The 103,074-nt window shown below is 51.7% G+C and overlaps 6 protein-coding genes and 1 long non-coding RNA gene across 12 annotated transcripts; 3 read left to right on the top strand and 4 right to left on the bottom strand.

Annotated features, from left to right (window-relative positions):
* Positions 1-29,444: 29,444 nt before the first annotated feature.
* On the bottom strand, positions 29,445-34,837 carry Tincr (TINCR ubiquitin domain containing). The gene is made up of 2 exons (XM_052193670.1): positions 31,386-34,837; positions 29,445-31,152 (listed from the first exon to the last, which is right to left on the bottom strand). Exon 1 carries the CDS (start codon positions 32,260-32,262, stop codon positions 31,993-31,995), a length of 270 nt encoding a protein of 89 aa, XP_052049630.1. The 5' UTR covers positions 32,263-34,837; the 3' UTR covers positions 29,445-31,152; positions 31,386-31,992.
* Positions 34,838-40,109: 5,272 nt separating this feature from the next.
* On the bottom strand, positions 40,110-62,431 carry Safb2 (scaffold attachment factor B2). 4 transcript variants are annotated; one of them, XM_052193657.1, is made up of 21 exons: positions 61,870-62,426; positions 60,607-60,694; positions 56,730-56,794; positions 56,450-56,653; positions 55,490-55,552; positions 54,486-54,513; positions 52,968-53,628; positions 52,533-52,582; positions 51,834-51,934; positions 49,149-49,298; positions 48,952-49,061; positions 46,703-46,830; positions 45,666-45,757; positions 44,173-44,309; positions 43,620-43,910; positions 43,099-43,236; positions 42,385-42,427; positions 41,685-41,815; positions 40,719-40,831; positions 40,578-40,638; positions 40,110-40,420 (listed from the first exon to the last, which is right to left on the bottom strand). In XM_052193657.1, exons 1-21 carry the CDS (start codon positions 62,038-62,040, stop codon positions 40,276-40,278), a joined length of 2,970 nt encoding a protein of 989 aa, XP_052049617.1. In that variant the 5' UTR covers positions 62,041-62,426; the 3' UTR covers positions 40,110-40,275. The 4 variants fall into 4 exon arrangements, with proteins under 4 accessions (XP_052049617.1, XP_052049616.1, XP_052049619.1 ...); XM_052193656.1 differs by having other exon boundaries at positions 44,173-44,312; positions 61,870-62,107; XM_052193659.1 differs by lacking the exons at positions 56,730-56,794; positions 60,607-60,694; positions 61,870-62,426 and having other exon boundaries at positions 44,173-44,312; positions 56,446-56,541.
* Positions 62,432-62,623: 192 nt separating this feature from the next.
* On the top strand, positions 62,624-81,056 carry LOC127693002 (scaffold attachment factor B1). Of its 3 annotated transcripts, none has more exons than XM_052193662.1 (21): positions 62,624-62,966; positions 66,226-66,310; positions 68,986-69,050; positions 69,131-69,343; positions 70,947-71,009; positions 73,103-73,130; positions 74,000-74,582; positions 74,994-75,043; positions 75,722-75,816; positions 76,203-76,352; positions 76,429-76,514; positions 76,618-76,757; positions 76,833-76,921; positions 78,063-78,169; positions 78,907-79,197; positions 79,396-79,533; positions 79,621-79,663; positions 80,089-80,204; positions 80,340-80,446; positions 80,559-80,625; positions 80,738-81,056. In XM_052193662.1, exons 1-21 carry the CDS (start codon positions 62,778-62,780, stop codon positions 80,865-80,867), a joined length of 2,835 nt encoding a protein of 944 aa, XP_052049622.1. In that variant the 5' UTR covers positions 62,624-62,777; the 3' UTR covers positions 80,868-81,056. The 3 variants fall into 3 exon arrangements, with proteins under 3 accessions (XP_052049622.1, XP_052049623.1, XP_052049624.1); XM_052193663.1 differs by having other exon boundaries at positions 62,625-62,966; positions 80,346-80,446; XM_052193664.1 differs by lacking the exons at positions 62,624-62,966; positions 68,986-69,050; positions 69,131-69,343 and having other exon boundaries at positions 66,236-66,310.
* On the bottom strand, positions 80,985-84,763 carry Micos13 (mitochondrial contact site and cristae organizing system subunit 13). Its single transcript, XM_052193668.1, has 4 exons — positions 84,612-84,763; positions 83,993-84,170; positions 83,784-83,838; positions 80,985-82,609 (listed from the first exon to the last, which is right to left on the bottom strand). Exons 1-4 carry the CDS (start codon positions 84,638-84,640, stop codon positions 82,512-82,514), a joined length of 360 nt encoding a protein of 119 aa, XP_052049628.1. The 5' UTR covers positions 84,641-84,763; the 3' UTR covers positions 80,985-82,511.
* Positions 84,764-84,812: 49 nt separating this feature from the next.
* LOC127693009 (uncharacterized) lies at positions 84,813-86,661 on the top strand. Its single transcript, XR_007979568.1, has 2 exons — positions 84,813-85,292; positions 85,403-86,661. It is a non-coding gene; the product is annotated as an uncharacterized LOC127693009 (long non-coding RNA).
* Positions 86,662-88,409: 1,748 nt separating this feature from the next.
* Positions 88,410-89,283, top strand: Rpl36 (ribosomal protein L36). Its single transcript, XM_052193669.1, has 4 exons — positions 88,410-88,508; positions 88,642-88,736; positions 88,948-89,082; positions 89,161-89,283. The coding sequence occupies exons 2-4, from the start codon at positions 88,644-88,646 to the stop codon at positions 89,248-89,250; spliced, it is 318 nt and encodes a 105-aa protein (XP_052049629.1). The 5' UTR covers positions 88,410-88,508; positions 88,642-88,643; the 3' UTR covers positions 89,251-89,283.
* A 49-nt stretch (positions 89,284-89,332) lies between these two features.
* Lonp1 (lon peptidase 1, mitochondrial) lies at positions 89,333-102,048 on the bottom strand. Its single transcript, XM_052193660.1, has 18 exons — positions 101,628-102,048; positions 97,974-98,062; positions 97,302-97,421; positions 96,796-97,033; positions 95,298-95,359; positions 95,006-95,135; positions 94,768-94,851; positions 93,999-94,219; positions 93,114-93,252; positions 92,582-92,760; positions 91,337-91,424; positions 91,112-91,234; positions 90,925-91,041; positions 90,529-90,669; positions 90,274-90,439; positions 89,912-90,129; positions 89,677-89,841; positions 89,333-89,603 (listed from the first exon to the last, which is right to left on the bottom strand). The coding sequence occupies exons 1-18, from the start codon at positions 102,018-102,020 to the stop codon at positions 89,424-89,426; spliced, it is 2,853 nt and encodes a 950-aa protein (XP_052049620.1). The 5' UTR covers positions 102,021-102,048; the 3' UTR covers positions 89,333-89,423.
* Between the last annotated feature and the right edge of the window lie 1,026 nt (positions 102,049-103,074).

Here is a 103,074-nt window from a genome sequence, read left to right on the forward strand (position 1 = left end):
AATACATGTGTGTCTTTAGCAAAGAATAGTGAGGCAGAGCAAACCAAACCAATGCTCAGTGCTCATTTCCCACTGTCTGCGGGGTCACATTTATAGTGTCCTTTCACATGTTTGCTATATCAAAACATCTTTCACCTGTGTCTGCTTTAGGAAAACAGCCTTTCACGTGTTTGCTTTAACAAGACATCCTTTCACCTGTGTGCCCCAGCAGACCAATGGTTGGCACAAATAACTTTCCAAAGAACTAGAAGTTTCCAATTCAATAGATGGATAGATAGATGGGTGAGTGGATGGAAAGGTATATGGGTTGGTTGATGGGGGGGGGATAGGTGGGCGGGTGGATGTGTAGATAAATGAGAAGATAAGTGGTTGGATAAGTGCATGGTTGAGTGTATGACTGGATGGGTTGATGGATGGGTGGATAGATGGATAGATAAATACATGGGCGGGTCAATGAAAAATGGGTGAGTGGTTTGGTTGGATGAATGGATGGCCAAATGTATGAAGTACATATGTATGTTTAGATGGATGGATGGATGGATGGATGGATGGACAGTTGGATGGCTGGGTGGGTGGATGATGGTTGAGTGGGTGGGTTAATTGTGTTGGTGGATGAAGAGATAGTTCAATGAGTGTGTCGGTGGATGGATGGATGGATGTGGATTAGTGGGTGGGTGAATGGCTAAATAGAGGAATATAAATGGGTTGGTGCACAGGTGGATGGATGATTCATGATGGGTGTCTGAAAGGGTAGATGGAAGGGTACATGAAGAAAGAAAGGATGGATGAGTGGCTGGGTGGTTGGAAGGGTGGATGAGTTAATTTAATTTATGGGTGCACTGATGGATGGGTAGTTGGATGTGTGAATAGGTGGGTGGATGGATTGGTGGATGATTGGCTGGATGGGTGGGTGGCTGGATGGATTGGAAGAGTGGATGGGTAAATTGATGGATGTATGCCAGGGCCATCCCAGTGATGGTCAGGTCTCTCAGAGGAGAAAAGGAGTTGGTGAAGGAGGAATGAGTCATGTGCAGTGGTTGGGAGAATCTTGCATCCTGTCAGAGCGCTTCTTTGTTTATTCAGAAGTCAGTAGTTAGGGATATTACTCATGGTCACAAATTTAGTCACCATTGATAAACTGTGACAGAACAGAATTATCTTTTACTTGTTTTTCCCCATCAACCAACTCTTAAGAATCTTGTGGTTTCAAGGGTATCAGACAGAATGGAAATTTCCAAGTCCAGCCTGGGCGGATTATCATGTCCCAGGCAGTGCATTATCAACTCTTAATGGATGGATGGGTGAATGTGTGTGTGTGTATAGATGGAGTGTTAACTGTCCCTAGGCCGGAGCTGCTGCAGTTATTTCCCAATTTCTACAGCAATACAATGTTTACATCTTTGTAGAATTTATTTATATGTCTAATGTTGGTATACTTTTGTTCCTTAGTCATATAATACCACCGTGGCCCTGTATGAGCTAAGAAAGGGAGGTCTTAATACTTCATTCTTTTACCATTTTTCCTGACCATTCTTTGTCCATCAGTATAAGTCTCTGTGTAGGGCAGAGATAACATCAGCCAATCTAAGTTTGTTGCTGTGTCTTTTTTCGGGGGGGGGGGGGACACAACACATGCAGCCCACATTCTTATATGCCACACAATCATCTGAGCATATAGTAAGAAAAGGCTTTTAACCTGATCTTCTGCCATCTTCCCTAGCCTACCTAATGTTTACCTTGTAATGTTTTCTTTGTCCTGATTATCTTATTCCTGAGTAAGTATAGGGGCAGATGGTCCAAGAGTGTCACGTTTGGCTCAGCTCTGTTGGGTCTTTATCAGGCAGCTGTGCTGGCGGTATGACTTTTGCTGTCCCCATTAGATATGTCTGTGCCCCGTGTGTTGATGGATGGGAGAATGGATGGATGGAAGTGTCACAAACCAGCTCTGACACCAAAGGGTAGACTGAGGCAGGCAGCAAAGTGTGGTGGTGACAATCAGGATCAGTGCTGATGGTAGCTGATGGGTGTCAGTGCTGATAGTGCTGACAAGGGCTGCTGCTAATGGCAGCCAGTGATTAGAGAGAAGAAAAAGGATGAACTACAATCAGACAGAGAGAGAAAGAGAGTGAGAGAGAGAGAGACAGAGACAGAGAGACAGAGAGACAAAGAGAATAGTTGAAGCAAAGATAACCTCCAACAACATCACACATACAAATACATAGATACAGATAGACAGACAAACAGACATATACAATTCACAATAGAATGGATGGAGCAAAACTCCAGTAAACAGGCTCCAAGCATTTCACACGTATACATACATATTTACATACAATCAGTGGATGAAGCAAGCATCAACACACATCCAGACAAGTTTTACATATATACCTACATACAGATTTGATGAATGGAACTAAGTTCCAACAAATATATATATACCTCTTGTCAACTTGACACATAAACATATCACTAATAAGCCTCAACCCTTACTTTCTTATTCATCCGCAAGATCTAAAAACTTTGAATCCCACAGTCTTTTCATATTAAAACTTCTATCCCTATAAACTATCCAATATCTTTTAAAATTCAAAGTATTTTTAAAATTCAAAGTCTTAACTAGTGGGATCCACTAAAATACTTTCTTACTTCAAGAGGGAAAAATATCAGGGCACAGTCACAATCAAAAGCAAAACTGAACTCTAACCATCCAATGTCTGGGGTCCATTCACAATCTTCTGGCCTCCTCCAAGGGCTTGGGGTCACTCCTCCAGCCCTGCCCTAGAACAGCTTGTCTTCTAGGCTCCAGCTGCCTGTACTCCACTGCTGCTGCTGTTCTTGGTGGTCATTGCATGGCACTGGAATCTCCAAAACACTGTAACCAGACTTCACCAATAGCCTGTCATAGGCTCTCTTCACGGTGACAAGCCTCTGCTCCTATGCATGACCCCTTCAGTCCTGGGCCATCAATTGCAACTGAGGTTGCACCTTCACCAATGGCCTTCTGTGGCCTCTCACAGTGCCAAGAGCCTCAGCTGCTCTTCATGACCCCTTCACGCCTCCAAAACCAGTACCACCTGGGTGACTCTTACACAGTACCAAGTCCAGCTGTAGCACAAGGTACAACCTTGGCTATCTCTGGAACACAGCCTCTGTTCTCTCAGAAAACACTTCCCAGAAGATTTTACCTCAGTAATGCTAGTATCTTCTTAATCACCGCTAATTTCTTAGCTCCAGCTAACCAGCATCAATAGTCCCAGTATCACAAAGGTTTGATTTAGTGGTTCTGGTATTTTTTTAATCACATCTGATTCTTAATTCCCAGCTTACCAAAACCACAGAATGTTTGCAATCAAAACAACATGGCCCTGATAAGAGTCTTTAATCTTCCCTCTGAAATTTCACAAGCCAGGCCTCCATCTTCTACACTGTTTTCAACATTATCATCCAAGCTCCTACTGAACATTCCACAGAGCTCTTAACATCCCAATGGCTCTTCTAGCTCAAAGTTTCAAAGTCCTTCCACAGTCCTTCCCAAAACATGGTGAGGTTATCCCAGGAATATCCCACAATGCTGGTACCAATTTGTCTTAGTCGGTGTTTCTATTTCTGCACAAACATCATGACCAAGAAGCAAGTAGGGAAGGAAAGGGTTTATTGAGCTTACACTTCCACATTGCTGTTCATCACCAAAGGAAGTCAGGACTGGAAGTCAGGACTGGAACTCAAGCAGGTCAGGAAGCAGGAGCTGATGCAGAGGCCATGGATGGATGTTACTTACTGGCTTGCTCCCCCTGGCTTGCTCAGCTTGCTTTCTTATAAAACCCAAGACCACCATCCCAGGGATGGCACCACCTACAAGGGGATCGCCTTCCCCCCACCCCGATCATTAATTGAGAAAATGCCTTACAGCTGGATCTCATGGAGGCGTTTTCTCAACTGAAGCTCCTTTCTCTGTGGTAACTCCAGCTTATTTCAAGTTGACACACAAAACCAGTCAGTACAGTTTTTTTTTTTTAATGTAAATATCAGTCTATCTACTTTAAATCCTCATATAACTTACCTTAAATGCACATCTACTCATCTGCAACTCTTATTAAATCATATCAGGAAGCTGAGGGTGGAAATGGGTATAAGAAATCAGTCATCACCAGTCCAGCCTCAGTGAGAGTCACGTCAGCCTGTGCTGCCCTGTTGTTCCCTGACTATAAATGGTTCCTCAACAAATAAGAGCGCGCCTTTCTGAACTTCAAATTGTTCCCTAAGATTTTATATATCAAAGCCATTAGCAAAACCAAAACACCTTAACCTAGCTTTATTAACAATTTTATTAGCCGGGAGGTGGTGGTGCACGCCTGTAATCCCAGCACTCTTGGGAGGCAGAGGCAGGCGGATTTCTGAGTTCAAGGCCAGCCTGGTCTACAGAGTGAGCTCCAGGACAGCCAGGGCTACACAGAGACACCCTGTCTCGGAAAACAAAACAAAAAAAAACAAAAAACAAAAAACAAAAAGAGGGAAGTGAGAGCAGAATGCAAAGCAGAAACCATAATAGCATGAAGTCCTCAGGACACTCAGTCCTCAGGGTCATGCCTCAACCCAGGGGCACCCATGGATCTGTGCTGACTCGTGGGCTGCATTCCATCAGTCCTAAGGCCATTTGTCCCTCCTCCTACATGGCCCTCAGCATGGAAGAATGGGAAAATGGGTGGATGGGTGGGTGGATGAGTGGCTCAATGGGCATCTGGAAGGGTGGAGGAGGCAAGAGTGGATGGGTGAACGTATGTATGTATGAATAGATAGGAGGGTGATGGATGAGTGGATGGTTGAATGGAAGGGCAGATGAGTAGACAATGGTTGCATGAATGGATGGATGAGTGACTGGGTGGATAGTAGGATGGATGGATGGATGGATGGATAGTAGGATGGATGGACGGATAGTAGGATGGATGGATGGATGGATAGTAGGATGGATGGATGGATGGATAGTAGGATGGATGGATGGATGGATAGTAGGATGGATGGACGGATAGTAGGATGGATGGATGGATGGATAGTAGGATGGATGGATGGATGGATAGTAGGATGGATGGATGGATAGTAGGATGGATGGATGGATAGTAGGATGGATGGATGGATAGTAGGATGGATGGATGGATGGATAGTAGGATGGATGGACGGATAGTAGGATGGATGGATGGATGGATAGTAGGATGGATGGATGGATGGATAGTAGGATGGATGGATGGATAGTAGGATGGATGGATGGATAGTAGGATGGATGGGTGGATGGATGGATAGTAGGATGGATGGTTAGTAGGATGGATGGATAGTAGGATGGATGGATGGATAGTAAGATGGATGGATGGATGGATGGATGGATAGTAGGATGGATGGGTGGATGGATGGATAGTAGGATGGATGGGTGGATGGATGGATAGTAGGATGGATGGATGGATGAATAGTAAGATGGATGGATGGATAGTAGGATGGATGGATGGATGGATAGTAGGATGGATGGATGGATGAATAGTAAGATGGATGGATGGATAGTAGGATGGATGGATGGATGGATAGTAGGATGGATGGGTGGATGGATGGATAGTAGGATGGATGGGTGGATGGATGGATAGTAGGATGGATGGATGGATGGATAGTAAGATGGATGGATGGATAGTAGGATGGATGGATAGTAGGATGGATGGATAGTAGGATGGATGGATGGATAGTAAGATGGATGGATGGATGGATGGATGGATAGTAGGATGGATGGATGGATGAATAGTAAGATGGATGGATGGATAGTAGGATGGATGGATGGATGAATAGTAAGATGGATGGATGGATAGTAGGATGGATGGATGGATGGATAGTAGGATGGATGGATGGATGAATAGTAAGATGGATGGATGGATAGTAGGATGGATGGATGGATAGTAAGATGGATGGATGGATGAATAGTAAGATGGATGGATGGATGAATAGTAAGATGGATGGATGGATAGTAGGATGGATGGATGGATGGATAGTAGGATGGATGGATGGATGAATAGTAAGATGGATGGATGGATAGTAGGATGGATGGATGGATGGATAGTAAGATGGATGGATGGATGAATAGTAAGATGGATGGATGGATAGTAGGATGGATGGATGGATGGATAGTAGGATGGGTGGATGGATGGATGGATGGATAGTAGGATGGATGGATGGATGGATAGTAAGATGGATGGATGGATAGTAGGATGGATGGATGGATAGTAGGATGGATGGATGGATAGTAGGATGGATGGATGGATGGCTAGACTGTAGGATAGATGGGTGGGTTGATGGGTGGATGGAAGAATGAATTTACAAATGTGTGATGGGTGGCTGGATAAAAGTGTAGATGGTTGTATAAATGGGTATAAGGATAGAAAGATGGATAGGAAGTTGGATGGGTGGAAGTATCATTTGATGGAAAAATAAGTGGGAGAATGGGTGGATGGGTGATTGGGTGAAAGAGTGTATGTGTGGATAGATGTGTATATGTGTGGATGGGTGGGTAGATGAATGCATGGATAGTGGCTGGATGGGTGTGTGGATATATAGAAGTGTGGATGGGTGTGTGGATGGATATATTGATGGGTATATGGGTATATCGTTGGATGCATGGATGGATGAATGATTGTGTGGGAGGTTAGATAAGTGGGTGGTTAGATGGATGAGTGGATAGATAGGCGGATAAATGGATAGCTCTATGGCTAGCTGGTTGGGAAGGTTAGTGGTTAGCTGGTTGGATTGAAGGTTGGATAGGTGGATGGATGAATGGAAGATGCTGGGATGAGCAGATGAGGGGTTGAATGAATGGGCAGTTGAGTGATTATATAAAGGAATGGGTGACTTAATGGGATGTTCAGTGGTTTGTTGGTTTGATGAATGGATGGATGGGTAGTTGGATGTGTGGGTAGATGGATGGATGGAAGGAATGGTGGATGGATGAATGGACAAATGGATTTGTAGGCTACTATTTTCTAAAAACCCACTTTTAAATGCTTTAACCTCCCTTTCAGTCCACAGCTCACCAGAGGTAGTGGAAAGGAAAGGTTAATAGGGAAAAGGAGGAGGTGAGCCTGTTTAGAAAGAAATCTTTGGAGCAAGTACAATCTGTGTTGTTTGGATATCAGCAGTTCAGTTCACACGAATCGGCAGCAACAACTTGATCCACTTGCAAACACCATTCATGAATCAGCAACAGCAGTTCATTCCAGAAAAAAGGTCCAAGGCTGTGCCAATCAACCCAAGTCCTTGGAAGTGGCGAGGAGCCACAAGAACACCACCAAAAGTTCTTTGGTGATGTTTCTCTCTATGAAGTCACAACAATGACAAACAAACAACAAACAATGATGAGTGGCAAGGAGAGCCAACACCATACAGAGTTGTCCACTGTCTATTGGTTATATTTATATCCTTTCCAACATCATGTGTTCTCTCAAGTGTCCACTCTAGCAAAACATCACATACTATTTTTCCAGGCTGCTTCCAGAAAAGCACTTCCTGTCTGATCTCAGCAAAGCATCCTCCCACATATCTCCTTCAGCAAAAACATCCTCTTATAAGATGGTTTCCAGAAAATATCACATGACACAACTGAGTCTCCAAAGAAACCAAAAAATTACACTTCATAGATTGATGGATGGATGAGTGGGTTGATGCAAGAGTGGATGAATGGAGAGATGGATGGGTGAATGGGAGAATGAGAGAATGGGTAGATGAGTGGTTAAATGACTAGGTGGGTGATAGGTGGATAAACAAAAAAGTGGTTGAATGGGTGAGTGGTTGTATAAATGGATGTCTAGATGGGTGGGTGAGTAGATGTATGGAGAAATGGGTACCTTGATGTGATGCTCAGTGTGTAGTTTGTTTGATGAATAGATGCTGAATAAGTGTGTGGATGGGTGGACAGAAGGGTGTGCGGGTACATGAATGGATGGGTGGGTGGGTAGGTGGACGAGTGGTTGGATGGATGAAGGGTAGATGTGTAGATGAATGTATATATAGTGTATGGATGTATGGATGTGTATATATGGATGGGTGGAAGGATAGGTGGATAGGTGGTTTAATAGATTAGTAGATTGTTGGCTAAGTAGGTGGTTGTTGAATGGTTGCATGGATGGCGGGTGAATGCATGAGTGGATTGTTGTGTAGTTTGATGGATGGAAACACATGTAGGTGGGCTGGTGGATAGGTGGCTCACTGTGCTGCTGGATGGGTGGGTTGAAGGATAGTGGGTAGATGTAAGTATTTATAATGGATAGAAACATGGGTGGATGGGTAGATGGATAGTTGCATGGTTGGATGGATGGAAGGGTGGCTGGTTGGATAAATATGTGGGTGGATAGTTGCATGGATGGATTGATGGATGAGTCAATAGAAAAATGAATGATGGAATGATGGAAAGATGGATGGGTAGATGGTCACATGGATGGATTGATGGATGAATGAGTCAATGGAAGAATAAATGGGGAAATGGGTGGATGGATGAAAAGATACATAGGTACACAAATGGATAGGCATAGATGTGAGTAAATGGGTGGATGGATGCATGGGTGGATGGATGGGCAAGTGAATGGATGAAAGGTGGGTGGGTGGATGGAGTGTGGATGGATAGATGAGTACGTGGTTGGATGTGTGAATAGATGATGAACATATAAGTTGTTAGGTGGATGGATGGGTGGATGAGTTGATAGATAGGTGGATAGATGACTGGCTAGCTAGCTGGCTGCCTGGGTGGGTGAGTGATGGATGGGTGATCTCAGGGAAGATTGAATGTGTGTGTGTGTGTGTGTGTGTGTGTGTAAGTGGTTTGATGAGTAAGTGGTTGGATGCTGGGTAACTGGATGTATGGAGGAATGGGTGGCTTAATGAGAGGTTTAGTGAATGGTTGGTTTGATGAACAAGAGGATAGAAGACTGAATGGCTGCATGGATATGTGGGTGGGTAGATGCAAGGGCAAATGGTTGGATAAATGGATGGGTAGGTAGATGAGTGGTTGGATAAGTAAGTGGGTGTCTTGCTGGGTGGAGAGAGGGGTTGATGCATGAATGGGTGGGTGAATAAATGGACTGGTGGGTGGTTAACTGGATGAGTGGATGGATGAGTCAATAGAAGAATGAATGGGAAAATGGATGAATGGGTATATGTGTGTTAATAAGTGGATGGATAAACAAATGTGGATGGGTGTATGGATAGATAAATGGGTTGGTGGATGGGTGAGTACTTGGGTGCATGGATGAATAATGGCATATGTGGGTGGTTAGATAAGTGTGTGGGTGAATGGATGAGTGGATAGATGAGTGAATAAATGGGTGGATAAGAGAGTGAATGGAGTCGGGCGTGGTGGCGCATGCCTGTAATCCCAGCACTCCGGGAGACAGAGGCAGGTAGATTTCTGAGTTTGAGGCCAGCCTGGTCTACAGAGTGAGTTCCAGGACAGCCAGGACTACACAGAGAAACCCTGACTCGAAAGACCAAAAACAAAAACAAAAACAAAAACAAAAAAACAAAAGAAAACAGCAAAAAAAGAGAGAGTGAATGGAAGGTTGGATAGATGGATGGATGGATAAATTGATGGGTGGACGGGTGCATAGATAAATGAATGAAAATATGAGTGGGCTGATGAAAGGGTGGATGGATGGATAAATGGATGGTAGATGGTGAATAAACGAATGGTAGATGTATGGTTAGATTAGTGGGTGGGTGAGATGGATGGGTGGATGGACAGATGGGTGGATGGGTGGGTGAATATTTGAATAAATGGATGTTTACATGGGTGGGTGAGTGAATGTATAGAAGTATAGGAGGTTCAGTAGGTGGTTTGTTTGATGAGTGGGTGGATGGATACTGGAATGGGTAGTTGGATGAGTGTGTATGAGTGGAGGGAAGGGTATATTGGTATGTGTGTGTATGAATGAATTAATGAATAAGTTCATGGGTGAATTAAAGAGTAGATGGATGAGTGCATGGATAGATGGGTGAGTGTTTCAGTAGCTGGATGAATGGTTGTCTGGATGGATGGATGGATGGATGGATGGGTAAGTGGATGTAAGGAGGAATGAGTGACCTGATTGGAGGTTCAGTGGGTGGCTGGTTTAATGACTGGGTGGATGGATAGAAGAATGATGGCTGATAATATGAGTAGATGGAAGGGTGGCTCTGTGTACATATGTACACATGTATGTACATACATATGTATGTGTGAGTGGTTGGTTGAGTGGATGGATAGATGGTTTGGTAGGTTCATGCAAAAGTGGATGAATCGGTGGGTAGACAGATGGGTGGATGGGTAAATGAATGGGTAGGTAAATGGGTGGTTGAATAGATGGGAGAGATGCTGGGTGGTTGGGTGGATAGATGGGTAAATGGATGGATAGAAAGATGGGTAGGTACATGAGTGGGGGGTAGATGAATGGGTATGTGGTAAATGAATGAATAAATAGGTTGATGGAAGAATGGGTGGATGGGTTGGTGGATGAATTGGTGGATGGATGGCTCACTGGGAGGCTAGATGGGTGGATAGAAAGTAGATGAGTGAGTGGATGGAAAGATGAATGGATGGATGGACAGATGCATGAATAGATGAGTAAATGACTATGTGTGAGTGGATGGTTGGATAGGTGTGTGGATGAATTGATGAATGGATGGGTAAGCAAATGGGTATATGGATAGATAAATGGGTGGGTGGTAGAATCAATGAATGTGTGCATGGATAGATGAATGACTGTGTGGGTGGTTAGATGAATGAGTGGATAGATGGGGAATGACTAGGTGGATGGATGGTGGGTTGATGCAAGGGTGGATGGGTGATAAGGATGAATGGGAGTTGGATAATGGTTGGATGACAGATGGGTGGAATGAATGAGTAAATAGATGAATAGATGGATGGAAGTAGGATGGATGGATTGGTGGATTGGTGGGTGGATGGAAGGGTGAATGGGCAGATGGATGGGCGCATGGATGGATAGGTAGATGAATGTGTACATGGATAGAAGGAAAAAAGGCATATGGGAGGTTGGATGGGTGGATGTATGGAATGATAGGGTAGATAGATGGATGGGTGGGTTGAAGGGTGGTGCAGAGATGGATGGGTCCATGGATAAATATATGTATGTATGTATGTTTGTTTGTATGCATGCATACATGTATAGAAGTATGGGTGGCTGGACAGCTGGATGGATGGATAGATGAAAGGCCAGAAGGGTGGATTGGTAGCTGGATAGAAGTATAAGGATGAATGGATACTTAGGCAGGTGGGCAGGTGGAGGAGTGTAGAGATGAATGGGTGGGTGGGTCAATGGATGACTTTATCACGGATAAATGAGTGCCCAGATGGATTGATGGATTGACGAGTGTGTGAGTGTTTGGATAAATGGGTGGGTGGATGAATAGTAGACTGGCTGGATGGGTAGGTGGATGAGTGGTTAGGTGGCTGAACTGGTCAGTAGGTGGATGGGTAGGTATCAAATTTATGAAAGGAGCCAGGCAGTGGTGGCACACACCTTTAATCCCAGCACTTAGGAGGCAGAGGCAGGTGGATTTCCGAGTTCGAGGCCAGCCTGGTCTACAGAGTGAGTTCGAGGACAGCCAGGGCTATACAGAGAAACTCTATCTTGAAAAAAACAAAACAAAAATAAAAAAACAAGAAACAAAAACAAGCAAAAAAATTTATGAAAGGAGTTTGGTATCTCTTGGTTGACATTCTGTCTTCAGAGTAAATTCAGTGCAATTCTAAGAAACTCTCCTTGTTCCTTCTGCATGTTGTCGTGAGCACCTCCATAGTTTAAAATGTTTAGATTGTCTCCAAGGGAGGAAAGTGAATGGGAATGGTTGACAGTATTGATTCAGATTTTAAAAACATTGTCGGGGCTGGAGAGACGGCTTAGCGGTTAAGAGTACTAACTGCTCTTCCAAAGGTCCTGAGTTCAAATCCCAGCAACCACATGGTGGCTCACAAACATCTGCGATGAGATCTGACGCCCTCTTCTGGGGTGTCTGAAGACAGCTACAGTGTACTTACATATAATAAATAAATAAATAAACATTTTAAAAAACATTGACAAGCTTTCATTAAAGAAAACTATATCGAAGAACTACAGTATCCTGCCCCCTGAGGTGAAATGGCCCTTCCTGTTGGCAGATGTTGGCAGAGTCCCAGCATGGAGATGACCAATTTAGGGCCACCTCCCAGGACAGCCTAAAGCCCAGGACACTTCACAGAGAACCCATGAGGACTGATTTCACCTACACTCAGTGAAAGTCCTGTACGCAGCCATTTCTGAAATACTTTAGTAACTCTTGGCAACTGAAGTCTATTTCTCTCATCTTTCAGCTACGGAAAACCTAGGCCCAAAGACACCTCAGCATAACCTCGTGATCACAAAGTACAGTCCTCCTCCTGGACCCTCCATATGCACAGATGAGATGGAGTTCCTGGGGTCCCCATAATCCCCAGGTCACTGAGCCCCAGAGCCCAGGAGGTTCTGCAGTCTGGGAAGCCTTGCTTGGGTGGAGCGGCTGGGGGTGGCAGGGCACCCCCAGCCCCTCAGTGACCTGAGCCATTGGACGGAGCTATTCAAACCTCAATTCCACCTTCCACAGTCCGCATTCTTTAAGGGAAAAAAAAATCCCTTTCTGCCCAAAAGGGTTGTCGTCTTTTCTTGTTCTATTGAGCCTTCATCTAATCGCTTCCTCCTCTAGCTGCTGGGAAGAGCGAGCTGGAGAATAAATAAATACAGCGGGGAAGAAAGGCCGCTGAAGGCTGCCGGGCGGGCGGGCGAGGGATTTCGCCTGCCAAGTTGAGATATGGACAAAGGAACAGGAGGCTGCACTGGGCCAGGCACGCAGGCCGATGGCCGCATTGAGATATCCAGAAAAACAAATTTATTGGGCTTTTGCGCATCTCCCACTGGCAGATGCTCGTTAACCCGAGCCAAAGAGATTCGCCTGGCCCTGTGGTGCCTGGAGCGTGGGAAGGAAAGCCCGGTGGGGCTCTGTGTGACCTTCAGAAGTTGCCTGTGGTCTCTGTGCCTTGTTGCTTAGTAGACAAAGGTTTTCTGTAGGATTCTGGGGTGGGCGTGGATAGCATGTGGGAGATGAGCCCCTTGTCCTGTCACAGGGCTGGGGGAAGGGACAGGGCACACACAGACGACCAAAGTCATTAAATCCCAGTGGAGGAGGATCCCCAGGGCATGGCACACGCGGAAAGGAAAGCATCTTCAGTTGCTGACTGGCCTGAGAATATTTAAACTGTAGAAGTCTGTAGTCCTCAATACCCACAAATGCAGGCGGGTTTTATTTTGAAATATTAATTCAAAGTGCTCCAGAGGTGAGACCCAACCAGGCGTAGGCATACATGAGGCACCTACTGTGTGCTAAGCACTAGTTTAGACCCTGTGCTCAACACACACTCGCAAAACTAAACAAGGGAATTTCAGCCAGCAAGCGATTGGAACCAAATAACAAGACAGTCTCCTCAGTGCTTCAACGTGCCAGGAAGGTGTCAGAAGGCAGTGGGAGGATTGTGATGCTGGGGGAGGGAGAGGAGAGGGGGTAGGTGGGCAGATGGTGGCTGAAGAGAGAGTTCAAAGCTGGGATTGGTCAGTCCGAGAGAAGCAGGAAGAGTCACAGCCAAACGAAGATTCTGGGGCCCCATGGAGCATAGAGGAGACCCCCGTGGCAGAAGTAGAGGGAGGGTGAGAGAGAGAGGCTAAAGGCGGGGTGGGTATGGCTGGGAGGCCTGAGTCCTGTGAGCTGCGGGGAGGCCTTGGGCTTTCTCCTGGAGGATCATCTGTGTACCCTTAACAGCCAGTCCCCTTCCACCTGCGTGAACTGGGACCTGGGATCGGAGAGGAAACATGCACCCCTCCCCCCATTTACAACACAGACATCTTTTTTGTTTTGGTTTCTTTTGGGAATTTTTTTGGTTTTTTTGAGACAGGGTCTCACTATATAACCTAGGCTGTCCTGGAACTCACTCTGTAGACCAGACTGGCCTCAAACTCACAGAGATCCACCTTTCTCTGCCTCCCGAATGCTGAGATTAAAGGTGTGCACCACCAAAGCCAGGCAACCTTTGAATCATTGAGAATATCTACTATTCACTCAAAAAACACCACCCTGATGCCATTTTGAAATAATTCTAAAAAGAAAGAAAGAAAGAAAAGAAAGAAAAAGAAAGTAAAAGAAAGAAAGAAAGAAAGAAGGAAGGAAGGAAGGAAGGAAGGAAGGAAGGAAGGAAATTATTCTAAATTAAACTCCGTTCTAGACTGAGCCACAGCCTTAGCTTGGAACTTGACCTGAACCTCAAACCCCATAGCAACTCTGACTCCCAGCCTGAACCCCAAAGTTTGACTGTGCCGCTGAGTCCAGACTGAGTCTTTAGTACCAGTGGGGCCGTGCCTGGGGACTGAGCACTGACCTTGGGTGTGACCCCTGACCTGTCTAAGCCACCTGCTAACTTTGAGGTATCCTGAATGTCACCGAGGGACCCGAGGACAATGTTTCCCCTCACCTCCCCCCCAGGACCAGAGCTGTTGTGGGGGCTCTGGCATTTCTGGTGCCTTGAATGTTGTAGTCTGAGGCCCTGCCAGGCTCAGCCTCTAGTGCCCAGCAGGGGCCGCATTAACCGCTCAAAACCCATTCTGGGAAATTAGACCGGAGGCCTCTTGCACAATCATGGGTCATTCTTGTCTGTGCCTCCCAAGCATTCCTGCTGAGATGACAGCCCAGCAGCGGGTCTGGGGGTGGCGACTGGGGGATTCCAGCTGGACGGCACAGGACAAAGGCTGCCTTTGAGTAACTGCCGATTTCAAGAGTTTCTGGACCCTGGCAGGCTATGTCTCTCTCAACGAGTGCAACCTCCACAGATGGGGACACCAAGAGGGGAGTGGCCCTGCGCGTAGTGGCCCCTCAGGTGTGTGTCCCTCAGGTGTGTGGGCTTTTTCGCGTTTACATAGATTTTAGAACTGGAGCAGACCACAGGTCCATGATGAACCAGCACGGTCAACCCACCACAGAAAAATCAAGATTCTCATTTGTTTTTGAGAACCCAGGCCCTGTCTCCTACCTCAAGCTCTGCATGTTGCCAGGGAAACAAGGGACTGAAACTTGGTGGGTAGAACTGGAATTCAAGACCGTTCCTGGCTATACAGTGAGTTTGAGGCCAGCCTAGGCTACAAGGGACCCTATCTCCTAACTACGAATAAATCACATCCTCTCCCAGGTCCTTCCACATTCCTGACAAGTTTGTCCCCTTCCTTGACAGTGGTGGGAATAGGGTCAGAGAGGGAGAACTTCCCGAGTCACCACAGGTGGGTGGTGAAGCTGCAGAAACAACCCTCCCACGTGACCTGGGAGGCTCCCTGGCGGCAGAGAGAATGCTGAGGAGTCAACCCTCCCAGCATTGAATTGGGGATCACGGATAACGTCACAATACAGGGTTCTCCCACATCCTCTCCAGTCTGCCTCAGATCCACACTCCCCGTCAGTGGAAGCCACGCTGGAAGATCATTCAAGCCATATCAGGACGGGAGAGCTGCCAAAGGCCTCAACATTCAAATACCTCACAGACTGAGGGGCAATGCCTTCTCTTACCACTAGAGATGCCCAGTTGCCCCACAGACTGAGGTTTCAGTACCACTGTTCACCCCTAGGAGGTGTCTATGTCTGTACTTCATAAACCCACGTCCAATTCCTATGGTTCCACGGATGAGTGGGAGTTTGGCTCCTCTAGCCCCAAACCAATCTCCAGGTCACGGGCCCCAGGCTCACACCTTGACACGGGACAACTTTGTGGAAGGATCCCAGCAAGACTCACCCAGCTAATCCAGTACTATGCTTTTGACCTACACACACACACACACACACACACACGCGCGCGCACGCGCGCGCGCGTGTGTGTGTGTGTGTGTGTGTGTGTGTGTATGAATGAGAGGATAATTCACATAACCATAGTAACTGGGAGGAACCTTGGGTGTCAAAGGATCAGGAATCGAAGGTTTTGCCCTCTATAGGAAGAATCTGTCTTCAGCCAGGAGTTTACAGAGTTCTGGGAGTTCGGGTCCCAGCACCCACAGACAGCCCACCACTCTCTGCAGTCAAGGGCATCCAATGCCATCATCTGGCTTCCCTAGAGACTGCAGTCCAGTGCAAACACATACCAACACAGAACCTAAAATAAAAAAAATAAAGTTTTAAAGATTTTAAAACTAGTCAGAAAAAAAATCAGGTGTACATCTTGCCACATGTACAGAGGGTCTCCATCAGACTGGTCTCTGTGGGGAGTCCCAGCCCCTGTGGGGTGCTGTGTGGTGCTCTGCCACAGTTTCTACCCACAGTCATAAGAGCCTCCCAGCAGATGTTTGCAGACTCAGTTTCCCTGCCTTCATTAGCCCTTCCCCACACAGTGCAGACCCGGGTGGGGACACCCAGACGGAGCCCCTGACTAGAAGCCCTCGTTGAGCGCCCACACCCATTGGACCTAGACAGACCAGGGAAATGAGATTAACTGAGGGTCTCGGCCGCCTGAAGGACGGCATATTGATCTCCATGGTTCAAAAAAATTAAATGATACTGCGTTTTGTTATTTAAAATGCTGCCCAAGCAATTCCATAATGGAAAGAGTCGGCCCAGGGCCAGGAAGTGCCCGGATGGACGATCACGGATGGGCCCTGTCGACGGCTCAGACATTCTGGGGTGCTCTGTGGAAACCACGGCTGTACCAGAAAAGGCCCCCAAAGCCCAGGCATGTGTATGAAAATCATGTTCTGAAACTTCACCCCTCTGGAGCATTAAAGAGGGGCTGGGCGAGATCAGAGGTGGAGCCCCGCCTAGAATCCCCAGTGAGGGAGGGGCTGGAGTGGAATCAGGAGTGGAGATCAGAGTAGAAAGCCCCAGTGAGGGGGTTGTGGGCGTGGTCATGGGTGGAGCCCAGTCTAGAACCCCCAGTGTGGTGCTGGGAGCGTGGCTCTGGGGTGGAGTCCCACCTAGACTCTTCCTGTGAGGGGGCTGGGGGCGTGGTCTTGGCAGCATTGAGAGGGCCCTGGGTCCCATGCCCTGAAATTCACTCACATAAAGGTTTAAACCAGAACAAAGCAGGAGGTTGGCACCTTCCACAGCCGTGAAGGTCGCTCTTTGCTTTTAGAGATCAACAGTACAATTTCTTTTTCTCAGTGATGATAAGCAGACATAGGTCCGAAAGCCCCTATGAATGTCACTATCCCCAGTTCTCTCTTCATTGCTATGTTGCTGTGTGACTATAGAAAAAGACCTTTACCCCTCTGGGCCTCATCTCCTGCACAGAAAAAAAAAGGTACAATTGCAGGGAATGTATACAAGGCGCCCAGGAACGGGAGGTGAGTTGTGGGCACCCAAAGCGGGCCCACAGTAGGTAGTTGGGAGGGCTACTTACAGCTCCCCAAAAGCAAGAAAGGGAGAGATGAAAAATCAGGGACTGAGAGTGAAAGCGGGGCCTGGGTCCCCAACTGTAAGACTCCGTGGAGCTGGGGTGGCTCTGGAAGTCGGGCGCGACATTTGCACAGTGCACAACCCCAGCCACTGGCTGTGTGGGCATGTGGCAGCCCCGCTTCGCCACCTTAGGTATGGCTAAAGCCAAAATCATTTTCCTGCTCTCAGTCAAGGTCAGAGACGGTGGCGTGGAGGGAAAAATGTGCCCAGCGTTTTCCTGAAATATGCATACTGTACTGGCTGGTTTTGTGTGTCAACTTGACACAGGCTGGAGTTATCACAGAGAAAGGAGCTTCAGTTGGGGAAGTGACTCCATGAGATCCAGCTGTGGGGCATTTTCTCAATTAGTGATCAAGTGGTGAGGGCCCCTTGTGGGTGGTTCCACCTTTGGGCTGGTGCCCTTGGGTTCTATAAGAGAGCAGGCTGAGCAAGCCAGGGGAAGCAAGCCAGTAAGAAACATCCCTCCATGGCCTCTGCATCAGCTCCTGCTTCCTGACCTGCTTGAGTTCCAGTCCTGACTTCCTTTAGTGATGAACTGCAACATGGAAGTGTAAGCTGAATAAACCCTTTCCTCCCCAACTTGCTTCTTGGTCATGAAGTTTGTGCAGGAATAGAAACCCTGACTAAGACACATACTAAGAAGACACTGCGTGTGATGGGGCGCAGGGGGCACACCCCAGTGTCCTTGACGTCTCTGAGCCTGGCCAGAGTGCAAGGGCTTCCTGGAGGAGGTGTGGTGGTCGCTGGAGTTGGGACCAGGCCTGGTCTTCAGAGTTGCCTGTGAGTCCTGTCCCAACCTACCTTAGGACACTAGGTCATTCCTGGTAGGACCAACATGACCCTCCAACCTGAAAATTTGTGTGGGTTCTGGGGTCCCAGCTCTGGGATTGCCCAGAGCTTTTTATATGGGCTCTGGGGATTTGAACTCAAGTTTTCATGCTTGCTTGCAACGTGTTCTCCGCAACAAACTCTCCCTCACCCCAGTGGTCACCGTCTTAGTTTTCACTGGAGGGGCCACAGAGAAGGACCTTTCCTCCTGGGATGACTTGGTTCTGTGACCTGCAGCTTCCCCTAGAAGCCATGGAAGAAATGCCAGGAACAGACAGGGTGGACAGTGGCCCATGAACTGGTCCATGTCGCTGCCGCCGCCGCCGGGCTCCCTGGGACGCAGCCTTTGTGAGCTCTGCAGGGGCTGAGACAGGGAGGCCAGGGATCCTGGACACCCGTCCTGAGGAGCGACGGCTTGAGGATGAGAGGCCAACACTCTGAACTAGGCCTCAAGATGGGAATGGTTTGGACTGCTGTGGACACAGGTGAGGCCCCACTGTGTGCCCCACCCTCAGCCCCACCTGCCTCCAGGGAGAGCCCGCCAGGCTCTACTGCTCCAGAATAAACAGTGAGTGACCTTGAATGTATATCTGAGACCTCAAAGGGACATTCCAGCATGGGATGAGGCTTGGCTGCCTCCCTCACTGGAGTGCTCACTAACTCTCCTCACTCCAACTGTAACTATTCCTGACCTCTTCCTTACAGGAACTGGGGCTGTGATGTTCCTCCCACAGAGCCTGTGCGCATGTCCGTCTGTCTGTCTGTCTGCCTGCCTGTCTCTGGAGGCTTGCCTACGTACTTGGACTCCCGGAACTGGGTTCCTTTGGAATGGGGGCGTCTCTGGGGCTGGATCTCTGTCTCTCTGTCTCTCACTTGTCTCTGTCTTTTTTCTCTGCGTCCGTCTCTTGCTGTACTCTCTTCTGTCCCCCGTCTCAGAGCTGTTAAAAGTCACAAAGACGCAGGAGCAGCTTCTCAGCCCAGAAAGCAAATTGCCCACACCCCGCAGTCTAGTAATTGAATCTGCAGGCGGCCAGGATGGAATCAAGGGCCTGGAAGGCGGGGACAGAGAAGTTGAGAGGGGCCGTTGCCAGGGGGTGCGCTGGCTTCTGTGCGGTACAAAGAAAGTGTGGGGTTCCTCCAGTGCAGCTGAAACCTAAAGGCAGAGTGAAGAGTATGTGTGGCATTTGGCTCCCAAACGCTGGGACCCTCACTGTCCCCAAACCTCAGCTGGTCACAGAATGGTTCCAGTGCCCAGTATTTATCACCCATTCCACCTGCCAGCCCACGGTGGCACCAAATCCACATGTTAATGAGGACAGCAGGCTTCCCCACCTAGCTCCAGACACACACCATAACTTCCTTACCCATCCCTGGCTGGTATCTAAGCAGGCATCACGCAGCATCAGCAACACTGAAGAATGCGTTCAACATGTCCAAAATTTGCCTACACACTGTTCATCCCAACTCACAGACCCCAGAGCTGGAAAAAAGACACCAACCATCTCTCCAGCCAGGCACCAACACACCCATCCGTCCTGACCACATTTATGCTTCCTTCCATCCATCTTTCCATCCCCAACTCACCAAACCACTCACCCACTGGTCCACCCACCCACCCATCCATCCCTTCATCCATCACCCACCCACCCACCCATCCATGCACCTACCCACCCATCCATCCACCCACCCACCCATCCACCCACCCATCCACCCACCCATCCACCCATCCATCCACCCATCCACCCATCCATCCACCCATCCATCCACCCATCCACCCACCCACCCATCCACCCACCCACCCATTCATCCACCCACCCATCCATCCCTTCATCCATCACCCACCCACCCATCCATCCATGCACCTACCCACCCATCCATCCACCCACCCACCCACACACACACCCATCCACCCACCCATCCACCCACCCACCCATCCACCCACCCACCCATCCACCCACCCATCCACCCACCCACCCACCCACCCATCCACCCACCCACCCACCCATCCACCCACCCATCTACCCACCCACCCACACCCATCCACCCACCCACCCACCCATCCACCCACCCACCCACACCCATCCACCCATCCACCCACCCATCCACCCACCCACCCATCCATCCACCCATCCACCCACCCATCCACTCACGCATCCCTTCACCCATCACCCACTCATGCATTCCGTTCAGGCAGTGTCTTCTACAGACCTTGTTCATCACCCGCTGAGCCCCTCTGTTCTTAGACAAACAGGCCAAGGGGGTGGGTAATGAGCCCCATGCGGGCTACGAACACGCATGCTAAGCCTGTCAGGACTCATCCCAACATCACAAAGATCAGCCTTCCTCTCTAAGACTAGTTCTTGGGGGGCAGTTCTTGCAGGAGTGTCACGGTATCACAGGCCAATGGGACGGCAAGCTAAGGGAAGATGTCTGTTAAACTCTGGAATAGAGTAGCTCCCCACTGTGGTGGGACCTGGGATGGGGAGCAGGCTGGGTGCAGTTGTCACCCTCAGTGTACCGTGGGAGAGTAAGAGAGGGAGGTGGGGACCAGACACAGTGCATGACAGGGAGACTAGGGCTGAATCATGGCCACCTGAAGTAGAATGGAGCCCAACGAGAGAGAGTCCCCAGTGCCAGGGTAGAGACATGGGAAGCGAGGCCACAGCTTTCTTTTGCTCGGTGGAGAAGTTATGGCTGGTCTAGGGAGAGGGAGGTCTTCACTTCCAGCCCAGGATCCAGGTGTGACCTCCTCACCTCAGAGCCCCTGTGAATCCCTGAAGCAGTGGCCTGCAGCAGCTGGCTTCAGACCCCAGCCTTCCCAGCTACCCAGGGCTCCCTGGCCAGGGTACAGGGCCTGGCAGCAGTCTGGATGCTCTCAATTTAGAAATGGGGACATTTGGCCTACATGACTAAGTCAAGATCTCAGCAAGTTCCAGCCTCCTGCAGACAGACTTATCAACGGTGGCAGCAAAAGTTGATGAGCCACCTCGGTAGGAAGACACAGCCTGGCCCAGATCTCTGGGAAGAATATTCCAGGCAAAGGACATATCCAGTGCAAAGGCCCTGAGGAAGGGTCTCGTTCCTGCTGGGCCAAAGGTCACCACGGAGGCAGGTCCCCAGCCTGTCACTGGGGGATTTGAGGTAGGGCTCTACCCCTGTGCCCCTGCTTCAACCTCTTCCGCTTCAGAACTCCTGGCTCTCCATCTTGTGTTTACCACTCCAAAGGGAGCTTTCTCCCTTCCAACCTACTCGTCCCACCCGTGCTACCAGAGTGGACAGCAGCGCATTGGCACACAGACTCTGGAATGGTGAATGAATGAACAAATGGATGCGTGCATCGCTGAGACAGGGAACAGCTCTGCTGCCCATTACTTGAGAAGGCCTGTTAGGGAGAAGGCTGCCCTGGGTCCTCGCTCACACCTCGGATTCTCATTAACTCCAGGAGCCCCAGGTCAGAGCTGCAGGAATTGTGAGGCAGAGCCACACTCCCCTCCCACCACCGCCCCCACCAGCTGGCCCAGGGACCTGGATGGCAAAAGGCTCATTTGCATATGCAGGTAATTGGTTTTGCAAATAGATCTGGTTCTTGAAGTTTGTAGATTAGCCATAAATACATCTCCAGATGAGAGAGAAAGGTCACGGATGAATAAAAGAACAATTAAACTTTCAGAAGATTATTAAACTAAACAGAATCCTGGCACAGGGAGGCCCAGTGGCGGGGGGGGGGGGGGGGGGGGGGGCGTGGGAGGGGGAGGTGTGGAGTGTGGACTCTGCAGGGCCTGGGTGGAGGGGGACATCAGGGTGACCTTCAGGAAAGCAAGGAACTCCTTTTCTCAGGAGAATCTTGATGTCCAAAGAAGAAAAGAACTGACCCTGGGGAGTTGGGGACATGCCTATCATCACCATCAGGGAGGCTGAGGCAGGAGGATGTGGATTTGAAGCCAGCCTGGGCTACATGGCAAGACCTTGTCTCACCAAAAAAACAAAACCAAACAAGTGGGGACACAGTTCTGTGGGTAAAGTCCTCAGCCCACAGGAGCCGCACAGAGCCCTGAGTTCCATCCCGCATACCAGGAGCTGGCACCCAGGAAGCATCATCAGGAGGCCATCCTCAGCCACACAAGGGCTTCCAGGGCAGCCTGGGCTACATGGAGTCCTGCTTCACAGTGACTTTCCCAGGCTGAGGCCCTGTATTGAAGTGGGCATTTCATCTTACTGGGTGGTGATTCAATGTGGCAGCTGCCAAGGGGGTGGGGTGGTGGGTGGGTGGAGGACACCTTAGTTTGGAGTGCTTCCTGGGCCTCCAGCTCTTTGCTTCCAAGAGGGATAAGACAGGGATAAACAGGGATAAGACGTTGCCAGTCCTCAGAGTAGAAGGGAACAGAAGGGAGAAGATGGTTGGGCAGGAGGAGAAACAGCAGGGATTCAACAGGAAATGAACAGCCCCACCCCACTCCATTTTCCACTCACTAGTAGCAGGAAGTGACGGGAGAGGGGGGAGGGAGCTGAGACTTTAAACAGTGAGCTCGGGAGACTGTGGGGAGGGGCTGTGGAAGAAAAGACCTAAAGAATGAAGAAAGTGGGGTGGGGCAGTGGGGGGCACACAGCCGCGCCAAGGCCCCAGGCAGGATGGTGCACCTCACTCCCAGAAGACACCGGTAAGTGTGATGCTCTGGGCTCCAGTAGCCACTCCCTGCTTTCTCAGTTGAGATTAGGGAAAACTCCATTTCCCAGCTTCCCCTGCAGGGAGAGATCATTTGACTGCGAACAATAAAACCAGTGAAGAAACCTTGTGTTTAGCTGCAGGCTTTAACCTCCAGTTATGCTGATGGCAACCTTTGCTTCTGCTCACCACCGCCATCACCACCGCCATCACCACCGCCATCACCACCGCCATCACCACCGCCATCACCACCGCCATCACCACCTCCATCACCACCGCCATCACCACCGCCATCACCACCGCCATCACCACTGCCATCACCACCGCCATCACCACCACCACCATCAGCCGGGCGGGCGGTGGTGGCGCACACCTTTAATCCCAGCACTTGGGAGGCAGAGGCAGGTGGATTTCTGAGTTGGAGGTCTGGTCTACAGAGTGAGTTCCAGGACAGCCAGGGCTACACAGAAAAACCCTGCCTCAAAAAACAAAAACAACAAGCAAAAAAAAACCCACCACCATCACCACCACCATCACCACCACCACTGCCATCAACACCACTACCATCACCATCATCACCACCACCACCATCACCACCATCACCACCACTACTGCCATCACTACCACTACCATCACCATCATCATCACCACCACCACCATTACCACCATCACCACCATCACCACCACACTACCAGCAACAACCTAGATGGTGGCCACCACGGCAGTACTAGGTAGCCATTATGTGCCCTAACATGCAAGTTGGGAGTTAAGAACCAGAGCCTGGGTCCTGGCTGGTTTTGGAATCTGCTGCTAGCTTGAGCTGATGCCTAGGACATACAACAGGGGAGCTGGAACTTGTCTCTAGCCTAAACTATGGCATTATGGGAACCTGGCATCATAAGTTGCAAATGATGTAGGACTCTGAGCCCTTCTGGTGCTCATATTTTGGATTCTAGAATTTCCTCTTTCTCGCTGTTGAGATTCTCTGGTGGAAAGGGACCAGAGACATGAGCCAACTGCCTAAGATCACGCAGCCAGGACACCAGCTGCAAACTGGGCCAGTCGTTGGCTGGATCTGGGGGTGCTGTTGCTCTGGTGGGGTGGTGCTCAGAGCTGAGCGTGCTCATGTGATGAGCACGGCCCTGTTCCATCCCCAGTACTGAATAAGCAGAGCAATGGCGGCGCGCACCTGGCCACAGCACTTATGAGGCGGCACCCGACGGTCAGGAGTTCAGGGTCATCCTCAGCTATACAGTGCGTTTGAGGCCCGCCTGCGCTGCGTGAGACTCTGTCTGAAAATAAAAAAGGAACATAGCCCATTGTAATTTCCTCCAGTGGCTGCATTTTCAGGTGTAGAGTGTTGGTTCCACATCTATTGTGCCAAGTCCTACTCAGAGGAGCCAGGCCCAGGACACATTCTCCTGCCTCAGAGACTCATAAACTCAGTAGAGACCTGCCGTCAGCCTGTGGTGAGAAACAAACAGGACCGCGGAGCTGGTTCACCGATGGGCACGGCAGCATGGGAAGGAGAGGGAGCCGGGGAGCACTGTGTGCGTGCGCGGGGATGGGGTCTCGGGCAGCCATCATGACGTCCTGTCCCCAAGAGCAGGGAGGGCAGACAGGACAGACAGGCTGCCAAAAGCCCAGCACTAAGGAGCCCTGTGGGGCCTGTGCTATTTTTAGCTATTGCTCCTCAGGATACCTAATCGCTTTGGCCTAGCCCCTGCCAGGTTACCATGGAAACACTGGGTACCACCGGCTGCTAGGTGCATCCTCATTCCAGTCTGCTGCTGCCACCTCCGATCGAGGCCTCTGGATGATGCCAACGGGCCAGGCTCCTCTTTGCCCGCTGTGCTGTGCAGCCCAGGGATTGCTCTACCCCTCTCTGAGCCGCAGAGATTGAGTTTTCCCACATGCCCCGAAGTCATTGCCCCACTTCCTGACTGTCCTGGTGCAGCCCCAGGCCAGGCTCTCGGAATCTGGCCCGCGAGAGATTTTACTTCACATGCGTGGGGCAGCTCTCTGTCCCTAGAGGCAGGGTGGATTCTAGACAAGTATGGGACACTCAGTGCTCAGTGTGCTTTTGCAATATATTTATTTATAATTATTCATTTTGAGAAAGGGTCTCTCTACATATCCTTGGCTGGCCCGGAACTTTCTATGTATTTAGGCATCCAGGCTGACCCTGAACGCGTTGATATCCTCTTGGCTCTGCCTCCAGCGTGCTGGGATGAAAGGCATAGTCCACTATCATGCCTGGCAGTGTTTTTTTTTTTTTTTCTTTTATGGAGCCGCTCAATATTTAGGAAGACTGTTGCTCCTGCCGAGGACCTGAGTGTGGGTCCACGCGTCCCATGACTCCAGGTTCAGGTAACTGATGCCCTCTTCTGGCCACCACAGGTAACTACACTCATGCAAGCATCGTCTAACACACAGACACGTGTAATGTACACAAGTAGATTTTCTACATACACCACCATGATTCAGTGTGTGCATGTGTGTGATTACACACATCTGTCCTGTCCCTTCCCACTTCTGTCCCTGGCTCCTCACAACCCCTGTCAGTTGTCATGGAGGGTCGGCTGACATAGTGACAGCAACCACAGGGTCTCATGTGTTCAGTGTGGCCCACTCCCTGTCACCCTAACGTCCCCTGGCTTCATCGCCAGCTGTTCCAATCTTCTAACCCACTTGCACGTGCCACACACTGGTCACATGACCCATGCCAGGGTGCAGATGGGAGGGGCCTGTCAATGAACATCTATCTTCCTTTACAAGCCCCCATGATGCCCTGCATCCGGGCACCCTGGGTCAAGTGCAGGACACAAGCCCCCAGCTGGCACCCACCCCCAAGCACTGCTGACCAGGAGTGGAGGCTCAGGTCGCTGCCTTCCACCTCAGGTTGTCATTATTTCAGGATGAATTAAACATGAGACCTGTCTGTGCGGTGTCTGGGACACTGTAATTGTCCCCAGACTGCCAGTCGAGGACAGGCTGTGCAGGAGCTTCGGGAGGGGACATGGTGGGGAAGGGTTCCTGCTGGTGCAAGCATCTTTGTTTCTCATTTATTTAATTATCATGTGTATGGAGGTCAGATGACTATAGAAGGTGCGTCTCCTCCCATGATCCTGGTCTAGGGATTGAATTCAGGTTATCAGGCTTGGTGGCAAGCTACCACAGAACCATCTCATCGGCCCCTTTGTATGCCTCAGGCAGTTGGCCGTGTGTGTGTGTGTGTGTGTGTGTGTGTGTGTGTGTGTGTTCAGGGTGGCCTGTGGCCTGTGGAAGACTGAGAACTCTGTGGCATTGATGACTGTGAGAATCTGCAGCTTCCATCTCAAATGGCCTGTCAAGGGCACCCTACACGTACAGAACCTGGGGCTCAACGTGCTGGCTACTGGCCCACTTGCTGCCTTTGTGAGGTAAATAAGACTGAGCATATAGATGTCTAAGTAAATATGTCACTGCTAAGAAACCATCTACATAGGTTTGTGGCCATGGCAACAGCACCGAGCTCTTAATTTTCCTATTATGTAAATGTATTCATGTGTCTGTGTCTTTGTGTGTATGTCATCAGTTACCATGGTCATGGTGCCTCAGTTTCCCCATGCTATTTACTTGGCTTGGCCTCTGCCTCAGTATGCTCCCCTGTAAAGATGGAGTCTGGGAGGAAAGCCGTCCTGCTCGAGTTCTCCCAGCCAATGGTGGGTGCTTGATATCTCAGCTCTTCCCAACCCTGACACCACACAGACACAGAATTTGCTTTTCCATCTCTTAGGATTCTGGCCTCAGAGAGGTGGCTGTGACTCCAGCACACAGAACACAGAGATGCATCCTGGGCTGAACTGGAACCTGAGACCATCTGTGATGCCACACTGGCCCTGTCTCAAATTCAAACCCTCTCTGTTCATAAAGTTAAACTTAGGAGTTAGGCAAGTCCTTGAAAAATGGGGTGATCACAGCCCTGGCTACTGTCAGGTACAAACTCAGCTCTAAGAGATGGTTCAGCAGGGCTTGGTGCCAAGCCTGTCAGCCTGAGTTCAAGCCCCAGCTCCAGTCCCGCAGGCCAACCTCTGACTCTGCCTTCACACCAACAGTTGATAAATACCCTCTGTTCCTTCACTCCATTCCAGGCTTTGGGGTCTTCTCTGCCAAGGTGCAAGTCTTAGAATGTGAACTTGATTTTCTGGAAAGTGTTGAAGAGTTAAAGGGAAGAGATGGGGTGCTCAGTGATGAACACTGCTGGCTTCCATAGCCATTCCCCAGCCTCAGTGTCTTATGGAAAGGGACCCTTCAATGTGCCAGACCACCCTGCCCCAGGACCTTGGCATATGCTGAGCCTGTTGCTTTGCTCTTCTAGATATTTCCTCTAGAGCCCTCTCAACTGCTGCTCACTACCTTGCACATATAACTAGATACATGGGACAGGACACTAAATAACCCTGCCTGCATCTTTCTCCCCCCCCTCTCTCCTCTGTGAGACTTAGTCTTACTATGTAGCCTTGGCTATCCTGGAACTCCCTCTGTAGACTAGGCTTGCCTCAATCTTAGGAAGTTCCTCCTGGTTCTGCCTCCCAAGTGTTGAGATTAAAAGAGTGCACCATTATGTCACTGCCTTGAAATTCTTGTAACTCAAACTGACATTTGACCAGTGTCTCCCAACACTCAACAGCTCCCCCGAGCCCCGCCCCTATGAGGACACAAAAGCTCAGAGAGGGAGAGTTAGTTCTCTCCGCAAAGCTCTGTCCGGCTCCATCAACTCCCTGTGCAGACGTCGTTCTGGGCTCTGTCATCCAATCAATGACTAATTCTGAATTCTCCCCATTTATTACGGAGCCGGGGGCTGGGTGCTGAGGATTCCATTCCAATGAAACCAGAGCATCCTGGGGCCACAGAGACAGGAGCAGAATGGGGGTCGGACTGTGTACCCCACATGCCTGCTGTCTGGTTACTGAATTCCATCCCCAGCTGCAGGGAAACAGGCTATGAATAAATTACAGCATAATAAATAAATAAATAAATAAATAAATAAATAAATAAATAAATAAATAATGTAAGTTAGAAAAAGAAAAATAATACAGCCACATGGTAGCTATGCCTTTAATCCCAGCACTCCAGAGGCAGAGGGGGAGGATCTCTGTGGGTTCAAGGCCAGGCTATAGATCAAGTTCCAGGCCATCTGAGACCTCTCAAAAAAATTTTTTTTGTTTTTTTTGTTTTGTTTTGTTTTGGTTTTGGTTTTGGCTTTTTCGAGACAGGGTTTCTCTGTGTAGCCCTGGCTGTCCTGGAACTCACTCTGTAGACCAGGCTGGCCTCGAACTCAGAGATCTGCCTGCCTCTGCCTCCCAAGTGCTGGGATTAAAGGCGTGCGCCACCACCGCCTGGCCTCAAAAAAATTTTAAACTAAGGAAACATGCATCATTCGGGAACCTCCCCAGAGAAGTGCTTTTGAAACTGAAGGGTGAAAGGATCCTGAGACAGGAGAATTGTTGTCTCTGAGCTAAAGCATGACAACTCTGCCTCAAAAAGACAAACAGCTGGGCAGTGGTGGCTAGGACAGTCAGGGCTACACAGAGAAGCCCTGTCTCAAACAACAACAACAAAAAGACAAAAATAAAAGCTAAAAACAAAGGGGGAAAAGGTGAAAGGTGGGGCTGGGGGGCAGGTTAGAGAGTAAAGTGAACTGTGCCAGGGTCCTGTGGCTCCCCAAAGAGTCTCAGTGCGGGAAGGGCAGTGGGATCTTAGCTCCGAGTAGAACAGGGTTAGGATGGGTGTCAATCAGTGTTAGGCTCCCCCTTCAGTCCCTCAAGGAGGTATGGGTGTGGCCTCCAAGAAGGGATCCCACCCCTGACCACGCCCCAGTCCCTCACCGGGGGATTCTAGGCAGGCCCCCACACCTGACCACACTCTAAGCCTTCTCTAGTTTAAAAGAAATACTCTGCACAGATTACACCAGGCACAGAAGCAGGTCTTCAGGAAAATCACAGGGAGGTCGTCCCCTCTGTGGCCTCTAGCTCTCCTGTGCCGGGTCCTTCGAAAAGTCCAATTGGGTCTCTAGCAAATGTCACAGCATCCTGCAAGCGCTTGGCCAAGTGGGCCAGATTGCAGGGGGAGCACCTGCGCGGGGAGCACGGTGATCCTTGTCCCATCCTTGCTGCTGCTGACTGTTGGGACCCAGCGTGGGTGGGCCCCACGGCAGGAGTTGGCCCCTCCCTGGATGCCACAGGCCTCAGTGAGACTGGAGAAGCTGCCAAGTCTCACCTGAAACTTCCTGCCCCAGCTAGCACTCACTGGCTGGGTGGGGCCTGAAGCCGGCCAGGCCCTGGAGGAAGAATGGGCAAGTGGCTGTTTCAGCTGGAGTTGGAGCCCTCGGGAAGGGGTGTGTGGGGGCGAGGCGGGGTGAGTACAGGAAGGAAGCCAGGCCACAGCAGGCACCTGCTTTGTTTTTAGTCTTTATTTGATACACATTCAAAATGGCACCTCTGTACCTAGAGCCCAGAGTAGATAGATGACCTTGGGTTTCCTGAAGTGAGTTCACAGAGATGGAATGAGCCTCCTGCCTAACCTGGGTTCATGACTCAGGCCCAGGACAGGAGCGCAGTGCTGGCAGAGCAGGGGCCCGGACGAAGGCTATTACTGGAGTATCAGAAATGGCTGTGTATAAACGGCCACTGAAGGCAGGCTTCTGTAGAATAAATAGCTTATAAAAAACAAAAGGAGGGTGGGATGGGAAAAAAAAGGCTGATGGGCCTGTGGCCAGAAGTCAGGGAGATCTCAGGATGCAAGAAACTGGGTGAGCTTGTGGGTGGTCTGACCTTCAGCACCACGACGCCCCTGCGCTGTTGCAAGCTCCGGCAGGCCTGGAGCCTCCTCATGTAGCCTTTCTCTGTGGGCCAGAGGGCCTGTGCGAGCCGGCTTCTGGCGGCTGTTGGGGAGAGGCACAAGCCTTCCACAGTGTGGCTCTGGGACCTCAGGCCTTGGTTCTCTGGTCTAGAGAACAGAATGAAGGCAGCCAATGGGCTGTTTACATCAGGGCTAGGCGGCCTTGGATCAAAGATGGGAAGGGGAGGAGGGAAAGAGAAAGAGGGAGGAAGGGAGGAAGGAGGGCAGGGAGGGGAAGACCGCCAGGGCCAGGACCAAGGGACAGGCCCTACATTATTATTTCTGAACACGCTAAGGCTGTCCGCCTGAAGGAATGAGTGGTGATTTGCATGTAATTTGCATGTAATTTGCATAGGGTTTGTTAAATGTCAAAATGCTTTCTCTAGCCCCTCAATGCCAGCCCCTCCCCCACCCCCAGCAGCTCTCCCAGAGGGACAGCAGTTTCCCCACAGCTGAATAACAGCCTGGTGGGTGTGGAAGGAGACTAAGGAGGCAGAGAGGACCCAGACCCCTAGGGCCTGGCACGGAGCTAGGACCACGAAGTACATCTAGCAACCCTGCTTCCAAAGGTCAAGATCCAGTCCCCAGCTGTCCTGCTCTGCCCCCTGCAGCCTGGACAACTCTTAATTAAAACATTATTTCCTTCTAGGGTCACAGTGTAGTTTCCAGCACGTGGGTGGGGGGACACGGGGACAATGGGGGACAGGGTCACACGGCATCCAACACTGGAGCTGCAGAGTAGAGCGCCCACAGCACGTGCTGAAATACTCAGACCACTTTGCACAGTAATGAGCTCACCAGGACCCCCTGGTTTGTAGCCAGAGCCCTGTGGGTCCAACTGTGAGGAACTGGGCCTGCTGAGCGTCCCTGAGGAGGCTGTGTTCTGGGGATGGACAGAGGAGGATCCAGGCAGCAGAGGCTCCTGAGGGAGGAGTCCTAAGGCCACAGAGCAACCAGAAGGCTCCTTGCCGGGAGTGGGGGGTGAGGGGGTGGGGGGCTGTACGACAGTCGGAAGTCACCATCAGGAACACCAGAAGCAGTGGGCATCAGCAGGGCTGGGAGCCCAGCACCTGGATCAGGAAGGGACATGTGGACCCAGGGATGGGATCAGCAGTTTCCGGGCCAAATAGCCTTCCCTTCTCCAAATAGCCTGGCTCTGGGCGTGGAAGGGAGCGCAGTGGTCGCCCACAATCCTGAGGCTCTTCTGTAGCAGCCACAGTGCTTGGTTCCCCCTGGTGGACATGACAGGAATTGCAGACAAACTGCTCGGTGCGTCCAGGTGCCTGTCAAAGGAATTGCCGGCAGAGCACTGTGGCCCTAAGCTCACGAAGCACAATCAGTTTAGGTCTGCATCATAGTAAAGAGTCCAGAGGAGAGTAGAGAGTGTCTCAAGGCCACACAGCAAGGACACAAGTGCTGAGACAACATTAGGAGATGGAAGGATACGGCTAATGTGCCCACCCTATGGGCCCTCAGTTTCCCCACCATCTTTCAGGTCCCCATTTGAGTGGCTTACCTGGAGTAAGACCGGACTCCCAGGAAAAGAGAGGTGTGGTGCCCGGGCCAGTTTGCTCCTTCAGCCAGCATTTTGTGTCCCTAAAGTCATTGCTCCATCTCCTCCATTTCCTACCTGAGGGGGTGAACAGAAAGACACACAGTGAGGACAAAAGCCTTTCCAGCCAGTCCAGGATTGAGCGGAAGTGTCTTCACACTGGTGGGGATGCACAGGACACCTTGGCCCCACTAGGGACACTGAGCCCGGTGTAGACACTGGGCGTCATAGGCTTGGCCTGGGACTGTTCATCCTGCTGGCCGCTTAGGTGAGTGGGCAGAAACTGAGAGAGAGCTGGAGAGAGAGAGAGAGAGAGAGAGAGGCTAGGACACAGATACAGCAGGACATGCAGAGCCAGAGCCAGGTACAGGGAGAGGGCAGGAGGGGAGCACCCAGAGCCAGCGCTGGGGCCTGCAGCACGATCAACATAGCCAACGGAGCTGAGAGGGAGAGGGCGCCGTCATGTCACAGGGGCCTTTCTCACCGTGTCCCCGAACCATGACCATCCCCCTGGGCCAACCACCATAAGCCAGAGCTCAAGATCCTACCAGGTCCCAGCCCAGGTCCCTGGTCACCTGGTGTCACTGAGCAGAAGCAATACCGAGCCGTCCTGCAGGCGTGCCTCACGAACTGTCTGATGGTCAGGCAGCGGCCTAGAGTTGTAGTAGAAAGTTCTGCGCCAAGAGCTCACACCCTGGCCCACTAGCTGTGCGCGCAGGTCGCTCAGTGTGTCGCGGGGCCGCACGGTCAGTGGCAGCAGCAATGCCTCGTCGGCTAGGTGTACCTTAATGTGGTAGCGCTTCCAGCGGGACAGCCCTCGACGCAGCTCCTCCACGGCCATTGCCAGCCTGAGATTCTCGCAGGGCAGCACCTGCCAGACCGGCTGAGCCGCCTGCCTCCACCCCTCCTAGGCACGCCCTGCTGCCGGAGCAGCCCACAGGGGAGGGGCAGGAGGGGGAGGGGGACATTTGCTGGCCCAGCCTAGGCCTCCACAGTAAACATTTCTCCTGTGCACAACATACATCAAAAGCCCTGGGGCAAGGAATGCAGCTACTCAGCAGCAGCACTGTGGCAGGATGGGGAGCCTGGTGTTGCCGAGGGTCCTGCTCTGGGGGCGGAGGAAGTGAGGAACAGAGAGGGTGGCAAGGAGGGCAGTGTAACCCACCCACCCATTTCTTTATTCCTCCAGGGAACACTCTAGAACTTCCTCCCTAATCTAAACCTGCACTGGCTTTGTGTCTGTGGGCTCCAAAGAAACCTCCATCTTGAGCCTTTGCCTTTTATGGCCATCAAATTGGGAACAGGGAGAACATCTCCAGCCTCTGTGGTCATGGCCTAAGTAGAGGAGACAGGCTTCTGGGTGTGGGCTAGAAGAACCCCATTCACATGGCCACTGGAGCCTCAATGTCCCCATCCGCCCACATTCACCACTCACACGGTTGGTGCAGCGGGTACCTGATAGGAGAAGAGGGGGCCCGGCCTCCCAACCGACCCTTACAGCCCTTTTCCGGGGCCAGCTGCCTCTCCAGCACACTTAGGAAAGCAAACCTGCTTTTGCTGTCCCGACTGGAAAGAGCAGGCTGTACTCTGCACTTGGCCCCTGACACACAAGCTCTGGGCATGTGTCACCAGCAACAATGCAGCGGTCACTGTGTGACCTCTAACCCTGTCCTCCCCTTTCCTCAGTATCTCTGCCTGTCTATTGGGGTCATGTAAAATGACAATGTTGTCACAGGGCCCTGACTTACACTTACCCAGGAATAGCAATGCTGAGAGAACATTCTACGTGTTAACTTTGACTCCACAAAGAAAACAAACTAAACATTCTAAAAATTTAGCACAAGTGACATTTTGGTGGTACAAACCTTTAATCCACTTAAAGCACTTTGGAGGTAGAGACAGGCAGATCCTGTGAGTTCGAGGCCAACCTTATCTACAAAGCGAGATCATGACCCTTATTACCTCCAAAAAAGACAGGTAGGAGAATATATAGGAAAAACATATGTGTCAGTGTGCTGTGAAGGTGACATTAATTTTCCCTTTTGCCCACATTCACCACCCACACAGTTCAGTAAGTGCCTGTATAGGGAGCCTTTAATTGAAAGATTAATAACTGACAACATGCAAATATAAAACACCCACACACCAACACTTCACACATGAAAACTGTAACAAAGCCATTGAAAATTTCCAGTAGTCAAAATAGACAAAAGACCAACTTTCACCATATGTAAAAAGCTTCTGGAAACCAACAATAAATTAGAAAAATGGATAGACAACATAACAGGTTTATGAAAAATGGCACATCCTCCATGTAAAACTAAAAATGGAAACCAAGAGTGGGCATATGACAGGGAAAGGCCTCCACTGACCACGCCCCCAGCCCTTACTGGAGAATTATGGGCAGGGCTCCACCCCTGACCACACCCCCAGCTCCTCACTGGGGAGATTCTAGGTGGGGCTCTTCAACCCAACGAAGCTCTAGGGAGCTTCAACCCCAATCCCCATTCAGTTCGTTTTGTTGTGGAGACAAGATTTTATTGTGTAGCCCTGGTTGTCATGGAATTCTGTCCATCAAGCTGGTCTCAAACTCAGAGATCTGCCTGCCTGGGCCGGCAGAATGCTGGGATTAAAGGCGTGCACTACAAACTCCCAGATGCCATCCTTATACATATAAAAAAGAAAAGCTTGGTCTCTCACAGGCTGAGGCTAGAATACAATAAAATGGTCACCAAATAGTCTGTTTTATGCTTTTCTGGTGGAGCACAATGGACAGGATCAGCCTGTGCAGTGGTGCTGTGGCAACACACACTCAGGAGGCCAAAGTAAGAGAATTAAAAGATTTTCCTCCCCCTTCAAAGCGAACGGTGTTTTGCTAGTTTACTTTGCTGTTTCGTTTGAGCAAGAACAATCAGTCTTGACCACTGGGCTTCAGAGGGTGGAACGGCCTGCTTTCTCAGAACAGCCTTATGGCACAAGATCTAGTCAGACCAGGGCAGGATATACCTGCTGAGATTCCAACATTCAACCTGCAGGACACAGGGAAACTGAGTCCTAGCAGTGATAGTGGGTGGGTGGCTGACTTCACCATCGAGACCAGGTCTGCAAGGACCTACCCATCACTCATAGATGAAGCTCTTGAGTGTCACCCACAACACTCACGGGCACCCATTGGTCACTGTGAGGGCCAGAGCCATGGAGCTGCAGGCAAGCCCATTTCTCATTAAAGCAGAGATGAGCCAGGTGGCTGTGCCCACGGGCTCTCTACCCTGGCCGGCCGTTGGGAGGGATCGAGGCTTTTGAGGATGACAGAGTGGCATGTTCTAGGCAATCATGGAAGACCCAGGGTGATGTCAGCAAGCTCGGAGAATTCTGAGCTCTGAAAAGCCAGAGACTCAGGTCGCAGCACTGTTGAAATGGACAGCACTGGAACATTTGAATTTGCTTTTCTTTTAAAGATTTATTTTTATTATTTATCATTATTTATTATTTATGTTATGTGAGTGCACTGTTGCTGTCATCAGACACTGGAATCAAATCTTGTCACAGATGGTTCTGAGCCACCATGTGGTTGCTGGGAATTGAACTCAGGACCTTTGAAAGAGCAATCAGTGCTCTTAACCACTGAGCCACCTCTCCAGTCCCATGGATTTGCTTTTCACAGTCCTTTTTCTACTGTCTGTTGGATCTTATTCAAAGGCATTTTTTTTTTTTACAGGTGAATGAAAGCAGTCTATCATGTCTTAGGTAATTATCCTGTGTTGATATTCTCGGTATTCTGAGACCATTGCTGGTCGTTAATCTTTAAGAAGCTCAGGATGTTCCATTGTGCAGAACACAATGTTGTGTTTATTACAATAGGGTCTCAATATGTAGTCCAGGCTAGCCTCAAACTTACTGCTATCTTTCTATGTCCATCTCCCAAGTCCCAGACATCTACTACCACCTTACACTTCTCTGTTTTCCCCTTTTTGGGGGGTGGGTTAGGGAGGGGAGTAATGAACAGTGGCTATGTAATTCTGATTGCTTTAAAACAGTACAGTGCAGTTCTGTAGACCAAGCTGTACTACAATTCAGAGATTCTTCTGCTTCCTGAGTGCTGGGAAGCATGTGCCACAGTGTGTACCCTTGTCCTAACTTTTATTGTTTGTTTGTTTGGCTTTTGAGACAAGGTTACTCTGTATAGCTCTGTCCTGGAACTCTCCAAAAACCAGGCTGGCCTCAAACTCAGAGACCTCTCTGCCTCTGCCTCCCCAGTACTGGGATTAAAGCTCTACCAAGCACAGCTGGCCTCAAAGTTGTGATGTAGCCAAGGATGGATAGCATCTCTGCTTCAGTCAAACTGTAGCCTGGACCCAGGAGCCTCTGGATGCCAGTGAAGATCCCACGCCAGCTGCTACGGAAGTACTATGGACTGGGCAGAGATGGAGCCTGCTGAAGGGCCTGTGGGGAATCTCTTAACAGTGTGGCTCTTTGGTGCCACCTGGTACTGACTGTGGAAACCGGGGGCTCTCCCTGCAACACTGCACAGCCTGCAGGCCCCCTCCTCTCCTACGTTTGTATTTGATATCAAGGATGGTTTTATTGTCACACAGTCCAACGCCGGCCCTGTTGAGACAGGGTTTCCCTATGAAGCCCAGGTCAGGTCGTCGGGGCAGACTAAGCCCATCAAAGGGCTTGTGAGCCCACCTTTCCTCCTCCCTGCTAGGTCCCTGACAGTGACATTAAGGTCTGAATTTCCTGGCAACGTGGCACCAAAGAGGAGACATTAAAAACCCTTCAGTGTCTCCCCTCCAGGCCTGAAGCCTGCTGTGGGTACTGGAGTCTTCAGGCCAGAGTCTACCCCCGTCTTATACACTTTTGCCCATCTCATGCCCCAGTCCTGGGGACTCCTACATCTGCTGCTTCTGCCAGTCATCTCCAGGAGTCAAAGCAGAAGCTGTCTATGAGCCACTGACATATCCCTAAGTGCACAAGAAGCATTTGGAAGTGAATGACAGAAAGTGGGAACCAGAGGGGAGCACTTGGGCCTGGGTTTCCCTTTCTCAGGGAACCCCAGCTCAGGGGAGGGCTCCCTGCCTTCTCTCTCTGATGATCCAAAGACAAGACGTTGGAGACACTGTGAAAGCCACTCTACTGGTTTTATTCCAGAGGACTCTAAATGCTCACTTATGCCTGGGGAAATGACCAGCGCCTCCTAGGAGTCTTGCTCCGAAGCTCACGTCATTTTGCTGGCGCCTAATGGTTTCTCAGTCTCCATGAAGTGGGTGTGACTGGTCTAGAATAGATAAGACACGTTTGGTGGCTTTAGCACTTAATGCCACCCACAGGGAGCAGTGCCTCAGTGGACAGAGACAAGGGTCTGGTTTTCAAAATTGCTAACACATTACAGATGATAGCTGCACCAGAACCCAGCCTGTGGATACTTGCTTGAACAAGGAGACAGGAGCTACATACATGACATCCTTGGACACGGTGGGCTGCACAATTCAAGCCGGCCTGGAACCAACAGTGCTCCTGCCTTAACTTTCCAAATGATGGTGTCATGGGTCTGCCTCACGCTAACCAGAGAAAGCCCTCAGAGGTCAGAGCCTTGCTAGACTATCAAGAAAGCTCCTCCCATTGTTGTCAAGAACTAAGACCCACAGCAGCGCAATGCAGAAATGGAGACCTCAGTCACAAATGGGATCTCTCCATCACACCGCAGGGCTCAGGGCACTATGAAAAAGAGGTGGGAAAATCTTCAAGGAACAGTGTCTTCCAGATACACAGACTCAGCAAAACTAACAGCATGCAGGTTCAAGGAAGACAGGGTTGCACTGCTGACCCAGGGAACGGGCAGGCACTTCCACCAGTAGCCCAGCAGCGACCTCTAATTGACACTCAAAGGGAAAAACCAGTTTTCTCCAATGAAGTGCCCTGGGTTTAATTAAGCACACTTCAGGCCAAGCCCCCAGACCAATAGTTGGCCAACACAAAAAGAACTCAATGGTTTTTTTTTTGTTTTTTTTTTTTTTTACACCTTTTCCTTTGCTTGGGAGCTATTTAGCTTTTTCTTTTTCTTTTCTCTTTTTCCTTTTTTTGGTTTTTTGGATTTGGTTTTTGGAGGCAGGGCTATAGTTTACTTTTTTTATAGTTTACCTTTATTTTTGTTTCCACCTTTGTGGTTTTTCTGTCTCTCTATATGTATGTTATTAAAAAAAGAAGTTTGAAGTATAGAGGAGGATCTGAGGGATGGAAAAAACAAGTATGAAAAACTATTTCAGTCGGGCAGTGGTGGCACACGCCTTTAATCCCAGCACTCTGGGAGGCAGAGGGAGGCGGATTTCTGAGTTCAAGGCCAGCCTGGTCTACAGAGTGAGTTCCAGGACAGCCAGGGCTACACAGAGAAACCCGGTCTCGGGGTGTGGGGGTGTAGAGGGGACCTGTTTCAGCTAGGTGATAACCCCAGCATGCAGGAGGAATAGGTAGGTGGATTTCTTGAGTTCCAGGCCTTGAGTGAGTTCCTTAACATTCAAGGATATATAGAGAAATTCTGCCTCAGATAATAAAAACTAACAAAAAGAAAAGAACAACCTAAAAGAGAAAAGTAACCTAAAGATGGGAGCATGGTCAGGGATAGGAGGCAGACAGGTGTGTGGAAAGTAATAGGCAAGAGAGAACTGAGATCAAGAGCAAGGGGCTACAGGTCATAAAAGTTCTAGAAAGAACCATGGACAGTGTGTGTAGTAGGTTGTAGGTTCCTTAATGCTTGTCCCAACAGGAGTCTCTAGCATGTCTGACTTGATGCCTGGGAAGTGACAACCCTGAGAATCAGTGTTAGGGAATTGTGGTGTCCCTGAAGAATGTAGCCACAGCCATCTGGGTTACCAGGGTAGCATTTCCATGTGTCAGCAGCCACAGGCACTGCTGGTGTGACCGACCTAAGCACTGCCATCGGATTTCTTTTTCTTGTCCCGGAACTTGCTTTGTTGTCCAGGACGGCCTTGATCTCAGGCTCACACCACCACACCTGGCAATCAGATGTCTTAACGTGTCACACAGGCAAGTGCCCACTCTGGGTCCTAATTCTTACACCTGAGAAGATGCAGGCCACAGGGATGGGCAAGTGGACAGGGTTTGGAACCTGGATACAGGAAGCAGTCACAGGCCAGCCCAACACTTCTGGACCTCAACATTTATTGCTGTGACCTAGGCACTATAGATCTTTTCTGCAGTGTAAGAAGCTCTCCAGCAAACAGGACAGGTATAGAGGCACACACTGGGAGGACAGAATTGTGAGTTTGGGGACAGCCAGTCCACAGAGGTTTGTCCCCTTAAAACATTGCCCCAAACTCAAAAGTTTACCATCTTAGTCTTTCCAGGACACTGCTTGAGGGTAGAAAGCTCATTCTCAAGGTTGGGTGGCCATGCCTATCACCCATCTCCTGAAGATTCTGTCTCAGCACAACAAAGCTACGTCCACTGTTCATGCTAACTGTATCCTCTCCCAGCTTCCAGTACCCACAATGCCACTTCCTTCCTGTGGCTGAGGACTTCAGGGACGTTCTGGCAGTGGGCCAGGAGTGTGTGTCCTGTGTCTGGCTCATTCCACTGAGCACTATGTCCTTGAAGTACAATGTCCTGTCTGGTTTTGAGACAGGGTCTTCCTGCATAGCCCAGGCTGGCCTGAACAGGTCTTGCCTCAGGCTCGGAGATGGGAAGACAGGCGAACTGCTAACACTGTCTAGCACTGGAACTACTGACACGCTCAGTAGCCCTCACTGCCCCCTGCATGTCCTGCTAGCCTTGCCATTCTGACAGATCAAATACAACGTTGGAGATAGACCCTGGGTAGTAATCCCAGCACCCAGCAGGAAAAAGTAGGTGGATTTCTTGAGTTCCAGGCTTACCTGGTCTACAGAGTAAGTTTTAAGACAGTCAAAGATATACAGAGAAATTCTGCCTTGGAAAATAAAAACAAAACAAAACAAACAAAAGAACAACTTTGTTTTTAGCCTGCCTGATATAATGACGTAGAGTGCCCACATGAACAAGGCCCTAGTGAGAGGAGGCTCACTCAACTCGTGCTGGTGGCAAGGTGGGCTCTGGCAGAGTGAGGCATGTTAGAGGCAGGTTTGGAGCCACTCAGCACTGGTGACAGACATCAAGAAGACAGATGGTATCCTGGCCTCAGAGATGGTCCAAGGCAGGCTTGGGCACCAAACTTGTGGCTCAAAGGAGTCAGTGACTTCACAGCCAGCTAGTGGTAGGGTCAAGTACTAAGAAAAACCTGATTAGACTGTCAGTCATCATGGAAGGACCTCTCCCCATGTAAGACATCCCCAGTGTCACAGCCACACGGGTTTGGCTCAAAGAGGAGAAACAAATACAGAGATGGGTTATCTTGCTGGCAGAGCCTGGTCCATTCTGCTTGAGAGAGCACCTAGTGCTCGCTACCACCAGGCTGCGGCCTTTCTGGGAGGCTGCTAGGGAAAGCCAGCTTGGGCCTCTGTACTGGTCCCGGGGAAGCTGGCTCTGCAGCTTCCCTAACACCACAGCCTGAGCTTTGATTTCAGCTCTGCCCCGCATCTCAGACGTGGCAAAGCTGGACCCTGAGCATGGGCCAAGGGCAGGGCAGAGTTGCAGTCACAAGAGCAGGGCAGGGTGGAATGGTTAGAGGGATGCGGAATGATGGCAACAGAAACCTTGTCTTACAAACAGCAGAACAGGACCGTGTTTATTAAAAACACCAGGAGAGAGAGCTCACACGACACTTGGCAGACCCCATGACTGCCAGCGGTGCCTCAGGTGGGAGGTGGCTGGGGCTGTAGTCTCTGCCTACTTGCAGCAGCAGGGTTTGGTCCAGAGCAGTTCAGTAGCGGCGGGTGAAGTGGGGGTGAGGGTGGGGGTTGGGGACTCGGCCACCCTGGTCCTGGCTGGCCACGCCACCACCTTCCAGTCTACCACTGGGCACAATATAGCCCTGGGAATGTCCACCGTGTGCAAAGCTGCCTTGCCTAGAACAAAGGCAGACAGTTTGCAAGGACCACAAAATGCCACCTCACAGAGCACAGGGCTCTGTACAGCTCCCCTCAGAATGCCAGCCCAACCAGGGTGCACACATGTAGAGGGAGGGAAGGAGGAAGGCAGCGGTAGATGTTGAAACCTTCTTACCCAGCCATGCCACCCCGGCCTGCTGCCACATGCCCAGGTCCTACAAGGCCTCGCTCAGCACCTGCAGGAGAGAGACAGCTCTGTGGACTCTGCCTGCACGGTAGACCTGGTGTTCACCCATTCCTTGCAACCCCTTGGTACCTCGCCACCGTATGTGTTCATGGCCCGTCATGTTTGTATCCACAGCGCTGTGCCAGACAGGAACTTGCTGCTCCTCCAACTGTGAGCTGTGCTCTGCCCACTGTCGGTTGACCCTTTGCCAAATACAAGGTGATAAATGGCTGCCCTATGTGCTTCCCCAGCACACCAAAAATATGACCCCCAACTCCCAGACATCTTCAAAGTCAGACTGTGAACAGGGGTAGGCAATGGAGACACCAGGCACACCAGGGAAGAACAATCACCCATCAAGGAGACCACACACAGGGTCACAAGAAGCCACAGTGGCCCGCACTTGGTCCACCCACTATTGGAAACATGCTGACACAAACACATGGGCATGTGCTGGCAACATGATCCACACAACACCTGCTTTACAGCCTGATGGGTAGAAGATGGGAGTGTCCACATTATGAGACAAAAGCGCTGACTCCAAACACACTACAGCAAGGAGGGGGTCTCAAGAACAAGGTGCTCATTGAGATCAAGTGTATGTGTGCCAAAGAGTCATGAGTGTGTATGTACATGTCACGGTGTATGCTTGCAAAGCCATGGTGGTGGATTTATGGGTGCAAGACCTGGGTGCGTAAGGGGCAGGCTGCTGTGGTATGTGCTTTCTAAAATGAAAGCAGTATGATCCAGGCTGGTATTAGGCACTGACAGCAGACAGACAGAGCCGGGAAACAGGAAAGTGCTTGGGAGGCTAAGGCAGAAGGACTGTGTGGAAGCCAGCCTGTGCTCCACCTCAAACCACCTAACCACGAGTGCTTCTACTGCAGATTCCTACCCTGTTGCTACCCAAGGAACAGGGGCAAGGCTCACACCCGCCATCCTGGTCTCCATGGTGCAGCCAGGGACAGCAGGTGGAGGAGGACATATTAGGTACTTTGATGGTTTCCCTCCAATCCCAGAAACTCATCTCAGGCTCCTCCTATATAGAATACTTACCTGGGGGGAGGGGGCAGCCCTTGGCCTTCATTCAACTTCTTATCAGAGCTGTAGCCATGCCAGCCATCTCGGGCATCCCAACCATGGTGCTCCAGGAGCCTTCCATGGCTATGCTGGTCATCTGGGTAGTACTGCAAGGCACACAAGAGACAGACATGTGTTGGGTCTCCCCACACACAGTGCTTGGCTTCTGTATTCTATCATGCCTCTGCTAACACTGAGTTAAAGCCCAGGTCCCCTGAAATGCTGCAAGGTGGAATGGCAAGCATGCCTGAGAGGTGGCTCTGCAGGCTGGCATAGGCTGAACACTGTTGCAGCCTGTGCACACCACCAGGGCTCTCTGGCTAATTCAAGACCAGCCTTCCTGACAGGTGATAAGAAAACACGCTCTGGGGGCACCCAGGGGATGAGCTACTTCTAAATCTGTCTTGACCTAAGCCCATCCTGAAGGACCCCCCCTCTTCCTTGGAGACTTGGGCCACAGTGTATTGTCAGGACTCTAGCAACAGCACACAGCTAAATCAGATGGGGCAAAGCCTATGGCCAATTACCCATAGGGTTGCAAAGCTGCCATTGCAATGCAGGTCCCACCAAGTTCTCAAGCAAGTATTGGTTGAGCTGAGTCTTTATTAGGTGAGACACAGAATGGAGCACCCCTCCCCCACCCTACAGCAGGGGTTACAGGTGGCTACTGACTTACCTGCCCATCCCGGTCCTCCATTCTGGTTCTGGACCCATCCCTCCTGCAAAGGGGACAGGGCATTGGTATGGCAGGTGTGTGTGTGTGGAGAAAAGCAGGAGTGTCCCTTAGGGACAAGATTTGGCTTTCCCCCAAGCACTGGCTATATGCTAGGACACAGCACCAGGATAGCAATGGTGGATGGAAGGCTTTCCTCTGGAGGTAAAGGACAGAACAGGCAACAAGTCTCCATCAAGCAAGAGACTGGGAGAGGCTGTCTAGGAGCTGCCCCAGGCAGGCTTTGCCACCCCCCCATCAAGGCATAGGGTTAAGAGAGTTTGGGATACAGACAGTCTGGAGAGTCTGAGGAAGTTCTCAGGAAAGGGAATACTACAGCGGGGGTAGGGGGGAGGAAGGCAGGTCCAGCCAGTGGCCAGTGAGTTAGTTCAACCCCTACAACCTGCTTCCTCCTCTAGAATATGAAGGTCAGGCTGCCCTGCTCAACCAAGGGTCCACTGGGAGACATGAGAGGACAGTGGAGCCACCATGTGGACACTGAGAGTTAGGCCTGGTGTGGGTCTACCTGGTGTTAGACCTGGTATTCCACAGTGCCATCTGTGGCTGTCCTGTGGAGGTCCCAGGAAGCAATGAGCTCTTCACAGAGCGTAGGGACTCATCTGCCAGGCACTGGATAAAGCCTGGGGAGCTAGAGCTGGTGCAGGGGAAGATGCTCACCTGTCTATGACATGCTCCTGGTAATGGCCGCGTTCCCGGTGATCGAAGTCATGGAAATGGTGATCTGGCCGTGGAAAGTCTCGATATCTGCCCTCCATGGCCGCACGCTTCCCTTCTGGCCAGTAGTCACTGTCTCTCCTGGTTTGCATTTTGCAAAAATACTTAATTCAAGGTGGCACAGCAGCATCCCACAGTTGCCAAGGGTACCTCAGGACGAAGGCAGGCTGTTGGGTGCTGACTGTCAGCAAGAACACATGCATGAGCACAACACTGGATCCCCAGGCCTCTCCCTGTTGGCCTCTCCCCTGGGACTGTACAAGAGAGACGGGAACGACGAAGTTCCTTAGTGTGCCTGCACTGACTATCCAAGTGGATGACAGCCAGCAGAATCTTGCCCTCTCCATGGCCTTTCACAGCACAAGCACAAGCAGAGTGGCTGGGCAACATAAGGTGCTGGCCAAGGAACAGCACCACATGCTTGTCCACTGGGGGGAGGGAACAGGACTGGTATTGGCGCTCACCTAGCATCCAGGTCGTAGGGTCTGTGCAGTGCCCGCCGCTCCTGCTCAGCACGCAGCTGCTCTTGCTGCCTCCGCAGCTCCTCACGCTCACGCATAATGCGCTGCTGCTCCTTGCGCCTTTCTCGCTCCACTCTCATGCGCTCCCGCTCCAGCCGCTCCCGCTCGAGCCGTTCCCGCTCCAGGCGCTCCCGCTGGCACTGGAGCTGCATCCGTTCCCGCTGCAGGCGAGCCTTCTCCCGCCGTTCCTGGAAGGCATCCAGGCGCTGCTCCCGCTCTCGCTGTTCCCGCTCCCTGCACGCAGGTGACTGTGGCTTCAGTCTGTGGCCTGGGTGCTGCCCATGCTCAGCCTCTGGCCTCCTGTTGAGGCTTCGGAGGCCTTGGCTGAGTCCCTGCCCTCCCACCAGGGTCTGTAGAGGCCAGAGGTTCATGTAGTGCCAAGGCCTTGGCTTTCTCTGCTATGTGAGGGTCACTACCCTCACATTAGCTGATGGTACCAGGAACTACTTCCAAGCAGACAGGATCCAAGGAAGGTTACTGCCAGCACCCCGCTCACCTTCGCCGCTCTGTCTCTCGGATTTCACGCTCCCTCTGCCTCTGGCGCTCCCGCTCGCGTTGCTCCTTGATCTTGTCAAATGACAATATGTCTGTCTTCTCCCTGCCCTCTGACTTTCGGTCTTGACTTTTGGAGCTCTGCTGACCAGAACAACACAGTGAGAGCCAAGTATGCAGGGCACTGTGGCTCCAACAGTAGCCACAGCATAGTGCAGAAGGCCAGGGTCTCTGAGGTTTTGCAGCCAGCCTGGCACATGCCATCCTGCCCAGATCCCAAGTGCTAGGCTTTTCAGTGTTCACCAAAGAGAAGTGACAGGTGCCACAGGACATCTAAATTCAGGTTATTCTAAATCTTACAGAATTGCCTGGGGGACTAGTAACATCAGCACTTGGGGGTACAGTAGGATTATAATTTCAAGGCCAGCCTAGGATACAGATTGTAGCAGAGCCCCTGCCAAAAAATCCAACATCAGACCAGAGTCAAGCTGGACCTTCCAGGTAGAAGGGAGGGTACACCTCATGCTCAGACTAAGATTCTTCTGAACCTGTGGTGTTTTTGTTTGTAGACAGAGTTTCTTTGTGGAGCTCTGGCTATCCTGGAACTCTCTGTAGACCAGGCTGGCCTTAAATTCAGAGATCTGCCTGCCTCTGCTTCCCCAGTGTTGGGGTTGTGGACCATCACCATCCATCCCATTCTTGTTTTTATGGAAGATAAGGCCTCTTTCATGGTGGATTGTTTGTGGAAGTGAGAGTTGGTTCAAACCTCGCAGACCCAGATGGCAGCATTTCTAATTCAGAACAATTAGAAAACTATAGATTCAGAGGACCAGAAGGGTGGCTCACAATTCCAACTCCAGATCCAGGAGATCCCACACGCTGCTGCACATATGGTGCTCATACATGTGAATGAGAAGGAAAACAGAAACAGGACCACAAGCCTTTGGCACGAAGCTGAGGCCTGCACTGTGAGGGGCTCCTGCCACCATGCTTCTACGTATGTGAGCTGATGCTTTCCCACTGTGGCCTCTGCTATCCCTGGCCTGAGGCTAGGTGGCCCTGGGAGCTATAGCAATCTCCATGCTAAGAAGCCAACTGCTCACTTTCTTCTCCTGCAGGGGCGAAACATCACCATGCAAGGCTGCACTCCAGTCCTTGGCCTATGCCTGCCAGAGCACCCAGCTGTGCAGCCTGGCTCTTTTGGGGAGAGGTTTCCAGAATGAAGAGTCATGGGCAGGCCTCCACACAGCCCTGATGCTGTCAAGGACAAGGCTCTACTTTCCTTTGGGTTCATTTTGCCCAAGGCCAACAGCAGAAACAAATACACCATCATCAGATTAGACCAAGTTGGACAGGCCCATCAAATGCCAAGGCTGTCCACTGTCCATGCCTCAGCTCCTCTACTAGAAGTGGGTAGAGCTAGACAGAATATGCAAGCTAGGTCGTCTCCCAGCTAAGTGAGGCTGGGAGCTCTGTCCCAGCCCTGTTAATGCTTACTCTGTCCTTTGACCTGCTTGTGGCCTTCACACTGATGACGGGCTCGCCCTTGGACTTGTCCATCACGACTGTACGCTCCATGCCTCTGCTTCCTGCAGGGAAAGTACAGCCATGAGCATGCCAGCACTCTATAGCTCAGCCTTGTGTCCACTGCCCTCTTCAGTTTTCAATGCTGTTTCTGCCTTGCAAACCAAAACAAGTGTGTCCCTGATGAGCGTATTTCCCAGTAATGGGAATACACGTTTCCTCAGTGTATGGGGGCAAGCACATCCCATTTGTCCCCAAGGAGCTGGCTGGGGTCACTGCACACTGCTTGCCCAGGCTGTAAGCACTGGGATAATGGTGGTGACTCTGGGGAGGCTCACCACACCAAGAAGTCGTAATTTCATTTTTTTTAATACAGGGCTTCTTTGTGTAGCCCTGGTTAGCCTGGATCTCACTATGTAGATCAGGCTGGCTTCGAACGAACACACACACACACACACACACACACACACACACACACACCCCGCACAGGCACATTCACAAACACAGCAGGAGCTGTAACAGCAGGAGGTGGGCTATGATTATCAGCTTCTTCATCTTATGATGATGAGTTGGCCAAAATGTTCCTCCTGCCTTGGGCAGCCTGTGCTCTAGGGCTATCTAACTATGCCCTTCATAGGAAAGGGACCCAGAGAAACTGGATAGCACACACAACCCCGTGTACAATGACAACCAGCCCAGGCTCAGGGTTGCCTTCTGCTGTAGAACAAACCCTTTTCCTCCTGTGTGGGCAGGGCCTGCCACTAGACTCCACTCTCAGCCTGCTGTACATCTGATGCTGTGATTTTGTGACAGGGGTTCGTTCACTAGGCTGTCCAAGGTGGTCTTGATCACAATCTGACAATAGTTCTAAGCAGTGGGGTGATGGTCAGAGCCACTAGACTTCATCTGCAGCTGACCCAGCCAAATGGCAACTCTTGCCTGCCTCCTGCCCATGACACCCTGAGTCCCATCAGGGTGTCTCTTCCACCAGCATCCAAGATGCCACTTACCTGATTTGGTGGCTCGAGAATGACCGGCAGCTCCTGGTGTGAGCTCATCTTGATCCTTCTCCTTTTTAATGTCTTCCGGCCCTTTCTCCTCCTTTCTTTCCAGTTTCTCTTCCTTCTTGATCACGGTTCTGTTGAAGATAGTCAGCTATAGTCTCCCAGTGGTTTCCACAGGAGCCACCAGCCCCACAAAGGGAGGATCTGTGGCCTGCACCACTCCTGATCCCCTCTGGCAGCCTAAAAAGCTGGAAGCATCAGGGCTAGAGTGCTGCTGAGATGCAGCTCCTCAGTGAACCCAGAGGCTGGACTCCAACTCCTGATGCATCCGTCATCTGTGCAGCACCACACCTGGTTCTTCCTGGTGCTATAGATGGAACTCAGGGCTTGCTACCCAGCCAAAAGTTTGCTTTCATGTGCGGGTATAGCCACAATGTACACATGTAAGACAGAGGACAACTGGCTTTCTCTACCATGCAGATTCTAGTAAGCAAACTCAGGCCATCAGTCTTGTTGGCAAGTACCATATCAGCTGAGCCACCTTAAAAATATTTATACTTTTTTTTTTTAAAGATTTAGTTATGATATGTAAGTACACTGTAGCTGTCTTCAGACACCAAAAGAAGCATCAGATCCCATTACAGATGTTTGTGAGTCACCATGTGGTTGCCTGTATTTGAACTCAGGACCTCCAGAAGAGCAATCAGTGATCTTAACACTGAGTCAGCCCTCATATTTACACCTTTAAAGAAACTCTTCCAGAAAAATAAATTTAATCAATCATAGTGGGTAAGCCTGTCTCTCTAGCTTTTGGGAGACTAAAGGATTGGGTTCTGTGCCAATTTAGTTTACAAGGTGAGACACTTTCTCACAATAAACTACCACCAACTGATTCCCATGCTGACAAGCAGGGCAGTTCCTATGACGACAGCCCAGGGAGCAAGTTCTGCCTGGCCTGACCCGCTTCCCATAGTTTCTAGTCTCTTACCTAGCACAAAGTATTTCCCTAGGCATGGCCCTCTATCTTTCCTGAAGCACTGTCCCAATGGAGTGCTAGTACTGTAGGACGGGTTGCATCTGCGTTCTGCATTTGCTTAAGGCACAGAAGCGTACTGCTCTCTCCTCTCAGCAGCTGCCAAGAGTCTGAACTGATGTTTTACACTCCCTTCTGCTCTGGGCACCCTTACTCTTTCCCATCCTTTCTCCGTCCTCTTGGCATCTCACCTGTAGATTTCCAGTGATCCTGTTCTCCCTTTAAACTCTATACCTGACACCTTCAGGCTTGCATTTATGTCTGCTCTTAAATTAATGAGATTCAGAGCCCCAAGAGGGGATCCTGATTTCCCAGGCATCATATAATGGAAGATTTTTTGGTGACACTTTTAATCCTTTCATCAGCAGAGAAAAACACTCTTCTGTTACCACACCTGAAGATGGCAGCACTGGAATAAGCCTCTGCATGCTATACCTGCCATCTGCCATGCTTGACCACACGGCTATAGCCAGGAGCCCCTAGAATGAGTTGTGACCTCACTTATGCTTTGGGGAACAGCTGCTGGGTATCCCCCAGAACCTGCCTCTCCCACACTGGCCTCATGACCTGACGCCTGAGCCCAGTGACACTGACATTCTCAGCGCTATGGCTGGCTGCTGCCATCCTCACTATGGAACCTGTGGACAGTGAGCACTCTGAGGCCAGTCTGTTCCCCATGACCTGCACAGAAAGCTGCTAAGTAGTTCTAAAGCCCAGCCCCACTTGCACTGACACTACCCATGTGACACCCAATAGCAGAGCCCTCCTGCCAAAGTCTCCTCAGTGGTGACAACAGAGATTCTCAGGCACTTGCCAGGCCTCCAGGTCTGTGCCTATTTCTGCTGAAAACATAAGCCAAGTCCTTTGGCAAAAACAATCCTGAGGCCCTAGGCACCAAGGTATTAAGGCATCTCAGGATGCTGTAGGGATATCCTGGGATATTTAAAAAAAAAAGGGGGGGGGATGCCTGGTAAGTCAGGATAGCACAGGTGACCTGCTCAAGGTCAATACTATGGCAACCAGGGCTCCAACTTGGGAAGGCTGGAGCATGTTTAGGTTAAGACTCAGCCCGGGAAGCCCTTCCAGGTCTAGGAAGTTCTCATGGCTAAGAGGTCAATGCTAACCAGCTGTCTGGCTCTGGGCTTTGACTAAGGACTGCTTTGCCCCACAGGTGTACAAGGGCAGTGGATCCCCAAAGGAAAGGTTCGCCCCATCACTGTACTTCTCTGTCTTGATCTTCACAGGGTGAGGCCTGTCCAGCCCTGGCACCTTCTCCTTTTGGTCACAAGCTCTCCTGTCTGCCGATTTCTTCTCAGAGGGTTCATTTTTGGCCTAGAATGTAAAGGGGTGGTGGTGACTTGAGGGGGGGGGGCGACACAGTCCTGTTATTGCTAGAACTGACAACAACAGAGACCTCACCTTCTCCACTGAGATCATCCTCCCATGCAGTTCAGTTCTGTGCAGGTGGCTGATGCATTTGGTGGCCTCATCTGATGTGGACATGGTCACAAATCCATAGCACCGAGCCCCAGGACTGCGGGCATTGGTGACCACCTTGGCTCCGATGACCTCCAAGGTAAAGAACACACCAGTATAAGGATGCATCTGGCCTCTGTCACAAAACCACACAGTTTATTAAAGACCCAGGAACAGACACCCATAACTGCTGTTGTCCTCAGTACTCAGCTCTAGCTAGCTGCCCTCTGTGGATGCTAGAGAATCTTCATTTATTAGAGCAGTTTGTCTTATGGTGACAAACAGTATTCAGAGCCAGTAGAGCATCACATGGATAAATATGAAACCTAGTCAGACCCTGTATAGCCAAAAGTGCCTGCTCAGTAGTACCTGATCCTGCCAGGCCCTCTGAAGGCAGCAGCCACTGTACCATAGGGAAGGGCTGACACTTTGCAGACCTGGAGTTTCTAGGGCATGGGCAGGGAAGGGAAACTTAGGTGGGTTACAGGTGAGCTGAGAAAATGCAGGGGCTCCGAATTGGATGGTAGTCCCCTGACCCCAGCATAGAGAGCTATGCAGGAGGGACCCTCACAGCTCAGACAGGACAGCCAGCAGCTGGCACACTTGACCACGTGGACAGGGTTTTACTGTTCCCATAGGGAACATGGGACAAACCTGGTGGATGCCAGAATATGTTCAGCCAAAAAGTAGCCCAGTATGTCAGGAAGGTATAGGGTTCCCCCAAACCACCTGAACTCAAAGTGACTGGCACTGCAGAGTAGAGACCATGGCAGAAAATGCAAAAGAATCTACCAGAATGAAACAAAAAAACTGGGGGACACCAACCAGGGCTGGGAACTGGGCACCAGCCCGAGGCCACAAAATTAGTACCTGCCTCAATCCCAAGAAAACAATGATTTGCAGAGTCTCAAGATGGTCCACAATGTGAATCCCTAAGACAGGAGCAGGAAAAGCAGAGCCCAGAAAACCCAATGTGTTCCCTTAAAAACACTCCCAAGAGAGGAAGGGAGAACGAACTGAAAACATTGGGAGAAAAAGGCAGGGAGTGGGTAGTTGAAAAGGACAAAAATCAAGTGCAGTTGGACAGGATGTGTCTGTCCTCTAAAGACCAAGGCTGCCTTCCGCAGTCTGGAAGCATAAGGGAGGAGACCTGAGGGCAGGAGAGCCGGGGGCTGCAGTCCTGAGCCTCTAGTGCACTCTAGCGTACAGAACATTCCTTGCAGACATACATATGTGCTTAACAGCATCCAGAGAGTCAAACAGCCAGAAAAACAGTTGCACCAAAAGGTTTGGAATTCAGACAGACAGATGGGGCCTCGGGGCACAGTGCCCTCAAACCAAGTCCAAGAGAAGAATGGCAGCACGTTGTCCTCCAGAACCCCAGGTACCAAGTATCTAACGCACAGAAGCATGTGTCCAGAAGCATGTGTCCTGGCACACAACCCTTGAGTCAGGGCACCACCATCCAGTTCAGAGCCTCTGCATTTTCTCACATATTGGAGGTATGACTGTGTATGTAGACACATACTGGCCTGCTACACCCTCATCCAAGCCTTGGGAACACCCTTGACCACTGTATGTAAAACCTGACCTTCGCCCTGCTGTCCTCATGTTTCTGGCCTTCTTGAGAGTTATGCAGACACATATACACTCACTGGCTCTCAAGGCATAGGCTCCTTCCTCTGCACATACTACCACAGTGCATGGAGGACAGTAGCAACAACCAACCAAAAACTATGGCCTAAGAGTCTTATGACACCACCTGTAGTGGGTATGACAACTGCTGAGGGTGGGACAGGTGCTTAGGCCTGCACCCAAGGCTGAAGACTTCTGATCCACGCCCAGGCACTTGCCCAGAGTACTTTGTGTCCTATTGCTCAGACTCATTAAACACAGGGTAGTCTCTTTTGTCCCCAAGTACCTGAGGGAAGCTCTCAAGTGTATCCACTTGAGAAGTTGGACCCAGGCTCCTGCTCAAGTTTCCAGTGCTCAGGATGAAGGATACGGAGGCTAAGTTTGGTTATTGGCACACAATAATGTTGAGAGTTATGCAAGGTCCTCAAAGAGAACTGTCCTCACATGGTTCTGAGAGCCATGAATCTACTCTCTGCTGGTGCTCTAAGCACAATGTTGGCCAGCATGGGTCTGATTCTCATGTCTCTACCTCAGGAACACTGAGATCTACTTTATGTGGTACTGTATGAACCCCAGGACCCCCTGACAGCCAAAGGCAAATATTCTACAAACTCATCTCTGCCCCGGGCTTCAAGTAGTGGCACAAACCTCTCACAACAGCTGTCCCACAAGTGGAAGATGATGGACAGCCCAACTGTGAGAACTCAGTATGACAGGAGAGGGGAGCTGGGAGAGGTGGTTGAAGTCTGAGACCAGCCTGGTCTGCACAGTGAGTTCCAGGCCACCAAGGGCTACAGACGAGAGCCTTTCCCATGTCCAAACCAAGAGGGTGGGTCTAGGCAGTGACAGAGCGCTTCCCAAGCATGCATTAAGCCCCAGGTTCCGTATTCAGTGCGAACAATATAAACATTTGAGGAAATGGACACTAAAAGCTAAGAAGCTAGATGCTTTTCCAATCCCACCTTGCTAGCACGCAGATGTGGGGTGCCCTACCTTCCCATGCTTGCTGAAGAGGCTCTTGAGGTCAGCAGCACGGGTGCTGGAGGACAGCCCACTGACCCACAGGTTCCTTCCTGAGCTACAGCTGGCACGGCCTGGAGAGAGGAGGTTATCAGCACCATTGCGGCAGGACCTGTCCACTTGGGGCATAAGCTGCAAGATTCCCTTGGCATGCCTATGGATAAGCGTGGAGGTCAAGGGTCTTCCTCAAATAATTTTTCTGAGACACGTGCAATAAAGCTGCAGCTCACAGATGCATGGAGTGGCTGGGTACTGAGGCCCAGTGTTCCTCCTGCACCACCTCCCAGTGCTGTGTGTGTTACAGGGGTGCATATCTGTTTAGCTTTCTACCTGGCACTGGGGATAAATCAAGAGTCTTTGGCTCACAATTTCACTTTACATGAAGCCACCAGGCTCTTTACTCCAGAAATACTCAGAGCAACACTCCCATGGCAGAGAAGCCTTAAAGATGGTTTAAGGGGTCTTGTAGATGCGTCCTTGTCACTTACAGAGCAGGTGTTCCTGTCTAAATGTACAACCCATGATGCATAACACAGAAGAACACATACACACACCCAGAATCTTGACAGTGGTTCAGGAAAGTGCCATGCACACGGACAATTGGCACGTGTGGCAGCCTGGAGCCCATCCCATCCCTGGGTCACCACATGGCAACAGGAAAGGGAGGCCTACCTTTTTCATCTTTAATGACTGGCTTTATATCTTGTTCTTCCTTAACAGAGCTAGAGACAAAAATGAATGTTACTGCAACACAGAAAAGTTAAAGTAAACGAATTTTACAATAGAAATGTGCTCAAGCTGGATACCTACCGGGGAATTAGGCTCAGATTTGTGAGTTTATGTTGAAAAATCTGACCACATACAATGTCAAATCTCTATAGAGCAATTCAGCTTAGCTGGCGATAACAGTCATCAATTTAAGAACCCAACCATGGCAGGTTGAGTACGGGAAAACCAATCACCCATTAAATATATGCAGAAACATGAGCTGCCTGAAGGAGCTAGCTTGGGCAGTGTGGCTGCCGACTGCAGGCTCTAACAGCTCATGTGTGTCCTAGTGACAATGAAAGGAGATAGCGTCTGGTCTAGGACTGAGAATCAACAAACCTCATTTTCTGATCAGCACCCTCACTGGCTGAGGACTCTTTAGGAGCCGCAGGGACGTCATTACAAGCGTCAAAATCAAACTTCTTCACGTCGTCTTTGCTATCTTGGGGCTCAGGGCTCAGGGCTGCCGTGGGCGCTTGCACTAACTCCTGGCAGGTGGCCTCCGGGAGCTGGGCAGCCGTGCTACTCTGTTCAACTGGCTCCTCCTGCCCTACAGGCTCGCGGTCCATCCCGGCACCTCCACCTGTGCCCAAGGCTTCTGCCTGTGCCTGATGCTTCTGCCTTCGCTTGCGCTTCCGCCTGTGCCGAGTACCTCCACCTCCACCCGGCGCATCTGCCGGCTCCCTTTTCACTACTGCTAACGGGGCGTCTGCCTCGCTCCACTGACACTGAGCGCTTGGAGACTCAGACTTGCAGCTGCTGGCCAAAGCTAAATCTCCCTCCTCCTCCTCTTCCTCTTCCTGATCTTCTTCTTCCTCCTCTTCCTCTTCCTCTTCCCGGTGGCTGCAGCTCTCAAATAGGTCCTCTTCCTCCGCCAGCTTCCTGTCTGGCCCCACGCTACTCGTGGCCTGGGCAAAGGGCTGCTCCAGCTCCGAACCTTCTTCTTTTACTGGCTCAGATTTACAAGTTTCCCCCAAAATGTCGAGTATTTTCTCATTTTCTACGGATTTAACAGGAATAGAATGGCACAAGGTTTAATCACCAGGGAAATAAAGCAATCACAACTGCGGCTCGGGCGCTGCGGCCCTGCTCACACCGACAGAACTGCTGGCTACACAGAGATTGGAAAACCCGCTACACAGCGCCTGCACCCTACCTGCGCCCACGGCCATGGCACCCCCAGTTTGCACTAATGGCAGATGTGGGGGCCCCCCCATACTTCTACCCTACAACCACAGCGCAGCTTCCACAGCCTTCTTCAGGGTTTCCATCACGCCCGTGTCTTCTGACTTCCTTCCCAGTGTCCACAGTGCTTAAGCCATGGCAGTCACCATTTACTGAGGAGCTTGCTGCTCTCAGCTTGATGGATCGCGGTCAGCACCACAGTCCAAGGCTACCGGAACGGCTCTTCACCTTTGGGACCATTGCAGTCCATAGTGGCTGAGGATGAACATCTTGGCAGAGACCCGCTTATCTTCTGGCATTGGTGGCTTCTGGGGTAAAGTCCCCTACCACAGCCTCAGTCTGCCTTAACTGCCTCAACCCCATGACTTTGGCTTGGTTTGGTATCACAAGATCTGTCTTGTGTGTGGACTCGCTGCCTCACCTTGTGGCCACTTATAGCCACTCTGCATGGCCTGATGCAAGCAGTGCATCTGCCCCCAAGACTGCCTTGGGCTGCCACAGCACATGCACAGATCTGGTGATACAGTGGGTTTCCAATCTCTGATCCTGTGCGATTGGGATGATCCACCACTGGGGTGATTTATGAAACCACAACACAGCTGAGAACAGACAGGACATAAGTGCGAGCAGCAGGGGCGTCAAGCCGCACTGTTGTGCCTGTCTCAGCAGTACCTGGTTCCAAGGGGGCTTCTTCATCAGCCTGTTGGAGAGAGAATAGAAGGGTACACATCACTCCAAATAACACAGCCACAGATCCTGTGCACACATCTGTCACCAAGGCCTCATCCACTCAGAGGCTTCTCAGTGGACAGCCACACCTTGAAAAAGTGCTCTTGTGCACCAGGCTGAAGAACCCCTCTGGGCCTGAAATTGAACCCTATTCTACGAAGTAGCCAGTGGCAAAGATACAGAGCGACAAGGCAGTGGTAATCTTCCCCAGTGAGCCTGGGACTTAAGGAAGCCTGCCTGCTCACTCGGGACAGTGGCTGCAACCCTTGCACGGGCCTGGGACCTCATAGTCCCCAGCACAGGCGTCTCTGAACACCAGGAGCTGTAACCCTTATTGCTTCATGCTACCACCACACTAAGTTCATCCCTGAAGCCAACTCCTCTAACTCCAAGTCTGGATTTCTCTGGGAACCTTCCAGGCACTTATAGAACCCAGCTGCCTGGCCCTTTGGTCCTGAATAGAGCCCCGCCTCACAGTACCTCCACAACCCATGTGCCAGCCTCCAAATTCAGGCTCGAGTTACCATCTGTACCACACTGTAAGGTTGGAGGTGACTGGACTACAGGGCTCTGGTTCCATCAATGGTTCCTTCTTTTGGTGGATGTAAACATACAACAGGAAGATACTGTCTGGGGAAGGAGAGGCCTCTGTTTTCTTTTTCTCTTTGTTCCCTGGCCACCATGAGGCGGAACAGCATCCACTGGTACACTCTCCCACTGCCATGATAGTTTGCCTTCTCTTAGACATACAGCATGTTACCTGAACTTGGACTAAAGTCCCCGGAATTGTAAGCCAAGGTACTTCTGCTCCCCTAACTGTCCCTCAGGCAACTGCCACAGGGTAAACAGCTAGTATAGCGGTGCTCCTCGCCACCCCCCACCCCCAGTCTAGTCTGGAACATCCAGTGTCTCCTACATTGCAAAAACCACACGGAAACTCTACTCACCAGAGCTACTTTAAGGTCTGACATGGAAGCTTCCAGAGTGTTCTTGAAGATATCCTCATTCACCTGGTAAATGAATCAGAACATGACTTCATGGAGGCCAGAGCTGGGAACACTTCAGCCTGTACCTCACAGCTTCCTATGCAACCTAGGTCCACTTCTCAACAGTGCCCATGACTGTGTCAGCTCAGCTGAGGGTGTCACAGTCACCCTTCCCTCCAGGCTGAGGCTCATGGCAGTTCTAAGGTGTATGCTGGCTGAGTGAGGACACTGACTTCCTTGGCCATTTCTAAGTATAGGAGACTCATACCCCAACAGGTGCTATCCCAGCTCTACTACCTCAGGCCTACCCTTAACTTGTTGCTGTGTGCATGCTGGGGGTGGGCGTGTACGTGTGCGTGTGCGTACACAGCACTTGGAGTTGCTGCTCTCCTCTCACCCTGGGATCCACGATAATTCTTGTAGTCCATAAAGCCTCCATAGGGCCACACATTCAGACTATGCTGAACAGAGGTCCTCCTGTTTATCTAAGACCCACTGGATGTTCCTACATTGCCTGATGTCAGTTGAGACTCAATCTCAGCAAGTCCCTCAAGAATAAAACCACACCACCACATGGAATCCACTAGCTGTGAGCATCATGCAAAGCCAACCTGCACAGACTTGGGATAGACTTGGGTTGGCCTCAGGTCTTCGGAGCAGACAGCAGCACTACCAGGTGACAGTTTTGTTGAGTGTGTTTCCAGAGCAGCTAAAAGCCCCTGTGACCGAACATCCTTCATGCCACCCACACGCCCGTCTCCTTGTGAGTCCACAGCACTCCCTGCACTATGCTGCAGCAGTGGCCACTTCCCCACAATCCCTACCAGGGATTAAACTCGGGTCTGGTTCTACCAGGGCCTGGGTAGTCGTGATGCTGAGCCCCTGGGGCTGCTGGCGCACACGTGGCTGCAAGTTACCTACAGCATGCTTCAGGAGCTGAGCTGGAAGCTGTCCCAGCTGCGCGGCCACGTACTCTTTACTGTCATCAAAGGCATGAAGAATCTGGTTGTCGGTGTCGGCCTTCCCCAGGCAGGGCACACTGAGGTCCTCAGCTGGCATCCCATCTGGCACACCTGTATCCATGGTGTCCCTGTCTTGTGAACTCTGAAGACTCACAACACCATCCTGTGAGGGGAGTGAGGGTGTTAGTCACCAAGTCCCTGGGGCATGGGAAGGTGTGCCGCCCCCAGGCCCAACACACCTGCCCATCTCTGGAATCTTCCTCCAGGCCGTTGTCCTCACTGCCTTCCTCCTCCAGCTTGGATCCTAGTTATAGAATAGTGTAGGTTGGGTTAGAGACTAGAGCCAGCCTCAATTGTTGACAGGGGACAACACAATTCCATGTTGTTAGCTATTTGCCCACATTGCAGGGACCCTGTCTTGGTAGGTCACCCTAGCACCCAATCATCCTAGCACAGTGCTCAGAGTTTGCATAAACAGCTATAAGAAATCTCAAATTTGTCCCAGACTAAACACCTCAAAAAATAGAGAGGAAAAAAAAAGCTAGGCTAGTCTGGAGCTGATTGCCTCTGCCTTCCCATCACACCAGGCAACAAACACTTGAGAATGGAAACTTCACTGCTAGTTGGGCTGGGCTATGCAAGCCTGTGGGACACCTGCAGTGCCATCTGTCAACACACTGCTGATGGAGCCTCCTCAGCTACACAACTGTTTTGTGGGCAAATCTGCAGTACACAGAGCACTACCAAGGGTTTTGTGAAAGAAAACAAACTCTGTAGGGGTGTCCAACTATCCCAAGGAAGACAGAGGGCAGCTCTCGAGGTTTACTCAAAGCTGGAGACCTGGGAGGAGGGAGCAGCATCCTTGACTTTCAGGTATACACGTGTGTGTGTGTGTGTGTGTGTGTGTGTGTGTGCGCGCGCGCGCGCTCGTCCCAGCAAAATCTGAAACCTTTTGTAGTTGCTATCATTACTGATGGATATGATTACCATGCAATGCAACAGGATGCTTCATTTCCTCAACCCTCCACCCCTAGCATCACACAGGACTTCAACACTAGTGGGTTCTTAAACCTGGAGGCTTCTGTCCGTCTGTTTTATTGGTTTGAACAGCCAATACATCAGACAACTTCCAAACACTGAATACTGGGAAAGTCCTAAAACCACAAAACCTGAACGTCATCTGCTAAAAGAACAGTTGTCTGGGGAGATTGCTCAGTGATTAACATGGACTCTGAACTCAGTCCCCAGCACCATGTAAAAGCTGGGTGTGGTATAAGTGCTGGAGAGGTGCAGAGAAAGCATTGGGCATTTTCTGACCAAACAGTTTAGCTCAATCAGCAGCCCAGGCCAGTGGATAAAAGCTCTTGCCAGGTGAAATTTGAATGACAAATGTCAGGTATCCGAACTCTTGAACTCTCTGTGTCCAGTTCACTGTGCTGTTTGGGGAAGACTATGGACCCTTTAGAACAACCTCAACCTCCAAAATGCTGTGACCCTTTAATTTAGTCCTTCATGTTGTAGTGACCCCAAACTACAAAATTATTTTCATTGCTAGTTTGTAGCTGTAGTTTTGCTACTGTTATGAATTGTGATGTAAGTTATCTGTTTTCCAATGGTCTTAGGTATTAGTTAACCCCTGGGAAACGGTTGTGACCCACAGATTGAAAACTGCTGGTTTAGGAAGAGGAGGAACCTTGCTAAAAAGGAAGTCTGTCACTGTGAGAGGCCCTGAGAGCCTCACTTCACTTCTGTTCTCTTGGCTTCCTATGCATAAATAGAAATGTGACCACCCAGCTTCCTGATCCAGCTGCCCACTGGCATGCCATGCCCAGCATCACCAACTCTCCCTTTGGAACCAAATGCCCAACTGTATAAAGCTGTCCTGATACCTCATGTGGGCCACCATACTTATAAAACTAATAAAACAGAAGCAGGGGTGGAGGTGGGGTGGTAATGGTGAGAAGGCTCAGTAGGTAAAACAGTTGCTGCCAGGCCCGACGACCTGAGTGAGTCTGATTCTTGGGTCACACATGGTGGAGAGAAATGGCTCCTTGATAGTCCTCTCCAGTCTCCATGCTTGCACTGCATTCTATGTGTGTACATGCATTCACAGGTACACACATGCACATATACACACACTAAATAAAATGCAAAACCTAAACAAGTTAGGGTAGATGTCATCTGAGGAATGCTGGGGAGGTGGAGCCACGAGGATCCTTAGAGTTGATGGCCGCCCAGCAGGCTGAACTGACTCCAGGCCAGTGAGAATCTACCCCATGAAATAACATGGATAACAACTAAAGTCAACCCACTGTTGACCTTGTACCTCCTATATGTGCACACCAATCCACACAGACACAGAAAGGAGCTTCAATCTTTAATAATCCTTAAAACTCTGACTAACAATCCAAATCCCAGCAAAGACCATAGCTTGATAGCTAGACATGAGTGCCTGGTGGCTCTGGTTAAATTCTCAGAACCACAAAAGCCCTATGGTGCTCAGAGCAGTTCAGCTGGAAAGTGGGACTCTGAATACTCAGGCCCTCTGTGGCGGGTATAGTACCTTCATGGGACATAGAAAGGACACACCAATGGTTGAACACCAGCACAAGGGACACATTCATTAGCCAATTCAACAAAAATTGCAGGTTCCTCACAGAACCATTCTGTGTGTAGTGATTTCACCTGTTTTTGAGATGCTCTGGAACAAATGCAGGGCTTTCTGCACACTGGGCAAACACTTGCCCACCCCAAATCCCTTGTTTGAGTTAGCACCACTTGTGAGAGGGAGTGACTGTGACTTTCCTGGAACTTCTTCCCACTTTGCCAGAAGCGGTGCTCAGAGAACCACTAACTTAGTGCCTCATAGGTTAAAACCTCCCCCCTATCATTGCAGAGCCTCTAGCTGTCCTGGAAGTCACGGGCCAGGGCATCACATCAAGCACCACACTCTTGAGCACCTCCAGAGGTGGACAGGCACAGCTCTGCCCAAGGAGGCACCCTGTCGACCATGCCAGATCTCCCCCCAGGCTCATTTGACAATGCTGCCCACCGATCTGATATGCTTGAGTCAGGTTAGGCAAGTGTTTGCACCACAAGCAGCCAGGATTATACTAGGCCTCCAGGCTGGTGCTTTTTAAAAAATTACATTGCAGCAGTCTCTGTGAGTGAAGCTAGGCATGTGTGTGCCTCAGTGTGCATGTGGAGGTCAGAGGCCAGCTTTTGGGAGCCAGTTGTTTCTTTCCACCATACTGCTCTCAAGGATCAAACAACTCTCAAGAGTCAGTAGCAGGCACCTATAGTAGCTGAGCCTTTTTACCAGCCCTCAGTTGTTGGTTGTTGTTTTTTTCCCCCCCAAGACAGAGTTTTTCTACGTAACCCTGGCTGTCCTAGAACTCACTTTGTAGACCAGATTGGTCTCAAACTCAAGAGATCTGACTTCCTGTCTCCCAAGTACTGTGGGATTAAAGGCTTGCACCACCATATCTGGCCCTTAAGAGTCTCATGTAGCCAGGTCAACCTTGAATTGGCCATTTTCTTGCCTCAGTCTAGAATGCCGATGAAAAACTGTCCTCAAAGTCACTGGTAAAACCTGACTTCAGGGCGATGGGCTCAGATGGCAAAACATTTCCTGTACGAGCAAGCTTAGGAGCCTGGGCTCAATCCCAGCACTTGTGAAGAGCTGGGCATCAGGGTACTTGTAATCCTAGTGCTGGGGTTTGAAGAGGGAGGACCCTGGTCCTCAGGGTCAGCAGCCCAGCCAAATCACTAGGCAGACAGGCTGGATAGAGGGTCGAGCGGTTAAGAAAGCACTGACTGCAGTCATACAGGATGGCCTGCAGCTCCCAGGAATCACATGGAGACTGGTAACCATTCCTGACTCCAGTTCTAAGGAATCCAAGACCTCATTCTGACCTTTGTGGGCACCAAATACATGTGCATCCATATGCAGGCAAGCACGCGTGCACGCACACAGACACACACACACACCTTAAGACAAAAACAAAGCCTAAGGTTGACACAATGCACATGTAAGTACGCACATTACACATATACAGGGCAGCTATTGGTCTTGACAGCCATTCCCCAGGCCCAGCACTAAGCACAGGCAGGTACCTTTGGTGTTTCTCCTTACAGCACTCTTGCTCGAAGCTCCCCAGCTGATACCAACCTCCTCAGGTTCTTGTCCTTCCTCCTTAAATGCCTGATGGGAAAGAGGGTGGACTTTTAAATAAAGTTATCTTTTAGGAGAGGTTAGCACAAATTGTTCTTTTTTTAAGTAGTAACCTTGCAGTTGCAAGTGTTCCCAATCTGACTTCAGACCACATCCAGCAGCCAGCTCCCCTTTCCTGCTCAAGGCCCAAAACCCACTGAAAGGGAGGCTAAAAGCTTGGGTTGCAGAATCAGTGTCAGCAGGTTGTGGTCATACACCACCTGGCAGCTTGTAGCCCTAGATATAATCCCCAGCACGGACAAAAAATAAATAAAATCTAAGTATTACTCCCAAATCAGGGTTGGTGACTGCCCATCTTATATGCTCTTTCATCGAACACAGGGATGTTGGCAGGAAACCTGTCCTTGATTCAGCCAGGGCAAAGAGCTGAGTGGCGCTCCAAAGGCCTCTCACAACGAAGCAAACCTTTAGTTCCAGCATTTTGGAGGAGAAGGGAGGGGGGAGCAGGAAATCAAGAGCTCAAGGCTAGACTGGGCTACACAGCACGTCTGAGGCCAGCCTGGGCTACAGGAGCTCTTCAAAATTAAGTTGCGCGTGGGAGGGGGCACTGCTTTTTAATAAGGAAAAACAGAACATAGGCTGAGGAGAAAGCGCTGGCAAATTTTCACTCAAAGTATTCTGGCGCCTTCTACTTGTAGCCAATCAGAAATCCCTAACCCTCAAGGACCCTGTTCCACACAGGCAAGTTTGTGTCAAGTGCTGAAGTGCACTAGACAAGACTTCTTGTCTAGGGGCAGGGAAGTGACATCTCACGCTGACTCAAGTTGACAACTAGGCTCCGGGCCAGGGAAACACAGGGGATCAGAACTGGGAGTGGGCATGGTCTGTGCAGAGGCACTTGGCAGAGCCAAGCATGGGTTGACTGACAAATCCTCCAGAAGAGTAAACTGAGGTAGCAAAAAAGACAACTGCAGATGCAAGGTCATGGAGACGTGCCCAGGTCTAGAGGCCTGGCTTCCCGCAAACCCCGGGACAAATGGGAAGCAAGACACAGAGAGGGGCAGCGGCTGGCCAAGGTCACACAGCCTCGGCTCCCTCGGTGGCTAACAGCACGGACCGAAATGGGGAGCTCCGGGTGGGAAGCCCCGCCCGAGGCTGAGTGACCAGATGTGGCCGGGTCCACGGCGCCAAGCGGATCCCCTCACCTTCTTCAGCCGCTCCATCAACACACTCTTGTTGCCTCCCGTATCCAAATTCCGCTTCTTCAGCTCCGCCCTCAGGTCGATCACACGCAGGTCGCTGAGCCGCCGCACCCCACTATCCGAGGCGACCGGACCAAAGGCGGGGTCGCCCGACCCGGTCACAGGTTCTGCCATCCTCGCTTCCGCGACTTCCCAACTCACTCCGGAACCACCTACACTCGCTGGCACCGGCTGTGGCGGCTCTGAGTACAAAATGGCGCTGCCTAAGAGGAAAACGCACTCGCTTCCTCCCGCCTCCCTTTGCGGCTGCGCAGGCGTACAGCTCTGACGCGCCTCTTAGGTCGTACGCCAAAGCATCCTCTAGTCTGGCTGGTACAAATGCACACGCGCAACCGGTCGTAAGCCACGCCGCTCCGTCGTAAGCCACGCCGCTCCCCACCCCTTATTTTATTTTTTATGCGCACGCGCACCGCCGTGAAGTGTCCTACGCTCACAAACCCGGTTTGACTCTCGCAGCCCTCCTCGGGCTGCGCACGCCTCCGCTCTACAGCCGGTGCTCCTACACCGACCTATCGCTCTCACCTCAATGCGCAGGCGCATGAACTGTAGCACGCATGCGTCGTGGTCCGTGGCCAAGGGAGAGCCTGCGCGTCGCGCCTGCGTCTTCTCTGCCGCTGTGCTCACGGCACTGGTGTAAAGGCGTCTGAGAGCGTCCGTCTCGCGCCGGCGGCGCCTGCGCAGTGTCGAGGTGCGCTTCAAGGGAGGCTGAAGCGGTTCCCTCTCAGGCGGCGCCATTTTGTGGTAAGAGGGCCGAGATTCAAAAAAAATAATAACAAATCCAAAAAACATACCCGCGCAAACCCACTGACCCGGTTCTGTGTCAAGCGGGCGACGGAACCAGGGTCCCTGGAATGGCGGAGACTCTGTCGGGTTTAGGAGACGCGGGTGCGGCGGGCACGGCGGCCGTGAGCTCCACGGCGTCAGAGACCGGGACGCGGCGGCTCAGCGACCTGCGGGTGATCGACCTGCGGGCGGAGCTGCGGAAGCGAAACCTCGACTCGAGCGGCAACAAGAGCGTGCTGATGGAGCGGCTGAAGAAGGTGAGGTTCGTGGGGACCCCACGTCGCCATGGCGACACCCACCGCCGGGTCCGGAGCGGCCCGTGGCCTTCGTGCCGCGCGCTCACACTCGGGCTCCGCGGGCGCCGGGTGTGAGTGTTCGAATCCCGACGCCACAGCGTTGCGACCAGAGGGAAATAACACCGCGAGCGGGTTCAGGGGATCGATGACACCGCGTTCCCTGGACTGCTTAGTCCCAACCCCGAAGGGGGATGGAGGAGACTTGGCCAAGGTCATCCAGCAGGGTCAGCTTGTGGCGGGATTCGATCCCAAGTCCCTTTTCGGCCCCCGAGGCAGAACAGGTGGCTTTTGGGGTTTTTTTCTTTCTTTCTTCCTTTTTTTTTCCCCCACGGGAAGACACAGTGACCTGTGGGGGTGGGGGTGAAACCGAAGGAACTCTGAGAGTTCACAGACAGCCGGAGGATGTGGATAGCCCAGGGAGAAGAAAACAACCGAGAAATAAATTGTTCCTAATTGTTTGCTAGAATACTAAGCTGGGGGAAGATACGAGATGGAAGGAAAGAACTTTTTTTCTCTCGATAAAGGTAAGTCAGATGTGAGTTCAAGGCCAACCTGGGCTATAGAGGAGTTCAAAACCAACCTGAAGAGTTCAGGGTTAGCTGGAGGGTGCCCGAGACCAGACTTAACTAAAGGGCAGGGACGGGGAGTCGTGAGGCCAACCAGGGTATCTCAGCAAGCCTGTTTCACAGTATAAGGTAGGCTCCAAGGGCTACTCATTTGGTGGTATGCTCGCCTTGCACACCCCAAACCCTCAGTGTTACCCCAAATAATTCCCTAAGGCTGGGAGTGTTGGAGGCAGAAGGATCCTAAGCTTGAGGCCATCTTGGGATGCTTGAGAGTCTTTCTATAAAAAATAGATTTTTGTTTTGTCTCTATAAAAAGAGGGTTGGCCACATAGAGCAGTGATAGCGTGCTTGCCCGGCGTTACAGAGGCCCTTGGAGCTATCCACCGCTGACACACACACACACACACACACACACACTCAGGAGGGAGTCAGAGGATTTAGTTCCAGCCTCAGCCTGAGCGAGCCCCAGGGGTGGGTAGAGAGGCTCATTTCTGTTACTCCCTCGGTGGCCTAGATTCTGTCAGGAAGACCTTTACTCAGATCTGGGCAGTAAAAGCTCTCCTTTAGGGTAGGGTGGGCAAGGCTTGACTTGCAGCCTGGCTCCGGGGAACGGGCTCAGCCTCCTCAGGGCCACCTTTGGCTTTTGTAGATGGACGCTGCACCTTAGAAAGGGTACTCTGGTGTGTGTTACACCTGGGAAGCTGTCCCCTCTAGCTTTCGGATGTTGTCATCTGCCCCATCTCCCCTTGGACACAGGAACTGGAGATTTCACCCTCCTAGATCCATCCAAAATTAGTCACCAGTTGCTGTTCAGAGAAGATAAAGGGACAAGCAGGAGGCAGCAATATGAAGGCCTGAGTTCTGTGCCCAACACCACAATAAAGGCGCAGGGAGAGGGGGCTGCCAGCTGCAATCCCAGTGCTCCCAGAGGCAGGAGGACCCCTGAGACTCACTGACTGACTAGTCTAGCCAAGTTGTAATACAAGGTGGATGGTACCTAAAAGATAGCTGAGGTTGTCTGCTGGCCTCTATTCTGTGAACATGTACAGTGTTTATTTGGGCACATAACATACGTGCTCGAGATGAAGTGCAGAAGGTAGAGGCCAGGGCAGGCACACTACCTTCTGAATGTCAGCCCACTCTTTTTTTCTGTTTGTTTGTTTTTTATGGACACTATTGGAATGAGCAAGAAGTTCCCCACACTGGTGTCACCTACAGAACATATAGGGTGTGAGGGGGGCGGCCAGGGTGATGCTCAGCCGGCTAGTGAGGCACTGAGCAGCTTTGGCAGAACCAGGCTTTCTCGAGACTGGAAGCTGAGAGTTGGCTTCTGGGCACTGTTGTCATTGTCCTCTTGGGGGTTGCAGAGACCCAGGTCTGCGCTTGTCTCCACTCATACATACCCTTCTGTGTTTGTCAGATCAGAGGGCAAGTCTGCAGTACTGTCCCTCTGCCTGCTTGTCACCCAGCTGGTGGCCATCTTATGCTTTTTTTTTTTTTTAAGAGGGAGGTGGTGTGGAGGAGCAGCTGTTGGAGGGGGTTTGCTGAGGTGGCCTGGGAGGGACAGCTCTGTCACTTGCACCCCCCAAGGGATAAAATGAGATAACTTTCTATAGCTCACCCGTGCCCCTAGAGATGTTTGAAAGCTGCCTAACTCCAGAGGCGAGAGAGGACGGGCTGCTTGTGGGCTTGTCTCTGGATCCCTAATGGAGCACCACAGGAAGTCACTGGGGATCTACAAGAGTTGCTTGAGCTTAGAGTTATGAGGGCACTGCTGTTGCCTTCTCTTTGGGGACAGTCAGCTTCCAAACATCCCCAGGGTGAGAGGCATGCTGCTGGAAGGTGTCTTATTTCACTCCTTGGGGGCACTGCTGACAGAGCTGTGAGAGAGGGGCCCTTGCCCAGTTGGCCACTGCTGAACAAATGACATTCTTGAGTGTGAAATGGGACCTCTACGGGGTCCTTCCACTCCAAGTCCTGTCCTCTGTTCCTCTTCTCCTTAGTCACTGGGTTAAGCCAAAGAAGCTGGAGTCTTCCCCTCAGGGACACAAGAGGTGGAGGAGTCCAGAACTCTGAGCAGTTGCCGCCTCCACAACTCGAGTCCTCAGGATAGTCTGCAGAGTGCTGGCTGTTGTCATTAAGGGCTAAGAGTGCTCACTGAGACCGAGTCCTTACAGTCCAGACATGGGGACCTGAGGTTCAAATTCCTAGGGTCGCTATAGAAAGCTGGGCTTAGCTACATGTGGCTATGACCCCAGGACCTTGCTGCTGCCAGCCTAGTCTCACACTCTGGGAGAAAGTCTTTGTCAGGACTAGGGAAAGGAGAATGAGAGCAACGATGCAGAGCTGCACTATCCTAGAGAATTCATTAGGTGATAGTGCCAGGGCCCTGCTGTGCCAGTCCCCTCCACGTGCAGCAGGACGGCTGCTTGTAGGGTTAAGGTGGCAGGTAGCAGCAGCTGAGTTTCAATGCCTTGAGAACCAGCCTGGGCACTATATCAGGTGCCAGTTGTGATTGGCTTGGAGCTGGGCACTCCTGTGTTGAACCGGCTACTCAAACTGCAGGCTTTGGTGTGCTTCCTGTCTGCCTCAAGCTGTGAGGCTGCCTTGCTACCATGGTTTTTATTGGTTGGCCTTTCTTCTGCTTACCTCAGGCCATTGAAGATGAAGGTGGGAATCCCGAGGAAATCGAAATCACCTCAGAGGGCAACAAGAAGATGCCTAAGAGGCCGGGCAAAGGTAAGGAGTCCCTAAGCCACTGTGTCAATGTCATAGGTTCCCTGTGCATGCAGAGCCTGCTGTCCCCTCTGTCACATAGGATCAGAGCATATAGTGGGGATGGATTTGGATGCGGTCTTTCAGTTCTTTCTGCCTCAGCCTCCCAGCTAGGTAGGATGGCAGGTGCCTACTGTCACATCTGACAAATGAATATATATTTTTTTGCAAATTCTCTAAAGAGAGACTTTGGTACTTCAAAGTAGGTACTAACCTGGGTCCTGCTGCTGCACAGACTGGCTCTCACCAGTGGTGTGGTCCGGGGTGACCCTGAAGTCCTGGTCTGCTGGCTTCTGACTCCGGCCTGTGAACTCTGGCCACTTGTGTACTGAATTCTTTCTCACCTTTGCCTGCCTTTGATGGTGGTTTGTGATCAGTTGTGAGGGTGTGGGTGGTCTACAGTTGGCCCAAGCTGCTATAGCTGGGTTTGTGGGCTGTGTTGTGTGTATGTGCTGGCTGCTGTGGCTGTGCTGTCAGGGATTGCACTGTGATTGATAGGAGCTATGTTCTGAACTAGGAAGGCCCCAGTCTTGTCAGTGAGTGATGTAGATGTTTTAATGTATGTGGTTTAATTCTGTATATTGTGTGAGGGTGTGAAGGGGGGGGAAACAGAACATTTTAGAAAGATCACACCTCCTTGTTACCCACAAGAATACAGGGTGCTGACCATCTCCTGGAGCTGTTGGCTTTGCTCATTCTCGAATCTCACAAACTCTTAGGGCTGCTTTGCAGTTTGAAAGTGTATTACATTTGTGTGGTTGTAGCCCAGCAGAGGACAAGGATCTATTCTTTGCTTCCTACCTGAGTTCTTTGACACACAGGTTGTTCTATAAGTAGCACTGAGTTCTCAGGTACCCTGTTGTTGGGTTTTGAACAAGATTTTTGGCAAGAAGTGTTACCCTGCTTCATGAATAAAACTCAATGGTTGTCTCAGTTATCTCAGTGCTTCTCCATGGTAGGCTTTGCAGAATCTTTTTTGTTTGTTTGTTTTTGTTTTTTTGTTTTCCGAGACAGGGTTTCTCTGTGTAGCCTTGGCTGTCCTTACTTACTTTGTAGACCAGGCTGGCCTCGAACTCAGAAAACTATCTGCCTCTGCCTCCCAGAGTGCTGGGATTATAAGCATGCACTACCACTGCCTGGCTTAGTTTTATTTATTTGAAATGCATGTTACATAGTCTTGGCTGGCCTGGAACACACTGTGTAGGCCAGTTGGCCTTTATAGAGAGAGTTGGACACTCTGGTTTCCACACATATGTACGTATGTACATACATACATACAAACAAACAAAACTCAATAAAGAAGTTAAGGAATTCAGCAGCCCCACAGAACTTACTGTAATGGAGATAGGACCAAGTATCATAGCTAAGACCATTCCATAGCTCCATAGCGAGAAGGACAGAAATGGTGCTCACTCTTGGAGGGAAGAGCTCCAATAACAAAGTGCCACTTGGCCAGACTGTCAGAGCTAGTGAGTGAGTATATTCATTACAGGATGGAGTGGAAGTACAGGTACACAAGATCCTAGGGTCTGTTGTTCCTGTGCAGTGAGAGGAGGTTCCCACTAGGTTCGCTGGCTCATTCCCATGACAAGCACTTGGGAAGCAGAGTGGGAGGATCACTGCAAGCTTAAGGTACGTAACTGGCAGACATACAGCCTTAACTTCAGTTCTGTGGGGAGACCAGTGTTTCAGACACAGCCTCCGAATCTGAATCCAGGGGTACACTGTAGTTGTCTATCCAGGGGTAGAACATCCCTAGCACAGAGAGACTTTGGATACTGCTTGAAGACAGGTCATTGCTTTCCTGAGGAGCGGAGACTGGAGGGTAGCCTGCCCATGTGATGGCTTGTTACATGTTTTCCTATACCTCAAGTCACGTGGACTTTGATGTAGAATAACAGTGGACTTTGATGTAGAATAACAGTGTTTCAAAATATATTTTGTAGCTGGGCGGTGGTGGCACACGCCTGTAATCCCAGCACTTGGGAGGCAGAGGCAGGCGGATTTCTGAGTTCCAGGGCAGCCTGGTCTACAGAGTGAGTTCCAGGACAGCCAGAGCTACACAGAGAAACCCTGTATCGAAAAATAAACAAACAAACAAAAACATATATATGTTTTGTGCCCACCCACCCTCAAGTGTGGAACCTGTGCTCAACACCACAGAACAAGAGACAGGCATAGTGAACTCTTCTGTTGCATCCTGGGAATTGAACCTGTGTTCAAAGAGGAGAAGCCCATGCTCTTAACCACTGAGCCAACTTTTCAATCCCCAGTACATGTACTTTACTATTTTTTGGTGTGTTTGCATGTGTGGTCAGAAGCGTACTTACTGAAGCTAGGTCTCCTTCTGCCATATGAGTTCTAGAGATTGAATTCAGGTTAGTTTTGGCAACATGTGCCTTTTCCCTGCTGAGTCCTCTTGCTGGCCCAATGTGTGCGTCTTTTGCTTGCCTGTGGCCCATCTCCCAGGTGATTCTGCATTCTGTCAAGTCGACTCTAAGCATCCCAAACACAGTATGTTGAGACCTGGCTAGGATGAGAGGCCAGGTCTGTGCAGTGAGCTGCAGAGCTGGGGACCTACAGGCACCTGCTTGCACGACACAGACTGTTGGCCTCATGCCCACATGCTGTCTCTTCAGGAAGGAAACCAGAAGACGAGGGTGTGGAGGACAACGGGCTCGAAGAGAATTCTGGGGATGGGCAGGTATGCATCATCTTTTTAGTGGCTGAGGAGAGGGAGAGCCATGATGGCAGTGTGCTATGACACTGTGCGCTGTGTTGCAGGAGGATGTGGAGACCAGCCTGGAGAACCTGCAAGACATGGATATGATGGACATCAGTGTGCTGGATGAGGCTGACATTGACAATGGCAGCGTGGCAGACTGTGTGGAGGAGGAGGAAGAGGCCACACTCCCTGAGGGCCTAGCAGACAGCACTGAACTGGTAGAAGGTGACTTGAAGGGGCTCCCGGAACAGCTGCATGAGCAGGAGCATGTGGTAAGCAGCTGGTGCTGGGTGGAATACCGGGTGGCCTGGTGCAAAGTTCATGGCAGAGCAGAGTAACGGGGACAGCTGCTGCTGATATTGTCCCTTAGGGGAGTCTGAGCTATGGTGTGCGAATACAGCCAACTGCAACAACCACTCTGCTCAGCTGGCTGCTGCCTCTAGCTGTTCAGCATCAATGTAGCCTCTCCTTGCAAGACATGTGTAAGACCATAGCAATGGTTATAATGGTTTAGACTGGCCTTCTGAGTACTGTGTTACATCCCTAGGTAACACATGTGGCTCTGGTGGGTGAGAGTCCAGGCACTTGCTGCAGGGTACAAGTTTAAGCTCCCAGGCCTCGGAGCAATCTGTGCTGAAGGATTTTATGGGTACAGGGCTGATGTCTGCCTGGAGAGAGGAGAGTGGGCACTGAGGACCTAGGAGCATCTTTTTGGCCTATCAAACCTAGAGTTTGGTGACCAGACGCCTCTGGTATTCCACAAAACCTCAGATCTCCTTTAGTGAGCATTTTATATCCTGCCTTGAGAACTGACTGAGAGCCTGTGCCTGTGGGCAGCACACTGGCTTTGAGGGAAGGGTTTGATCTTACACTGTTAGGATACAGACAAGGTGTTATAATCTGCTTTTAAAAGGTACAGCCCAAGTGGTGGACTCCTTGTTGGGAAGTAACATGGAGGCTGGGTTTTAGGAAAATGCTGATTGGCTTTTAGGCAGGGTGCTAATTGCAAAGTGAAGAGAATGGAAGGGTAGGGAGCATCACAGTGAAGGGTATCAAGTGCCAGTGCTCGGTGATCTTTAGCTGGCTGGCAATCCCTTCTAAGCTTTGGTCACCAAAACTCCAGGTTTGACAGGTAAATGGTTGCTGTCATGGCCCTTTAATGTGCCTGTGTCTGATTGAAGTTTAAAAGCATATTGTGTCGTTCCCCCTTGCTACTGTTCTTCAGGGCCAGAGGTCAGTGTTACAACTAAGACCAGCCACCTCTCAGCCAAGCAAGTTACCTGACCTAGAGTGGTAGCCATGCATCTCACAGCAAGTGCGACTACTACACAGTCACAGAGCAAACCCAGCATCTATAGCAATGAAGGCAGTTTCATGGGGGAGCAGAGGCAGGCTGGATGTTCGTGCAGCTGGGATGCTTTTTTCTGTGTGTGACTTTCATGATGGGAGACTGTTTGTTGCCTCTTCAGAAGAAAGAATTGGGGATTGGTCTTAAGTAAATGTACTATATAACATTGGGCCATCCTGACTGGGTAAAGAGTGCTATCTTTGTTGGGGCTTCCTACTTCTGTGGCTGAAGCTACTGGTCATCCCTCTCCCGCAGTGTAGGAGGCTGGGTATTTGGTGTCCAGGAATACCAGGCCTGGCTTTACAGTACCCAGACTGAGGCAGATAGAAGGCAACAGGCTCCATTCTGTAGCCCAGTTCTAGAAGCAATTTCTGGAAAATTGGCCACAAGCCTACTATTCTGGGCACCTGGAGAATCTTATCAAGTGATGTCTTCCACCTCACCACACTGGGGCAGCACTCTAACCCACAGTAAGTTGGGGACTGTCCCCTCACCTATTACACTTAAACTGCTCTCCCTTTCCACAGATAGATGACAAGGAAGCCATTAACAATGTAGATACATCATCATCTGACTTCACCATCCTGCAGGTAAATTGTCACATGTCTCAATTGTACCCTCAGTGTAACCCTAGGTTCTCAGACACTGTCTGTTGCTTGGCAGCTGTACCAGCTAATGCATGGTAGAGGCTGTGTATGACACTCCTGCGGTCTCCTTTGTCTCTTAGTCTGCGCTTAGCAGAGCTGGAAGCACACATGCGCTCTGGCTGTGAGCAGAATGGGTGTTGCCTGAGGACCTGCTTAGAAGAGATTCAAAGCCCAGTGCAGTTCCCTGACTGCCTAGTGAGGGTGAGGCCTGTGGCCCGTCCCAGCAGTGCAGAACGCACACTGCTTTAGATGTAGGCCTTTTCCTTCTTGATTCTCCACAGCTGTGGGATGTTAGTTTGATACTATGAGTTGCCGTTGGGTATAGGGTCAATGTTGGGGCTTTCCCAAATAGCAGCCACGTGTCAGCCTGAAGACCTGCTTGGTTTTCAGAAGCTGTGGGCACTGCTTACCACCTCACTGGCTGGAGATGTATACTTGTGGGTCCAAGCTTTGTGAATTTTGAGTGGGGTCACCTGGTCTGTAAGTTGATTGTTCGAGAAGGACATTGGGATAGGGGCACATGATAGGAGGAGTGGGACAGCTCCACGATATTGCCCAGGTTTCCCAGATAATGGTGATGGTTTATGCTTGGTGACTGTCAGTGCAAATAATAAACATCAGAACCAGCCCGGTGTGGTGATGCACACACCTTTAATTCTAGCACTCAGAAGGCAGAGGCAGCAGATCTCTGTGAGTTCAAAGCCACCCTGGTCTATATAGTGGCTTCCAGACTAGCCAGGGCTACATAGTGAGACCCTGACTCAAAACAGGAGAAAAATCAAGGAGAGCACTAAGGAGATGGTCTGTGTGGGCCTAGGGCCTTCTAGGAAATTCTATGAGAAAGAGAGTATTGGTATATAGCTTTCTGTCTGTCCTCTGGGCCACTTGAGCAGAGGACTTCTAGGTAAGCCGTTGTCTGTTTCATGGAGGTGCCAACACTTGGAGCCTGTGCATCGGAAAGGAACAGCTATGTCTGTCTGTCTCTCTGTCTCTCTGTCTCTCTGTCTGTCTCTTTGTCTGTCTTAGTACCTTTTTGTCACAGGTTCGTTTTTTAAAATCAAACACTGCAGCACGTCCCCTCAAGTTCCACTCTGCCACACAGCTCCTTTATCCAGTTCTAGAGTTTAGTTTGTAGAGCAGGCTAGTCATGTGGGGGAGTCACCAAGCCCTCAGCCTCCAAGGCATTCAGTTTGGACTTGGAGTCTCCAATGGGGACCTGAGCATCAGGGAATAGAGTTGAAGGAGTCCCAGCCTCCAAAGGCAGCCTCCCTACTTAAAAGCATCCAAGGCACCCCACTTACCCTGCCTCACACACACCCTGTCTTGACCATCCTGTGTCACTTTGGGCCATTGAAGGACACTAACAGTGACACCTGTATTCATGCCTAGAGAACAGGGGTTCATGTCCTGGACAGGCATTCAGAGTGCAAGTGTTTCTTTGTACCTTGGGTATGTGGTTCTCAGAGGGCAGTGGACAGAGTCTGAGAAGCCCATACTCTGCATGCAGCCTAAAGGGCGTGGGAAGTCTGCTGTGCAGTGTGGAGCCAGGCCTGGCATGTGGCCCACACTGCTCCTAAAAAAGATACTGTTAGGCAAGGCTGAGCCCAGCTGGAAAGACAGGGTTCCTGGGAGAAGGTGAGTCATCTCTGAGGGAGATGGGGTGCTGGGGTAGAACTGGGATTGCCCATTCTACTTGGCTTTTGCAGGTGAAGAAAGAATCAAGGGGTTTGTGCCAGGCAGTTAGACGTACATGGAGATGCATGAGAGCCATGCTCCTGATTCAAGTTCCATCCAGAGGGAACCACGATGCGGGGACAGGACTGCTGGGTGCCCTACAGCAGGGTCAGCAGCAGGCGTGGGGCTGAGAAAGGCTGGGGCCGTTGGGGCAGCTTGCCTTGCTCCAGGGGGCTCCTCTGGGTCCAGGGGGGGCTCCTGAAATCCTAGTTGGTGACCGGCCTCCTTTAGTTCACATGGAAGTTGGTCATGAAGTGGGGCTGAGGCTTGGGGCAGCATCTTACTTGTGCTTTCTGTTGCAGGAGATGGAAGAGGCATCTTTGGAGCCAGGTACTGTCAATGCAGGGCTCAGCAGTGGGTTCCGCCCACAGTGAGTGGGGAGGCTCTGCTAACCAGTGGCCGCACTCTAGCATGCACTGCTCTAGAGCTTCACAGTCCAGAGCACACCAGGACATAGAGATTGGAAACCCAGCTGTATCACAAGATCTGTGTATGTGGCCAGCAGCCGTGCGGCATCCTGCCCACATGGCGAAGACTTCAGTCTCCTGCCTTTAAACAGAAGCGTGGTGTGAAAATACCCGCAAGGTTCCTGTGTGCTCCAGTGATCAGAGCTCTGTGCCGCCAGCAGATCTTGTGATACCGGTAGCATGTCACCATGTGGTGTTGGTACAGGCAGTGCAGGTAGCATAGGGAATGCCACATGAACTTGACATGACTGGATCCCCCGAAGAGGAGTGCACTTCTGAGAGAATCGCAAACAAACACTGTCCCTCTGGGCTGCCCAACTTCACATGCCAGAAGACCCGGCGCTCCGCACGTTAACTGCTCTGTAAGGAAGGCAAAGCATCAGGCAATTAGTGATGCATGAAGGCCAGGCACTCAGTTACGCACTTGGACTCAAGCTGAATTGAGAAGAGTTGATTCATACATTGTCACAGTGCACAGAACGAAGACTCAAGACTCAGAAGGTTGTGGGGTGAAGTCTCCGGGATGCTTGCCTCTGTCCTTAGTTCAGGCTGGGGGCGCCATGGCCGTGGGCGCAGGTAGGGTGCAGGCGCTGTGTAGCGGGTTTTCCAATCTCTGTGTAGCCAGCAGTTCTGTCGGTGTGAGCAGGGCCGCAGCGCCCGAGCCGCAGTTGTGATTGCTTTATTTCCCTGGTGATTAAACCTTGTGCCATTCTATTCCTGTTAAATCCGTAGAAAATGAGAAAATACTCGACATTTTGGGGGAAACTTGTAAATCTGAGCCAGTAAAAGAAGAAGGTTCGGAGCTGGAGCAGCCCTTTGCCCAGGCCACGAGTAGCGTGGGGCCAGACAGGAAGCTGGCGGAGGAAGAGGACCTATTTGAGAGCTGCGGCCACCGGGAAGAGGAAGAGGAAGAGGAGGAGGAAGAAGAAGATCAGGAAGAGGAGCAGGAGGAGGAGGGAGATTTAGCTTTGGCCAGCAGCAGCAAGTCTGAGTCTCCAAGCACTCGGTGTCAGTGGAGCGAGGCAGACGCCCCGTTAGCAGTAGTGAAAAGGGAGCCGGCAGATGCGCCTGGCGGAGGCACTGGGATGGACCGCGAGCCTGTAGGGCAGGAGGAGCCAGTTGAACAGAGTAGCACGGCTGCCCAGCTCCCGGAGGCCACCAGCCAGGAGCTAGTGCGAGCGCCCACGGCAGCCCTGAGCCCTGAGCCCCAAGATAGCAAAGACGACGTGAAGAAGTTTGATTTTGACGCTTGTAATGACGTCCCTGCGGCTCCTAAAGAGTCCTCAGCCAGTGAGGGCGCTGATCAGAAAATGAGGTTTGTTGATTCTCAGTCCTAGACCAGACGCTATCTCCTTTCATTGTCACTAGGACACACATGAGCTGTTAGAGCCTGCAGTCGGCAGCCACACTGCCCAAGCTAGCTCCTTCAGGCAGTTTCTTATTTATTTTACACTGGTTCTATAATCTCCCTACCCCCACCCCCTCAACCTACCACAGTTGTTTGCTTTTTAACTCTTCTTAATTATTTCTAGCCCGGCAGAAACTTAATTAACTCCTGTGGGTATGAAATCTTAATGTTAGGTTAGATATCCAAAACATGTTTGTCAGGCTGTCCTCTTTGAGAGTTAAATGCCGGGTAGGTATGCAGCTTTGGCGGGTCCTTAGAGTTCTGGGTTTGTTTCTTATTGTTGCAGCCCCCTTGAGTGACACTGTCTTTTGTCTCTAGTTCTGTGGAGGATGACTCGGATACAAAAAGGCTTTCCCGAGAGGAGAAGGGTAGGTCCTTGAGGTGACACTAGTCTCCTGGAGTATGGTGGGCCTCAGGTTCATCATGGTCGGTGTTTCCCCTACACACAAATGCACAACCGCAGCAGCTCTTTAACTCCGTGGGCCCTGAGTGTTCACAATCTTCGGTCGTAAGAGCTGGCATGCTCTCTGAGTATGGTTCATTTTGGCAGGTACTAAAGCAAGTTACTTGCTGAGCAGGCTCTTCCTCCCAGGTCTTGGGAACCAGAGGCAGGGGGATGGTAGCAAGTTCCAGGCGGGTCTGAGCTTCCTAAGCAATGCCCTGTCTCATAAAAAGTTTGCAGGCTAGGAAGTAATGGACCCAGGCCTGCAGTTCTGACCATGCAGGGTCTTGGGAGGAGGCACAACATGAACGTGGGCTTTGAGAAGGTGGCGACAAGAATACAAAGCCCCTTCCTGCTGCTTCATGGGCCGAAGCCCTCTTGGACTGGGGTCAGCTCAGCCCTTCATACTGCATAGCTGCTGGGATGTCCTGAGATCCATTTTCAGTGTTACATACATGTCCCTGTCCTCTGTGGCCAGGCCAACACTGCAATGGAAGGGTTTCCTTGGCCTGCCCAGGCCCTTGGATCCTGGCATGGCCTCAGCATCCTGGGCATGGCCATTCTGTGGCCCTTAAGGTTCTGATTGGAACTTCCCTTTGCACAGGTCGCAGCAGCTGTGGTAGGAATTTCTGGGTTAGTGGCCTTTCATCTACAACCAGAGCCACGGATCTGAAGAACCTTTTTAGCAGATACGGGAAGGTGAGCAGCCACTGCCCAGGAGTGAGCAGGGAGAATCTCACTGCACAAATCTGTGTCCTGAGCACAGGTTGGAGCTTCTGTCAGGGCCAGGGTTCCAGTGTCCGGTAATTGTGCTGGTTGTGACCACTGGTGGCTACAGAGGGCTCACTGCTGCCACCTGTTACATCACTAATTTGTGCTACTGTCATCTGCATTCACCTGTTGGTAGCTGTGTGACTGTGTCATGATTGAGTTCCATGGTGTGACTTTGCTCCCACAAGCAGTTTAAACCTTGTTAGAGGAGCCTTGCCTTGCCCACTCCAAGCCCCCTGGAGAACCCAGAACAAGGCAGCCCCTCCAGTGGGTCTGCACCTGTGTCTGTGTCTGAGCTGCTCTTGTTTCTTCAGGTGGTGGGTGCTAAGGTTGTGACGAATGCCCGGAGTCCTGGAGCTCGCTGCTATGGCTTTGTCACTATGTCCACAGCTGAAGAGGCAACAAAATGCATTAGCCATTTGCACAAAACTGAGCTGCATGGCAAGATGATCTCAGTGGAAAAGGTAGGTGGTCTCATGCTGCAGTGGGGCTGCTGGAGGTGCCAGTGTGTGATGGCACTAGCTTTTGACTCTCCCCCAGGCCAAAAGTGAGCCCGCTGGCAAAAGAGTACCTGACAGGCGAGATGGGGACAGCAAGAAGGAGAAGGCCAGCACCACCAGTGACAGGTACTCTTGCAGACCACTGTCGTGTACTGTTTGGTGGCTCTCCTCCATCCATGCCCTGCGTAGCCTTGGCTTTCTCTGAGGCTTGTGGGTCACTTGATCCTAGATCTGCAAACCTTAAGAAAGAGGAGAAAGTTGATAGAAAAGATGATGCCAAGAAGACAGATGATGGGAGCCCAGAGAAGAGCAAGGATGCAGAAGACCAGAAGCCTGGGCCGCCAGAGCGCTCGCGGACGACCAAGTCAGGTAGGCCACGGCAGCCTCCTCCTGTCAGGCGCCACTCACATGGCTGTCTGAACTCACTTCTCCCTCTGCTTACAGGAAGCCGCGGCACTGAGCGCACTGTGGTGATGGACAAGTCCAAAGGCGTGCCTGTCATCAGTGTGAAGACATCCGGGTCCAAAGAGAGAGTGAGTGTCAGACTTATGGCATGCGGTGTGCAGCAGGGAGTCCTGGCCAGTGCCCTTGGAGGGGAGCTTGTTGCATTTTACAGTGGAGAGAGGTGGTGTGGCTTCTAGAGCGGCCTGCTTGCTGCTGTCTTTGTCAGCGCCTCTTAGCCACCTCTCTCCCCGCCTCTGAAGCCAGCCCACTGTTGGAATCCCAGCCCTCTGCTGCTGCAGACCTGGGTGGGTTCTGAATTCTTAGGTCTGACCATTTTAGTAGCTGTTTCTGGGGTTCCCAAGACATCCCCACATGCCAAGGCCCCCTAGAGGACTGCAGGCATTACAGGTTGTCAGGTTCCCTGGAGCCACAGGAGGCAGGAGAGCAAGCAGGCTAGGGTTGGCATATGTCTGTAGTGCCTGTGAGGTTCTCAAAGCGTGACACACTACTAAGTGATGAAGAGATTTCCGGCCATGTGTGTTGGATTTCTTTGTTTGTTTATTGTATGTGAGTACACTGTAGCTGTCTTCAGACACCAGAAGAAGGCATCACATCCTGATACAGATGGTTAGGAGCCACCATACAGCTGCTGGGAATTGAACACAGGACCTCTGAAAGAACAGTCACTGCTTTCTTAATCGCTGAGCCATCTCTCCATCCCCCGTGTGCTGGCTTCTTAACAAGGCTACCTTTTACCTCTTGGAGATAGAGACACTAGAAAGTGAGAACATAAAGGGTGGGCTCCAGGCAGAGGTGGGCTGGTCTCAGCAGTAGACATCTACCTGAGGAAACAGTGCATAGATGCAGGGTTGTCCCAACCATGGAGAAATTCAGACAGGAGGATTGCCACACACTGCAGGCCAATGAAGGCTAGGCAGTGAGACATCCCGGAAGTTTCAGTGTAGATGGAAAGGCTTATAGAGGAAATGTTTGGAATTAGCCCACCTGAGGCTTGCCTGTAAGAGGCAGAGGCAGAAGGACCACATGGTTCACTCGGGGTTAAATGGTAAGACCCTGTCTCAAGGAGAGGAAGACTGATTTTAGTCAACTTCACTTGAGCCCATCACAAGTGTGGTTGGTTTCTCCTGTAAGTACCTCATCTAGCCAGTGTCCCTGTGCCAGGCTCCTCTGTCCCTCCTGCTTTAATCTTCTTTCTGTTTACTGATCCAGGCCTCCAAAAGTCAGGACCGAAAGTCAGCCAGCCGGGAGAAGCGGTCTGTTGTGTCCTTTGACAAGGTTAAAGAGTCTCGAAAGTCTAGAGACTCAGAGTCACGGAGGTGAGTGTACCTGTGTTGCTGAGATGAGGCACGTGCAGGGCTCTGCTGACATGGTTGCCACCCTCCTCAGAGACCATGGAAAGTTAGCAGCACGGGCAAAGGACAATACAGATGTCCAGAAGGGACCTTACTCACCCAGGAAGGATCAGGGGAAGGGTAGTTTGCCTAGCTGGGCACAGCACTGGTGCTATGTGTCTGACAAAAGGCAATTCCTAATATTACTTTTGTTCCAAGGAGTGTGTGTGTTGAAAGTGGACACCAGGGCAAATACTCTCCAACCCCATTGTTCCCAGTGTGCTGGGGAAGTGGCTGAGGAAGCCACTTGATGTTTGGCTGCCAGGTCGATGGCAGATGTGTTGCACCAATCCTAGTTACAGAAGGAAGAAGGGGGCAGGCAAGGGGCAGCAACTGTCCTTCCTGCTGGGGACCCACCTTCTGTGAAGTGTTGCCTCTGGTTTTTGTTGTTTTGGTTTGGTTTTGGTTTTTTGGAGACAGGGTTTCTCTGTGTAGCCCTGGCTATACTGGAACTCACCCTGTAGACCAGGCTGGCCTCGAACTCAGAAATCCACCTGCCTCTGCCTCCCAGAGTGCTGGTATTACAGGCGTGCTCCACCACTGCCTGGCTGCCTCTGGTTTTTAACTGGTGTGAGATTCAGTCCTTAATGTCTCTAGCATGCCCCCAGCTCCTCCAGGGAGACTTCTGCCTCACTTGTCCTCATCTGGGCCTCTTCACACAGGGAGCGGGAGCGCAGTGAGCGGGAGCAGAGGCTGCAGGCCCAGTGGGAACGGGAGGAGCGAGAGCGGCTGGAGATTGCTCGAGAACGCCTGGCGTTCCACCGCCATCGGCTGGAGCGGGAACGCATGGAGCGCGAGCGGCTGGAGCGGGAGCGCATGCACGTGGAGCAAGAGCGGAGGCGCGAGCAAGAGCGCATTCACAGGGAGCGGGAGGAGCTCCGGCGGCAGCAGGAACTGCGCTATGAACAGGAGCGCCGGCCTGCCGTGCGCAGGCCTTATGAAGTGGATGGCCGGTGAGCAGGCAGATACAGGCTACCAAATCCAGCTCAGGGTAGGAGCAGCCTTGCTGTAAACCAGAGACTCAGCACTACAATGGCACGGTGGCATGGTGGGAGTGTTTAGTCAGGGCTTAGAGCCATGCTGGCTTTGTTCAAGCTTCAGTGTGCCTCATGAGCACTGCCGTCACACCTCTGCCTCCTACCCAATCACAGGCGAGATGATACCTATTGGCCAGAAGCTAAGCGGCCCGCACTGGATGACCGTTACCACTCAGACTTCAGCCGCCAGGACCGCTTTCACGACTTCGACCACAGAGACAGAGGCCGCTATCCCAACCATGCTGTGGACAGGTGTGGGCCCATGGCCATGTTGGGAGGGAGGGCTGTGTGCATGCAAACCCTCCCCATCTGGGTCTCACTAAAACTACCTTTTTTTAGGAGAGAAGGTTCACGGTCGATGATGGGAGAGAGAGAAGGCCAGGTGAGCACAGGGTGCTGCTGCAGCTACGGAGGGGTCGACTGCCAACGGAGCACAGCGCTGCTCTTAAGCCTGTGTACGGTGGCAGTGTAGTGTCACCGCCTGCCCACACACCCTGTGTAGTAGGGAGGTTGCAGTCCCGTGTGCTGCCCTGCTCCTTACAGAGGGCGACCTAAGGATAGCCTGGGCTACAGAGTGAGGCCATGGGAGTTTATGTGTGTGGGGTGGAGGTGTTAGTGTGGTCATTCTTTTCCTGAAGCAAGGGTGCTGTGCACTGGCTGGGGCTCTTGTATGGAGCCTTGGAAACTTGACCCTTCGTGAGGGAGGGCACTGTGACAGTAGCCACCTAGGTTGGTACCTGTGAAACCAGGTGTTCTCTCACCTAGGGATCAGGGATGGTACTGACCTCCCCTCATTTTCTGGTCTAGCATTACCCTGAGCGCCATGGAGGACCTGAACGCCATGGCCGGGACTCTCGAGATGGCTGGGGCTATGGCTCAAACAAGAGACTGAGTGAAGGCCGCGGGCTGCCCCCTCCTCCCAGGTTTGTGTCCCTACTAAGACCTGGTGGTGGTGGCGGGGTACCTGTCAGCCTGCCTGGTGGGACCTGAGCCCCCTAGCTGCACTGTCTGGAGAGGCGGTGCCCTGGCAGCACAGGTCAGAGGTATCTCTTTCCAAGGGGCAGGCGTGACTGGGGGGAGCATGGCCGGAGACTTGAAGATGACCGTGCATGGCAGGGCACAGCTGATGGAGGCATGATGGAGCGTGACCACAAGAGGTGGCAAGGTAAGGACTGGGTAGGAGCCGGGCTGCCCACTGAAGATGAGGCTGGAGCTGGCTGAAGCCAGCGGGGCCTGTGGACTCTGCCTGCCAAATGCCCACTTGTCTCATCCTGCAGGTGGTGAGCGGAACATGTCTGGCCACTCAGGGCCTGGTCACATGATGAACCGTGGTGGCATGTCAGGGTGAGTGCCACACTGCCAACCAAGCAGGAGCAGTGTTGCTCTTCAGTGCTTGATTGGGGACCATTGACTAAGTTTTGAACTTAGGACCTGACAGTCCTCTGCTTCTCCTTAGGCGAGGCAGCTTTGCTCCTGGAGGAGCTTCTCGTGGCCACGTGATCCCACGTGGAGGGATGCAGGCAGGCTTCGGGGGACAGAGCCGGGGCAGCAGACCCAGTGATGCCCGCTTCACCCGCCGCTATTGAGCACCTAAGCCACCCGACCATGACCTCCAAGTCCTGTCAGGACTTCTTCTCCCACCATTGTACAAAAGAAAAATTTTTTTTAATCTGCTGCCATATTGTAGCTTGTTACGATGTGAGTTTGTTTTCATTTTTGTTCCTTTTTTTTTTTTTGTAATAAAGATTTTCTGTTCATGTGCCCTTTACTTCAAACCTTCGACCTTAGCCTCTCATTTCTGTGAGGAAAGTGATACTCTACAAGCAGCCAAGTGGTGCCCATTCAATTTTGTATGACTTAGCTGCCTCAGTCGGAGTGAGCTCAGGCTTGGGGCCAGCTCTGCTCCTTACTGTGTCTGACATAGCATCCCTGCAGTACTGGTATTGAGGTCGGAATTGCTGAGAACGGTGCTAGAGGAGGCCACAGACAAGTACGGGGGTCTACATAAGACTGGACCACAGGCAGAGGTAGCCCCTGGCTTTAGGGTTTAAGAGGTGTCACCAGCTTTTCTGGACCAGTGTGATCCCGTAAGCTCAATTCTAGATGCCTCCGCAGACCAGGGTAAACCTGACAGTCCTGTGCCCAGCCAGCCACCCAGCCTCTGGGAATATGGTCTGAGTAACGGGCTTCCTAAGGTAGCTTATAACCTGTTGGATATTGGCACATAAGCTGCAGAACTCCATGTGGCAGAGGCTCCGCCTGGAGCCCTCCCCCTTCTGGGCATGGCTGCCAGCCACAGCCTTCTGTGGTACTAATGGGAGGGAGGAGACTTTCAGGCCTCAGACAGCTGGTACAGCATGGGAGGAGTGCTGGGGCAGGGTCTCTGGGAAAAGGAACCTTTATCAAGCAAGCCTGGGAGTCCTGAGTGGCTGTGACTAGTTTGGGCAATGGGGTCTTCAAAAAGAACTAGTCCACTGCAAATGAAGCCCCTATTAAGGGCACCCCCCAAGTTTAGGCTCCCCCACCACCACAGTCCTTGCTCCATTCTACAGGTTGGAGGGATGATTCCATGGCTAGGAGTTCAGATCCTAGCACCCATGACGAGCTCACAATGCACATCGCCATTGTGTATGTAGAAGCGCGCGCGCGCGCGCGCACACACACACACACACATAGTGCTAAATTAAGGAAACGCCTCCATCGGATTGGGATGTGGGGCATTTTCTTGACTGATGACTATGGGTAGATGGTCCTGGGTGCTATTAGAAAGTAGGCTGAGCAGACCATGGAGAACAAGTCTATAAACTAATTTTCCATGGCCTCTGCTTCAGTCCTGCCCCTAGGTTCCTGCCCTAACTTCCCTTAGTGATGGAGAAAGACCTGAGAGTAACAAGCTGAAATAAACCCTTTCCTATCCAAGCTGCTTTTGGTCATAATTTTTTTTTTATCACAGCGAGACACACAAAATTTTTAAAAGAAAACAAAACAAACACCCTAAAACCTTTCTGGGCTCCAAACATTACATCTGGAACATGGAGATTCCTGTTGGCCAGGACTCCTCCCATAAAGCCAAGGCTCTATATCCTCCCACCAGAACACCAGCTGGGGACCATTCCCAAGTCCTTTATTGGGCCAGCAATGTTAGAAGCTGCCCTCAGAGTGAGGTCCCCACTGGGATGTCTGTGGCATCCTTGTCTTGATCCCCATAATGTTGGGGCAGGTAGCATCCATTACTTGCTGTGTTGTTTGAGGTACTCCCAGCCCTCCTTGGAGAATTCTTGGGCCTTGGAGGGGGCCACGGACAAGGCTGCCATGACTGAGATGATGCCTGCAGAGACAGCGCACAGGTGCCATGAGGACCCTACCTTGCCAGAGCCACTCAGCCAACCCTCAGGGAGAGCAAAAGCAGTCAACGGAGCAGGAGTGGGGCCAGCGCTTCCTGATGGGCACAGTCCACTGTGGGTCGGAACTGTAACCCCTCCTTCCCTATGCAGTGTTTTAAAAGCACATTTCATCTCATTAATATAGGTCCAAGGTTATCCTCAAACTCTCAGTCCTTCTGCCTCAGCTCTTCCCAGTGCTGAGATTATAGACACATGCAACACTGTCCAGTTTTTCTTTGGAGACAAGGTCTCATATATCCCATATGATCTGGAATTCCTTATGTAGTCAAAGATAACCTTGAAATCCTTCATCCTGCCCGACAGTGGTGGCGCACACATTTAATCCCAGCGCTTGGGAGGCAGAGGCAGGCGGATTTCTGACTTTGAGGCCAGCCTGGTCTACAGAGTGAGTTCCAGGACATTCAGGACTACACAGAGAAACCTTATCTTGAAAACAAACAAACAAAAAACAACAACAACAACAAAAAAAAAATGTTCGAGCTGGAGAGATGGCTCAGCAGTTAAGAGCACTGACTGCTCTTCCAAAGGTCCTCAGTTCAATTCCCAGCAACTACATCGTGGCTCATAACCATCTATAGTAGGATCTGATACCCTTTTCCGGTGTGTCTAAAGACAGCTACAATGTACTCATAAAAATAAAATAAATAAGCCTTTGAAAACAAAAGAGAAATCCTTCATCCTCTTGCCTGCACTTTCTTAGTGCTGGGATAGCAGATCTACAAACACATAAATCTCTGATTTATGGGGTGTTGGGGTATAGGACCCAGAGCTGTATGCATGCTAGCAAAGAACTTTACCACTGATCTACAACCCAAACCCCTTGGGCTTTTTTGATATTTTGTTGTTTTTCCTGTTTTTGAGAAAGGGTTTCTGTGTAGTCCTGGCTAGAGATCAAGCTGGCCTTGAACCCACAACCTTCCTGCCTCAGCCTCCCAAAGGCTAAAGTCACATGCATGGGCCATCACATCCAGTCCTTTCTACTTAGTACCATAGGTGACATAAAGCACACAAACAGGCAAACATGGAGGAGTGGAAAGGAACAATGTGGTAAACAGGGCTGGGGTGCCCAGCATCGCCAAGTGGGGCACCGGGGCCTACCTGAGTTCCAGGAGTCACGGAAGTTCGGAAAATTAATCTTTGGAGGGGTTGGGAGCTGGGAAGAAAGGAACACAGGGGCTGGCACGGAGGGACAGATCACAGCCTTGTCTCCCAAACCCAGAAACACAAAACTCCACCAAGCAGGGGTGAAGGAGGCCCCTAGGACACCCAGAAGCAACCTGTAGGCCACCCACTCCCAGCCAAGGTACCTGTGGCATCTCCAGACCCGTCTGCTGGCACACATATTGGCTGAACTGGTACATTGCTGGTGGCACAACCTCCTCGGCCTTCCGCAGGGCAGCTTCGCTCTTGTCACTAGGCCCCAGCAGCTCCTGGTCATAAACAAGGTAGACTGCTCCTCCAGCCACACTTCCCTTGATGAGGAACCTTAGGGGATACAGGAAAGGAGACGCTGTGGGAGCAGGGTCTCCAGGGATCAGACAGTTGATCATTTGCCTCTGTGACACGACTTTTAGTAGTAAACCGAGTCTTAAAGGAAGACAGGGTGGGTCGGTCATTCGAAACCCTGCAAAGGCAAGAGGACACTTATGATCCCTGTCACAAAACCTTCCAGGGTGTCTGGTGGAGCTTGCCCGCAAGTTACTCAAGTAACCTACAGAGAAGGGCAGGGTTTCTTAGGCATCTCAATTGCACAGAAGAGTACATTGAAGCAGTAGGTGGTAAGGACTGGTGAAGCCAGTTTCCCTACATAGACCGTGGGAAAGGTCCAGACACAACCGGAAGTGAGCAGTCGCAGGACACCAAGCAACGAGGCACAGATGCCTACAGCAGGGAACTTTCTCAGGGGCTCCACGATTCTCCACGCACCTCATCAGCGACCACACTCGAGCCACCATAGTTGGTCTCTCGCTTCACTCGCCGCGCAAGGACACACAATTCGCCCGCCGCTTCCGGTCGGGGTCGCTGCTGAGACTCCTGGGAAATGTAGTTGTCACTGTCAGCCGCAATGGACTCCGGGAGCGGCAATCGCGTTAGACTCTGTATATCCAGGTCCGTGGCTGCCGCAATTCTTTCTGGGAAATGTATTAGTTAGGCGGAAGACCAAAGAAGGTCTAGGCCGCGAAGGCTCCTGGGAAATGTAGTCTGGAGGGACGACAGAGACGAGCCCTCGGAAGACACTGGTAGGATTCCCCGCGCCCGCGCGGAGAGTGGGGTGTCCCTGAGGTGAAGCAAGCCTAAGTAATGGTTACCACGGCAACGCGAGGGCTGGCTTATTCCAGGAAAGCGGGTCTCTTGTTCACGTGAGCGGTTAGGGGTGTGGCTCTAACCTAGGAGGCGTGGAGAGGCTACTTGTGGCCTATAGGATGGACGCTTGCTGAGGTGGTTGACTTGGTGAGGCCGGGGCCTCTGAGGGCAGCCGTCTTGGGGTCTTGTGCAAACCGGCTGGCAGTGGGTGGCCCGGAGTACGGAGAGCTACACTGGGGTGCGAGGTGCGGCAGGAGGGCAATGAGGTGATCCCTGCTCTGTTGCAAGACGAGGCCTGAGCAGGTAAGTGCTCCATGGAGGCCTTGTAACTGTCTATGGAGACCTCCCGCCCTCGGCACCTCTCAGTTGTCGTGACATGGCACCGTGGCCAGGCCTACTGCCTTCGGTTTCAGAGGCCCGTGCCCGTGCGTGACACGGAGCGTGACAGCAGGCGTGACACGGAGCGTGACGGCAGGCACACGATGGCACTGGAGCAGCAGCTGTCACGGTCCGGCTCATAAGCATGAGGCAGAAAGCGACGACAGAGAATTGTGTGGGCTTTTGAAACCTTAAAGTCCACACCAGTGTCACCCCTGCTCCAATAAAACTATCTCCTAATCTTTTCCAAACAATCCTACCAAATGTGCACCAAGCCTCCCAATATATGAGGCTGTAAGGGACCGTTGTGACTTAGACACACACAAGACCCCCACTACTTTATTTTTTATTTTCGTGTTGGGTTGGGTTTGGTTTGGTTTGGCTTTGGTTGGTTATTGTTTGCTGTGAGGCAAGGTTTCTCTAACAGTCCTGGCTGTCCTGGAACTCAACTCTGTGGACCAGGCTGGCCTCAAACTCCAGTTCTACCTGCATCTGCCTCTTAAGTGTTGGTATTAAAGTGTGTGGCATCCCACCCAGCTGTGTGGTTTTTTTCGATGGGGGTCTCATTCTGTGTACGTGATTGGCCTGGAACTCATATGGACCAAGCTGGACTCACCTGCCTGGGCCTCCTCAGTCCTGCTTTTACAGACGTGGCCAGTGAGCCTTCATGACTTGAAAATCTATGGTGACATTTTCTCTTTTTTCACCCAGAACTAAAACCAACCCTCATGACTAAGAATGGGTGGGAGGAGCCTACGAGGTGTCAAGGTAGCACGTGGCATTGGCAGTAGTGCTTGGAAAGTTTGTCTTTGGACCTAAGAGTTGAAAGAATGAAGTTTTAGGGAAGAGTGTCCAAGCAGAGAACACAGCCAGGGCCCGGCAGTCTGCGCTGGTCTCTGGAGGACCCTGTAAAGGCCCAGGGCCCAGGCTTTGTTCCTCCCCCCACTACCAGGATAACCAAAGTGAGTGGTCTGGGAAGGTCGGATGCTGGCAGCACGACGTCTTCATTAGGTTCCACTGGATCCCCACCTGGTGTCCCTGCACCCGCCAAGGCCCACTCCCCCACTCCACCCCCAAGGCGAGCCTCGCTGTGCGCATGCGCGGGTGCAGGCTTGGCTTGGGTATAGGAGGTGAGCATGAGTGAGGAGGGAGCCATGGGGAGAACCCGAGAGCGCTTTCCGCACCCAGCTTCCCTGTGACTTGCTCAAGACCTCCCTGAGCCCATTTCTTCCCTGGCTAAATGTCCAACAGGAATATGCCTTGCAGTGTGTGCTTGTTAAGAGAAACCCACAAATGAATAGAAACAGCAAGGGTGGAGATACCGCCAAAGACTCTGTGTACCTGCAAATGGAGGAGGACAGGAGGACGGCGCCCTGGGCGTCCAGAAATACTACTCCCCAAGGCCTGAGACTTGCCTTTTGCATACCAGGCCTGCCCCTGCCCAACTAGGTCTCTGTCCTCAGCTGCTGCTCCCTCCCGCCCCTGCTGTATCCCGCCCTTGGTCTAGGCCGCAGGTCCCGCTCGTTTTCCCCTCCCTCTTGTGTAAAAGGCCCCGCCCCTAGCCAGGTTGGCCCCGCCCCTACTCATCTTTGCTTTGCCCAGGCTGCTGCCCAAGGTTCCCCTCCCTCGGGTGTTCTACGCCCGACTCCCTCCCGCCCTCCTTGGACTCCTCTCAGGCCTGATCCTCAGCACAGCCACCCTAGGGTACCAGGCTGGACCTCTTAGCCCACAGGCTGAGGCTCCACCCCAGGGTGATGCTATCCGCAGGCCCCGCCTCTGTGATGGCCCCTCCCACTCCGGCTAAGTGCTTGCGCAGCTGACTTGTTTTGCCCTCCGCGCCCTCCAGAGCCCTGCAGCCTGGTACACCCTTGCCCTGCGTCGTAACGACAGTCGGGTTCCCTTACGTTCTCTACTGTTCATGTTCCTCAGCGTGCAGTGTGGGAAGCTGAGGCACGAGAGGAGGCGGGGGATGGCTCCGCCACTGCAGCGCTCGCTCGGCATAGGATGGGTGTGGCACACGCTCTTCATTCTCAGGAAAGTCAAAGGCTTGACAGCCTTGGCTACACAAGAGCTCCGCTCACCGGAAGAAAGGGAGCGAGGAAGGGGAGGAGTGCGGGCCAAGCCTGTGATTCTAGATCCTTTGCGTCCCTCCTTATCCCTGCTGTACGAGCCAAGGCCACCAGGGGGCGCGACACTCCAGCGAAACTCACACCTTAGTTCGCAAGGTTTATTCTGTTGATCAGGACAGATTTGTTTCGACTGTTGTGACAGATCTATTGATCTGTTAGATTGGGAACTCTCCGTGAGGAAGGCGAACGGAGCTCCGTAATCTGACCTCTGACCTCTGCAAGTTAGTGGTTGCTTGTGCTTCCCCCAACCCCCAAATAAATGTTTTTAAAAATGGCAGCAGTTCTGAAGTCTGGCTTAGCACTTGCTAATGTAACAACAGACCAGGTTTAAGTCCCCGCAACCACATGGTGCACAGAAACATGCGGACAAAACACCTATACACGAAAATCATATTTTTTAACTTTTGAAATTACATTTGTTTTTGCTTTTAGACCAGGTTTCCCTGTGTGGCTAGATGTCCTCTGTAGACCAGGCTGGCCTTGAACTGAGAGGTCTGCCTACCTCTGCCTCCGGAGTCCAGGCATGCACCACCACCGCCAAGCTATTAAAAAATCTTTTAAAAGCACTTTTTATGTCATTTTAAAAAATATTTGCTTAGTTACTTATTTAGTTATTTATTACGCACATACATACCCTGTATGTATGCCAGCAGGCAAGATCTCATCAGAGATGGCTGTGAGCCGCCATGTGCTTACTGGGAATTGAACTCAGGACCTCTGGGGGAGTAGCTAGTGCTCTTAACCTCTGAGCCATGTCTACAGCGCCCTTCCCCTCAAAAGCACTTTCATTGACAGAGATTAAGTTCCACAACCAGCAATGGTGCTATGCTGGATCCCACTTAGGGTACCTAAGCCGCCGGCCGCGAGCCGCGGGTGCCGCAGAACCTCCGACCACCAGAGGGCGCTGGTATCGAGCCTGTCTCTCTGGCCCGGACGGCCAGCGAGCGGCATATATCCCAGGATTCTGCGCGGCCTCGTTCTTCCTGTCTCGGCCGCCATAGGAGAGCAGCAGGTAAGCGGGTGTCGTCGGGGCTCATCTGTCGCCATCCGGCCTCCGGGCTCCGCTGCGCGTCCCGGCGGGCGTGCGGGCGTGCGCGGGCCGAGGTACCGTGTCTCAGCCGCTGACTTGTCCCTGCTTCCCGCAGCCATGGCCCTGCGCTACCCGATGGCCGTGGGCCTCAACAAGGGCCACAAGGTGACGAAGAACGTCAGCAAGCCGAGACACAGCCGGCGCCGCGGGGTGAGTGCCGGGGATGCGACCGCTTCGGCAGAGATGGGGGCGGGAGCTTCGACACCTGCGTGGGGGGTGGACTGGGAAGGTCTGAGGGGTCCGTGGGCCCCGCCGTCGATGGGGCGTCCGAGGGCAGGAGGCAGGGTGTGGGCGGCCGCGTCCCGCCCCCTCTGGAAGCCTTGGTTTAGGCTTCGTGACCGACCTGGGGCTGTTGTCGCAGCGCCTCACCAAGCACACCAAGTTCGTGCGGGACATGATCCGGGAGGTGTGCGGCTTCGCGCCCTACGAGCGGCGCGCCATGGAGTTGCTCAAGGTGTCCAAAGACAAGCGCGCGCTCAAGTTCATCAAGAAGAGGGTAGGCTGCGTGAGCGTGGGTGGGTGGGGGTGTGCCTGACAGCAATGGCCACGGGTGACGAGCCACGACTCCCCACAGGTGGGCACACACATCCGAGCCAAGAGAAAGCGGGAGGAGCTGAGCAACGTCCTGGCAGCCATGAGGAAGGCGGCGGCCAAGAAGGATTGATGAAGCCTTCCCCAATAAAAGATAGTTCTTGCAGCTTCTGTGTGTGTGCGTGTGGTGTGCTCATGGCGGCTGCAGACTCGGGTTCTTGGAAAGGTTTTCTTTATTCATGATTCTACAGCTGTGCTCGTGGCTCTGCCACACCATGATTATTTATTGAGTCCCAGACCCCCAGGTCATCTCTCCACAGCCATCGCCTTGAGTTGCTCTCGCGGGGGGAAGGCAATGCGGAAAATGTCGCGGTAATGATCCACGAAATGAACTTCCAGGCCCTCTGTGATGAAGGGAGCCAGGTCCGAGAAGTCCTTTCTGTTCTCAGCAGGCAGAATGATGCAGGTCACACCAGCACGCTTAGCCTAAGGAAAGGTGTGTCAGCTGGGTGCTCTTCCACCCTGAGGTAGCCAAGGGGTAAAGGTAGCAGGCACTCACCGCGATGGTCTTCTCCTTGATGCCACCCACAGGCAGCACCTTGCCAGTGAGGGAGACCTCCCCAGTCATGGCCAGGTTCTGCAACACTGGCTGCCCCAAAGCCAGGGACAGCAGTGCAGTGACAATGGTGCAGCCTGCACTGGGGCCATCCTTGGGGGTAGCGCCCTGGACAGAGAGGCAGTGGTGAGCTGCTGAGATGGGGGATGACATGGGGAGGGGTATGACAGGGGCCTACCTCAGGAACGTGCAGGTGGATGTGTGAGGTGACCAGGAAGTCATTGTCAGGGTCCTGCTCCATCAGGAAGGCTCGGGCGAAGGTGTAGGCAATGCGGGCACTCTCTTTCATCACATCTCCCAGCTGACCTGTCACCTCTAGGCTGCCCTCCTTGTCCTCCTTGCTGCCAATCAGCTGTGGCCTTCTCAAAGAAGTCTCCACAAACAATGTAGAGCCTCCTGAAGGTGGAAAAGGTTCAATTTGATCTTACACTCCCCAACTTAAGATTCCTAGCACTGGTAGCCTGCATAATCAATCCAGGCCCCATCTTTATTTACATCTGTAGCAGCCAGCTGGCTAGGCAGAAAAGTGTGGGTGCTCACCCATGGCAGTCCAGGCCAAACCCATGACCACGCCAGAAGGTGTGACTTCATACATGCGCTCCACTGTGAACACTGGCTTCCCTACAAAGTCCTGCAGGTTCTCAGGCGTCACCTGTACCGTCTGTGCCTCCCCACTTACGATCTTGTATGCAGCCTTGCGCAGCACCTGCATAGGGTGGGTGGGTGTAGGTGGGGAGTTGCTGGGCAGAGACTTGCCCACCCTGTGTGGTGCGGGGGCCCTGTGGGCAGACTCACCTTCTCCACCTGCTTCTGCAGGTTGCGCACGCCGCTCTCCCTGCAGTATTGTTTGATGAGCAGAGTGAGCACTGCCGCTGACAGTTGGGCCTTGCTCTCATCTAGGCCACACAAGGCGCGGGCCTGTGGCACCAGGTACCGCTGTAGGGAGCAGCTGTCAGCATCGCCCATTGTGCCCACCCAATCTGCTCACCCCCTGCACCAGCTCATCCCTCCCTCTCATAAGCAGAGGCCAAGAGTGAAGAATCATGGTTCTATCCTGAAGACCATAAGCCCCAAGTGTCAACCAGGCTGTGCTCACCTGAGACCTTTGCCCATCACCTGCCATGCACTCAGGACTATTGTGGGAGCCACGTCTGATCTTGTGCCCCCTCCATCCCACAGGACCCCACATACCTCTGCAATGGCCAGCTTCTCCTGTGCTACATAGCCTGACACATTGATCATCTCCATGCGGTCCCTCAGTGGCTCCGGGATGGTGTCGATGACATTGGCGGTGCAGATGAATAATACCTGGGTGACAAGAAGCTGGGTGTACCCTCTCCCATAGCACTAGCACCTGACCACACGGGTCAGCACTCACCTTGGACAGGTCCACTGGCACATCCAGGTAGTGGTCCAGGAAATTGGCATTCTGTTCAGGGTCCAGCAATTCCAACAGTGCTGATGATGGGTCCCCTTGGTAGCCTCGGCCAATCTTGTCCACCTGAATTGGGAAAGGCAGGGGCCATGGGGCTATGCCTGGCTCCCATACTACAGGATAAGCTGCGCAATGACCTGTCCCTCCTGTCCCCAGAGCCTGCCCCACCTCATCAATCAGCACTAGTGGGTTCTCTGTCTTGGTCTTCTTCAGACACTGGATGATCTTCCCAGGCATGGCCCCCACGTAGGTACGCCTGTGGGAGGCAACACTGTGGGTCAGTGTGCTGAACAGAAGCCCACAGCACACCACCACGTGGCCCGTCTGGAAGCACTTCTGACCTCGCACAGGTTACCCACTGCTCTCCTTAGCTAGCTAGCACTTGGCCGCAGTCTGCAGTCAGGCCCACCTCAGTTCCCTGTGCACTAAGAGGTGGGGTTGGCCTGGCTGAATCTTCACAGGGGCATGGACGTACACTCAAGCAGACAGCAAGGGACAGGGGTGCATGAGAGATGACAGGAGAGGTACAGAGAAAACAAGGCTGGAGCAGGGCTTGAGGGAACTGAGTGGACAGTACAGGCAGGTGACCAGCAGGGAGGCCCACAGTGCTGGGCACGGGGTTGGGGGGGTGCGGCTGGAGAGGGTCTAGAGGGGGTGGAGACCATGGAGAGCTTTTGACAGGATCCTTTTGTTTTCTGAGCAGGGTCTTGAGCAGTCCAGGTAGGCTTAGAGCTCCAGAGCATGGCATGTAGCCAAGAAAGGCTCCCAACTCCCGAGCCTCCTGCCTAACTGAGTGCTGGGATAAATGAGGCTCCCTGCTCTGCGCAGGCCAGTCAGTTCCTGCAGTGTTAGGACTACCTTAGCAGCCAGGCAGACCTCAGCAGTGTGCCCGCCTCTCTACAGAGCCTGCTTCCCCTCTGTTCTCTAAACTGGAACAACCACAGGCCTAATGAAGGCCATCTGTGTCTGCTGCCAGCTCGCACCAGCTTGGTGTCTGTGCTCAACTCAAAGCCTGCTGGGCTCCATGCCGCCCACACTCCTGCAGCTGACTACTCCTCACCTCCGGCTCCTCACTAGCTGTGTGATTAGGAAATGCACTTTTTAAAAACAGGTCAGGTGCATGTCTTTTAATTCCACACTTAGATCTACTCTGCAGGTGGATCTCTAAATTCGAGGCCAAAGCTTAGGGCAGTCCATGATAGCAAAGACTACATAATGAGTCTTAAGAAGCAAAACAACGTCCAGGCTGACCAACAACTAGTGCGCTTCCTTGTACCACCCTCACACGTGGACACCCAGGCCTGACATACTCTACTCTGGCCAATCCAAACCTGAAGAGAACAGGAGCAGGAATGTAGATTGGGTCACATTGTGTTTGCCCAGTCAGGTGGGTTATAGGCCCAGCCTACCCACCTGTGCCCCTTGATTTCTGCCACATCTGTCATGCCACCAACACTGAAACGGAAGTATTCGCGGCCGAGGGCACGGGCAATGGAGCGTGCAATGCTGGTCTTGCCCACACCCGGTGGGCCATGGAAGCAGAGGATCTTGCCTTGTGTGGAGCCTCGGAGCTGGCTGACTGCAATGAACTCCTGTGAAAACCAAGATGGTTCAGTGCATGGGAGTGCATGCAGACCCCCAGAGCGAAGACACGGGGACTTCAGGGGGTCACAAAGGCTAGGTTGACTGGAGCTGTGGCTGCATGACCCTGGGCTGAAGTCTGACAGGCTGGATGTCAATCATGTTAGGGGCCCCTCTTCTATAGCCTGGCCCAAAGTGTACCTTGTCACAGCAGCCCCCACCCAGTATACCAGGCTTCTGCGACTCATCCACCAGGGACACTGAGTCCCAGTGGATAGTTGCCTGGTACTCTACTGGGAGAAATAAGGACAAAACGAGGCGGCCTGCCCAGGGCAGTGCAGTCCTTCACATGCTATGGCCTCACCAGGACCCGCTTCTTTACATCCTCCATGCCGTAATGGTCCTCCTCCAGCACAGCCTGGGCCCGAGCCAAGTCCAAGTTCTCATCACTCTGCCGGCCCCATGGGATGGACGTCAGCCAGTCCAGGTAATTGCGAGTGACACTACAGGGACAAGAAACTGTGACCAAATGTTCCTAGTGAGGCTGTGTGCAGGGCTGCAGAGCTACCCTGGCAGGAGCCACATCAATGGACCTGAATATGATATCCCAAGACAAGTGAGTGACACCCTCCCCCAGGAGTTGGGGGTGAGTGGGTATGCCTCAGGGAAGAAACCGAGGTCAGGAAACTGCGTCTGAGGCTGTCCTGGCTAGCCTCCAAGCTGTGGACAGCAGCAGCGGTGCCCAGTGAGGGACCTTTGAGAAGTGGTCACTGAGGGAGGCCAGGTGTCATAGTAACACAGATGGAAGGCTGGATTCCAGGCTCCCAGAGCATCTTCAGGTCAGGATTTCAACTCAGTGCAGTTGCCTGAAAAGACTGAACTAAGGATCCCGGCCCCAGTTAGCCTGGAGTATCTGTGCCAGAGTGACCACAGGGTCACAGAGCAGGAAAAAAGCAATACTTAGAACCTGAGAAAAAGAAAGTATAGAGTCTAGAGGTGGAGCCCAGGCCACATGACGGTGCTAGTAGGGCGTGTGTGCTCACAGACCACGTGGACCCACCACAGACTTGCTTCCTGGGCTGCTGTAGACAAAGCCTGAGGGTGGGTGGGGTAGGGCAGCCAGCATCCCCACAGGGACCTACATCCCCGGCCTGGACCCAGAGGCCTTCCACATTCCCAGCAGCCTGCATAGGACCACCACCAACCCAGGGACTTGGGGGACAGCGAGCAGAGGTGGCTATGGGCTCACTTGAACTCAGAGGAGTGGTTGTCCAGGAGAGCTAGCTTGCTCAGCTCCTCATCCACCACGTCCATCACATGCTTGGGGACCACAAGCTCCCTGAGGCGCTCCCGGAACTTCTCCTCGATGGCGTCTTTATCATCCTTCTCCAGTCCCAGCTCCTTCTTGATGATCTTCAGCTGTTCCTGCAGCAGGTACTTCCTGTGCGTCTGCTTGATCTTCTCCTCTACCTGTGGCAGGTGGAGCTTGGGCAGGGTGGATGGGGAGGGAGGACACAGCCCCTCCACAGAAACCTCTGGCCCAATCTCCAGTGGTGCTAGGAGCTAAAGGGCCTCCTCACCCACACATGCTACCTGAGCCCCAAGTCAGCGGCCCAGGTTTCTACCCTGCAGGCTCCCACAGGTCACCCTGACATGGAATTTGCAGTTTGTTTGGACTGCTGTTGTAATGCCCAAACACATCCAATACACACACGAGAGTTAAACCTGTGTCTGTTTGTTTTTGGTTTGAGCCAGATCATGTAGCCCAGGCTAGCCTCAAAACTCTCTATACAGCTGAGGATAGCCCTGAACTCTTGAGCCTCCTGGTCCAGCTTGCTTAGCAGCTGCAGCATAGCCTCAGTAGGGGAGGATTTGCTATGGAAAAATCAAAGACAGCACATGCCGACTGGCCTAGAACACTGGAGGCTGAGGCAGGCCTGCACAAGTACAGGTTCTGGATCCTGAAATGAGTGTCAGAGCCAGGATGCATCCCCTTCACCCCCATTCCCTCCTGTCACCTCACGGCCTAGGCGCTGCTGAAGCTTGCTCAACTCAAACTCCTTCTTCAAGAGAGACAGGGCCTTATAGAGCCGCTTAAGGATCTGCAAACAACGGAAGACAGTGGGATGGGTAGCTGTCAACAGGGCCCAGCACAGCCACAGTGGTGTTGGCACAGGAACAGGCGCCCTACATAGACCTGGCCGGAGCATGAGGCTGCTGTTGCTAGCCTGCTCAGAACAGTGGGCACACACTCACGTTGGTCTCTTCCAGCACATCTTGCAGCTCATGGGACTCAGCTCCAGTGAGTGCAGCACCCATGTCGCTCAAGTAGATGGGGTTGTCCACCACACGCTGGCCTGCCTGCATCATCTGCAGCACGGACTCTCTGTAGGAGTGCAATGCCAGTGCCTTAGAGTGCTGTCCTATGCCCCGTACACATGCTCTGGCTTCAGTGACAGCTGGCTTCGCCAGTGTGCAGTATGGTGCACCAGAGTCCACCTGTCACTGAGTGGCAGTCCCTGTCCTGCCCAGCCGTGCAGACACTGACCTGTATAGAGGGTTCAGGGCGATGATATCCCGAATGGTCTTCACAATCTCTGCAGTCAGGGCCTGGCAGGCAGCAACCATGATAGTTATGAGATTGAAGAAGGGGAGCCTCCCATCCCAGCCAACTACTGTCCACTGGAACCACAGAGCAGAACCTAAGGTCAGCAGCAGGGAAGACCCAGGGCAAGGGCTGTAAAAACTAAAGCCAGGGCCAGTGAAATTGCTCAGAGGATAAAGGCGCTTGCTACCAAGCCTGATGACCTGACTTCAATTTGTGGGCTCCACATGGTGAAGGAAGAACCAACTCCTAACACCCCAAAGTGCCTCCTGACCTCCAATATACACACTGTGTGACACTCCCACGTCACCCCCATGTGTGAATATGAAAACAAAATAATAAAATGGGGCCCTAAGCAAGCACCCCTTCAGATGCATGAGGAACTGCCCCACTTGCCACACTCCTTAGCTTTTGCTTTTTGTTATTGAGGCAGAGTCTTAGACTAACATCAGTAATCCTCCTGCCTCAGCTTCAGGATCCTGGGACTGCAGGCACACACTATCATAGCCAGATAGGACAACACCCTGCCTGGTGTCTAGTTCCCAACTGAGTTCGCCTTCATAGACGAGATCAGAGGTAGTGGTAGCCCAGGCCATTGATGCTAGCACTCAGGAGGTAGAGGCAGGCAGTTATCTTGAGTTCAAGGCCAGCCTGGTCCGCAGAGCAAGTTCCAGGACAGCCAGGGCTTCAAAGAAACTCCCTCTACTCCCTCAACCCCCAGCCAAAGAAAGAAACCAGAGCAAGAGGGCAAGGGGGCTCTGGAGCCTGTTTTGAGAGTAGAGCCCAACAGTAAGGGTAGCACAGTGCAACCAGCATGGGACATTACTCTAACTTGAAACGTGTTCTATTAAACAGAATGACCCCCCTACAAAATGATTACTACCCAGGCTGCCTGCAGTACCATGAAGTTCAAAATACCAGCATCAGCCCAGAGGCCTCCTCTCTCCACACAGCACCAGCTCACAACAAGATGTCACCAAGGGATTCCAGCATTCCTTCCACATAGCTCACAATCAGTCCAGAGGCATCTTTCCCAGAGCTCCAATCAACCACAACCAGTCGGGGTCAGACTCTAGAAGAGGCCTTCGTTCCCTTCCAGATGCATCCAACAGCACTGGGCACACTCTAGGCTCCAGCTTAGCTTGACTAATTGTCCTACCCATAGAGAACTTGAGGAAGGCAGGATAGCTTAATCTGGGATCAGAGTAGACATAACCTCCTTCCCTGCTTCATGCCCCTGCTTCCTGAGCTGTGGGGGAGGCAAGGGGGATGCGCTCTGCAGAATGCTAAAAGCCTATCATGGTGGCCATGAACCAGGGTGGGATGGGTTTGAAACCTGCCTTTTCTGTGAAGAGCCAAGGGCCTGTGTGACACAGCACAGCACAGCCCTGCCCACCTGTCCCACCATCTGTGCAGGTCCCAGCAGGGGACTGCTGCTTACCTTCACCTCCTCTGTGACCTGGAAGTCCTCATGCGCTACGTTCTCAACCTCCACCATGAGCACCTCACCGGACGTGTCAGCGGCTGTCTCAGCCACCATGCCCAGCTGGGGCGTGGCACCCAGCTCATCCTCCACCTCCTTCCTGCCTCGCTTCAGCTTCCTCCTGCCCTTCTGTTTGTTCTCTGCCTCTGGCTCCAGCCCCTCCGGGTCCACCTCCAGCTGGCGGCTGATGTGAATCCTGCAGACGGGCAGACAGGCACAGGTGGAACCAGGGCTACAGAATTGTGTGTTCAAAGTCCCTGTCACCCCAGGGCCTTCAAAACAATGGAGAAAGAAAGAGAGCAAAGAGCACTGGAAAGTGTCACCAACAGTGCAGCTCCGTGAAAAGACACTGTAGCCCACTACCCCAAGACCTCAGGGTGGAGGTCTTGCCCACAACTCATAAAAGCCACAATCTCTTCTGTGCAAGCTCACAGGCACATCTCTTCTCACCCTGGGCTCTGTACCTTCTGTGACCTGTGACAATCATGCGCAACTTGTCTCCAAGGTCCTGCATCTCATGAATCTGAGCAAACGTTCCCGTATGGTAGATTTCATCCAAGCTCCCCACCACGTCCGACTCATTGCTGAGGAGAACAACACAAAGGCACATGGCTGGGCTAAGCACAGTGGCTCAGGTTGAGGGTGGAGGGAGACAGAAGCGCCTCTACAGGTCACTACCTAACACCTGCTAAGTCACTACCAGCTGTGGCCTAGCTTCAAGGCTCAGCAGTATAGTCCTGGGTGGCAGTACATCACTAACACAGCCTCCAAAAGAGGACCCATGTAGGACTTCTCCTCTGCTGTTATGGAAGTCGAAAATCTCGTATGTGATGTAGAACCGCATCTGTGAGCGGGTGTACCAGAGGCCCCAACATTCACAGGGAGCTAGCAGTTCACTTCCCGCGTGGACAGCACTGAAGTCTCTTTTTCACAGCATTGGCAAAGTGTCTGCTGCCTGCTAGGTAAGTGTTCTCACTAAGCCCCACCCCGGCTCCTCAGGGAGAGACTATGAAGCCAAGTCCTCACCCAGGAGGAAAATGGTCGTATGCTGGACTCCGGGCCTGGCCCTCGGCTCCTTTTAGCTCAATGTGAAAAGTTGAGACTCCAGCCGAGTGGAGAAAAGGAGGGAGACTTACTTGTCATCTTTCTTTAGGAAAACGCCAACATAGGGCTGTGCCAGGCGGACTTTTCTTCTCAGCAGCTCAACCAACTTCTTATTTTTAACCTGCAGGAAAGCAGTAAGTGAGGACCCAGGGACACTAAACATCTCACACCAGAAATGGACTATCTAGCCACACAATCAATACTACTGGCAACATCACAACTTCACTAGTATCACAGACCTGGAGCACCAGGGAGACTGAGGCAGGAGGCTCTACAGTATAAACATGGGCTACACAAGGAAACTCAGGCTAAAACAGCACCACAATAGGAACCTCTGGTGCCCGCAGACCGGCAGTCTCCATCCAGCCTCGTGAGTGCCATTCCCCAGTCATCCTGTTCCTCACCACCTGTAGCAGGTGCGAACTAAAACAGGATAGTTAGGTATCATGGGTACACCTTTCACCCCTGCACTGGGGACACAAGGCAGATGGAACTCTTGGAGTTCCAGGCCAGCCTGATCCAAACAGAGAAACTGTTTTAAAACAAATAACAAAAACCAATGGGGCTGGAGAGGTAGGTCAGCAGTTGTTTACAGAGAGGACTGGCTTCAATTCCCAGAACTCACATAGTGTCTCTCACAATCAACCCTAACTCAAGTTGCAAGGAATCCAACAATCTTGAACTACATGGGGACCAAGCATACATGTAGTATAAATACATGTAGGAGAATATTCATACACATAAATGTAAGCACAAACTTATATATACACACACACACACACACAAGGACAGGTGTTACCTGTGGAGTATCTCCCCAGTCACCTTGTAATTTAGGCTTCCGTGAGACACACTACATAGCTGACTCTAACTGGGGACCGAGGGTAATCCTCCTGTCTCACTGTGCAGGATGAATAAGGGTAAGTCACCACACCTAGTTTACCTGTGTAATTCTGACATAGCAAGCCTGGGAAGGGGGCCCCAACACCCTTCATCTCAGTGTTTGGGATTCTTTTCTGTTCATCTGAGTCACAGGTCACACTGTAGTCCAAGTCTCCCCACAGCAACTCATGCTAGCCTCGGAAAACCTTGAACTCCTGATCTTCCTCCTTCCACCCTCTGAGCATTAGGATGACAGATGTTTGACTCTACATCCAGTATGTGTGAGTCTCGTGCATGGTAAGCAGTCTACACAGAACCCTAACCAGCCTGCAGAGCCATTCCTGTACACTCAGAGGCCAAAGACAGCACCTAAGTCTGATGGCTGTAGACTATCTAAAAGCTGAGTTTTGCTAAAAAAAGAAAAAAAATTATTCACTGGCTCTCAGGAGTCAGCTGTAGTTCTGTGATGGGTCTCAGCATCTTTATCTCCCTGACTTTGATCATTTTATGAAGTAATACCAATGGGAAACCACACACCACTGTTTCAACACCACACCCTGATAGCTAGCTCCCAATGTCACACAGGGTTCGCTTGGAAGAATCACCCACTGTAGGGTTAAGGAACCAGGTGTGGGCAGCCCTGGCCCCAGAAACCTAGAGAATAAGGAGGAATCCAGAATGGGCCTCCAGGGCAGTTCCATGCTCTTAGAACCTGCCAGACATGACAAGTCCTATGAGCACCACAGGTATGAGAAACTCACTCCAAGCAGCCAACAGCAGAGACTCATAACTCAGGACCAGATGGGGTACCTATTACCCAAAAGCTAAGGAGGTGGAAGAGAGGCTGGAAGATCTGGAACTAAAGGCCAACTTCAACTACACAGCAAAAGGGAGGGATGGCCTGAGCTACATGAGATCCTGCCTCAACCAAAGCCAAAAGCCTTGCCTTTACATACAGTCCTTTGTGTGAGTTTCACAAGAGTTCTCTGATTCCAAGACAAAAACCGCTATTATGTCCTTTTCCCAGATGAGGAAAACCAAGACCCTTGGGAGCAACTTGCAAACAAGTGATGGTGCCAAGTTATCTGGCAGATGTGTGTGTCCTTCTACCAGACAGACGGCTTGAGATGGGCCCTGGACGCATGGAAGTGGGGTACAGAGGAGCTTGCTCTAACCTTCCCAACATCTATGCTGATACACCTCCCTTCAAGACGTGGCAGAATAAGGCCAGGCAGGAGTGGCGCACACGTTTAATCCCAGCACTTGGGAGGCAGAGGCAGGTGGATTTCTGAGTTCGAGGCCAGCCTGGTCTACAGAATGAGTTCCAGGACAGCCAGGGACACAGAGAAACCCTGTCTCAGAAAAAACAAAAACAAAAACAAAAAAAGGGCTGGAGAGATGGCTCAGTGGTTAAGAGCACTGACTGCTCTTCTAAGGTCCTGAGTTCAAATCCCAGCAACCACATGGTGGCTCACAACCATCTGTAATGAGATCTGATGCCCTCTTCTGGTGCATCTGAAGACAGCTACAGTGTACTTACATATAATAATAAATAAATCTTTAAAGAAAAAAAAGAGTTGGCAGAGCAAGGAGACTGGAGGGAGACTGTGGGGCAGTGACTCACTGTGTGACCTTGCTACTAGGTTAACTGATCTCCACCAACTCCATACATAGCAGGGTAGATGGCAGACTGGAAAATTCCCCTTTAAAAGTCTGCTTTCAGCCGGGTGGTGGTGGTGCATGCCTTTAATCCCAGCACTGGGGAGGCAGAGGCAGGTGGATTTCTTAGTTTGAGGCCAGCCTGGTCTACAGTGAGCTCCAGGACAGCCAGGGTAATACAAACCCTGTCTTGAGGGGGGGGGGGGGGGGAAGTCTCTGCTTTCTGTTGATTTCATCATCCTGTTCTTTCTCCTTCCCTCCTCATGGCTTGCTAATTTGAAAAGATCAGATGGGGTCAGCTTCCTGCACTGGAATTTTCCTCCCCTGGTTAAAGGCTGTTTGAACTTTTTTTGGGGGGGGGGGGGCGCGAGAGGGTTTGAGACAGGGTTTCTCTGTGTAGCCCTGGCTGTCCTGGAACTCCCTCTGTAGACCAGGCTGGCCTCAAACTCAGAAATCTGCCTTCCTCTGCTTCCCAAGTACTGGGATTAAAGGCGTGCGTCACCACTGCCCGGCTTGAACTTTCCTTCTTTTAGGGGTAAATATGAGGCAGATGACAGGGACAGTGTTGGGGGAAAATTCTGTCCTCTTCTTTTTCTTTTGGTAAACCACTCAGACTTTAGTCATTCCAAGGCCTTTCTCCTACTCCTAGAATGTAGTCCCCTAAGCATGTAACTTTGTATCCCCACAACTATGCCCGATACATTAAGCGGGTAATTGAGGGTGTGAAAAGTTTGGCTACATGAGAAAATGTCTCAAGACAAAAGATACATAAGACTGTCTCAATAAATAAACACCACGCCACTGAACAAGAAAGACTGAGAAGGCGTTACAAAACTTTCCCCAGGATGGACGGGGAATAATGTACTCTGTAGCTAGTGGGCCTGGGATTTCTACCATTCGGGCTCACGGACTTCACACCCACTATCACGGGTCCTGAAGGACCCGAAAAAGGCAAGAATTTGTGTCCAAATGAGCCACCAAGGACTGTGGCACTCTTGCCTCAGACTCCAGAGTGGTGAGATGACAAGCAGAAGCGCAGTTTCAAAAGTTTCTTAGACACGAAGGAGCAGAAAGACCACCCAGTCCGGCCAGCAGAGCAGGGTGTACAGCAAGGCCAGGCGACCGGGGGTGGGGGGGCCTCTGGTTACCTCCACGATCTTGATAAAGCGCGGGAACACTGGGTTGCGGGTGATGGCGATAAGCGGTAGGTGAGGAAACACATCCGGAACAGTCATGGGCGCGAGCGCTGTGACGACCGGGCCTTCCCCGCTGCTCGCCGTGGCCCCGTCCTCTGCACCGCCCTCCGAGGTCTCGTCGCTGCCACCGCGGCTGCCCGCGTCCCACAGACCCCGCCACTGGCCCCCGCCCGCAAGAACGCGGCCCCCCCAGGGAGATGACGTGTCGCAGGCCCGACATCCTCGGCGCAGCCACGACCCGGACGCGCTCGGGACCCGGCCCCCGGTGACAGCCAGCAGCGGCCGCCGCAGAACCCAGCACCGCGCAGCGGCCCACAGCCTCACGTAGCCTGTGCTCGCCGCCATGGAACAGCCATACTGACGGCGCACCGCGCTTACGTCATCTCTACTCGCCCACCGGTTGCGCACGTGATTACGTTCGCTTGCTTCGCGCTGGAGAGGCGGAGCTTGAATAAGGTGAGTGAGTGGGCGTGGCCAGAGGAAGACCAGATTTAAGCCTGGAGGGGGGGGGGGGGAGTAGAAGTAGGGGCGTGGTTCAAGGCTCGGGCCCGGCTTGGAGTTGGCCGAGCCTGGCTGTTCTAGAGAAGACTTGGAGGAGCTAGATGAAAGGCGAGAGGTGTTGTAGTAAGCTCAAGGAAACATGACAGAGGAGGCAGAACTAGCTTGTGGTGGAGGAGCGCTCCACCAGGCAGGGCTTGGAGCAACTGGTAGCCGGGACCTGACCTTGGGCGGACTCGAGGGGTGGGGCTTGACTTGGGGGCATGGCCAGAGCGGTGACTCCAGAGGCGGCGCGAGGCCAGGTGCAGTTAGAATGGGAGTGGGACTTGTGTGGGGTAGGGTGTCCGAGGACACCGCTCTAGGAAGGGGGCCGGGAAGAAGCGTGGCCCCTCCAGGTTCCTACAACTACTGGTCTATCCTTCCCAAGCTGTACCTTAGTATTGCGTTGTGTTTTCGTTCATCAAAACGTTTTTACAGGGAAACTTCTGTATTCTGAAGGCACAGGAAGAAAAGTACAGCGCACCCCTCCTTTATAATAACTTTAGTCTTTTCAGCGTTTTTTTTGCTGATACACAACAGGTTTTACTACAACTCCCTATGCAGTTGGTGGCATCTTCACTCCGCACTGGAGGAGGCGTGCTTGGAGGGCTTTTGTCTCCCCTATAGTCTGTCTGCTACAGGTCTTGCGCATGCGCGCAAGCTCAGCGTTGCCTTTGTTGACAGTGGTCCGTGAGGCAGTAACCAAAACTCTGAAGCTTCGAGGACACGACCCAAAAGACCCGTGTGCATTGCTGCGGCTCCACAAAGCAGGGCGTGGATTTTATGCATGCCCAAAGCTCTGCTTCCCCAGCAGCGTGTACTCATGCTCGTTCTATGGAGACTTCCTTGAAGTTTGGGCATG

Source organism: Apodemus sylvaticus, chromosome 9, assembly GCF_947179515.1.
Source record: "Apodemus sylvaticus chromosome 9, mApoSyl1.1, whole genome shotgun sequence".
NCBI classification, from domain to species: Eukaryota; Metazoa; Chordata; class Mammalia; order Rodentia; family Muridae; genus Apodemus; species Apodemus sylvaticus.

What these genes read in the sequence shown, in the direction of transcription:
- Micos13 (XM_052193668.1), bottom strand. Translation starts at nt 84,640, where the DNA reads ATGGTGGCTCGAGTGTGGTCGCTGATGAG. An exon ending in CGAGTGTGGTCGCTGATGAG is followed by an intron (nt 84,171 to 84,611) that starts GTGCGTGGAGAA and finishes GTATCCCCTAAG; the next exon opens with GTTCCTCATCAAGGGAAGTG. An exon ending in CCGTGACTCCTGGAACTCAG is followed by an intron (nt 82,610 to 83,783) that starts GTAGGCCCCGGT and finishes CTGTCTCTGCAG; the next exon opens with GCATCATCTCAGTCATGGCA.
- LOC127693002 (XM_052193662.1), top strand. Translation starts at nt 62,778, where the DNA reads ATGGCGGAGACTCTGTCGGGTTTAGGAGACGCGGGTGCGGCGGGCACG. An exon ending in GCCAGCACCACCAGTGACAG is followed by an intron (nt 76,515 to 76,617) that starts GTACTCTTGCAG and finishes ACTTGATCCTAG; the next exon opens with ATCTGCAAACCTTAAGAAAG. An exon ending in TGGGAGAGAGAGAAGGCCAG is followed by an intron (nt 79,664 to 80,088) that starts GTGAGCACAGGG and finishes TTTCTGGTCTAG; the next exon opens with CATTACCCTGAGCGCCATGG.
- Lonp1 (XM_052193660.1), bottom strand. Translation starts at nt 102,020, where the DNA reads ATGGCGGCGAGCACAGGCTACGTGAGGCTGTGGGCCGCTGCGCGGTGC. An exon ending in AACCACTCCTCTGAGTTCAA is followed by an intron (nt 93,253 to 93,998) that starts GTGAGCCCATAG and finishes TTGTCCCTGTAG; the next exon opens with TGTCACTCGCAATTACCTGG. An exon ending in TTTGGCCTGGACTGCCATGG is followed by an intron (nt 90,130 to 90,273) that starts GTGAGCACCCAC and finishes TTCCACCTTCAG; the next exon opens with GAGGCTCTACATTGTTTGTG.
- Rpl36 (XM_052193669.1), top strand. Translation starts at nt 88,644, where the DNA reads ATGGCCCTGCGCTACCCGATGGCCGTGGGCCTCAACAAGGGCCACAAG. An exon ending in GACACAGCCGGCGCCGCGGG is followed by an intron (nt 88,737 to 88,947) that starts GTGAGTGCCGGG and finishes CTGTTGTCGCAG; the next exon opens with CGCCTCACCAAGCACACCAA. An exon ending in TCAAGTTCATCAAGAAGAGG is followed by an intron (nt 89,083 to 89,160) that starts GTAGGCTGCGTG and finishes GACTCCCCACAG; the next exon opens with GTGGGCACACACATCCGAGC.
- Tincr (XM_052193670.1), bottom strand. Translation starts at nt 32,262, where the DNA reads ATGGCCGTGGAGGAGCTGCGTCGAGGGCTGTCCCGCTGGAAGCGCTAC.
- Safb2 (XM_052193656.1), bottom strand. Translation starts at nt 62,040, where the DNA reads ATGGCAGAACCTGTGACCGGGTCGGGCGACCCCGCCTTTGGTCCGGTC. An exon ending in GGTGCTGATCAGAAAATGAG is followed by an intron (nt 52,583 to 52,967) that starts GTTTGTTGATTC and finishes TTTTGTCTCTAG; the next exon opens with CTCTGTTAAGGAAGAACAAG. An exon ending in GGCCGGGGTGGCATGGCTGG is followed by an intron (nt 40,421 to 40,577) that starts GTAAGAAGGTTT and finishes CCTTTGTTCTAG; the next exon opens with GCAAGGCAGCTTTGCACACG.